The sequence below is a fragment of the Neoarius graeffei genome, chromosome 25, assembly GCF_027579695.1.
Source record: "Neoarius graeffei isolate fNeoGra1 chromosome 25, fNeoGra1.pri, whole genome shotgun sequence".
Classification (NCBI taxonomy): Eukaryota; Metazoa; Chordata; class Actinopteri; order Siluriformes; family Ariidae; genus Neoarius; species Neoarius graeffei.
The window spans coordinates 27,158,028-27,302,206 of record NC_083593.1 but is presented as its reverse complement, the minus strand read 5'-3'; the positions used below and the strand labels follow the sequence as shown (position 1 = coordinate 27,302,206).

At 43.0% G+C, this 144,179-nt stretch overlaps 3 protein-coding genes across 3 annotated transcripts in view; 1 reads left to right on the top strand and 2 right to left on the bottom strand.

Annotated features, from left to right (window-relative positions):
- Positions 1-31,662, top strand: part of ccdc83 (coiled-coil domain containing 83) — a 39,372-nt gene extending 7,710 nt beyond the window's left edge. The window contains exons 4-10 of the mRNA XM_060908483.1: positions 4,636-4,800; positions 4,950-5,041; positions 5,124-5,192; positions 5,343-5,464; positions 25,628-25,689; positions 29,768-29,898; positions 31,486-31,662. Of these exons, the coding sequence (XP_060764466.1) occupies positions 4,636-4,800; positions 4,950-5,041; positions 5,124-5,192; positions 5,343-5,464; positions 25,628-25,689; positions 29,768-29,898; positions 31,486-31,662 (818 nt within the window). The remainder of the gene's footprint in view (positions 1-4,635; positions 4,801-4,949; positions 5,042-5,123; positions 5,193-5,342; positions 5,465-25,627; positions 25,690-29,767; positions 29,899-31,485) is intronic.
- Positions 31,663-42,391: 10,729 nt separating this feature from the next.
- Positions 42,392-131,350, bottom strand: LOC132873506 (phosphatidylinositol-binding clathrin assembly protein-like). Its single transcript, XM_060909153.1, is given in 20 exon segments — positions 42,392-42,488; positions 44,594-44,698; positions 54,130-54,189; positions 57,436-57,535; positions 57,605-57,635; positions 59,799-59,924; positions 60,610-60,659; positions 60,661-60,715; positions 76,174-76,271; positions 77,043-77,179; positions 77,461-77,584; positions 78,838-78,923; positions 80,106-80,147; positions 80,885-80,991; positions 81,681-81,792; positions 81,891-81,984; positions 82,148-82,250; positions 83,079-83,154; positions 84,697-84,839; positions 131,292-131,350. Coding segments are annotated over 20 exon segments (1,749 nt in total). The 5' UTR covers positions 131,299-131,350; the 3' UTR covers positions 42,392-42,395.
- On the bottom strand, positions 128,545-131,321 carry LOC132873505 (uncharacterized). The gene is made up of 2 exons (XM_060909152.1): positions 130,731-131,321; positions 128,545-130,010 (listed from the first exon to the last, which is right to left on the bottom strand). The coding sequence occupies exons 1-2, from the start codon at positions 131,219-131,221 to the stop codon at positions 128,753-128,755; spliced, it is 1,749 nt and encodes a 582-aa protein (XP_060765135.1). The 5' UTR covers positions 131,222-131,321; the 3' UTR covers positions 128,545-128,752.
- Positions 131,351-144,179: the final 12,829 nt, after the last annotated feature.

Genomic DNA, 144,179 nt, shown 5'->3' with positions numbered 1-144,179 from the left:
GGCTAAAGTTTGTTAAATACCATCAAAATTGAACTGTAGAGAACTGGAGTAAGGTCATCTCTCCTGAGTCCAATTTTCAGCTCCCCCATCACCTGGTTGTCTAAGAGTTAGATGGAGACCTGGAGAGACCTTTATTTTTGAAGGACACATGAATGAAGCCATGTACAAGGTTATCCTGGAAAAAAACTTGCTTCCTTCTGCTCTGACAATGTTCCCCAACTCTGAGGATTGGGTTTTCCAGCAGGACAATGCTCCAAGCCAGGTCAATCAAGGTGTGGATGGAGGACCACAAGATCAAGACCCACTCATGGCCAGCCCAATCTCCAGACCTGAACGCCACCGAAAACCTCTGGAATGTGATCAAGAGGAAGATGGGCCTAGACCATCAAACAAAGCGGAGCTGATTGAATTTTTGCGTAAGGAGTGGGACAAAGTCACCCAAGAGCAACGTGAAAGACTGGTGGCGAGCATGCCAAAGACACATGAAAGTTGTGATCAAATGTCAGGGTTCTTCCACCAAATATTGATTTTTGAACTCGCCCTTAGTTCAAACATTAGTACTGTGTTTAAAATTGAATATGATCTTGATGCATTATTCAAGGTCTGAAAACACTTCATCCTTCTTATTTTGACCATGTTATCAGTAATTTATGTAATAAAAAAAAAAAAGTTCATGCTCCTCAAAACACATACCTATAAATGGTAAAACTAGAGAAACTGATAAATTTTGCAGTGGTTTCTTAATATTTCCCCCCCACAGGTAGCGCTCTCTCTGTGTGTAATTAAGATATAAATCTCTCACAAAAAACTTGTGCTCCTGAGTGTGTATAAATTTATGCACAAGTTAATAAGACTAACTAATGTAAACCTTGATTATTTGGCTTCAAATCACAATTTGCAATGACCGACATTGCAAATTGTGACATACTGAGTTTTATATATGAATGTGGTCAAAATTTTAAATAGCTTTGGTATAAAATGTCTGCTAATAGCTGCAGGAGCTCTATAGTTCCTGACCCCAGCATTTTTTGTTACAACCCCGATTCCAAAAAAGTTGGGACAAAGTACAAATTGTAAATAAAAACGGAATGCAATGATGTGGAAGTTTCAAAATTCCATATTTTATTCAGAATAGAACATAGATGACATATCAAATGTTTAAACTGAGAAAATGTATAATTTAAAGAGAAAAATTAGGTGATTTTAAATTTCATGACAACAACACATCTCAAAAAAGTTGGGACAAGGCCATGTTACCACTGTGAGACATCCCCTTTTCTCTTTACAACAGTCTGTAAATGTCTGGGGACTGAGGAGACAAGTTGCTCAAGTTTAGGGATAGGAATGTTAACCCATTCTTGTCTAATGTAGGATTCTAGTTGCTCAACTGTCTTAGGTCTTTTTTGTCGTATCTTCCGTTTTATTATGCACCAAATATTTTCTATGGGTGAAAGATCTGGACTGCAAGCTGGCCAGTTCAGTACCCGGACCCTTCTTCTACGCAGCCATGATGCTGTAATTGATGCAGTATGTGGTTTGGCATTGTCTTGTTGGAAAATGCAAGGTCTTCCCTGAAAGAGACGTCATCTGGATGGGAGCATATGTTGCTCTAGAACCTGGATATACCTTTCAGCATTGATGGTGTCTTTCCAGATGTGTAAGCTGCCCATGCCACACGCACTAATGCAACCCCATACCATCAGAGATGCAGGCTTCTGAACTGAGCGCTGATAACTTGGGTCGTCCTTCTCCTCTTTAGTCCGAATGACACGGCATCCCTGATTTCCATAATGAACTTCAAATTTTGATTCGTCTGACCACAGAACAGTTTTCCACTTTGCCACAGTCCATTTTAAATGAGCCTTGGGCCAGAGAAGACGTATGCACCAGGGATGAGAATTTTCTGCCGATCGGCGGATTTCTGACTTTTTCAGACCAAAATGATTGTTTTTGAGATTGATGTAAATCCGTTGAGAAATTTTCGGGGGGGGGGTGTATGGTTAACGATCTGTGGTGACTTTATAACGTCTTGATTCTTGGTGGCTCCGGGTTAACACACTAGTCTTTCGACATGTCGTAATTAACATTCACTTTTGCGACAATGTTCAACTTATTTGCGGTAGAATTTTCAGGAAATCCCATGCGCGTGCAGTGTATAAACACAAGTGTGCATGCTCTCCACGCATGGCTTGCAATCACCGTTCACCGACCGTACACACTGTTTGATGATACGCATTGGTAACATTGGAAAGACACATGTATTCAGGCGGGATATTTTAGCATATCGACAATGGCAAAAGCCCTAGATAAGAAAGAAGAGGATCGAGCGAGGGAGATTGATAAAGGTGCAGAAATAAAGAACTGTTTTCAATGGGCTTGGTTAGAAAGAACACTGAATGTCGATCACAACAAAGCTCAGTGATCACATACGGAAAATAGATGTCCCAGCAAGGACTACTGAACTTCACATATACACCAAAAAACACAAAGGTAGGTCAAAAATTTTTTTGCCTGTTCAATGATTCATTATATTTATAATGTATATCGCACGAATCAATGCCATTGTGTGTGTATATGTGTGTGTGTGTGCGTATGTGTGTCATATACAAGTGTGTATCTTTTATAAATGGGGTTAGCTTATCTAGTGTAGCATGTTGGGGAGAATCATAGCATCATATCTATATTTCTTGCATGATAAAATTTTAGGTATGATAGCATGTATAACTCTCCTACTTATTGCTCATTTCATGGGGGGGGGAGTTGCTGCCATTTGCCGTGGGGAGCGTCTGCCCAAATTTTTTAGGCCAAAATGAACTTATAGTTTTTGATTTTAAAAAAATTTCCAATATATAATGCCAATTGTACATGCATGTTCTTTAATTCAAAATCACCATCTTGATCTTCAAATTGACCATATGGTATACGTATTACATTACACAACATCCTGTCCAGATAAAACCTAGTTAGTACACATTTGAAAGGGAAGTGATAAGTGATGTTGAATGTTGCCTGCTTAATATGCAAGACCTCCTGCTACCATGATAACATCAGAAGAAAGCTTAAGAGAATTATATGATAGAACTTTTTTTCTGGTTTGCACTTCATTTTAAAGGATTAGAGTATTCAAAGACATGAATAGCAAAAATGCAGAAATATAATACTGTAGAGCTCATTTATATTAAAAGGTGCATTGATTTTTTGAAATCAAATGTGAGTTGATTAAAAACCAAGTCTCTTGTACCATATTAATCATTTTCACCTGGTAGTCCATCAAGAAGGGGAATGTATTTCCAAATAAATTGCAACTTTTTGCAAATAAAATTAATGCTTTTGGGGTTTAAAAAAAAAAAAAAAGGTAAAAATCATTAGCTCCCGCTCCCTGGGCCCCCACCGGCTTTTTTCAGACTTTTTTGATATTTTTCATTCTCATCCCTGGTCTGCACTTCTGAATCATGTTTAGATACGGCGGCTTCTTTGAACTATAGAGTTTTAGCTGGCAAAGGCGGATGGCACGATGAATTGTGTTCACAGATAATGTTCTCTGGAAATATTCCTGAGCCCATTTTGTGATTTCCAATACAGAAGCATGCCTGTATGTGATGCAATGCCATCTAACGGCCCGAAGATCACGGGCACCCAGTATGGTTTTCCGGCCTTGACCCTTACGCACAGAGATTCTTCCAGATTCTCTGAATCTTTTGATATTATGCACTGTAGATGATATGTTCAAACTCTTTGCAATTTTACACTGTTGAACTCCTTTCTGATATTGCTCCACTATTTGTCGGTGCAGAATTAGGGGGATTGGTGATCCTCTTCCCATCTTTACTTCTGACAGCCGCTGCCACTCCAAGATGCTCTTTTTATACCCAGTCATGTTAATGACCTATTGCCAATTGGCCTAATGAGTTGCAATTTGGGCGGCACGGTGGTGTAGTGGTTAGCGCTGTCGCCTCACAGCAAGAAGGTCCTGGGTTCGAGCCCCGGGGCCGGCAAGGGCCTTTCTGTGCGGAGTTTGCATGTTCTCCCCGTGTCTGCGTGGGTTTCCTCCGGGTGCTCCGGTTTCCCCCACAGTCCAAAGACATGCAGGTTAGGTTAACTGGTGACTCTAAATTGACCTTAGGTGTGAATGTGAGTGTGAATGGTTGTCTGTGTCAATGTGTCAGCCCTGTGATGACCTGGCGACTTGTCCAGGGTGTACCCCGCCTTTCGCCCATAGTCAGCTGGGATAGGCTCCAGCTTGCCTGCGACCCTGGAGAAGGATAAAGCGGCTAGAGATAATGAGATGAGATGAGATGAGTTGCAATTTGGTCCTCCAGCTGTTCCTTTTTTGTACCTTTAACTTTTCCAGCCTCTTATTGCCCCTGTCCCAACTTTGAGATGTGTTGCTGTCATGAAATTTCAAATGAGCCAATATTTGGCATGAAATTTCAAAATGTCTCACTTTCGACATTTGATATGTTGTCTGTGTTCTATTGTGAATACAATATCAGTTTTTGGGATTTGTAAATTATTGCATTCCGTTTTTATTTACAATTTGTACTTTGTCCCAACTTTTTTGAAATCGGGGTTGTATTTATTTTTTTTAAAGAATAGTTTATTCTGATTTGGGAATAAAAAGTATGTGTATGTAAGAGTTGCACAGGCAGCTGACGAGTGTACAGGCCCAGGTTGAGAAGTTGCAGGTGCAGCGGCAAGCTCAGCAGCTTTTTGAGAACATGGGGAGTGTTGATCAACAGCAGATCCAAAAACTACAGTCAGAACTCTATGCTGTACAGAAGAATGTACAGGCAATATCAGGTGAGCAAAATTTCATAGTTGTATTTTTTTTTTCTTGTAGGGTAGATAAAATCCTTCACAACCACTACACAGTCTGTGTATGTTGCGGTCTCTTGATTAAAAAAAAAAATCTAGTGTTACCTAGTTGAATAGAAATCTGTTTATCACAGAAAATATTGAGTGCTGTCTGAAAGAAACGATTTGTAAGATTGACAAGAAAACTTCACAGCTGGTGGAACGAGAGAAACAGCTTGCTGGAGAGGTATAAAAACACATGAACTAACTTCCTGCATATTCAGTTAGAGTGCATATCACTGACCCCCTGTACTTTTTTTTTTATAAAGAGAACATTAAAACAGGTTGACAAAAACACTTTTCAGAATATTGAAAAAAACGACTGGCTTAAGAAAGTGGTAAGACATTTATATGAATCACTTCAAAGGACTATGTATTGGTAGTACATGAATCATTTAATCCAAGTACACAATATAGGACAAACTTTCTAGTCATTTAAACTCCTTTTTTTTGTATAGGACATGTTTTAAAGCTCATGTGTGTTCCAGCTTGTTATCTATGATGATGAAGTCTCAGAACTGGATGTAGCTGTGAGGAACCTGGAGGAGGAGAACTTGGAGCACATGAAACAACTGTTTGAACATTGCCTCAGTGTAGTACAAATCTCAAGGTGCGGCTGACTTATGGTTGCCTAAGCCCTCTGAAATATTTTTAGGCTCGGGATGCATTTAATTGTGAAATAGGCTGACCCCCCTCAGCATATTTTTAGTAACATCATGCAAATATGTACATATTTTATATAAAAACATGCACGTATATGTATAGATTACACACGTACGTGCGTGCGTACACACGCATCTTCTCTGAGTCCACACACATGCGCCCGCACGCATTCACACACGTGCGCGCACACATTTTGACCATAGAGCTTTTTAGTTCTGAACCATCACTCAACAGAGCACATTAAAGCCTAGGTCACAACCAGCCGTACGTGCTCCTATGGCCGGTCTATGTGCAAGAAACGCAAAGAGGGCGCGCGTGTGACGTGCTGATTTTCGAGCCGTAGAGGTTCTTTGTCATGTCAAACAAACTCTACAGGCGCTTACATTTTTTTCAAGTTGCAAGACAAACTTACGGCCAACGTGCGTCTTTCTCCACGAACAAAAAAACCCGCAGCGATTTGGGAAACGCCAAAAATTGCACGGCCAAAAAAAAAAAAAAAACAAAAAACAAAAACGTACGTCCGGTTGTGACCTAGGCTTTAGCCTCACTCACAACCCGCCATACATGCTGCTACAGGCAGTCTACGGTTTAAAAAAAAAAAAAAAATTGGCAAAACCGTGCTTGAGACTTGCGTGTGCTCAGCGCCATTGAAGGTCGCAGACTGCCCGTAGACTCTTTTAGTCCTGCACATGCAAATTGTGTGTGTCTTGTGACAAATCAAGAACGCATACACTACGTATGGGACCTATATTCCTTTTGTATGCCTGAACCAAGTCAGCAGCGCCGCAAGTCGAGGCTTTTTGCGATGACAGTAAGACTCATGAGTGACACACGGTCATTTATGAGTGACGTGCCTCAGAAATACGACACAAGTATCCACACTTGCTGTTTGTGCAGCACGCAAAACAGAAGTACATCCCACTTTCTATTCCTGTGTATGGTGTGCACGCAGCGCACGCGACACGAGGAGCAAGACTCTGGGTATAGATATTGGGGGAGAAACCAAATCGTGTAGCATTGAAGAAAGGAAGACTACCACCTCATTTGCTGTTTTTGAGTACATGTTTAATTTACCATGCAAACGGCAAATAATCAAAACACGAGTATAAGGGAATAACACATTTTATTACACTAAAAAATCCCAATAAAATAGCCCAATGGTTTGAGCACTGAAACACACTGACTACGTTTACATGCACATCCAAATCGAGCTGCTGTCGGTAATCGAGCTGAAGGTCCCAGCAGGGTGCCAGAGAAATCCAATCGTACATGCACACAATGAAATCGGGCTATTGTGTGAGGTGCATTGTGCACCCGAGCCACAGGTGGCGCTACACGCCCCATCGTGTTGGTACACTTCCGGTTGTCGTCATGAAGAAGAGCTATTCAAGAGTGTAAACAAAGTTATCAGTTCCTGTTCTCCATTGTGCGTTTTTCTCCCGTCCATGAATTTTAATATATTCAACTCCTTAAGCTGAATGAGCATGAACTCTGTCTCCTCATTGCTCCAAAAGTGCACGTTTCTGCTTGCCTGTGGCAGTGGGGGCGTGGTCAAGCGCCGGTCCGTGACAGGAGGGTGGAGCCAGGGAAGGTGAGTGGCAGAATCACTACACCTGACGGTAATTAACCTGTGTTTGTGTGTCTTCCCAGTAACCGCGCCCTATTTAAGGAGGCAGAGGGAGAGCAGAGGGGAGAGCTCATCCCGGGACTAGAACACAGCGCGCGTGTGTTTCTCTCAAGAATAAAAGTAGGCTGTTAAACTGAAAAGTCTGACAATAAAAAGCCTATTAGTACCAGAAGCTTTGTCCTGCCGTCCTCTGTGCTCCACCCACACTTCAGAGAGCTCTACATCGCCATTTTCTCTTCTTTGTTTGTTCCTCCTGACCTCTTCTGCTGCTCGCTACTACTGTTGTCATGCCGACCGAGGCTGTTGTGTTTCCCGCTTGTGGTCTCGTCACTTCCGGAAGGGGCAGTAAGTAGCTCGACTACTAGCTCGATAGGGTATACATGCACTAAGTAGCTCGGCAGAAATCGCATAATCTAGGTCGTGTAGTTCGATTCCGAGAAATCAAGTTCGGTTCAATTTCAGCCGAAGTATACATGGCATTTTGAACTTCGATTTCAGTCGAGCAACGGCAGAAATTCGATTCTCTCTATGTGCATGTAAACGCACTGACTGACTCAGAGCTGCTGTCCTGCTCCTACTGAGTGGTGGGAGGGGGTGTCGGGATGTCCTTGTCCGCATCACTCAGTGCGTTTACATGCACATAGAGAGAATCGAATTTCTGCCGTTGCTCGACTGAAATCGAACTTCAAAATGCCATGTATACACCTTAATTCGGCTGAAATTGAACCGAACTTGATTTCTCGGAATTGAGCTACACAACCTAGATTATGCGATTTCTGCCGAGCTACTTACTGCATGTATACCCTATTGAACTACGTAGTCGAGCTACTTACTTCAGCACTGCCCCTTCCGGAAGTGACGAGTGACGAGACCACAAGGGAAACACAACAGCCTCGGTCGGCATGACAACGAATCATGACAACGGCATGAATCTTTTTTCTTTTTGTGGCATTGTTTGCACTGTTAAAATTTAGCTCACTTACTGTATCACCAAATACATCTGTACAGCTGTTGCATAGCTGTGAATTGTGTACATAAACAAGTCATTGTATTTGTGTGTGTGTGTATATATATATATATATATCTCCATCCCTCCTGTTTTCCTCATATTCTGTGTACACCCCGTGTCCTCCGGGTCAAAATGACCCGTCTTCAATAAACTCCTGATGTAAACTACATTAAGTGATTTTTATAAACTAAATCTTATTTTGCTTTATGAAACAACTTATCATTCACCACAAATTGTGTAAATACCTGAGTTTTCACTCTTCACTTGGCAGAAAGACTGCATTTATTCAAGACACCACTCATTGCTATGACACTGCCAATTACATTTTTGTTTTACTCTAGGTGGAAATTAATATTTGTGTAGCATTTCTCTAGCTTAGAAATAATAGAAATGTACAAAAAATCCTTTTGAATGCATTTTATTCACCCCAATGGGTCAGTTATTCATTTTATTTTATTTTATTTATTTTATGCTCGTGAAAGATCTGAGAAAAATTACCATACAACACAACTTAGTCAACTATTTAGCACATGTAGGGCAATATGCAAATGCATGGCTTTTGCAGATATATTTCTGACACCTGCAGCACACAGTATGTGTTTTACAGTCCTTCTCTGGAGGGCAGAACTGACATCTCTTCCTCTTATTTGCTCCAGCTGGGGCAGTGGCTGTGGTAGCTGGATCGTCAGGTGGATGAGGAAATCTGGAGGTTTGAATACCTTTCACAACTGCTGCGGAGGCGTCTGTACGGGGGACATGCTTCCTTCTTTCAATTAGTGGAGTTACAAGTGCCTTTCCTAACTGCTCCAGAAAGACCCTCCTCTTGTTCTGCTTATGAGGCATCCAGTTAGGGTTGATCTCTCTCCATATCACAAAGGCATTGTAGGAGGAAACATCAATGATGTTATGGAAAATGACCAGGGGCCAGCGGGCCGTCATCCTTCTGCAGCTGTATGTTCCAACCACCTTATCTAAGTTGTCCACACCTGCTTTGTTGCTGTTGTAGTCGAGGATAATGGCTGGCTTCCTGTCTGCACGGTCACTAATGGAAGCATCTCTGTGCAGTGTGCTCAGAAGTACGACATTCTTGTTTTTCTTTGGGAGGTAGGACACTAGAGTGGTGGTGGGTGTGAAGGCAAACTTTGATGAGAAGACCTCTCTCTCCTTTGATGCAAGCAGTGCAGGCGGGAGCTCAGGCTTATTCTTCCGAACTGTGCCAACCATGGTGATCTTCCGTTTCAGGAGCTGCTGTCCGAGTTCATAGGAGGTAAAGAAATTGTCACGTGACATTGTGACCCCTCAGTCCCTCTGTCATATCAAGGACAACTCGCATCCCCTGGTTCTTCTCTGGGCCTCCACTGGTCGGCTTCCCAGTGTAGACTTGCATCTTCCAAGCATAGCTCGATTTGGCATCACAAGCCACCCATAACTTGATCCCATATCTTGCTGGCTTGCTGGGCATATACTGCCGGAAGGGACAACGACCTTTCAACAAAACAGATTAGCATCAGTAATTAGTATCAGTGTCACAGAAAACAGTCATAGAAATCAATCGTGAAAATCACATTTTTTATTACAAATATGAAAGCAAATATGAAAGTTACCTCTGAATGGAACCAGTTGCTCATCCACTGTTACATCAGGCCCTGGGTTGTAGAGGTAGGGAAGCCGCTCCACCCACTTGTCCCAGACCTCTCTTATTGCAGCAAGTTTGTCAGCCACACGTCTTGCAGGTCTTGACTCACGGTTATCAAATCGTAGCATTCTTGAGTAGGTGTAGAAGAGCTTGAGTGGCATTGTGGCACGGAAAATTGGCCTTCCATTCTCTGCATCCCATAGACTTGCTGCAGCCTCACCGCGGGACCTGTATACTCCTGCTAAGATTAGCAGCCCTAAGTAGGCATGCAAGTCAGTCTCATCCATCCGTTTCCAGCTGTCTCCATATTTGCGAAAACCCTCCAGATTTGTCATCTCCAGGATAATTTTTTCAATTGCTGGTGTGATAAACAAGTGGAACGTTGAGACAAGGTCATGGGTATTTGAAACAGCATATCTTGTGGGTCCTGGGGTCATCCTTATGATATTTTGCCATCTGGGGCATACGCTGCCGAGGACCATGCTATATTGCTGTTTTTTGAAAGGAAAATCTCCCTTTCCGCTTCAGGGATGTCTTCTTCTTCTGAAGATGATTCATGATGCTCTGGGTTGTATTCCTCTCCATCTTCTTCTTCTGAGACATCTTCCACTTCCTCTTCTGAATCAGAAACTTGTTGGACATCTGAAAAAATTAGCTCGAGTGTCTGTTCAACATTATACCGTGCACTCATGGCTTCAGCAGAGAGAGTGTTTGGGGTAGTGTCATCTGAAGCACCTTTATAGCACAGGAGCAATATTGATACAATTGTATCAGATCACAGGCAGTGCAGTACACGGGAAAGTCAGCTTTAGAACATTCTCACATTTTGTGGGAACGTCCAAGCTTAGGGGGCATAGGTGGAATAGTTTATATATTTTTTGTAATTGCCCTCCTGTATGTGCTTGTTGTTATTTCTTTGATTTTATTTTTTGTCCTCATTTATCATTTACACTGCTTTTATATATGTGTCATATGGACTTCTGATGTCTGAAAGAAAGTTTATTATATTACTATTATAACTCTGTGAGTCTGATTCCAACTCAATTTGACTGTCGGGTCATTTTGACCCGAAGACCAAAGGTGTGACTTTTTTTGTACAGCTTACAGGGAAATATGAATAAAGGCAACAATTCAATTTTTCTAATGTTGGGGTCAAGCTAGGAGCACTCATGAAATTTCAAGTTTGAAAAAAAATGTTAAGGGGGTTTTTATTTTGTTTTTAACAAAGTTTGGGGTCATTTTGTGTGTTTATTAAGACATAAGTTAAATTGTAAGCAAAAAATGGACTTTAGAAAAATATTATTGTGCAAAATAAGTTGTCTTACAAAACAGTGGTCTGTGCCAGACAGTTTGTAGCCATACAGTCTGTTAGAGCAAGCCTAACAGCTTGAACACGGAACTGCCAGTGTTGCCAGATTGGGGGTTTTAAGTGCATTTTAGCGGATTTGAACATGTTTTGGGCTGGAATACGTCAGCAGTATCTGGCAACACTATAGCTCTTCTTCATGACGACAACCGGAAGTGTACCAACACGATGGGGCGTGTAGCGCCACGTGTGGCTCGGGTGCACAATGCACCTTGCACAATAGCCCGATTTCACTTGTGCATGTAGGATTGGATTTCTCTGGCACCCCTGCTGCGACCCTTTGCTCGATTACCGACAGCAGCTCGATTTGGACGTGCATGTAAACGTACTGACTGAGCATGGCACAATGGCCTGACCGCAATTATGGGATTGCAGTGTCCTCACTTCTGGCCGTCGTTAGCTGAAACGTACATGAAAATTAGCATACATAATTATACAAGTATATAGATACTTAAATGAATGTTTAGAAGCATTTATAAGAAAATACCTCTGGCGGGGTACTGTGCCTTCTGCCAGCTTGAAGGCAGAAGCTCCCTGTCCGTGCAGGGCTCGCCGGTGCTGCTACCATCATCAAATTCTTCCTCCTCCTCTGCTGTTTCAGGCTGGGTTACTTCACTTTTGCTCGCTTCTTCTGGGTCCCATTTTCTAAACTTTAAACCGAAAATGTTTAAATTTTTCCCCACAAAATACCCAGTGTTCAGCCAAAAGACAGATGCAAAATGCTGCAGACACGCTGGTTTTATACCCACTCCTGGCTTGCGACACATGCAAGTTATGAGTGATTGTCATATGCTAAGTCACATGCATCACACACGCTTCACCAGTGCGGCCCGAACTTGTAGCGCAGGAAACTGGTAAAATGCAAGTCTCACACACTCTACACTCCCTGATCACATGCGTCAGATATACGCTTTCCACAGGCTAACGGCGCAATTTTTCCCACGCCTCGAGGAAGTCAGGTGTGCAACCTGTACTTGATAAGTACTTTGCCCGTACTCCTCCCCCAAACTTTCCCCCGGGTTCACCGCGACCCTGCGGCACGGCTGCGAGCTACCAAACCCTGCGACCCGTGTGTGTCCAAAACACTTACGGCGGGTTGTGAGTGAGGCTTTAGGTCTAAACCAACTTGTTTTTAGTTACTGAAGTTTGGATAAAACCCAGTTGCCAGTCAAACAAGTTAATAACTAAGAATTCATTCACAAATCTAGTTACTTTGATACTGGTGGGTTGTGACTTACAGTGCTCAGCGTAAACAAGTACACCCCCTTTGAAAAGTAACATTTTAAACAATATCTCAATGAACACAATTTCCAAAATGTTGACAAGACAAAGTTTAATACAACATCTGTAACTTATAACGTGAAAATAAGGGTTAATAATGTAACAGATTACACATTTTTCAGTTTTACTTCAAATTAGGGTGGTGCAAAAATGAGTACACCCCACAACAAAAACTACATCTAGTACTTTGTATGGCCTCCATGATTTTTTTATGACAGCACCAAGTTTTCTAGGCATGGAATGAACAAGTTGGTGACGTTTTGCAACATCAATCTTTTTCCATTTTTCAACAACGACCTCTTTTAGTGACTGGATGGAGAGTGATGCTCAACTTGTCTCTTCAGAATTCCCCAAAGAAAAATCATTTCTTTACACCACAAAGGTGAAGGCTACAAGATCAGCAAAGCTTTACTTATCAGTCAGAATACTGTAGCAAAAGTGGTACAAAAATTTAAGATGGAACTGCAACCATCTCACAGAGACGTCCAGGTCGTCCACAGAAGTTAACACCGACAGGAGCGTCTTCTGATGAGAAGGGTTGAAGAAAATTGGCATGCAAGTTCACTGCAGTTATCTAAAGAAGTAGAAAGCCAAACCGGAGTGACTATTTCCTGTGACACAATATGGCATACACTGCAGAGGAATGGCATGCATGGATGCCGTCCATGAAAGAAGCCTCTCCTGAAGCCCAGGCACAAAAAAGCCTGCCTAGAGTTTGCCAGGGCCCATGCTGACGAAGATGAAGACTACTGGGACTCTATACTCTGGAGTGATGAGACCAAGATAAATGTTTTTGGAACTGATGGCTTTAAAAACAAACAAACAAACAAACAAAAAAAAACACACACAAAAAAAACAGTATGGCGTTGCAAAAGTGAAGAATACAAAGAAAAATGCATGGTGCCTACAGTAAAACATGGTGGTGGCAGTGTCCTTATGTGGGGCTGCATGAGTGCTGCTGGTGTCAGGGAGCTGCATTTCATTGATGGCATCATGAATTCACAGATGTATTGCTTTATTACTGAAAGATGCTACCATCACTCCGTGCCCTTGGTCGTCATGCACTTTTCTAACATGATCCTAAACACACATCTAAGGCCACTGTTGGATTTCTGAAGAACAGGGTGAAAGTGATTCAGTGGCCAAGTAAGTCTCCTGATCTGAACCCAATCAAACACCTATGGGGAATTCTGAAGAGACAAGTTGAGCATCACTCTCCATCCAGCATCCAGTCACTAAAAGAGGTCTTTTTTTTTTTAAAACAGTGTTTTTATTGTTTTTTTCCCCAGTTATAAAAAGATACAATTTGACATACATTTCAATACAATCCCACCCCACAAACAACCTGTAACAAGTGTTCTAGGTGGGTGGAGCACAGAAGCACGGCAGGCCAGTACTGAGTTCTCAATAACTCTGTCAGCTTTTCAGCTTCCATACGTTTACTTATACACACACACACACACACACACACACGTACGTTCTGGTCGGGAGAGAGCCCGCTCTGCTCTCACTCTCTTCCTTAAATAGGGCGCGGCTCCTGGGAAGACACACAAACAGGTTAATTCACATCAGGTGTAGTGATTCTGCCACTTACCTTCCCTGACTCCACCCTCCTGTCACAGACCGATGCTTGACCACGCCCCCACTGCCACATACCCCGACCACCCGACTCAGGCCGGGCAGCCGTCCGGCCCGCAGCCGACCCCCCCTTGACGGGAGAGGAAGTCTGCCACGACCATCTGCCCCCCCGACCTGTGGACCACCTTGAAGTTAAAGGGTTGGAGCGCCAGATACCAACGGGTGATCCGCGCATTGGCATCCTTCATGCGGTGGAGCTACTGGAGGGGCGCGTGGTCCGAACAGAGGGTGAAAGGGCGTCCCAGCAAGTAGTAACGGAGGGCGAGGACTGCCCACTTGATGGCCAGGCACTCCTTCTCTATGGTGCTGTAGCGCCCCTCACGCACCGACAGCTTCCGACTTATATACAGCACTGGGCGATCCTTTCCCTCCACCTCCTGGGACAAAACAGCCCCCAGCCCTCTGTCCGATGCGTCCGTCTGCAATATAAAAGGGAGAGAAAAGTCAGGGGAGTGTAACAGTGGCCCCCCACACAGTGCAGCCTTTACCTCAGAAAAAGCCCGCTGGCACTGCTCCATCCACTGGACCGGATCTGGTGCCCCCTTTTTAGTGAGATCAGTTAGTGGGCTGGTGACATCCGAATAATTAGGTATAAACCTACGATAATAGCCAGCCAGCCTCAGGAACTGTCTCACTACCTTTTTGGCCTTGGGCCTCGGGCAGGCCGCAATTGCCGCTGTCTTGTTAATTTGGGGACGCACCTGCCCGTTGCCCAATTGGAAGCCCAGATACTGTACTTCCACCCGCCCGATCGCACACTTCTTCAGGTTGGCTGTGAGGCCCACCCGCCTCAGCGACCTAAGGACAGCCCTCAGATGTTGGAGGTGCCTCGGCCAGTCATTACTATAGATAATTATATCGTTGAGATAGGCGGCCGCATAGGCAGCGTGGGAGCGAAGGACCCTATCCATCAGCCGCTGAAACGTAGCGGGCGCCCCAAACAGCCCAAAAGGAAGTGTGACAAACTGGTGTAAGCCGAACGGTGTGGAAAAGGCCATTTTTTCTCGGGATAATGGAGTCAAGGGGATCTGCCAATAACCCTTTGTTAAATCCAGTGTCTAGTAAAAGCGAGCCGTGCCTAGTCGATCGAGCAACTCATCAATACGAGGCATTGGGTACACGTCAAATTTAGACACCGCGTTGACCTTCCTATAGTCGACACAGAACCGGACCGACCCATCGGCCTTTGGAACCAAGACCACCGGGCTGCTCCAGTCATTGTGGGACTCCTCAACAATGCCCATTTCGAGCATGGTCTCGAGTTCTTCGTGAACCACCTTTTTTCTTGTGTTCTGGCAGTCTGTAAGGGCGGCTGTGCAGTACCACCCCCAGGGGCGTCTCAATGTGGTGTTCTATGAGGTGGGTGCGGCCGGGCAGGGGCGAGAACACGTCAGAAAATTCTGTTTGCAACCGGGCGACCTCCGCGAGCTGGGTTGGTGAGAGGTGGGCTCCACAGGGGACCGGAGCGGTGGGTGATGCCAATTTTCCCTTTTGAACCTCCGGCCCCAGCTCCGCCTTCTCAGGAACCACCGACACCAGCGCCACGGGAACCTCCTCGCTCCAACGTTTTAACAGATTGAGGTGGTATACCTGTAACCCCCCACCCGTCTGTTCGCCTCACCTCATAGTCGACATCCCCGACTCGCCGTGTGACCTCAAAGGGTCCTTGCCAATTTAGAGCTCGACGTGGGCAACAGTACAAGTACTTTATCTCCCAGTGCGAACTCCCTGAGGTGCGTACCCTTGTACAGGCGGGCTTGTCGTTCTTGGGCCTGCCGCAAATTCTCCTGGGTTAGGTGGGTGAGCGTGTGGAGTTTTGCACGCAGGTCAATAACGTATTGGATTTCATTTTTACTTTGTGAAGGTCCCTCCTCCCAATTTTCCCGCAGCACATCTAGAATGCCGCGCGGCTTACGCCCGTATAACAATTCAAACGGGGAGAACCCTGTGGAGGCTTGTGGGACCTCTCGCACTGAAAACAACAAGGGTTTGAGCCACTTATCCGTTATGTGCGTCCTCACTTATGAATTTTTTAATTATATTTTTGAGGGTGCGATTGAACCGTTCAACTAAACCGTCCGTTTGTGGGTGATACACGCTGGTGCGGATCGGCTTAATACCAAACAACTTATAAAGTTCCTTTAGTGTACGTGACAAACGCTGTGCCTTGGTCTGTCAGAATCTCTTTCGGGATTCCAACTCGGGAGATAACGCGGAACAGCGCCTCCGCAATACTGCGTGCTGAGATATTGCGAAGAGGCACTGCTTCCGGGTATCGCATTGCATAGTCCACCAGAACTAATATAAAGCGGTACCCTCGTGTTGACCGATCTAATGGCCCGACGAGATCCATCCCAATTCTTTCGAACGGGGTCTTGATTAATGGTAGAGGGCGCAAAGGCGCTTTTTTTTTTTTTTTTTAGATTTTTTTTGGGCTTTTTGCACCTTTATTGGACAGGACAGTGCAGAGACAGGAAATGAGCGGGAGAGAGAGACGGGAAGGGATCGGGAAATGACCTCGGGCCGGAATCGAACCCAGGTCGCCCGCATTCATGGCATGGCGCCTCAACCACCCGAGCCACGACGCCCCGCAAAGGCGCTTTTGGAACGGCCGCTGGATTTACTAACTGGCATTTGTGGCATGCCGTACACCACCTACGGACATCGCCGCGAATCCCCGGCCAATAGAATCGGGCCATTATTCGGGCTAGTGTCTTATCCTGCCCTAAATGTCCAGCCATGGGATTAAAGTGAGCCGCCTGGAATACCAATTCCCGGCGGCTCTTTGGAATCAAAAGCTGCGTGACTCGCTCTTTAGTCTGAGTGTCCTGCATCACTTGGTATAATCTATCCTTCATAATCGTGAAGTAAGGGAAGGACGGGGTGGTGTTCGGCGGGAGCGTTTGACCATCGATTACTCTCACTTGGTCAAACGCATGCCGCAGAGTCTTGTCTCGCAACTGCTCTAATGGAAAATCCGTGAGGGATTCCCCGAGAGAGAGAGGAGGAGCCGGTGGCTCCTCACTCTGACGCGGAGCTGACGTAGACGGCTCTGTGACAGCTGCTCCTGCCAACGCGACACCGGGACCTCCCTTTATTAAACAGGACCCACTCTTCACTAGATGACTCATTAAATCCCGAAATCCCGGCCAATCCGTCCCCAAAATTATAGAGTGGGTGAGGCGAGGATTAACCGTCGCCTTTACTATAAATTTCTCCCCTCGAAACAGAATGTGAACTGACACTAAAGGGTAGCTATGAACATCCCCGTGTGCACACAACACCTTCACCAATTGTGCTCCCCCCAATGCCTTGTCTTGCACCAGGCTTTGGTGGATTGAGGTCTGATTACAGCCGGAATCCACCAAAGCCTGATATGTATCCCCTTGGATACTCACCGGTATGTGATATGCTCCGGCCCGATCGAGGGCGGCTCCTGGCGTGTCAGGGATCTGAACCACCACACCCGCCTCCATTGCCGAGCACTGATGCTGGAGGTGCCCCGGCTCCCCGCAGCGCCAGGACACCGGCCCGGGCTCTCTCTCTGCACCGGTGTTCCGGATATCACTCACCTGAGGGGGGGAAGACACAGACGCGGAAGTAGAAGATAGGACACCGCGGGTGCGGGGAGCTGGCCGGGGTGGAGTCGGCCCCCGCCTCCACTTTGGGGGAATGGGGCGAGGGAGAGGAACAGAAGAGGGGGAGGGAGAGAGAGAGAGAGAGAGAGGGGAGGGGAGACACACTGTCCTGCGGTTGGAACGGCCGCCATATGGTCCTCCGCCAGCTCAATGGCCTGATCCAGCGATGCCGGGCGATGGCACTGGACCCACTCCGCGGTTCCCTCTGGGAGTTGAGCGACGAACTGCTCCAGTACCACCAGATCGATGATCTCCTCAGCGTTGCGGTTGTCGGCCCTCAGCCACTGGCGGCAGGCGTCCCGGAGTTGCTGGCCAAACACGAACGGCTGGCCAACCTCCTCCAGGCGCAGTGCGTGGAAGCGCTGCCGCTGCTGCTCCGGAGTGCGATCCACGCGCTGGAGGACGGCCCTGCAGAGGTCCGCGTAGACCAGTCGGCTGTCGGCGGGGAGCTGTAGCGCGGCCAGCTGCGCCTCGCCCGTGAGGAGGGGGAGGAGGCGCACCGCGCGCTGTTCCACCAGCCAACCCCACGCCTCTGCTGCCTGCTCAGAGAATGAGAAAGGCCTCGGGGTCATCGTGCAGGCCCATCTTCGTCAGGGTGAGGTAGGAAGGGCCTGCGGTGGTGGAGGTGGTGGACCCCGACGCGAGTAGGTGCCAGAACACCCGGCGATCTTCCTGCTGTGCCAGCACCAGGGCCTCGATCCTTTGCTCCTGTTCTTGACGGAGGGCGACCAGCGCCTGGTGCTGGCTCTGTTGGGCCGTGGCGAGGGCATGGACCAGGTCCTTGAAGGGGGAGGACTCCACGGGGCTGTTCTCTCCTGCGCTCGTCCCGGGTTTCGGCACCACTGTAACAAGTGTTCTAGGTGGGTGGAGCACAGAAGCACGGCAGGCCAGTACTGAGTTCTCAATAACTCTTTATTGTCAGCTTTTCAGCTTCCATACGTTTACTTATACATATACACACACACGCGTTCTGGTCGGGAGAGAGCCCGCTCTGCTCTCGCTCTCTTCCTTAAATAGGGCGTGGCTCCTGGGAAGAGACACAAACAGGTTAATTCACATCAGGTGTAGTGATTCTGCCACTTACCTTCCCTGACTCTGACCTCCGGTCACAGACCGACGCTTGACCACGCCCCCACTGCCACACAACCCCACTGCACCACCACGAATCCATGATACAGCACAGGTTCAGTAATAATTGTACATAATTTTAAAAAAGACAAACAAAATATAAAATAAAACAAAAATCTCTCTCACACACAAAAAGGAGGGGTTACATCTACACATTTAAGATGTCTGAGGCCATGGGCGCCGCCAGGGGGGTAAAGGTTAGAACAATTCTAGGGGCCCAGCACTGCCATGGGGCCCTTTAAGGGGCTGATAATATGCTTTTAATGATTTTAATAAGACTTTTGAAATAACAATGCAATATTCCATCTGGTAAAATGAGCTAATTGAACAAGGTTGTCTATTTCTTGAGTTCTTCAACATATTGTCATTTAACCCTCCCCCTTTTGCGAAATGGTACGGTCCAGTTCTGGTAGAAGCGCGATGCGTTAAATCTGTGTGCTGATCAGTGCAACGCTACTTGCTGCTGTGTCGTGGTGCAGCAGCCAGCCAGCCAGCAGTGGAGTGCGTACAGTCTATGATCACTAAATATGAAGAGTGGCTGTCAAAAACGTAAAGAAAGGCAGCTGAAAGCTGAGAGGGACCGGAGAGGCAGGCAACTGGTCACTCAGTTTTTCCCAAAGAAAGGTAGCTATCGCTCACATATGTGTTCAAAAATATTAGCGAATGGTAAATGAACAGTATGAACGTGGATGGATTAGCCTATCAAGAGAACACTTTTACAGTTTGTACAGTGACATTTTTTCCATTTTAATAACTGAACTGACTTGTGTGATAAACAAGATGAAATATTACGTTATGCTGGTGCTAATAACTAGTGCTAATAACCAGTTTCATAACTAATGGGGTGCCCTAAATATGCACAGATTCAGCCTCAGGGGGACCTCCGCCCTACCAAACCACTGAACCCCCCTTTGGAGAAGGAGGTAAGCAGCAATACAACCCATAAATGCTTTAGGATTGAGCGCCATATACAGTTTGCTAGATTAAAGTGTTGCTAATAACGGACACCAGTCAAGTGTTTGACATGGTTACGTGTGTGGAATGTTTACACGTTCTAAACCATTGGTTTCAAATTGAGGAGCTGGAGAAAACTTTTTCTATGATTTATTAGCAGTCACATCACACATTTCACTACCAATTGTCCTAGCACAAGAAGGCATGTGGCAAAATCTTGAATTTTCATTTGTGATTGTAAATGCACCAGAATTAGTCACTGACCAGTTTTCATCTAGTCCCTGGTAGGTTAATACATAAAATGTAATAACAAAGTCACAAACTCAAGGTCCATGGGCTATCAAAAGTCAAATAATGACAATAGTGCAATTGTGACGAGGGTGGGCAAAGTTGGGGGGCCCAAAATTCTAATCTTTCATGGGGCCCAAAATTTCTGGTGGCGCCCCTGTCTGAGGCATCTATCTTTTCAACATGATCTAAAACTGGTTGCCATATAGTATAGAAATTGAGGGCACAGCCTCTTGTGGCATAGCGGATTTTTTCTAAAGTCAGATGGTGCAGAAGGTCTCTGATCCACTGATTGAAGGTTGGAGGAGATTTATCTTTCCATTTAAGCAATAGGAGTCTTCTAGCCAGTAGCATAGCAAAGGCTATCATGTTTTTGCTATGTCGAGTGGGGCAGAAATCCTGCGGTACTACACCAAAAATTGCTGTTATGGCAAGAGGTTCCATGGGTATTCCTAGTAGGTCAGAAAAGAATTTGAATATAGATTGCCAGAACTCTGCTAATTTTGGGCAGATCCAGAACATGTGCGATAAAGTGGCTGTTGCTGCTCCACAGCGGTCACAGTTAGGGTCAATATTTGGTGTCAACTTTGCCAGTCTCGCTTTAGACCAGTGTAACCTATGTACAATCTTGAACTGTATTACTTTATGTCTTAAGCAAATTGAAGATCAATGTATCCCATCTAATGTGGAATCCCACATATCCTCAGTAATTTCTATGCCTAACTCTTCTTCCCATTGGTTTTTTAAACATGTCAAGGGTTCCAAGTCATAAGAAATGAGTGACGTGTAAATTTTTCCGATAAGCCCTTTACGGTTGGAGCTAAGCTCTAAAAGAGAGTCAAGGAGAGAGCCGGGCGGGATAGATGGAAATTGAGCCAATTCTGAGGAAACAAAGTTGCAGGTACTTGAAGTGTGTGTTGGGAATTTTATATTTTAATCTCAATTGCTCAAATGATGCAAAATTCTTATCAATATAGAAGTCTTTTAAAGTAGCTAATCCATTCCTGGTCCAGATATCAAAGGATCCATCTATGATGGAAGGTTTAAACATATTGTTTCTTGATATAGGGGCATTAATTAACAAGTTAAGTGAAAATGCTCGTCTGAACTGTGCTCATATCTTCAAGGAGTGCTTAACAACTGGATTTATAGAACATCTGGATATAGGTTCTGGTAGTGGGAGCTTAGAGCAAAGTAAAGCATGTAAAGAGGCAGGTTCACATGTCGACTTTTCCAGCCGCAACCACTTTGGGTTAAGCCAAATGTAGCATAGTGCGCATGTTAGCCGACCAGTAATAATATTGTAAGTTGGGTAAAGATAGTCCTCCATGTTCACGGTACCGCTGTAAAATGTTTTGTATTCGTGGAATTTTTTTTATTCCAGATGAATGAGGATAACAGTTTGTCAATAAGCAAAAAAAAAAAAAAAAAAAAAAAGGATTTTGTCAAGAAGATAGGAATACACTGGAACAGATACAAAAATCTAGGTAGCACAATCATTTTAGTGTTAATTCTGCCTCCTAATGAGAACAGCAATAGGTTCCAGCGATCAAGATCATTTTTCATAGATTCAACAAGTGGGGGGGCGGGGGGAAATTGGCTTTGTAGAGATGCTTAAAATGTGTAACCCAGATACCTGAATATTTAAATTTCTTTACTTATTTTAAAGGGCAGTGAATTAAGCACAGTCTGTTTGGCAGCAAGATTTATAGGCATAAGCTCACTTTTTTGTGTGTTTATTGTATAACCAGATATTTTCCCAAATGTATCCAATAGGGCAAGTGTTAATGGTAGGCTGCTTAGTGGTTCAGATAAGTACAAAAGCATATCGTCTGTGTAAAGGGATACCTTATGTTCGGTGTTATTCCTCTGTATGCCTTTAAGATATTGTCATGTAGGGCAATCGCTAGAGGTTCAATCGCCAGAGCGAATAGGAGTGGCGATACAGGGCAGCCTTGCCTGGTCCCACGGCGCAATGGGAAGGAGGATAAGTTATTGTTTGTGTGAATCGCTGCTAATGGAAGAGAGTAGAGAACATGAATTCAAGATACGAACTTTGCACTAAATCCCAAATTTTTTTTTTTTAGAGTGTAAAAGAGATAATCCCACTCCACCCGATCAAACGCTTTCTCAGCATCGAGTGATAAAAGCACCTCAGGAGTGTCTTGTGGAGTGGGATTATAAAGGATATTCATTAATCTGCGTATATTAAAAAATGACTGACGATTTTTAATAAAACCAGTCTGATCATCGGAAACCACAGAGGGTAGAACATTTTCTAAGCGGAGGGCTAACATTTTGGCTAATAATTTACTGTCAACGTTCAAGAAAGAGATTGGTCGAAAAGAGCTGCATTCTAGTTTGTTTTTACCTTTTTTATGGATTAATAACAGCTTGTCTCGTAGTTTCAGGTAGTGAGCCAGAGTCAAATGATTCTTCATAGACTAGAAGTAGGATTGGAGCAAGTTCATTGGCAAAATTTTTAAAGAATTCGCTCGGATATCCATCCGGTCCAGGGGATTTCCCATTTTGCATGGACCTGGTTGCAGTAATAAATTCTTCCTTGGAAAATGGACTCCAAGTTGGTGGCAATTTCTTCATCAATTTTGGGAATGTTAAGGTTGCTTAAAAAAAAAAAAAGGGTCAAACAGAGATTCATCATTACTAGATTCTGTGGTATAGAGCCTTGAATAATACCTATGGAAACATTGATTAATCTCTAATTTTAGCTCCCACCAAAAACAGGTCATTGTTGAAGAATGGAAAAAGATTGATGTTGCAAAACGTCACCAACTTGTTCATTCCATGCCTAGAAGACTTGGTGCTGTCATAAAGAAAATCATAGAGGCCATACAAAGTACTAGATGTAGTAGTTTTTGTTGTGGGGTGTACTCATTTTTGCACCACCCTAATTTGAGTAAAACTGAAAAATGTGTAATCTAAGGCCCTGTCCACACGGCAACGGATTCAGGTGAACCTGATAAAATTGTTTATCGTTTCGGCCTGGCGTCCACACGGCACCGGCGTTTTGGGTGCCCCAAAACGATATTTGAGAACGGGTTCCAGAGTGGAAAAATCTGGCAACGGCGCCGTTGTGAAGTCGTCTGGATGAGTAGAACGGATTTGTTTACGTTGACGTCACAACCACATGACTAGAACAAGCAGCACTCTCGCTGTTTTGTATGAACCACTGCATTGCATTCACTTTTGTATACAGCTTTTCTTTTAAATAAACAAGTAACTGAACCATTTCTTGAATTTCTTTTTATTGGATAAGACTGCTTTTCAAAACGTTCACACAATATAAAAAGTTATATAAATTATATAAAAATGCTTTTCAAAATGTTCACACACAAGAAAATTAAGTTATATAAAACTATGCACACTAATAAAACTAATTTGTACACACAAAAGGCACGATTTCCTCGCGTAGTCGCAGCCATCATCTTGTTGTTGTTGTGTGTTCCTGTGAGTGCTTCACGCCGGGTAGAGGAAGAGGTTTATGCGCATGCATCCTACTTCTTCTATTGTTCTGGTGTCTCCGATGGGACCGTCTTACAGCGCATGTAGAAGTGTGGCATGTGTATTGCATCGTTTTCAGCAAGCGTTGCGTTGCCATATGTACCTGATATTTTACTGATCCATTGCCCATGTGGACGTGATATTTTTTTAATAAAATCTCATTGCCGTTGTCAGGACAATGGCAACGAGATTTTATTTTAAAAAATATCGCATTTTATATAATTTATATAACTTTTTATATTGTGTGAACGTTTTGAAAAGCAGTCTTATCCAATAAAAAAAAGAAATTCAAGAAATGGTTCAGTTACTTGTTTATTTAAAAGAAAAGCTGTATACAAAAGTGAATGCAATGCAGTGGCTCATACAAAACAGCGAGAGTGCTGCTTGTTCTAGTCATGTGGTTGTGACGTCATCGTAAACAAATCCGTTCTACTCATCCAGATGACTTCGCAACGACGCCGTTGCCAGATTTTTCCACTCTGGAACCCGTTCTCGTTTTGGGGCACCCAAAACGCCGGTGCCGTGTGGACGCCTGGCCGAAACGATAAACAATTTTATCAGATTCACCTGAATCCGTTGCCGTGTGGACAGCCTCTAAGGCTACATCCACACGACAACGAGATTTAAAAAAAAAAAAAAAAAATCGTGTCCACATGGGCAACGGATCAGTAAAATATCAGGTACATATGGCAACGCAACGCTTGCTGAAAACGATGCAATACACATGCCACACCTCTAGGTGCGCTGTAAGACGGTCCCATCGGAGACACCAGAATAATAGAAGTAGTAAGGACGCATGCGCATAAACTATTATGCGCGAGTCTTCATATTAGCCACAGTCAGAAAAATCTGTTTGTAAAATTACGTTATAATGACCAAATACAATGAAAAGTATTTTTCCAGTCTCACCTGTGAAAGGTAATCCCATGTGATCTCGTTTGGATGGCAAACCTGTCGGTACAGTTAAACACAGCACATGAATGAGGCATCTTTATTCTCCGCTTTGCCCCATCCAATATGGCGTCGAGCATGATGTATGATTCTACGCGGAAGGCGGCGTCTTTAATGGTCCGGAATAAATTGAATGCTACACGTTGATGGATTAATTTGTTCTTCTACGCCCTTTTTGAGGAATGTATTGTAGGACTTAAACCAACATCTGAAGAGGTGAGATCGCTCCTTTTTTTTCCCTATTTTTGCTGGCGGGATTGACTCTGCCCTAAGGGCTATTCTCTCTCTCTCTCTCTCTCTCTCTCACTTTGCACCATTGCACAATAAATATTCACAGTGAAAATATTTTGTAAGCGCGTTTCATGAACCAAGTTATAGGATTTGTTGACAACTCGCATCGAGTTCGTTACACTTCTACCCGGCGTGAAGCACGTGGTTGTGACGTCATCGTAAACAAATCCGTTCTACTCATCCAGACGACTTCGCAATGGCGCCATTGCCAGATCTTTCCACTCTGGAACCCGTTCTCAAAAGATTTCGTTTTGGGGCACCCAAAATGCCAGTGCCGTGTGGACGCCAGGCCGAAATGATAAACAATTTTATCAGATTCACCTGAATCCGTTGCTGTGTGGACAGGGCCTAAGTTATATTATTAACCTTACAAGTTAAACAGATGTTATACTAAACTTTGTCTCGTCAACATTTTGGAAATTGTGTTCACTGAGATATTGTTTAAAATGTTACTTTTCAAAGGGGGTGTACTCATTTACACTGAGCACTGTACCACAGTAACAAAAATACCAACACCACCTGGGAATACCTGATCCACACTTTGGGAACCTCTGCTCTTGGCCACGGATATTCCCCTTAGTCCCCCTGCGACTCAGTGTATCAAAATCTTGGCATACCCCATACTAGTGACCCATTTCACAAAATGGTCTGTTCATAGATGAACAGAATCAGGTGTATTAAAGAGAATAAAATTGTGTATAGCTTCAGGTTCCGAGGATTGTGATTGGAAAATCACTACCTAAAGTAGACTGAATTCTAACCCCTCCTAATTTTGCGACAGCAATGTGTTCCTGACACAGGCTGAAGACTTGGAGCAGAAACTCCGCCTTCTTGGAAGACCAGGTGATCCTTCCATATAAACTCTCATTAAATTTTCCTAGTGTTAGGCCTACACTTTATAGACCACAAGAGGGTGCTCAGAGAATGGTAACTAAGCAAGGTCCAACACTTCAAGGTAAGAGTCTGCCTGATTTTAGTAGGGGAAAAAAAAACCTTGGTCGTCAAATTATTATTATTAATTCATCTGCCAAATCAAATCCATTAGTCTAAAAGTACACTAGATGTATGGCAGCCTGGAAAATACCTTTCACATCTTGACATTTGCAACTATGTATAGTTTTGAAAACCACAGGCTTCTCTGGACAGAAAGATGTCTTATCTGCATCTCAATCACAAATAAATTTTCAACATTAAGTATGGTTAATACCAAAAGTGAAAAAGGAGGAAGTTGTTGGGGGGGGATCAAAGTTTAGTTCTGATATTTTATATAAAAGGTGTATGTAAGAAGTTATAAGATTTTTCAAACCTTACTTAATTCATTTGGGCTACAAGTCATCACTACAGGTAGATAGCCAAAACAAGGTTAGAAATAAGCTAGACAAAACATTTCCATGTTAATTTGGTTAAATATACTCGTGCATCTCAAAATATTGGAATATCATGCAAGCTTTTTTTGTAATTTAAAAATAAACTTATCTTCAATTCATTACTTGTAAAGTGAAATATTTCAAAGCTGTGTTTTAGTTTTGATGATTATAAGCACATAATCAGAAATCCATTGTCCACTCTTTTATCAAGTCCACTGAGCAACAGTCCAGTTCTTTCTCTCCTTAGGCCAGGTAAGACACTTCTGAAGTCTCTGGTTCAGGAGTGGCTTTATATTAGAAATGAGACAGTTGTTAACCCTTTCCTGAAGACGTCAGTGTGTGCTGGCTCTTGATGCACCTGAGACAAGCCTCAGCCCAGTCTGTGAAACTCTACCAAGTTACTGAATTGACTTTTCTTGACAGTCCTCTCAAGGCTCTGGTCATCCCTGTTGCTTATGCACCTTTTCCAGCCAGCCTCCTCACCAATAACCTGTGGCTTACTCTACTTGTGGAGGGTGTCGCTGATTGTCCAGAAGGTTATGTCAAGTCAGCAGTCTTCCCCATGACTGTAGTTGTGTGTACTGAACTTGACTGAGATACACAGTATTTATACTGTTTTACTCAAACTCAAAACGAAACTCATTTTGAGATCCTGTATTTGTTTTTCATGAGCAATAAGCCATAATCAAAATAAGAGCCTTGAAATACTTTACATGTAATGAAAAGTTTAACTTTTTGAATTATGAAAAAATGAACTTTCATTATTCCAATATTTTGAGATGCACTAGTATATCAACCAGCACCTGCCTAACATTGTGTAGGTCCCCCTTATGCCAAAAAACAGCTCTAATCCATCCAGGCATACACTCCACATGACCTCTGAAGGTGGCACCAAGACTTTAGCAGCAGATCCAAGTCCTGCAAGTTGCGACGTGGGGCCTCCATGGATCTGACATTTTTTATCCAGCAAAAGAGTCACCATGAACTCATCTTCCTCAAACCATTCAACAATTTTTGCAGTGTGGCAGGGCACATTATCCTGTTGAAGGAGACCACTGCCATAAGTGAATAACGTTACCATGAAGGCATACCTGCCAACCTTGAAAAAAAAAAAATGAGTACAATTTTACAATTTCATGAGTGTACCCCCCCTCGCGTCAACCTCACCCCAACCCAGCGGGCATGCGTCCCCACAGACCACAACCAGCAGACCAAAAACACACTTTCAATCCAGTTTTATTGATTGACCTTGGGAACATAGTCCAGTTTTGTAAAACATCCCTATTGATAGACTTTGGGAAACTGTTATTGATGGCTCTTGGGAACTTCTGTTTTGAAAAGCACAACAAACATTAAATACATGTGCAAATGAAATGAAATTAAACCAGAGCCACTCTTTCAAAATAAATAACACATTAAACTAATACAGTATGTAAAAAAGGCACTTTCAACACAAAACATGGTATGCACAAATTTCCCATGCAATAGGTTTAGACTTTTGCATTTTTTAACATGTTGGAAGTATATTGCATTATACAGTAAAAATATTGCATTATACAGTACACTGCAGTATTTTGTAGTATGCCTTTTTCATGTGCAAACTATTGCATTTGCATTCGAAATATTGCATTTACTGCAGGAATACTGTATAAAAAAGCATTTGATACTGCAGTACCATGCAGGTTTTTTCATAAGAGGGATGACCAATTTTTGACTTCACATCATCTGCAAACATTCTAGGCTACCATTGACAGAAGTTACCGACTGCCCTTAAGATATACAAACACGCTACGTTTTGTTGAGCACATCAATAAAGTGGTACTTATCATAGTGATTCAATGAGAGCGCGAGAGGAATTGTAATCAGGTTTCGTTGGTTACCGCATCGAATATGCAACCTCGAGTGACGGCTTCGAAGTTAAATGAAGAACTAGCCTGTACTGTTGGTGTTGTAAATGCACAAAATAACGGCTAGGAAGCTCGAGTACACGTGAAACAACAGTTTCTGTTACAAATATAAAAACGACGTCTCTAACCGACGTTTCAATCCCCGACTCGCTCTAGTCACCTGGCTGCACCGCTGCACTCAAGTCAGAGATGCAAAGGAGGAAGGGGAGGGGCTGAAGAGGGCAGAGCCACACACTCTGGAAGAGGGGCGGGGGGATTGGGCAAAGCGTTCCATTCTGGCTTTGAGTTTTCTCACAGATCAGCAGTATCAACTTCAGCGAGAACTTGACTGAAATGAGAGTTCGGACGATATGCGTACTTTTTAATGTGAAAACGTACAGTCGTACAATGAGGTAAAAATTCGTAGCGGCTATGCAAGATGCGTACAGGTTGGCAGGTATGTGAAGGGATGTACTTGGTCTCCAACAATGTTTTGGTAGGTAGTACATGTGAAAGTAACACCCACAATGCCAGGACCCAAGGTTCCCCAGCAGAGCATTGCCCAGAGCATCACACCACATCCACCAGCTTTCTTTCTTCATATCCTGGTGCCATCTCTTCTCCAAGTAAGGTGACACATGCACTCAGCTGTTCACGTGATGTACAAGAAAACATAACTCATCAGACCAGGCCTACTTCTACTGCTCCATGATCCAGTTCCGATGCTCATGTACCCACTGTAGAGGATTTCGGCGGTGGACGGGTCAGCATGGGCAATTTGACTAGTCTGCAACCATGAAGCCCGATATGCAGTGTGTTCCGAGACCTTTCTTCATAGCATCAACATTCTCTACAATTTGTGCTACAGTAGTTCAGTGAGCCTTTGGACACCCATGACCCTGTCACCGGTTCAGTCACCTTTCCTTGAACCACATTTGGTAGGTGGTAACTATACAGCATGAACACCTCACAAGACCTGCTGTTTCAGACATAATCTGAGCCAGTCATGTAGCAATCACCATTTTAACCTTGTCAAAGTTGTTCAGATCCTTATACTTGCCCGTTTTTCCTGCTTCCAACACATCAACTTCAAGAACTGACCATCTTGGCAATGGCACCTGTGAAGAGGTATATTAGACAGCAAGAGAACAAAATGTTATTCACTTCACATGTCAGTAGTTTTAATGTTATGGCTGATCCACGTATACAAGTACAGTTTTTCAGAAATCACCTCATAACATCAGCCACAAATTTTATTTGAATGTTTTGCATGTTTAAGCAATTTCAATTACTCAACTTACCAGTTGAACAGATAAATATGCAATTACTGAAAGCTCGAAAGGAATTCCTGTGAAATAGAATCAAATTAAAACACTTGCACCAGAAATTGTTACCAGCAGCAGTTTAGTGGAACTGTATTCATTTACAAATTAAATGTACCATGAGTTAAACAACCCTCAAATCAGTTCTTCTGACAAGACCTGAGTGACATCCTCCAACTCCATTCTACATAAGATAAATGACTATCAGTGAAATGGAGTCAGTGACTGCCAACCTTATTAGGCACATCATCGCTGGATACTTCCTGTTGTGGACAAGCATCATTCTATCATCTGCTACCAACATCTCCAATCTGTGTTGATGCCCCCCCTTCTCTCTCAAACACAGCGGAAACTGGGAAGGAACAGCACCACCAGTCTGGGGAGCTGGAGGAAGATGAAACTGATCACAGCTGCAAGCCCTCCTCCCCTACTCACCATCTCCGCACACTGCTGGATGGCAACCAGAGCGACCTCAATGTGAGTTCTTTGCCTTTTTAAAACAAAAATATTTTGAAACCAGAATGTTTCTGCATAATAAAATGGGGTTTTTAACCTTCAATCTTTGTCAGGCAAAAATTTAAACCAAAATTAGAGGTTGCTGCAGTCTTGTTACTACTTTAATTAGTTCTCCATATTTAAAAAATAAATAGTGTGAACCCTTTAGAGAGTTTTCTATACTTCTGCATAAATGACCTAAAACAGATTTTCACACAAGTCCTAAAAGTAGATTAAGAGAACCCAGTTAAACAAGTGAAACAAAAATATACTTTGTCATTTATTTATTGAGGAATATGATCCAATATTACATATTGAAGTGGCAAAAAGTATGTAAACCTTTGCTTTCAGTATCTGGTGTGACCCCCTTGTGCAGCAATAACTGCAACTAAACATTTCTGGTAACTGTTGACCAGTCCTGCACACTGGATTGGAGGAATTTGAGCCCATTCCTCCATACAGAACAGCTTGGGATGTTGGTGGGTTTCCTCACATGAACTGCTCGCTTCAGGTCCTTCCACAACATTTCCATTGGATTAAGTTCAGGACTTTGACTTGGCCATTCCCAAACATTAACTTTATTCTTCTTTAACCATTCTTTGGTAAAACGACTTGTGTGCTTAGGAGTCGTTGTCTTGCTGCATGACCCACCTCCTCTTGAAATTCAGTTCATGGAAAGATGTCCTGACATTTTCCTTTAGAATTCGCTGGTATAATTCAGAATTCATTGCTCCATCAATGACGACAAGCCGTCCTGGCCCAGATACAGCAAAACGGGCCCAAACCAGGACACTACCACCACCATGTTTCACAGATGGGATAAGGTTCAATGCTGGAATGCAGTGTTTTCCTTTCTCCAAACACTTCATTTAAACAAAAAAAGTTCTATTTTGGTCTCATCCATCCACAAAACATGTTTCCAATAGCCTTCTGGCTTGTCCACATAATCTTGAGCAAACTGCAGATGAGCAGCAAATGTTCTTTTTGGAAAGCAGTGGCTTTCTCCTTGCAACCCTGCCTTGCACATCATTGTTGTTCAGTGTTCTGATGGTGGACTCATGAACATTAGCCAATGTGCGAGGCCTTCAGTTGCTTAGAAGTTACCCTGGGGTCCTTTGTGACCGCCAACTATGACATGCCTTGCTCTTGGAATGATCTTGGTTGGTCGACCACTCCACATACACATACACACACAATCTATTTTTTATATATTTTAGATATAGATATCAGATCTGATCAAAAGGTTCTCTTTGCCAAGGTTAGCCTTCATATTAACTAGTCAACATGATCTCCACAACTTAATGATCAACAGAATATCCTTCACCTTTAACAATTAAAGAATTAAAGAAATCAAGTTAAATTCTGACTTTTGTCAAACATATGCAAGCTCTTAAAGTACTAATACACTTCCTATCTTCATTATGGCTGAGAGTGTGATGTGTAGGTGAAGTGTGGAAACTTAATTTTCCCCATTGCCTGGCAGGAATATAGATGAGCCTGGCATTGCTCAGACACACTGACTAGCCTTGTTCCTATGACCAAAAAGTGAATGCTTGTCTGTGTGTGTAGGAACTGCTGCACCTGGGCCTTTTGGAGCAGAGGCTGATGAGTGTCGTTAGCCAGCCCATACCCCTTTGTCCTTTGCCATCTGATCCTGTGGATTTGGACACGTTAACACACCTGGGCCTGATCCAAACACAAAATGGGTCTGTCACAGCAAACATCATTCGCAAAAAGTTCCAGTAAACATACATTTATACTCTAAACTCTGCTTTTCATTTTTCTGAACCACTCTCCCTTTTGCATATACTGGCTGAGGTGTGATCTGACTCTTAGCAGAACTCATCAGGACGGAACCTGACCACTTACATCAACCATTCACCAAATCTTCAGAAAAGACAATGATTATTTTTTATATTTTGCCATATCATCCCCCCAGATAATAATAAGGACACCAGATTTGGTTTAAAATACTGTGGCCATCTTCAGCAATCATAAATAAATAAATGGGTGGGGTGCAGGCAAAGTGCAGACAGTGTGCCTGATGTCCAGAACCATTTCTATTGTGAATTATGCGATATTAGGAGAGGCTTATGGAGTGGGCAATGTCCAAGCATCAGAACATGCATGTGAATACCCAAAGACTGAGGGATAAATTTAAGGTTTTTGAGATATATATATATATATATATATATATATATATATATATATATATATATATAGAGTTAGGCTGGAACTTTCACTAAAACCTGTTTAAATGATTAGCTTGAACACATTTGAACAAAAATTATACCGCATGCTGCAGGACTCAAGTCTTAGCTTGACTACTCCAAGATTTACTAGACAGCAGCATACTTAAGGTTATAAAATATAGATATTTAGGCAGTACCTAAAAGCAGCACTTGCCATTTTTAGCTTAGGTCACTGAGTATCCAGGAAACCAAATCTTGGGTCTGAAGAGCACAGTAGAGCTCACTTATCTGGTGGAATAAATATGCTTATGATTTGTCCAACCCTAATCTGTAATAAACAATACCTGCATATAATAACTATGAATCTCAAATGAATAACATCCATATTCCTATGTAAGCCTGTTGTAAATAAAACCCATGGCTCTTGTGGAAGCTGCTCCTTTATTTTGAAAACAAAAAACAAAACCAAGTTCTGTTCATGTACATTGTATATACACAAAAATAGAATCTGCAAGGAAAAACGCAGCAAGTATGCTAAAATCAATGGAAATAAATCACTTCAATCTTGGGACCATCTTTCACACGCTCGCCTATTGGACAGGGTCTGAGTTTATTTACACAAAGCACTGATCAACAGTGCTTCTCTTTCCTGTGTTCTACTGCTAAATTTACAAAAGATACTAACAACCCCACCCTGATGGCAACCTGCAACATACACCCATTTCCCTGTGCTCCTACTTCAGTGAAAGCACCCCCTAGTGCCAGTAGAAGAAAGATGGCCCAAGCATAAAGGCTACTTTGCACATTCAAGTTGGAAAGGCAGCTATATAATGGTCAATGTAAAATAAGGACATGCCAAGCATAAAGCAAAAAACAGTTCCTCCCCTACACAATGCTGCAGAATCACAAAATGTGATACCAGTCTGATAAATGTTCCCTTGAAAACAAACAAAACTAGGCACAGCATTAATAAATTGTGTACTCTCCTCCCATTTCCTTTACAAAATACAAGGGAGGAATGAGGTTCAAAGAATACTTAGTGCTCTGTGATTCAGTTTACAGAGGGTTTGATTTCTTCCTCAGATTCTTTAATACACAATCTACATCTCCAATCATACACATGAAAGCATAATTCATATACACCTCCCATTAAGGAAGAGGTTGATACGGTCATTTTTCTGTCATGCCTTCAGTGGGTAAATCATAAATAAATACACAAGGAATGTCTATTGCAAATGTAATAACATGGAAAAAAAGAATAATAAACTGAAGTCACCATTTCTATAGGATGGTGGGTAAATTATGGAAATTGATAGCTGATCTGTGTGTGTGTGTTCAACTCCAGCCCCACCCTGGTCTCTTATTCAAGTTAAAAATGTGTAGTGTTCCCACAAAGTCTTTATATCCCTCTTCCCTAGCTTGAAATTACCCATGTGGTTTTACAGATGCTGATCAGTCAGGTCCAGGGGAAAAACACCTGCAGCTGGCTTACTGTTAGACAAATTACAAAAGACTTGCCATGCCTTGTGTCACTTATACACCACCCCTTTACCCCAAAACCCACACACCCACCCTGCTTCCTATCCGGGTCAGTACTGGGGCCACACCCTTTGTGCAGTGTCAAACAGTAAACAGATTAAAAGGTTTGAGACTGGAGACTGTGCGATTTGTCCTCAGGAACCAACACTTGCTGCGGCTTCACATGAACTGCATCTGGAACAGGACAAAACTACATTACTACAGTTTTAACTCACGGTTACCCAAAACTGAGTGGGGCACCCAAAAAAAAAAAAAAAGCAGTCAAATTTACAGCTCTTTGGGCACATTCACCCCCTTGAATTTTTACACATTTTGTGGTGTTACATCCTGGACATGAAAGACTTTACTTTGATTACAGTGGTGCTTGAAAGTTTGTGAACCTTTTAGAATTTTCTACATTTCTGCACAAATATGACCCAAACCATCAGATTTTCACAAAAGTCCTAAAAGTAAAGAGAACCCAGTTAACAAATGACACAAAAAATATACTTGGTCGTTTATTTATTGAGGAAAATTATCCAATATTACATATCTGAGTGGCAAAAGTATGTGAACCTCTAGGATTAGCAGTTAATTTGAAGGTGAAATTAGAGTCAGGTGTTTTCAATCAATGGGATGACAATCAGGTGTGAGTGGGCACCCTGTTTTATTTAAAGAACAGGGATCTATCAAAGTCTGATCTTCACAACATGTTTGTGGAAGTGTATCATGGCACAAACAAAGGAGATTTCTGAGGACCTCAGAAAAAAAAAAAAGTGTTGATGCTCATCAGGCTGAAAAAGGTTATAAAACCATCTCTAAAGAGTTTGGACTCCACCAATCCACAGTCAGACATTGTGTACTGTGGCAGCGAGGGCGTGGCCGAGCATCGGTCTGTGAATGGAGGGCAGAGTCAGGGAAAGTGAGTGGTCGTATCGCTACACCTGTTGTCAACGTGTGCGTGTCTCTTACAGTGACTGCGCCCTATAAATGGAGAGAGAGGAGGGGAGATTGGCGCCGAGAACTTGATAATAGTCTGTGTGTACGTGTATGAGCTGAAAAGCAGAAATTAAAAAAAAAAAAAAAAAAGGACTCCGAAGCAAACAACCACCCGCTATACTTCTGTGCTCCACCCACATCCAGAAGTTGTCTACAGTGGTGCCAAAATTGGGGAGTGCAGAAGGGAACAGCCCCATGGAGTCCTCGCTGTTCAAAGACCTTATCCATGCCCTCGCCATAGCACAGCAAAAAAAGCATCACGCGCTGATCGCCCTCTGAAAAGAGCCAGAATGGTTCAAAGCCTTGGTGCTGGCCCAACAAGAAGACCGCCAGGCATTCCGGCACCTGCTCGCGTCGGCGGGGTCCACACCTGCCACCAGAGCGGACCCTCCCCACCTCACCCTAACAAAGATGGGTCCGCACGATGATCCGGAAGCCTTCCTCACGCTCTTTGAGCAAGCAGCGGAGGCGTGGGGTTGGCCGGTCGAACAATGCGCAGCATGCCTTCTCCCCCTGCTGATGGGCGAAGCGCAGCTCGCCACGCTGCAGCTCCCCGCCGACAGCCGGCTCGTGTACGCAGACCTCCGAAGAGCCATCCTCCAGCGTGTCGGCTGCTCCCCAGAGCAACAGTGGCAGCACTTCTGCTCGCTGTGCTTGGAGGAGGTCGGCCGGCTGTTCGCATTTGGGCAAGAACTCCAGGACGCCTGCTGGCAGTGGCTGACAGCAGACGACTGCAATGCCAAGGGAGTTATCGACCTGGTGACACTAACAATTCATTGCGTGACTTCCAGAAGGACCGGCAGAGTGGGTCCAGTGTCATTGCCTGGCAGCGCTGGACCAAGCTATCGAGCTGGCAGAGGACCACATGGCGGCAGTTCCGACGGCAGGAAGACGTTTCCTCTTCTCTTTCCTCTCTCCCCCTCCTTGCCCTGTTCCCCCACTGCGGGGGCCGGCTCCCCTCAGCCAGCCCAGCGCACCCGTGGTGTCCTCCCATTTTCCCCTTCTTTGTCTGTGTCTTCTCCCCCCCAGGTGAGTGATGTCTGTAACACCGGTGCAGCGGGAGAGCCTGGGCCAGTGTGCTGGCGCTGCGGGGAGCCGGGACATCTCCAAAATCATTGCTCTGTGATGGAGGTGGGGGCGGTGGTCCGGGTCCCCGACGTGCCAGAAACCACTCTCGATCGGGCTGGAGCACATCGTATACCGGTAAGTGTCCAAGGGGATACGTACTAGGCTTTGGTGGATTCCGGCTGTAACCAGACCTCAATCCACCAAAGCCTGGCGCAAGGTGAGGCATTGGGGAGAGCACAAGTGGTGAAGGTGTGCGCGCACAGGGATGTTCACAACTACCCTCTAGTGTCTGTCCACATTCTATTTCGGGGTGAAAAGCATAGCGTAAAAGGCGGCAGTTAACCCTCGTCTCACCCACTATGATTTTAGGGACTGATTGGCTGGGTTTTAAGGAGTTAATGACACAGTGAGGAGTGGGTCCTGCAATAACCCGTCTGGGGAAGACCCCGGACTAGCATTGGTGGAAGAAGCCATCACAGAGCAGTCTACGTCAGCACCGCATCAGGAGCACCCCGCCCCTCCTCCCTCTCTTGGAGATTCCCTGTTAGAGCAGTCGTGAGATGGGGCTCTGTGGCATGCATTCGACCCAGTGAGTAATCGATGGTCAAATTCTCCAGCCAAATGCAACGCTGGCCTTCCCCTACTTTTCTATTATTAAGGATGGGTTATACAGAGTGACGCAGGACACTCAAACTGGCGAAAAGTTAACAGTTATTAATCCCAAACAGCCATCAGAAACTCATTCCGGGCGGCTCACTTTAATCCCATGGCTGGACACTTGGGGCAGGATAAAAGACTAGCCTGAATAATGGCCTGGTTCTATTGGCCAGGGATGCCTGTCTGTGGTGTGCGGCGTGCTGTGAATGCCTATTAGTAAATCCCACGGCCAGTCCTTTTAATCGAGACCCCTTTTGAAAGAATTGGGATGGATCTTGTCAGGCCACTAGATCAGTCAGCATGGGGATAATCGCTTTTAGTTCTGGTGGACTATGCAACACGATATCCAGAAGCAGTGCCTCTCCACAATATCTCAGCACGCAGCATTGCAGAAGCGCTCTTCTGCTTTATCTCCCGGGTCGGGATTCCGAAAGAAATCCTGACAGACCAAGGCACTACATTTGTCACGCACACTACATGAACTGTATGGGTTATTGGGGATTAAGCCTATCCACACCAGCATCTATCACCCACAAACTGATGGCTTAGTGGAACGTTTTAATCGAACTCTCAAAAACAATTTGGAAGTTCGTAAGCGAAGACGCATGTAATTGGGATAAGTGGCTTGAGCCCCTGTTATCTGCAGTACGAGAAGTCCCGCAACAGGGGTTTTTCTAGAAAAATTTAGTATGAGGGCACTCACCATGGCGGGGGGGATGGTGCCGGTAGTCCGTCCCCCCCTCCACCGTGCAAAGCCTTTGAAAAATTGAGGCTACAATGGGACATTCTGAGGCTCGCTGATGGAAATTGTAACAAATTGTCAACATTGAAAAAGAAAAGTAATAATCTTCTGCCCCGGACAATCTTTGGCTTTCTTCCATTTTGTGCCGCAGGATGACATCTTTAAATGCCCAAGTGTCAACAAAAACAACTCGCGAACTACTTGTCAAAAACTCCCGCGCCGGTGGGTGAAAGGTCACCCAGTCTCGAGAAATCTCGCTCTACAAATCAGCTGACCTTGCATGTAACCCATGTCAAATCTCGCGAGAGCAGCCGCGACAAGTAAACATGGCGCCTCAGTCTGGAAAACGCCAATTCAGATTGTTTTTGCACCATCTGGCGGTGTATCTACTATGATTGGAATATTTTTGGAGTAATTATAACGTATTTGATGATCAGACACTGTCACGTGGTGCTGCTGGGATGTTTTCACGGAGAAAAGATCGTTTTGAGAAAAGATTGCATGTTGTGCAGTAGCATATAAAGTGCATGGCCTAAGTGTGACCTGGGGTTCAATCAGCATTTCAGTAAGGGGGCACACTCCAAGTGTAAGAAGGCGCAGTGCCCCTGTTCCCGGTTTAGACGAAAGCCTGCTGCAAGCCTCCGCAGATTTTTCACCATTTGAATTATTATATGGGCACAAGCCGCGTGGCATTTTGGACGTGCTATGTGAAAATTGGGAGGAGGGACCTTAATATCGTAAGAACGAAATTCAATATGTTCTCAACCTGCATGCCAAATCTCTCTCTCTCTCTCACACACACACACACACCCACCCCAACCCAGGAGAACTTGCGGCAGGCGCAAGAACGTCAAATCCGACTGCACGCGCACACGCCTTAGAGAGTTCACACCGAGAGACAAAGTACTTGTCCGATTGCCCACGTCAAGCTCCAAATTGATCACCAAGGCGCAAGGGCCCTTCGAGGTCACACGGAGAGTCGGGGACATTAACTATGAGGCAAGGCGAACAGACAGGGGTGGAGCATTGCAAATTTACCACCTCAATCTATTAAAACATTGGAATGAGGTCCCTGTGGCGTTGGTAAAACCGGAGAAGGCGGAGCTAGGGCCGGAGGTTCAAAAAAGAAAAATTGACATCGCCCACTGCTCCGGTCCCTTGTGGAGACCACCTCTCCCCAGCCCAACTCAGGGAGGTAGCCCAGTTGCAGAAAGAATTTGACATGTTTTTGCCCCTGCCTGGCCACACCCACCTCATAGAACACCACACTGAGATGCCCCCAAGGGTGGTAGTGCGCAGCTGCCCTTACTGCTTGCCCGAACACACAAAGAAAAAAGGTGGTCCGGGATGAACTCAAGGCCATAATCAAGGAGTCCCACAGTGACTGGAGCAGCCCAGTGGTCCTGGTCCCCAAGACCGACGGGTCAGTCTGGTTCTGTGTGGACTAAAGAAGTCAACACAGTGTCTAAATTTGACATGTACCCAATGCTTCACATTGACGAGTTGCTCGATCGATTAGGCACTGCTCATTTTTATTCAACACTGGATTTAACAAAGTGATATTGGCAGATCCCCTTGACTCCTCTGTCCCAAGAGAAAACGGCCTTTTCCACACCGTTTGGGTTACACCAATTCATCACACTTCCTTTTGGGTTATTTGGGGCTCCCGCGACATTCCAGCAGCTCATGGACAGGGCTCTCCGGCCCCACACCACCTACGCAGCTGCGTATCTTGATGATATCTATAGCAATGACTGGCTGCAACACCTCGAACACCTTAGGGCTGTCCAAGTCGCTGAGGCGTGCGGGTCTCACAGATAACCCAAAGTGTGCAACTGGGTGGGTGGAAGTACAGTATCTGGGTTTCCACTTAGGCCATGGGCAGGTGCGTCCCCAAATTAATAAGACTGCAGCCTGCCCAAGACCAAAAAGGGGGGGGGTGAGACAGTTCCTGGGGCTGGCTGGCTACTATTGTAGGTTCATACCAAATTATTTGGACGTCACCAGCCCGCTGACTGATCTCACTAAAAAGGGAGCACCACATCTGGTCCAGTGGACGGAGCAATGCCAACAGGCTCTCTCTAGAGTAAAGGCTGCACTGTGTGTGGGGCCCACTGTTACACTCCCCTGACTTTTCTCTCTCCTTTATTTTACAGACAGACGTATCAGACAGAGGGCTGGGGGCTGTTCTGTCCCAGAAGGTGGAGGAGCATCCTGTGCTGTACATTAGCCGGAAGCTGTCAATGTAGGAAGGCAGGTACAGCATGATAGAGTGCCTACCCATCAAGTGGGTGGTCCTCACTCTCTGGTACTACCTACTGGGACGCCCTTTCACCCTCTGTTTGGACCACACGCCCCTCCAGTGGCTCCACCACATGAAGGATGCCAACGCGCGGATCACCCGTTGGTATTTTGCCCTCCAGCCATTCAAATTTGAGGTGGTCCACAGGCTGTGGGCACAGATGGTGGTGGCGGACTTCCTGTCCTGTCAGTGAGGCCGGATGGCTCCCCGGCCTGAGTCGGGCGGTGGGGGTATGTGGAAGCTGGGGCATGGCTGAGCAGCGGTCTGTGAATGGAGAGCGGAGTCAGGGAAGGTGAGTGGTCGTATCGCTACACCTGTTGTCAACATACGTGTGCGCGCGTGCGTTACAGTGACTGCACCTTATAAATGGAGAGAGAGGAAGGGAGATGGGCACTAAGAACTTGATAATAGCCTGTATATACAAGTGTGTTTGAGTGTTTGTGCTGAAAAGCAGAAATAAAAAAATATAACTCCAAAGCAAATAAAGATCACTCCAAGAGCAAGGCGTGTAGTCGGCGAGGTCACAAAGGACCCCAGGGTAACTTCTAAGCAACTGAAGGCCTCTCTCATGTTGGCTAATGTTCATGAGCCCACCAACAGGAGAACACTGAACAGCAATGGTGTGCATGGCAGGGTTGCAAGGAGAAAGCCACTGTTCTCCAAAAAGAACATTGCTGCTTATCTGCAGCTTGCTAGAGATCACATGGACAAGCCAGAAGGCTATTGTAAAAATGGTTTTGTGGACAGAGGAGACCAAAATAGAATTTTTTGGTTTAAATGAGAAGCGTTGTTTGGAGAAAGGAAAACACTGCATTCCAGCATAAGAACCTTATCCCATCTGTGAAACATGGTGGTGGTAGTATCCTAGTTTGGGCCAGTCTTGCTGCATCTGGGCCAGGATGGTCTGCAGTCATTGATGGAACAATGAGTTCTGAATTATACCAGTGAATTCTAAAGGAAAACGTCAGGACATCTGTCCATGAACTGAATCTCAAGAGAAGGTGGGTCATACAGCAAGACAACAACCCCAAGCACGCTAGTCGTTCTACCAAAGAATGGTTAAAGAAGAATAATGTTTTGGAATGGCCGAGTCAAAGTTCTGACCTTTAATCCAACTGAAATGTTGTGGAAGGACCTGAAGCGAGCAGTTCATGTGAGGAAACCCACCAACATTCCAGAGTTGAAGCTGTACTGTACGGAGGAATGGGCTAAAATTTCTCCAAGCCGGTATGCAGGACTGATCAACAGTTACCAGAAACGTTTAGTTGCAGTTATTGCTGCACAAGGGGGTCACACCAGATACTAAAAGCAAAAGTTCACATACTTTTGCCACATACAGATATAATATTGGATAATTTTCCTCAATAAGTGGCCAAGTATAATATTTTTGGCTCATCTGTTTCACTGGGTTCTCTATCTACTTTTAGGACTTGCATGAAAATCTGATGTTTTAGGTCATATTTATGCAGAAATAAAGAAAATTCTAAAGGGCTTGCAAACTTTCAAGCACCACTGTATGAGTCATCTAAAATGGCCATAATATTGGTGTGTGTGTGTGTGTGTGGGGGGGGGGGGGGGGGGGGGGGGATTTAGTTTGCAAAAATATTTGTAAATAAACAAAAGCAACCAAGAGGATAAAGCTAACTTGGACAGAACTGTAAAGATCCATAGCTCAAATGGAAGACACTGTTCATAGGACAACCACAGCCCAGACTAAAGTGGTAAGAAAAAGGCCCTATGAAATTTGGTGTTTGCCAAGAGGCATGAGACTACAACTGAATTTTTTGGCTTTGGCATACAGTACATTTTGCAAACCCCCCCCCCCAACATTGTTCATCAACCTGAGATCACCATCCCCACACTGAAGCCTGACTGTTGTAGTATGTTGTGGGGTCTGCTTTTCATCAGCAGGGACTAGGAAATATGTTAAAGTTGAGGGCAAGTTGGAGGTTTTCAAATATAGGGGGCAACTGTGGACTGGAACAGATTTTCACCTACAACATAATTGAGACTGGGGCAGAAGACCATGTGTATATACTGCCAAAGCTGCACTGAAGTGGTATAAAACCAAGAATCAGAATGTTAGAAATGACCCAGTCAAACCCCAGACCACAATCCAAGTCTGTGGCATGACTTGAAAAATGCTTTTCACCAAAGGTCTCCCCAACCAATCTAACAGAGCTTAAGTAATTGTCAAAAGTAGGCAAATATCAGGAGCCAGATGTGCAAAGCTGACAAATAATAGACTCCAGGGTCCCAGGTTCAAGCCTCATCTACGGTTATTACCTTGAGCTATCTGTAGCTGTCTTTACTGTCTGGTTTCCCAACCATCCCTCAAAAAGTGGACTGGCTAAGAAGTTTCCCCAAGGTGCAAGTGTGTGCAATGTACAATGTGACAATCCCAGCTAGGGTGTATTGAGGATTCCATGTGACCTTGACCAGGACAAAGTTGTTTGAGAGCAAGCGAGTTACAAAATAAGCATCTTCAAAAATGTTATACATACGGTGTAAACACAGTAAAAATGCAATCAAGTCCATTTCCAGTCCAGTTTGGAACACTAAAAACGTAGCAAAGTTCACTGGGGTGAAATTGTGAATAGTATACATTAGATTGGTCTGATTTGTCAATAGTTACAATAGTAGTGGAACCTAAATGGTAATATAAAAATGGTAATAAGATTGCCACATTTCATTTTATTGACCACCAAAATACCATAGTCATGAGGTGAACTGCAAAGTGTTTGCATCACGGTAGTCTATGACAAATGCAATGATTCACATGGGATGAAATTAAGCACAAGAATGAAATTGGCAGCAACAAAGGGATGAAAAAAGTCTGAGGTATTCAGAAATTGTTTTAAACTCAATGTCATTTCTATAAGTGAACTGTAAAGTAAACAAACAGGGTGTAGACATCAAGGTGGCTGTTAATAAAAGCAGACCCAGTGCTATTAATATGCAGTGCATGCACATGACCCAAACATGCTGTACCTAAGTATCCCTAAAGGAACTCCTTGAGAGAAAGCTGTGCAAAGGGGTCCTGTCCTGGAGGCTGGAGAGTACTCTGACTGGAAGGACTAGAGGCAGCTGAGGGCTAGTTCAGAGAGAATGAGAGGGTATGAAGGCCACACAGGTGAAAAACCACAGAGCCAGAGTGACAAGAAAATTAAGTCTTAAGATCAGAGAAAAGGGCTGCTTAAGTATGCACACTAGCATACTACAGAGATGAGGTGGTGTGATAGAAGCAGGACAAGCATTTTGTTTTTACAGATTGAAATGGAATGCATACAGTGTCCTGCAAAAAGTATTTATCCCCCTTGGTGTGTCCTGTTCTGTCACATTACAAGCTGGAATTAAAATGGATTTTTGGGGGGTTGGCACCATTTGATTTACACAACATGGCTAGCACTTTAAAGGTGCAAAATTGTGACACAAACAAGATTTAGTTAAAAAAAAAAAATCTGGAATGTATTCGCCCCCTTGTGTGAAACCCCTAAATAAGAGCTGGTCCAACCAATTAAATTCATAAGTCACATAATTAGTTGATTAAGATCCACCTGTGTATAAAGTGTCATGTCTGTATAACAACCTGTTCTGGAAGGACCCTGACTCTGCAACACTAAGCAAGCAACAAGAAAACCAAGGAGCACTCCAAACAGGTCGGAGACAAAGTTGTAGAGAAGTATAACCCGACCCTGATCTATTTAAAAAAAAGATTAAAAAAGTCCCAAACTTTAAATATCCCACAAAGCACCATTAAATAGCAAAATGGAATGAATATGGCACCACTACAATCCTGACATGAAGGCTGCCCACCAAAACTCAAACCAGGCAAGGGGGACATTAATCAGAGATGCAACAAAGACAACACTGAAGGAACTGCAAAGATCCACAGCAGAGATGGGATTGTCCGTCCATAGGACCACTAAGCTGTACACTCCAGAGTGGGGCTTTATGAAAGAGTGGCCAGATAAAAGCCATTGCTTAAAGGGGGGGGGGGGGGGGGGGCATGAACAGCATATGGCAAACTCCCCAAACACATGGAAGATTCTCTGGTCAGATGAGACTAAAATTGAACTTTTTGGCAATCATGGGAAACACCATGTGTAGCACAAACCCAACACTTCCCATCACCCTGAAAATACATTCCTACATTGAAGCATGGTGTGGGACATTTTTCATCTGCAGGGACAGGAAAGCTGGTCAGGATTGAAGGAAAGATGGATGGCACTAAATACAAGGTGATTCTGAAAGAAAACCTGAGTCAGTCAGAGGTTTGAGACTAGGACAAAAGGTTCATATTTCGGCAGGACAATGACCTGTAACATACTGCTAAAGCTACACTGGAGTGGTTTAAAAGGGAAAACATTCAAATGCCTTGGAATGGCCTCATCAAAGCCCAGACCTCAGTCCAATTGAGAATCTGTGGCATAACTTGAAGATTGCTGTACACCAACACAACCCATCTAACTTGGAGTTGGAGCAGTTTTGCCTTGAGAAATGGGCAAAAATCCCCAGTGGCTAGATGTGCTAAGCTAATAGGGACATACCTGAAGAGACTTAGAAGCTGTACTTGCAGCAAAAGGTGGCTCCACAAAGTATTGACTTCTTTTTTTGTGCGCGCACACGTGTGTGTGTGTGTGTGTGGGGGGGGGGATATGCACACTCCAGATGTGCTTCTCTCCATCTTACTGCTTGTCACAATAATAAAATTTGTTTTCCACCTTTATAGTGGTAGGCATGGTGTGTAAATCAAATTGTCCCAACCTCCCAAAAATCCATTTCAATTCCAGCTTGTAATGCAACAAAATAGGACAAACACCAAGGGGAATGCATACATTTGCAAGACACTATCTGTAGCATCTCAACGCATCCCATGCTAGCCTTGTTCAGAAGAGCCCTGTAAATGGTACATGGAGATGCATGAGATTCATGCAAGTGCTTTCTGAACAGAGCTTCAGAGTGTTCCAAGTTGCTTGGTAAAAAGTCCTAATAGAGTTCCATTAAAATCAGACAGTAGCAGCTCTTCAGGGAGATCTAGGAAAAGCATGTTTGCTCACATTTCCCAGACTAGACTGGAGAAATGCAGTGAATAATTTCTATTGTTGAAACCATATTGGGACTTTACCATTGCTTTTGTGGTATGAGGCAATGGTTAACAGCTTGGCAGCAAGTCCAAAAGAGATTATGCATTCCTACCTGTGCTCCTGAGATTGGGTCGAAAGGGTTCGCTGGCCTCATCACAGGTTGAGTATACATCATGGTAGGTTGTGTCATCATGGTCACTGAACCTATCTGTGCTGGCTAGACCATAAATAAGATAGCATACATTTCAAATCAGCTTAATAATAATAATAATAATAATAATAATAATAATAATAAATTTTATTTAAAGCGCCTTTCAGGGTACTCAAGGACACTTAACAATAAAAGTGTAAAAATAAAATCAAGCAATTATAAACAATTAGAAATAATGAAAAATAAGATGAATAAAACGAAGCAGGACAGGAATATATAACAAGTAAACTATCAATAAAAAAAACATAAAACAATAAAATAGCTGGACCATTCTGACACTAAAATAATAAAACCGATTAAAAAAAGTATCTATTAAAAGGGAAAAGCAAGAGTAAAAAGGTGGGTTTTTAATTGTGCCTTAAAAGAAGAGAGAGAGGTACACTGCCGCAATGAGAGGGGGAGAGAATTCCAGAGTTTAGGCCCAGCTACACTAAAAGCCCTGTCACCCATGGAATGAAGATGAGTAGAGGGGGTGACAAGGAGGTGTGTGTCAGTGGAGCGTAGGGTGCGTGTGGGCTGGTATGGGGAGAGGAGATGAGTGAGATAAGGGGGTGCTAGATTATGCTGTGCCTTAAAGACGAGTAGGAGGATTTTGAATTGAATGCGTGACTGAACAGGAAGCCAGTGGAGTTGGTGAAGGACAGGCGTGATGTGTTGCCATGGTCTGGTGTGGGTAAGAAGTCTTGCTGCAGAGTTCTGGATATGTTGTAATCTGTTTATTGATTTGGCTGGAAGACCAGTAAGGAGGGCATTGCAATAGTCCAGTCTTGAGGTTATGAAAGCATGGATGAGAGTTTCTGCAGTGGCAAGGGTGAGAGAAGATCGGAGTTTAGAGATGGTTTTCAGATGGAAAAATGCTGTTTTTGTGACCTGTTTTATGTGGGATTCAAAAAAAAAAAAGTGATGAGTCAATAATGACACCAAGATTCTTCACTTCAGATGAGGTGGTGGTAAAGTAGCCTGGGATGGAGAACTGAGAATGGTTTATCTTTTTAAGGAGGGTGGGAGTGGCAATAAGTATGGCTTCTGTCTTATCATGGTTGAGTTTAAGAAAGTTACAAGTCATCCAATTGCTGATATCATGAAGGCAGACAGCCAGGTCAGAAAATGGGAGTGGATGTGAGGGCTTGGTGTGGATGTAAATTTGTGTATCATCAGCATAACTGTGGAAATGAAGATTATGCTGGCGAAGGATATGGCCAAGGGGGAGAGTATAAGGCCCAATCCCAATTCTAATTTCTACCCCTCCCCCTTCCCCTTCGCCTCCCCCTTCCCCTTGAAACTGAGCTACAAGGGATAGGGCTTGAAATTCAACCCCTACGTATTGGGATAGCCCTTCAACGATCGCATACGTCATCGCGTACCTCCGTCAGCGTTTACGTTAGCAAAACGTGACCAAATGCGTCATTGGCTGCGACCAGCCACTACAGTCAGAGCCAGAGGCAGAACCAGAAATCTCTGCTGAAATGCCGTCTGCTGCTGTTGTGATCACTGTGTCCTGGGCTATAGGCCTCTTTTTACGGTTGTCTGCAGCTAAACGGAGAAATGCCAGTAGAGGTGTCAGAACACTCATGTAAACAATAAAAGCGAGAATAACAGAACAAAACGTACGCAGCAGCTTTGGATTTCAGAAATCGCTGCTCATTCTCAGCTCGAAAGCGAATCAAGCGGCGTGTTTCCTCTGGATTCCCTAGTTCAAGTACACAGGGATGGGAAGCTGGTTAACGTAACGACACAACAGAAAAGCATATCCTCTGTTGTTTGTAATTACTTGAGCTAACTGCTAAATAACTTTGTTCACAATTTTCATTGCATCAACCGATCACACAACGTTAATGTTATAGTACGTTAACGTTAATAGGCTAGTTAACACTATTGACGTAGTAATAGAACGGTTACGTAAATAATGGAGAAAACATTTATGACAATCTTTCGCCGCGGGAACCGCCATCTTTCAGAAATCCGCATGAAATCTCGCTGAAATCCACATGGCATTGTGGGAAATCACTCAAACCCCTTCGTTCGGAGTCAGCTCCAGGAAAATCTCCGTTTGGAGGGGTACAGAAGCCCTACCCCTTCCCCTACCCCTCCGCGTTAACTGGGATTGGGATACCCCTACCCCTTCACGTGAACGCGCAAAATGGAGGGGAAGGGCCAAGGGGTACGTCCAAGGGGTGAAATGGGATTCGGCCTAAATAGTGAAGAGCAGGGGGCCTAGGACAGAACCTTGTGGTACACCATGAGCAAGGGGCAAGCTATGGGACCGGAAATCACCGATAGTAACAAACTGTTCCCTACCCGTGAGATATGACCTAAACCAAGAAAGTGCAGTGCCCGTAATACCCAAAAGTGTCTCCAATCGAGTGAGCAGTGTATTATGACAAACCGTGTCAAACGCAGCTGTCAGGTCCAGTAATAAAAGAATGCTAAAATGGCCAGAGTCTGCAGCAATAAGTAGGTCATTAACCACTTTGACCAAGGCTGTTTCAGTACTATGCTTCACTCTAAAACCAGACTGAAACTCTTCCCACAAGCCACATGATGTAAGGTGGTCTTGGAGCTGCAGGGCCACTATACGCTCAAGAATCTTAGAAATAAAAGGCAAGTTAGAGATGGGCCGGTAGTTTTTAAAATCATCAAAAGCATCTCCTGGTTTCTTAAGGACTGGTGTGATGGCAGCAGTTTTCAAGGAGCAAGGGACGATGCCAGAGACAAGAGATGAGTTTATGATCTTGACAAGGAGAGGGCAAAGAGCAGGCAAACAGGCCTTCACAAGAGGGGTGGGCATGGGATCCAGGAGACAGGTGGTGGGCCTAGCCTTGGTGACTAGGTCGTGAATTGTAGTGTCATCAACAGGGGAGAAAGATGAGAGTGACATGGCAGGTGTGGTCAGAGATGGAATGTCACACTGGGTAGTTGGTAATGACTGGAGTTTCTTGTAGATGGTGCAAATTTTGCTGTCAAAAAAGTCCAGAAACTCACAGCAAAGATCAGTTGTGGGGGTAAGCGGGAAGGGTTTGGATGGCTGGACAAGTTTGTTAATTATTGAAAATAGAGCTCTGGGGTTATTGTGACCACTGGTGATGACTGAGGAATAGTACAATGATTTAGCATCGTTTAATGACTGTTTGTAGGATAAAATGTGCTCTTTATAAGCCTGTGCATGCACAGTCAGTCCAGTCCTCTTGCTAAGCCGCTCAAGCTGTCTACCGGCTGCTTTCATCTTTCTTAGCTCAGGTGTGTACCAGGGAGCAGATCGTGTGAAGGAGACAGTGCGGGTTTTTAAGGGAGCAAGTTGATGCAGTGCTTCAGAGAGATGGAAGTTGTAAATCAGCAATGGGTCATCCAAGTGGGAGCTATAAGACTCTGACATAAGCCGTGTTTGTAATAAACTAGTGAGCTCAGCAGTGTTTATGTGTTTTATGTTTCTGTATGTAATGGAGCGCTTTGAGCGCATACGAGACTGAGGCTCAGGGATAGCAAAACCAAAAAGAACAGCTGTGTGGTCAGAGATGGCAAGGTCTTTAGATGACATATCAGATGGGGCTTTTCCACTAGTGCATACAAGATCCAGTGTGTGACCTTTCACATGTGTGGGAAAATTTACATGCTGATCCAAGTCAAAACAATTTAAAACATTCAAGAACTGGCTTGAGAAATTACAGTGGTTAGAATCAACTTGTATATTAAAATCCCCTAAAACTAGGATAGATGAGTACTTAGGGCAGACAGAGGAAAGAAGATCAGAAAATTCAGAAATAAAAACAGTTGACACTTTCGGGGGCCTATATACAAGTAAAATAAGTAGTGGTTGGCTACCATTAAAACTAAGAGCAAGACTTTCAAAAGATGTAAAATCCTTTAAAGTCACATATACAGGCTTAAAGCAAGAACGATAAAGCACAGCCAATCCACCCCCACGATCTGATAGCCGGGGCTTGTCAATAAATGTATAACCAGCAGGCACAGCTTCATTTAGTGCTATAAAGTCATTAGGAGCTTGCCACGTTTCCGTTAGACACAAAAAGTCCAAGTTCAAATCTATGATAACATCATTAATAAAAGGTCCTTTGTTGTTTAACGATCTCACATTTAAAAGAGCAAAAGATGAAAAAGTTTGGTTGCAATTTTGAGAAGGCAAGGTGTACTTCACAGTGCGCAAATTGTTCACGTCAGCTGGTCGGTCTGCAGTAGGCCTACGAGCAGGCGAGTATTTGCGGCGCAAACTCCAGAGGGAGTCGATGTCATTGGGGTGGCTACAGCAGGCAAAGTTCCTCCTAGAGCCTCTGTGGGTGTATTTTGGACAACGAATAATACCAAGGTGTTGGTGCATTTTGAGGTCGTCAGGAAATCTATAAGTGTTCTTTCGCAAGCTGTGTAAGAACCCCACCGAGTATTTTAGGGCCATGACCATTGGCGAGGAACCCCACTTTACGCACAGATGTAGAGAGGGCTGAGATGGCAACAGCCAGTGGACAAGCCAGAGCAAAATGACAGCCAGTCGCATGAAGACCCAAGAGAGGGCTCGCACAGCCAGTTTGGTGCGTTAGCCAACAGGAGAAGCCACTGTCATGCACAAGCAAGAGACTCACCCACTAAGCAGTAAGCAAGTAACTTACCAAGCAGGCCCAGTAGAATACCCCAGAGAGGGCTCGCACCGACACGGCGCAGGCAGGCATTATACCAGCAGACCAACCCTCGGTGGCAGCCAGGGCAGAGGCTGCTAACAGAAAGTCCATAAAGCGATTCAGGCCAACCCTGACCCAAGGCAGATAATCCAGGGCAGGGGCAGATGTCAGGTATGCACAGCGTTGCAGTCCACCAGCATATCAGGTACACTCCGTATTTTTTGCAGGACAGTTTTCCAATAGTCAGCTAAAATATCCAGAGGTAGCAGAGGGATAGTTCCACGACAGTTCACTCAAAATAAACACCAAGCGTTTACTCCGGTACACCCCAGGTGATACACTCAAGTTGCGGTAACCAGCGGCAGGAAGCTAGGTCAGGTGGAAAGTTTTAGGTCCAATGTAATACGTTAACGCAAAAAGTAAATCCGAGATGTAAAATAAATAAATAATCTAACTAGTAGGCCTACAGACGACTAGACTAAGCTGACAATAAATCTATAGGCAATAGCGAACATAAACGCAATTTCACACAATTCCAGGGAGCAGCGGCAGCCAAGCGCGCCAGCGTTCACTCACAACCAGAAGTACTAAGACTCCACTATCACTTAAACCAAAGTCCTGCTAACTGTTCCCAAAACACTTCACTAGTTTGATTGAAAGTTATATTCATGTGGTTGCCACAACCCCTAGACACAGTGCATATAAAGATGAATCATCATTCTAAAGCGTGGGTGCTTGCATTCTGGTATCGGTCCTATTTGTTGAATTAAACGTGAAAGGTGCAATAAATAAAAACTTAAGACACACCTGGCTCAAACCACATACCTTGGGTCATGTAAATGTCTTATTTCTATTGCTTTAACCATAATTTAACCCCCCCAATATCGGTTATACTCCTACACCACCATTTTCTTCATATGCACTAAAATAAACAGATGTTTCATGGAGTTGTAGCAAAGTTGAATGCCTTCATCTGCCTCCAGTTACTAGTTTAAGTGCGGCTCAAACAGCTTACACAAGCGCAGGAAGTAAAATGGCATCATGGACCTCGGCACATACAGTCTTACGATCAATTTGAATAGATTCCTATCTACTGAATGAAAATTATATTTTGCCCTGTACTTCCACTCACTGCCCATGTTACCAGGTACACAGTCAGCACAATAATCGACACCCTTGGTAAAGATGTGGGGCAAAGGTTTATGAAAACTAATTAACTAGTTTAATCCAACACTGGAAAATGGACATCTAACCTTTAATTGAACAAAACCTTTAGGCCAAAATATATATATGGCCCTCCATGTAGTGCCTTTGTGTAGCCCCCATTTACCAATGTAACTGCAATATCCTATAATCCATTAATGGTTAATAAGAATGGAAAGTATAGAGCAAAATCATGCAAGAGCACTCAATCTTTCCAGATCCTCTATTGCCTCAAATCCTTTTGTGGACTCCCCCCTTTTGCTTGCATCTTCAATGTGATTGAAGGCATTGGACAGGGATGGCCATGTCAAAAGCTTGTTTGAGGTCACTGAATCATTGTGCACGCACAACTGAAAACATTTTGCATCATGTTCTGCTGGAAAAGCCAACCATAGTCCAGTTATAGCTTTTTGGCAGAAGCAGCCAGGCATTCCAAAAACATGCAGGTTAGGTTAACATGAGACAGCCTTGGGCTGAAGTGCCCAAGAGTGGCGGCGCGCACATACGCACACAGCGGCTTTGCTCTCCTGTGACGAACTAAATTTCATTGTACATTTGTGCAGTGACAAAGGCATTCTATTCTATTCAATTTAAAAACATTCAGCACTTCATGCAGTCTGATAAGGTTCTCATGGCATTTGGTAGAGCAGCAACTCTACAGCAATCACAGACACCACCTTACTTTGCAGTCAGAATTATTATTATTTTTTTTGGGGGGGGATAGGATGACTCCTAAAGGTTATGGTAGCACCCTTAAACAGAGGGTTTCCCTTTTAGAAAGGAAAGTAGAACTCCTCTCATACCCATCTACATCAACAGGGCCCAGGTAGAGAGAGAGAGAGAGAGAGAGAGAGAGAGAGAGAGAGAGAGAACAATTTCAAATACCTGGGTGTCCACATCTCAAGACCTCTCTTGGTCCTGTCATACCAACAGTCTGGTTAAGAAAAGCTGCCAGCGCCTCCACTTCTTAAGGAGACTGAAGGACTTCAAACTCCCACTCAAGGTACTAAGGAACTTTTACTCCTGCACTACTGAGAGTGTCCTGAGTGGGAGCATCACTAACTGGATGGGAAGCACCACCAGGAGAGATCAGCTGGCTCTCAGGAGGGTGGTTCACTCCGCTGAGAGAATCATCAGGACCATCCTCCCTAACCTACAAGACATTTATTCCAACTGCTGCAGGGACAGAGCCAGGAAGATCACCAGCGACCCCAGCCACCCAAATACTGCTACTGCCTTCAGGGAGACGCTACCGACAGCTGAAGGCCAACACAGAGAATGAGCTTCTTCCCTCAGACCATCAGACTGTTGAACTGTTCACAATGATAAGAAGGTACACTACTATGCATTACTGCACTTTAAGGACTCATAACCGCACAATCACCACATCTCTGCCATGCTTCTTCCCCCCCCTTTATTTCTATAGTTTTTATTTCTATAGTTTTTAATTTATCTATATACTTTTACACTCGCAACAACCTAAGGTACATAAGAATTTCACTGTAATTACTTGTAATTATATGTGACCAATAAAACTTGAACTCTCATTTTCATCCGCTTATCTGGGGCCAGGTCGCAGAGGCAGCAGTCTGAGCATGGAAGCCCAAACTTCCCTCTCCCCAGACACCTCGGCCAGCAACTCGGGAAGAACACAGAGACGTTCCCAGGCCAACCGAGAGACATAGTCCCTCCAGCGTGTTCTGGGTCTTCCCTGGGGCCTCCTCCCGGGGGGACAAGCCTGGAACACCTCCCTAGGGAGGCGTCCAGGAGGCATCTGAAAGAGATGCCCGAGCCACCTTAGCTGATTCCTCTCGATGTGGAGGAACAACGGCTCTACTCCGAGCTCCTCCTGAGTGACTGTGCTTCTCACCCTCTAAGGGAGTGCCCAGCCACCCTGCGAAAAACTCATTTCGGCTGCTTGTATCTGTGATCTTGTTCTTTCGGTCATTACCTATGGTCATGAGCTTTGGGTAAAGTAGAACCATTTAACAAAACTAAGGATCCTTACCCATCCCTAGAGCCCCTGAAACCCTATAATGTACAAAAAGGTTCCAATAAGAACAAGAACCCTGAATTGTCCTGCCACAAATAGAAGACACTAGAAACACAACCAGCTCTTAAAACAGTGTGTGTGCACAAGTGTGAGAAATGGAAAAATAGGGGGGGGGGGGGGGGGGGGGGGGCAGCACTGAGGTTACCGGTACATGAGTGAAGCAGAGCCACAACTCAGCATGTTGCCAATGTTACTCTTAAACATTAGCTTTAACATGCAGCTCGTGCTGGAAAACTCATAACTTAATCAAATCTTTGAGTGAGAAACACTGTACAATTACACAAGAAAGAGCATCACAGCACCTTGCGCAAAAAAAAAAAGCTCTTGATTTCAGATTGGACTCCCACAAACACCTACACACTTCTATTCAATTCATTCTAGCTAACAAGTGCAGCAAACACTGCAAACAAGTGAGACTGCAAGGGGGGGAAATGAGCCTTTTATTGTTTAATGAATCTAAGGACAAAAGCTGAAATGAACAAACAGTAGATGGAATGTCACGATGAAGAGGTGCTTTAGTTTCTGAGCATGTCAGAACATGCATGTCAGAACACCTTTCATGCCTCTGCACTGCCATAGCTGGGACTGAGGGCAGAACAGTGGCTAATCAATATGCAGGCAGAAGAGCAATGCAATTATCCAGCCATGCTTTTAATTAACCATTCATGTTTAGCTAGTTATTTCACATTGTTGTAGATTGCTTCCCTACTGTGCAATACCAGCAATCATTAGAGGAGATTGAACAATGCAATTTGCAGTCACTAGGACTTTTTTTTTGCATGCAAGAATTCTTAAGGGATCCTTTTGCTAAAACCACCATCACATTAGGCAGCAGCATGACCAGTTGCTCTCAAGGTTAAAACATCATTCTAAAGGAACATAAAACTGCACTTGCAGAACTTTCGGTTTTGTACCCAATACACTATCCTATGTTGTCACATACAGGCACTTTTTCATAATTCTTTGAATGGCTGGAGGAAGTTCCTCCTTTTTGTGTCTCTGCACTGTTGGAACAGAGAATGATTATAGAACACTGTTTTGAGGAACTTTTTTTTTTTTAAATAACTCTTCCATCATGGTACGTATTCTCCTAGCACAAGAGGAGCCATGAGTGACAGTGTACAACAATTGGCCATACACATGAGCCTGGTCTCAATCATTCTACTTTGCAGCAGAATGATCCGTTTCTATAGATATGCATAACCAAAAGGACACATGAACAAGTTTGCTGTAATTTAAAAAAAACAAAAAAACAAACAAAAAAAAACACGCATATGAAGCCAACAAACCAGTGAAGTCACTATAGCAACCATCAGCTAGCTTACATCACTTCAGCGTTCCTACTGGCAGTGTGAATGCAAACACAAAAAGAGCACTTGAAGGTATGTACTGGAGTTTTTGGGGTAGCACACCAGTGTTTAGTTCCTCTCAATGATATCTAGAACTGTTTGGTCCAAAAGTGCCTTATGTGCAGACAAGGACAGCAGTATTAGAAATTAAATGATCAAAATCATGCAATTCTGTTCATGTCAGAGATCCCTGATGCTACTCACCACTGTGTATCTCACCATGCCTGTGGGTGTTGTGGCAGGGAAAGCCATGATGGATGGTGCCTGGGAAGGACACAAGAGTTAGAATTGCTGGCAGTACAGAATGCACTACTCAGTAAGCTGACAGAGTGCCATTCATCTCAACACCTCCAGCATCAGAAATTCCACTCAAAGGAGCACGCCAAGACCACAAGTCTTTCAGCTCCCACCTTTACATACACATGCAGGTACACGCACACTTCAGTTCATAATAAACTTTGTGCAGATGGACTGACTGCAGATCTGGTAGACATTTAACATCTCAATCAAAAATAGTAACAAAATGTTATCCATAGGTGCTAAAGAAGGCAACTGGACTTGCTTGAAATTATTGATGTTTCACCTCTCATCCAAAAGGCTTCTTCAGTTCTGTCTGACTAGTGGGGAGTTCCAGGTATTTATCCTCTAGTGGATCAAAAGTAACCCAAGAGAGAGTTGTTGAATCATTCTGTAGGTCACCAGGGGCTGGGTGTGAACTAGCCTGGCTAACGCGACTTCAAAGCTCTCCGAGCATTTGGTCTGGCCAAGCTATTAAGCCAAACCGTTTCCCAGAGCCCGTGGTTGACCCGCCTCCCTGAAATGCCTCAGTTTGCTACTGGTCGAAGCCAGAAAAGGCTGTGACGAAGCTTAAACCAATCACATCACTCTTTCCTCTGACGTATGCGACGCGACGGGGCTAACTGGTAGATTAAACTCTTACCGAAGCCGGTCGGGAGCAAGGCGAAAACGTCCTTCCTTTCAACAAATACCTCCAGGGCTGCTTTTTGCTCCGTTTTCAATGAGAACTTCCCATTGAATGCTTTCAATACAGCATCTATGCGTAATAGATGCGGAAGCGTGAATGAAGCGCTTCCGGCATAGATTCTGTAAACAATCTATGGCTTCCGGTCGCAGTTCTACTACGTCAGTGCCTTGAACACGCCTCTACCCAGGGCCGTTGGAGATGCTCAAAGTTGATTGGTTCCCGATTTTTCGGGAGCTTGGAAATGCTGAAGATAGCCTGCCTGGCCAGACTAAGCTCGGAACAGGCCCTCGTGTTGCGTCACGCTTAGGATGGGCGGGCCCAGACTAGGTGTGAACAGTGTTGGCAGCCTAGAGAGTTGTTAGGGTGATCTGTGGGTTAGTATGACCATGTTCTTGTGTTCGTTGCGGTTTTCTTCCCGTCAGTCATGTTTCTTTTTCTGGTCTTGACAAAAGCCCAGATGGGATACCCACACTTCTGAAGTGCTTCCTTGATGCATTTTTGCTCCTTCTCTGCAACAGCACACACAAGAACAGTCATTCCCTACATTTCTGGACTACCTGAAAAACTTCGGAGGATCCTTCTACAAACAGAACATTCCTGTACATTGCAGACCAGTAACTCTCAGAGGCAGAAATTGGTCCACCCTAAGGACAGAATACCCAGACACAAGCAGGACAATGTAGTGTATACAATTCAATGCAGTGAATACACAGACCTGTACACTGGGGAAACAAAACCACCGCTTCATAGGTGCATGGCTCAACACAGGAGAGCCAGGACTCTTCAGTCCATCTTCAACTCAAGAACAAAAGGACCCTCGTTTCAGGACTGCAATGTACGCATTTTAGCCAGAGAAGACCAGCTGTTTGTAAGAGTAAAAGAAGCCATCTTCATCAACCTGGAATGACCATCACTGAATAGAGGTGGTCTGAGACACACCACTCAGCCACCTACAATGCAGTCCTCAGCATACTTCCCAGAAAACTGAACAAACATCCGCATCAAAACTCTGCTGACTTCAATGACTCGCATGATGGCAGAGTGAGTCAGTGACCCACAGATCACCCTAACGACACTCTCGACTGCCAACACTGTTCACACCCAGCCCCCAGTGACCTACACCTACAGAATGACTCAACGACCCAGGTGACCTCAATGACTCTCCTTAGGGTTGCTTTTGGTCCACTAGAGGATAAATACCTGGAACTCCCCACTAGTCAGACAGAACTGAAGAAGCCTTTCGGATGAGGAGTGAAACGTCTTCAAGAATTTCAAGCAAGTCCAGTTGCCTATGGTTTACTATGACCTGGGTGACCAAGAACCTTCACAGACAAATGTTGTCCATCTGAATGATGTGTGGAATGACCATCTCCACAGAGACAAATAGAAAAGGCGCGTGTGTGTGGTGTGTGTGTGTCTGTGTGAGTGAGTGAGAGAGAGCATGTGTGTGAGTGAGACGCGCGTGCGCACACCTCAATGGTAGTGTGGCTAGTCGCAGGTGCAGAGCTCGAGTCAAAGAGGAGTTCTGTGAGAGGCATGAGATTCTCAAAAAGCCTGAGCTCATGACAAACACTTTTTACTTACAGATCACTCAAATGTGTGAAAGGGCCTTCTCAGCTAAATCAGGTTATTCATTTTACCGAGAGGATGGGGATCAAATGGAAAATGTATAGAAAAAGAATACATTACAAATGGCTGCATATTCCCATCTAGGATTTAACAGTTGAACACTAATATACAGTAAATAAATACCAATAACTAAAAATGCAGTGTTGTGCATCACAATATTTTGCTCCAGTGAAGATCTCCCCACCCAAAAAAATAAATAAATAAATAAAATAAACCCATCCACAGTCTTCTGTACTTAAGGATTTTTTTTTGCTAGTTGCTAATGCTCACTCCTAAATAAGCCTAAAGCATGTTATATTTGAGAAGAATTTTTCACTCAACAGCCCCATTTCACATTGACCAAATATTTCAATGGAGGAGAGAAAAACAAAAAAAGCAGAAAACCCCCCACACCTTACGGCATTAAAGTGACCAAGTCATATGATCACAGCAAACTAAAGAACGCAGGGAAATCGTAGAAGAGAATACAGGTGACAGTCATGCTGTAAAACTCTTGGTTAGTTCAGCTGGTCAAAATGAGTACAAATTAGTACAGAGGCTCTAGTGTGACTCTGGTCACTGTGTGCATTGGTATGCAGACACCCACTCTTCAAGTACACTCGGACATGCGCGTGCGCACACAACTGACCACAGTAGAAGTTGTGAGGTTAATATACTCATGCGTCTCAAAACAGTTCAATCATTGCACTTGCGTATTGTGGGAAATGCATGCCATTCTGTTTATTCCCCCAGGTGAAAATTTCACAACGCAACAGTTAGAGGACAAAGATACAAATAAGACTCACTCAAACAGAAAATAATTTAAATGCACAGAACAGCATTGTTTATTAAGGGTATCCGTTTCACAGAGATGAGCCTTAGTGTTTTATTGTATAGAAGACTGAAAAACTTCTCACCATGCTGGCAGGGTTCCACGTCGTGGTCGGCGCGGTCTTTGGTTGCCAGTTGGTTCCACCAGTTAGCTTCTTCTCACCAGGCTGACTCCAGTGAAGGTCACTTCACACAAACAAAGATGTTAGCATAGATGTCAAAGCTACTTTGCGTATGCACTGTGTCTGGACTTACTTTTTTGCTGTGCCATTTCCAATACCCAGATCTGCAAAGAACAGAATATGCAAACTGAATTTAAAATGCTTTAGATCCAAATCACAATATCCAATGTAATTGCTAGTTGCATGGTCAAAAGTATATGGACAACTGACCATATCTACAACCCTGATTCCAAAAAAGTTGGGACAAAGTACAAATTGTAAATAAAAACGGAATGCAACAATTTACAAATCTCAAAAACTGATATTGTATTCACAATAGAACATAGACCATATCAAATGTCGAAAGTGAGACATTTTGAAATTTCATGCCAAATATTGGCTCATTTGAAATTTCATGACAGCAACACATCTCAAAAAAGTTGGGACAGGGGCAATAAGAGACTGGAAAAGTTAAAAAAGGTACAAAAAAGGAAGAGCTGGAGGACCAAATTGCAACTCATTAGGTCAATTGGCAATAAGTCATTAACATGACTGGGTATAAAAAGAGCATCTTGGAGTGGCAGTGGCTCTCAGAAGTAAAGATGGGAAGAGGATCACCAATCCCCCTAATTCTGCACCGACAAATAGTGCAGCAATATCAGAAAGGAGTTTGACAGTGTAAAATTGCAGAGAGTTTGAACACATCATCTACAGTGCACATCATCATCAAAAGATTCAGAGAATCTGGAAGAATCTCTGTGTGCAAGGGTGAAGGCCGGAAAACCATACTGGGTGCCCGTGATCTTCGGGCCCTTAGATGGCACTGCATCACATACAGGCATGCTTCTGTATTGGAAATCACAAAACGGGCTCAGGAATATTTCCAGAGAACATTATCTGTGAACACAATTCACCGTGCCATCCGCCGTTGCCAGCTAAAACTCTATAGTTCAAAGAAGAAGCCGTATCTAAACATGATCCAGAAGCGCAGACGTCTTCTCTGGGCCAAGGCTCATTTAAAATGGACTGTGGCAAAGTGGAAAACTGTTCTGTGGTCAGACGAATCAAAATTTGAAGTTCTTTATGGAAATCAGGGACGCCATGTCATTCGGACTAAAGAGGAGAAGGACGACCCAAGTTGTTATCAGCGCTCAGTTCAGAAGCCTGCATCTCTGATGGTATGGGGTTGCATGTGGCATGGGCAGTTTACACATCTGGAAAGACACCATCAGTGCTGAAAGGCATATCCAGGTTCTAGAGCAACATACTGTATGCTCCCATCCAGATGACATCTCTTTCAGGGAAGACCTTGCATTTTCCAACATGACAAGGCCAAACCACATACTGCATCAATTACAGCACCATGGCTGCGTAGAAGGGTCTGGGTACTGAACTGGCCAGCCTGCAGTCCAGATCTTTCACCCGTTTTATTTGGCGCATCATAAAACAGAAGATACGACAAAAAAAAGACCCAAGACAGTTGAGCAACTAGAATCCTACATTAGACAAGAATGGGTTAACATTCTATCCCTAAACTTGAGCAACTTGTCTCCCCAGTCCCCAGATGTTTACAGACTGTTGTAAAGAGAAAAAGGGATCTCACAGTGGTAAACATGGCCTTGTCCCAACTTTGAGATGTGTTGTCATGAAATTAAAAAAAAAAAAAAATCACCTAATTTTTCCTCTTTAAATGATAATTTATCAGTTTAAACATTTGATACATCATCCATGTTCTATTCTGAATAAAATATGGAATTTTGAAACTTCCACATCATTGCATTCCGTTTTTATTTACAATTTGTACTTTGTCCCAACTTTTTTGGAATCGGGGTTGTATTTGCTCATTCCAAAACTATGGGATTGGTTTCCCCTTTGCTGTTATAATAACCTGACCGCTTCTGGGAAGGCTTTCCACTAGATTTTGGAAACATGACTTTTGTATTGCACTCATTAGCCATTTGAGCATTACTGAGGTAGGTGCAAAGTGAGAAGGCTTAGTGCACAGTGAACAATCCAGTACAGACCACTTGAGTTCTTCCACACCTGCCTTAGCAAAGCATGTCTTCATGGATCTCACTTCGTGCACAGGAGTATTGTCATGAAACAGGTTTGTGCCCATTAGTTCCAGTGAAGAGAAATCTTGCTACAGTGTACAAAGACAACCGTGCATTTGTCCAACTTTAGGAAAAGCCCACTTATGGGTGTGATTTTCAGGTGGCCAAATACTTTGGGCCCTCTAGTGTACTATGCAGAATGTGTGATTTGTTTATCTTAAAAGTGACACGTACTGCCCACAAGGTTGGCCAGAGAGGAGTCCAGGTCAGCAGACACCAGTTTGCCAGGCTGTTGGACACTGGGTGGCATGCCCTGGCTTACAGAAGTTACTGAGGGTTTCAGGATACCACCTAAAACATCTTTGCAAGAATGCAAGGATAAAAGGGGGGGGGGGGGGGGAAGAGAGAGAGAGAGAATGAATGATGGCAAAAAGAGAAGACAGTAAAGAGCAGAAGATAAGCCATATTTATTGTAGAGTGAAACCTTATTAAAATGTAAAATTGGGAAAGTGTAATTTCTCCCTCCTTAAACAGTCAGCATCAACTCACCAAAGTCATGCATGTCATGCAAAGACAAGGCCCAGAGGTTATCCACAGCATGGGAACAGACAGAAAAAGGGGGTTACTATGAGTATATTATTTCACTACACTGGACACTTGAAATTAGCACAGATGGATTATACCACAAGTTATATTTTAAAATAACTCCTCAGATGTACCAAGAGTGGAGATATTTTGTCTAGAAATATAGTGTGGGGTCTATGCCCTGTGTGCACACAGAAATGAGCTGAGAAACGTTAAGAGCTGTACTTTATTGCCATACAGGACTGGATGCGAAAAAGCACACAGTTCCTCAGTTATTCATGCTTTGTCTAGGAAGGCAGCACTCAAATCAAATGCAAAAAAGTACATGCTGAATATCCCCATTTCACACTTATTCAAAAAACATGTATGGGACATAACGGTCCTCATTTTTCAGCTGCGAGTGGGGGAGCAAGAGAGACTTGCTCTCCAAGCAAGGGAGGAGAGAGACAAACATTCTTACCAGCAGCATCTGTGCTGTTAGCAGTGGATTTATTGCCAAACACAGTCTCAGTCAACGTTAACGCCAGAAGAGCTGGCTGGCTGAGGGATGGGAGATGCTGAAAACCCTGAAGAGCACAAATGAGAAGGTGACCTTGTTAGATGTTAAAGCCAGGGGACAAATCTGCCATCAAATCACGATCCACCATTGTGTACAGTACATGTTAATATGAATGGACCAGTTCATTTCCATTCCTCTCACTTCCTGTGAAACAGGTGTTAAAGCCAGTGGGACTGGGGGCATTTTAAATGGCACTTCATTCTAGGAACTCCTAGAACTTTGACCACACCCTTCCTCTACTTAGTATGCACAAAAGGTCACCATTTCACTGTAAATCGGTGAGAATTCATTTGGCCCTGCCACTTATACCTCACCTAGACTTATGGCCAGTGAACTCCATTTAATCTCTAACTGTTGTTAAAAAGAGGACAGAGGGTTTAAAAAACAAAACAAAACCCACACACATCTGAAAAGAGGAAAACATTAAAAGACAAGGGAAACAACAAACAAGTTCTTGTTAACTTCTAAGTTAACAGAAGATATTTGAGGAAAGGGAGGCAGGAATCACCACCTACCTCCAAATAGTCCAACATCAGAAGGCTCAGAATGGAAGAGTGGGGTGTTCAAGTAGGAAGCTGGAGAACAGAATGAGTCTCCCATAGCAAGGCAAGTGCAGAGAAGAAAAGCCGGAGTGAAATATTAAAGTAACAGACAAAAAGCAGGGAGGGGAACCGCAGATCTCGTTTTAGATCATTTTCACTGATTGAAAACACCACTGACTGACTCAATATCTGTATCCAGAAAACCAACTTGTAATGAAGAAAGAATTGAAAGTCAGTTATTAATTTAAGCAACAAAAACAATGGCACGGTTCCGCCATCCCAACATTTTAGCTGTATTCAGCAGGTGGCGCTGTGATCAGTCCTCCACTTCCGGGTCGTTCCCAGCCAAAACAATACTCACAGACATTGGTTTGTATAATGTTTCGCTGAAATAAGATAGAAGTAATACATTTTATTGATGTTTAACTGGAATAGATACTTAATGTCAAACATACAAATACGCGAATTATCACCCATGCCACATCCATTATTGTGCTTAAGTTAGGGCTTGTGGTCTGGGTAACTGCGTCTACTTCATGCGGCCTGTAAGATATATTTGTGCTCATCATGCTTATTGATGGGCCAGTTATTGTGAAATCATAATGTTTGATTTTTTTATATTAAATCACATACTTGAATAATCAAACAAATATTTCCTCAAAAGAATGCATACATTTAAATTTTGATGAGTGCTGATTCTATATTGGTGTATAGTTCATATATTTGGGGATAAGAATTCTGGTAACAGAAATTAACACATGGCTCCCTCAAGATTACCTGCGGTTATGGAGAATGTGGGGAGAATGCGGAGAGAATGCATGGACATGCAAGTTCAATTAGTTGAAACAATCACAGCATTCGGTAATGCACGAGTCCTCGTGAGTTTTCAAACATTTCAAATTGTCAATCCCAAATATTTGAGAAGTTGATGTCTAAATACCAGCATAACGTCCTAACTCTGGTTCATATCCCAATTCCAAAAACCTACCCAATAATAATATCCCTCATATTCCTTGAAAACTTTCAATGTTTTGAGGATGTTTTGAGTTGGGAATGTAAATTCTGAGCCTCTTCAGTAAGTATGTTAAAACACCAAACACCAATGCGAACAGAAATGAAATTGGACGTGTCCATTTCCTGCAAATATCACTCTAATCAACTAATGTCGAGGAGTCCAGGGGTTACACTCACAGTGACAAGAATGATCAAAAATTGACAAATTTACGATTTAACAGACTATTTTCATCACGAAAAACATTTACTTGATGGCTCCGTATCTTTAAAATTTACAAGATGTTATTAAACTTAAAACAAACCACAATAAACCCTGAATAAACACTTTACTTTTGTTGGTTTGGGCTGTGTGGCGTCCACTGTTGTTGACATTGTTGAATGACCCAGTGACACGCACGCCACTTGTTGACTACTCCGCACATATAGCAGAACTGTGCCATTGAGTAATTTTACAAGAAACAGCAAGCCAAGGAACCAAATTTATCCAAGAGGAAGGAGGGCTGCTACAGAAAGCTCAAAGCCTGAGAAATAAATAAATAAAAAGCAAAAGAGGGTCCTGTGGTGCATCTGTACCTGAGAATAAGCCTTCTGTCTGAGCACAGGGCTTAAAGTACATATCACGGGTAAATTCAGGAGCAAGATCAAAGTAATTCTATTTTATATTAAACTTGTTAAATATCCGTCACATTTTGCGCAATTTTTTTTTTACCTTGTGCAATACCAGAAAAATTCAGTTGAAATCAATCCATTTGAGGTGAATTGGGCCGCCTCTGAAAAAACTTGCCATTTGGATTTCCCGGGAAACATTGATTTTCGCGACGTCACATGCGGGACGCCTTCCTCTGAATCCTACGTCAGCGTTTGTTTGAGAAAACGACCTGGTGGTTATCTGCAAATTTCTTCAACGTTATCAAGTAATTATTAAAATGGTTAACAGGAGGGTGTAGCAACATTACATTCTTCATCCAAAGGTGAAGCAACATTGCGCTCAGGTGACAATTCCATATTTCAGTGCAAAATCACTAGTTGCTCAACTTTGTCTACACAGGCTGTGCACTGAAACCGTGCATGCTCTCACAGCCTGCTGGCACTTCTGCAGGTGACGTCATGAATCTGGCTCCAAACTCCCTTGGGATTTTTCCAGACACGTTTATTTTTTTCTGCTGTAGACAGATGACCTTGTGCAAAATTACGGTACCCTTCTGGATGAGTGTGTAAAGGGACATTCATTCATTATATTTTTATAAACCACACCAATTTAGTCCAGGATATGCACTTTAAGTGTGCAGACAATAGACAAGCTTGAATCAAGAAAAGGTTTGTAATGATCTGGAGAGCCAAAACCCTGCAGATTTACATTTTGTGAAACTTGGAGACTTGAAATAAATGGTCTCTAAGAGCCTCAGCAAAATGGGAGCAGATGACTTCAGCATGTACTATTAGTATTCTAGCTTGTACTCTAATATTACAGTTCACACTTAAATATTTGTCAGTGTAAACTGCCTATATACTAGATACGGTGAAAAATATGCTAGAATCTTCTTTTCAGTATTATCTAAACAAGCCAATTAATAAATGTTGAAGCAACCTGTATTGGATATGGACAGCATGATGTGTATAAAATCATGTGCTTCAAATAAACATGGCTACAAAGAGGTTAAGGGAAAAAAAAAAAGTTTCTGGCTTTTAATTGGCCAGGTCCTCCATGAAAATCACTGCATTTGTTTCATACATCGCCAAATTGTTGAACATTGCCTGGGGGGTGGAAGGGTGGTTTTTTTTGGAGCCAATATTGAAACGAGTATCATGTCAAATTCCCATGTCGGGGATTGCTGGAACATTTCTGCTATTAGACACCATTGTAAGTGCACCATGAATGTCCTATTCTAAACACATCACAAATGTGTCAAAATTAACTGCGTTAATATACACACTACCTGGCCAAAAAACCCCACCCCAAGTCACCATTTGGATATAAATAAGCAAATACTTAAGAGCCTTTTGGCCCTTTTCCACTACCCTTTTTCAGCTCACTTCAGCCCGCTTCAGCCCGACACGGCTCGCGTTTCGACTACCTCAGAGCGGCGCGACTCAGCTCGCTTCAGCCCTGCTCAGCACCCAAAACTCGCACGGTTTTGGAGTGGGGCTGAAGCGAGCCAAACCGAGCCGAGTGAGGCTAGGGGCGTGAGGAGACACTCCCCTGTGCACTGATTGGTGAGGAGGAGTGTCCTCACACGCCCCGCGAGCGCGCTGGGATCTGTAAACACCGTAAACCCGGAAGAAGAATTACGAGAATTTCTGAAGCCTTATGCGCCTTGCCTCATCTATACGCTCTTGCCAGTATCTGTTGGCGTTGTCGGTGACAACAAGCCACAGCACCAAGACCAGCAACACTAACGACTCCATGTTTATTGTTTACTATCCGGGTCGTGAGACTACCGCTTAAAAGGTCACTGACGTCACTGTTTGCGCCGCCTAACGACATCACGTGACGTCCACCCACTTTCGCTAACTCCACCCAACGTGTCCACCCACTTCCAGCCAGCACGGTTCAGCGCGGTTGTAGTCGAAATGCAACTCCAACAGCCCCACTCAGCTCGACTCAGCACGGCATGGCTCAGCCCAACTCAGCCGCGTTGGTAGTGGAAAAGCGGCATTTGACTGGATAATTACTGCAGTGATTGTTTCAGCTGGCAACAATTCTTTTAACCCTAACTGATACCGCGAGTAGCGTCTCATTTGTTTAATCACCATGTTGGGAGACACATCCTGTGGTTGTGGAAAAGTCACATTTCAGAAGGGTTAAATTATTGGCTTGCATCAAGCAAACAACCAATATTGCTGAAATCACTGGAATTGGCTTAGGCACTGTCCAATGCATTATTAAAACCTGGAAGGACAGTGGTAAAACTCAACTTCATGGAAGAAATGTGGTTTAAAAATAAATAAATTAATTTAAAAAAAAAAAATCTTGACCGAGAATGGTCAGAGATCATGAAGTTGAATTGCTTATTTAAAACAAACAAACCCTGAAAGAACTCACCATGTTTAATAATGAAAGAGCGCACGCACACACACTGGCCATTAGAAAACTACTTGTTAGTAGTGAGGCTAACTGGAAAAGGCTTCCATTTGGTAGGGACTGTAAAAATTTGAGGGAGGGAAGGAACATGTGGTCTGAGGAGTCCAGATTTACCTTCCCTAGCTCATGAAACAATGCACCCATCTTGCCTAGTGGCTACTATGCCTCTAAAAATGCAATGTGATGATCTGAGATTGCTTCAATTGGTCAAGCCTATTGAAAAAGTCTTTGAGATAGACTTTGACAACATTTATTCAGTATGCAACAAGTGTACACAGAATGAAATTTCATTGCAATCTAGCTCAGCATAGAATTAAATTGAAAAGTGTATATTTTTGCTGCTGCATAATTTAAAAAGTGCAATAGTATAAAATGGACCTGTGGAATTAGGAATTGTTCAAGTATAAATAGGAAAGTTTAGAGCTTGGATTTGGAGTTCAGGAGTCTAGTGACCGGAGGGAAAATGCTGTTACAGAACCTGGTGGTCCTGCACTGAATGCTGCAGAACCTCCCTCCTGGCCTCTGGAAAGAGACAGTCCATAGTGAGGGGTCACGGATGTTTCTGGCTCTGGACATGCAGCACCTTGGTGCGATGTCCTGAATGGAGGGAAAAGTCATCCCAATGATTTTCTCTGTTGTCCTCACCACTCTCCTCACATTCTTCCAGTCAGAGGCACTGCAGCCTCCACACCACACAGAGATGCAGCTGGTTAGAATGCTCTCTATTGTGCTTCTACAGAATGTAGTGAGGATGGGTGGGGCAGGTGGGCTCTCCTCATCCTACGCAGGAAGTGCAGACGCTGCTGTGCCTTTACCAGTGACGTGGTGTTCACAGACCAGGTGAAGTTGTCGGTGATGTGGACCCCCAGGAACTTGGTGCTACTGACCACCTCCACAGCCATGTTGATGAGAGGATATATTCAAGATTTTACGGAGTGGCTCGACTCTCCCATTGTCAAGACAGGAGCTCGGTGAAAAATTAACGCAACTTTGGATGGACATGTGAGGTTGCATAAGGCTGTCGAAACAATGCCACAGCAAATGCACACCATAATCAAAGCTCATCATCATCATATCTTGTTACAATAGTGCTTTATCCAGGAGATGGTGGTGTTGGTGACTTCTCTTAGGTCTACATCAGAGCAGTGAGGACCTAGTGGACAGTCCCATAAGATGTGGTCCATCGTCTGTTCTTCGCCGCAGGGACATCTTGCATCTGTCGCAATACCCCAACATGCCAAGTTCTTCTTCGTTTTACCCACTTTACTCCTTGCCCGGTTCAATGTCACCCAGTCCTTGCGACTGAGAGAGCTTCCTGTTGGCAACTGCTCTTGATGTTTAGGAAGCGCTGCGTTGAGATCGGCATCGTCTAGGTCTTTCCATCTTTCAAGACGGAAATTTGATGTCTGAGCAGGGTCGAGAGGTTCAACGGTGACGAAGCTCTTGCGCGAGGCAAGACGGCGAGGTACTTCCTGGTGCTGGTGAAGTGGATGGCGCTCATCGTTGGCCTGCTTGAACCGCTCTGCACGAGACAGAGCTTCTCGTCGTACGTTGGGCAGTGCAATGCCCGACAGCCTATACAAGCTTGGCAGTGGGGTCGCACGCATGGTTCCTGTTATAGTGTGGCATGCACTATTCAGTGAGGGGTCTACTTTGTTGGCGTGTGCAGACCTAGCCCAAACAGGAGCGCAGTATTCAGCAACTGAATAGAACAGTGCTAAAGCTGTTGTTCAGATGGTGTTGGCGTCAGCTCCCCAGTTAGAGTTTCCCAGTTTGGCCAAGTTGTTTCTGCTGGAGATCTTCTTTAACTTAAGGATGTGTTCCTTGAACAACAGTGTCCTGTCCAAGGTCACTTAAGTACGAAGAATAATCAAAGCTAAAGGCAGACCAACAAATATTAGAGCACGTGAGTTTTTGGCCAGGCAGTGTATTAATACATCATTTAATTTGTCTCAGTATGGAAATTTCCTTTAAGATTAGGCTTGGAGTGTTCACTAATACTTGATTTTTCCGTTTAAATATACAGCTTAACCTAAGCCGGATGAAAAGCTGTTCAGAACACCAACAGTAGTGGAATGTTAAACTGTAGCCCATTCCAGCCCCAGTCCTTTTTTTTTTTTTTGGGGGGGGGGGGGGGGGGGGGGCACATATGCCTATCGAATTTGTTCTGGACAGTGAATGGCTGAGGATGATGGGTAAATGGACCATGCATTAAGTAGACAATTGGGGAGGAGGGAAGCAGACAAAATGCAAATGCTGAGAAGGGAAAAAGAAAATCAGTTTACCACTAAAACATATGACTGGGAGTCCTAGAAGGAAAACTAACAGCATCTGAAGACAGAGAAGGTGGAGGAACAGCATCAACAGGTTTGGAAAGGAAAGGATTTAAGTTTGGAACGGAGTCGCACTCTGAAGTGAAAGGATCACACAGCCACCAAAAAAAAAAAAAAAGTTAGACAAAACCATGAGAAAACAGCATCCAGATTCAGGTGCAAAGAAATGAGAAAACCTCAATCCACATAAGCTGGTTGGTCTGAAAATGATCTAGTGACTCCAATCAAAATGAACAAGACTGAAATTTAGAAGTGGGTTGCAATGAGCATGAACCATGGCAGAGATTGAATACGTCACATACCGTATCTTATACTAAACCCCTGAAGCAATGAGACTCTGACCTTACGTTCACACCGAAGGTGGCAAGAGCATAAAAATTCACTCTTGCCACCCTGCCGACAACACGAGCAAGTTCGTGATGTAGATGAAATGGGCAGCTACAAGGTCATTTAGAACATTTCGTCTTGCAGACTTTATTTAAAAGAGCCACAAAGCAAACACATCAACCAGTAGGTTATACCTTAATAAAAATAAAATAGTTTAAATAATTAATTTAAAAAAATAGTTAATAGCATTAACTATTAAAAAGACGTGGTCTTTTTTGTGGGCCTGGTTGCAAAAAGTAAATAAAATTCAGCAAAAAGTGACCAACATATCCAACATGCATCTCTCGTTTCAGAATACCTCCCATTCAACAGCATCATTCAAGTCACAGAAGGCCCTGGTCATGCAACAACTCGTGATAGGTTTGAGAATACTTGGCAATGAAAAATTGGTAGCATTGCCACCAATCGCACTGAAATTTGGTGGCCATGTTTTCATCAGCAAACCAAGTGGTTAATACTTTCAGATGGGTCTGGGAACACTTCCTGATGCTCAGGGAACCTTTGCCAAGCCTCAAGATGTATTGGTCTTGAATCCATATCCCCAATGGTTGCAAGTTCCTTGGGGACACAGCAGTGAAATATAGCCTAACCTTCACAGAGACTTGAAAAGTGCATTTGCAGTCACCAATCCTTCGTCAAGGTTCATAATTGATTGGGTGAAGGGTTCATGAATATTGGGCAAATGTTTGGTGGTGGTTAGACAACGCATTTGTGATCATTGCTGTCATGCATTGTTGAAGTCTATTGAGCAAGGTAATCATTCTCCTGCCAGACACAGATGCATATAAAATCCTCAAAACATGCCTCCTCGGAAAAATGCCAGGTCTCCTCAAAAGAAAACAGCCAAGGATTCACCTGCTGCATGATCACAACTTTAAGCTCACCTGTATGAAGCACACTCCACCACCAAAACGTCTCATTTTCATCAATAACCCATCGCAGAGTATTGCAAGCTATAGTGTGACCACAGCCCAAGTACATAGCAAACATACTTTTGCATGCTGTAGCACTAGGTAGCATGAAATTCCCTCTTTTCACAAAATATGCACTTCACAAATTCACTTGAAACACCTCCAGTTTCCAACACCTTAATCCATTTTTTTTGTGTCCCCATATGCAAACAGGGACATGACCTATAAATACAGGGCTAAAAATTAACTTTAGTGCTTGGTCGCCACTCAGGCCACCAATACATAAAACCCTCAAACATTTCTGAACTGAGTGGCCCAGGCCAAAATGAAGAACTACTTTATTCATCATACATACACCTGTGAAACTCCTTCATTTAACCCATCTGAAGCAGTGAAAACAGACATGCATGAGCATTCCCCCCCAGTGGGTAGCCATGTTAACAGCACCTGGGGAGCAGGTGCCTCACTCAAGGGCACCTTAACCTAAGGCTGCCCCATGTTAACCTAACGGCATGTCTTTGAACTGCAGGGGAAACTGGAGCACCCAGAGGAAACCCATGCAGACACAGGGGGAAAATGCAAACTCGACACAAACGCCCCCATTGGCCACTGGACTTGAACCCAGAACCTTCTTGCTGTGAGGTGACCGTGCTAACCACTACACCACCATGCTACCCAAAGTGGCTCTTAAAATTTCCTCTGGTCAAACAAAAAAATTTTAAATCATTTTTACTTGAAACCCCCCCATGGTGTGTTACGTATGCCCCCAGAAACGGATTAATGAACAACCTGTATAACTCATTTAGATACTGTACCTTAATCAAACATTACAGTCATTTAGCTGACATTTTTATTCAAAGTGACTAACAGTAAGCGCATGTAACCTAGGTAACCAAGAGAATCCAAGAGCAACCACTGGTGAAGTACTAGTGTAAACAAATAGCCTACAAATACTATCAAATATCTGGAATGATCAGGGTAGTTAAGAAGTTGAAGCTTGGACAAATACATAGACAAGGAATTATTTAAATATGGTATGTTTCCAAAGTTTGACAGCATCTGCATTAAAATGGTTAGCCTATGCTTCTTGAACCTAGCTTTCGCTTCTTGAGCCTATCCAAGAGACATCACGGTACAGTAGGCTAGGAGAGTTCTATTAGACTAGATCTAGATGTTTATGGTTAATATGGGTTATATAGTTATGGTATTTGGCAGATGCTTCTGTCCAAAGCGATTTACAATATACATTATTAGTAAACCAATACAAAATCGCTCTCCGACATAGCTGCTACATGACTTTCCCTTTTTGCTCTGGCTAGGCTCAACCTCAGCTTTTAAGCAAACAAACTCGCCCTCTCTTTTACACATAATTTTGCCAATTTTATTACTGTGTAGATAATTGTATGCCTCCGTGCTTTTGTAGTTCCTTAGCTCCTTGCCATCAACGCCCTCACTCAGAATAAAATAATTGACAATGTCAACGTAGCTGACCTCAGGCCACAACTTCATGTCATCTATCTGTTCCATGAGGGTAAACAGATGGGGCACTTTGATCATATTAACGTCAACATGCTGGAGCAGAAGAAAAGATCCCAGCTTGTGCTATATGGATCACGGGAAAAGTCAGAGTTCGGGAAAGTTGTGTGCTGTGTCCGAAATCACTCTCATTCACTATTCCCTACTCACTATCTAGGGAATTCTATATAGAGGATTATGTAGTGAGCCAATTGGTAAAATGAAAAAAAAAAGCACTTTCAAACATTCGCCGCGCTGTTATTTACGCCATTACTGTTGCACAATTAAACCGTGACAGATCAGTCAGCTGGTGGGTTTTCAAAATAATTAAATACATGCATTTTTGTGATACATTATACCGAGTACATTTCCCACAAATAAATAGAAAGTACTTTGCTGTATCTTTCAATTCTTTTAAATCAAGGCTGAATACTTTTTGCCACTGTCTTATTAAATCAAATGTGAGGCTTTTGATTAATTCCCCACTCTGCACTGTTTTATTCTTGTATGTCTTATTCTATTTTAGCTCATTCTGTTCTCTTACCATTTTAATTGTACTTAAATGTCCGTTTAAAGTGTTCCTTCCTCTGTCCATTCACCCCACAACATTGCCATTTTTGCACCATAACTTAAGTTTGTCTCATGCCTGTTGTCATGAGGTAAAACAAACTACTGCTATACTCAATCTAAAATACTTAACAGTCCTAACAAAACAGATTTTCTTTCAGTGCAACCACAATACATGATGGTACATATTGCTTGGTTAGGGGCACTACTTTTCACGATGCATTGCAGGACAGTAGGAGTCCACTATATAGGGTGTAAATTCTCATGACACATTCAGCCAGCACTACAAAATGGCAAACTCGCTATATAGTCCACTATCTAGTGAGTAGTGAGTGATTTGACACAGCATTGATATCATGGAGCGATCTGAAAACTCATGAACAGCTTTGAATTTTGCACTTTAGAATTAAACTTTTACAATAATTCACAAACTTGGAGTTGCAGAAAGGTACTCCAAGGAAGGAACATTTTAAATTTTGATTGCAATTTTAATTTTTTTTTTCTTGCTTCTCAAAATCATAGATGCCCTTTGGCAGCGCTCGAAACTAACGGTGTCCCGATGTCCCGGGGACCATAAAAAATGTCATCGGGACACAAAATTATCATATCTGGGACAATCCTGGGACAATGGAAAAAAACAAATCTAGAAAAAAAGTTCTACATTAATATTATTTACAAAGCCGTAACACATACGTAGACATTCACCTAATTTGTCAATTTTAATTTTAAAACGTTAACAGCGAAAAATACATAGTAGCTACACTTTCGATGCACCTGCATCCGTAGGCTACAGAGCAGCGCATTCTGTTCTAGAATCTTCAGCCGGAGTCCGCATTATATGGACTTGGAATGGAATTGCTACCGCACACGCTGCGCCGACTCTTGCCAGAACAAAAACGCTTAAGTGGTTGAAGCGGACCGACCGTGGGGAAGAAACTGAAAGCCCAGACATAACGTCTCCGGGACCTTCAGGATCCAAAGTGTCCTCGCCTGGTCTGCAGGCAACGCTAGTAACTGAATGAACTTAATGAACAATGTTAGACACGTTATAAAATACAACAAGAATGATGTGGATGATATTGACGGAAGATACCGTTCAACAGAATAAGTGAGTTTTCTTGGTGTCTTTCTAGTTCAGAAAGTTTAGTCAGTCAGCAGCACAACTAGGCTAGGACCTGGCACTATGTTGATGTTGCTAACATTTGCACCCGGCAGCGAAAGTTCATAAAACGGATAACGGAAAGTTCATAAAAATGGATAACGGTAATGGTGAAAATTATAAGTTGGCCTTATAAGTGCCAACAGATATTCAAGGTATAAGTAGATGAAATGAACATGAAAGGGGTCTTATTTTCAACTAAAGTATACTGCAGATGTAGGGAGTTGAAACATTTTCTGAATGAGCTAGTTGGCCCCTTTAAATAAACAGGTATCTATTCATACAGTGAGATCGCCAAAGTTTAATAAACTGAAAATGCAATAACTGTAATTTTGAAGTAGATGATGTATAGGACATGTGTCGCTTGTGTCTTGTGACTTATTGTAAAAATGATATAAAAGGGTTCAAAATTGCATAGTTACAAATATAATAGTAACTTCATATGATGGGCGGCACGGTGGTGTAGTGGTTAGCGCTGTCGCCTCACAGCAAGAAGGTCCTGGGTTCGAGCCCCGGGGCCGGCGAGGGCCTTTCTGTGTGGAGTTTGCATGTTCTCCCCGTGTCCGCGTGGGTTTCCTCCGGGTGCTCCGGTTTCCCCCACAGTCCAAAGACATGCAGGTTAGGTTAACTGGTGACTCTAAATTGACCGTAGGTGTGAGTGTGAATGGTTGTCTGTGTCTATGTGTCAGCCCTGTGATGACCTGGCGACTTGTCCAGGGTGTACCCCGCCTTTCGCCCGTGGTCAGCTGGGATGGGCTCCGGCTTGCCTGCGACCCTGTAGGGCAGGATAAAGCGGCTAGAGATAATGAGATGAGATGAGACTTCATATGATAATATTAACCACTGGTTATTTCAGAGAGGAAAAAAATGGGGACACTATTGCTTCCATTCGGGACAATACAACACAGAATTCGGGACCACTGGGGGACACAAAGAAAAAAAGTTAATTTCGAGCCCTGCCCTTTGGGCGACCAAACCTCAACTTTTAGTGGCCCTGGTCAGTTTTTAGCAGTCACTGGTGACCGTGCGACCAAGTTTCAGCTCTGTAAATAATGGGGAAACCCACCACTGCAATCAATTTCTCCTCTGTGGTAGGCTTCTTGAGAATGGGTTGAATGCAGTCATGGTAACTTGGGCTCCATTCTTTAAGTATTCTTTTAGAGTGGAGTGCTTCTAAATTTCGACTGGTCACAGAACTGTGTTCTAGATCATTACCATAAAGTTGCCTGGACTTCAACTTTATTCTGACAACCCCCACCACCACCGATCTCAGCACCAAGAGACGCTAGCTTAAAGAAAAATAACTCCGGGTCGTTTTGACACACTCACTGCAATTGGTGTGAACATGGGGTTAAAATCATCTGTAGTATTTCTACAGGATTTTGATAAAAGCTTACCTGAACAATTTAATTTAAAAACAAATATATTTTTCAAGTAGATTTGGGCCATCATACCATCTAATAACCATTTTTACATGGCTGATGGCCAGCGCACCACCTCTTGCTTGTCAAATATTACGTCTAATCCAACATTATCCCTGAAATTAATTTCAGCAATGTTTGCATATTACAACCCCGATTCCAAAAAAGTTGGGACAAAGTACAAATTGTAAATAAAAATGGAATGCAATAATTTACAAATCTCAAAAACTGATATTGTATTCACAATAGAACATATGCCGCTTTCCCACTACCAACGCGGCTGAGTTGGGCTGAGCCGTGCCGTGCTGAGTTGGGCTGAGTCGAGCTGAGTGGGGCTGTTGGAGTTGCATTTCGACTACAACCGCGCTGAACCGTGCTGGCTGGAAGTGGGTGGACACATTGGGTGGAGTTAGCGAAAGTGGGTGGACGTCACGTGATGTTAGGCGACGCAAACAGTGACATCGGTGATCTTTTAAGCGGTAGTCTCACGACCCGGATAGTAAACAATAAACATGGAGGACATGGAGTCGTTAGTGTTGCTGGTCTTGGTGCTGTGGCTTGTTGTCACCGACAACGCCAACAGATACTGGCAAGAGCGTATAGATGAGGCGAGGCGCATAAGGCTTCAGAAATTCTCGTAATTCTTCTTCCGGGTTTACGGTGTTTACAGATCCCAGCGTGCTCGCGGGGCGTGTGTGGGCGTGTGAGGACACTCCTCCTCACCAATCAGTGCACAGGGGAGTGTCTCCTCATGCCCCTAGCCTCACTCAGCTCGGTTTGGCTCGCTTCAGCCCCACTCCAAAACCGTGTGAGTTTTGGGTGCTCAGTAGGGCTGAAGCGAGCCGAGTCGTGCTGCTCTAAGGTAGTCGAAACGCGAGCCATGTCGGGCTGAAATGAGCTGAAAAAGGGTAGTGGAAAAGGGCCAATAGACAACATATCAAATGTCGAAAGTGAGACATTTTGAAATTTCATGACAGCAACACATCTCAAAGTTGGGACAGGGGCAATAAGAGGCCGGAAAAGTTAAAGGTACAAAAAAGGAACAGCTGGAGGACCAAATTGCAACTCATTAGGTCAATTGGCAATAGGTCATTAACATGACTGGATATCAAAAGAGCATCTTGGCATGGCAACGGCTCTCAGAAGTAAAGACGGGAAAAGGATCACCAATCCCCGTAATTCTGCACCGACAAATAGTGGAGCAATATCAGAAAGGAGTTCGACAGTGTAAAATTACAGAGAGTTTGAACATATCATCTACAGTGCATAATATCAAAAGATTCAGAGAATCTGGAAGAATCTGTATGTAAGGGTCAAGGCCAGAAAACCATACTGGGTGCCCAGGATCTTCAGGCCCTTAGATGGCACTGCATCACATACAGGCATGCTTCTGTATTGGAAAGTCACAAAATGGGCTCAGGAATATTTCCAGAAAACATTATCTGTGAACACAATTCACCGTACCATCCACCATTGCCAGCCAAAACTCTATAGTTCAAAGAAGCCATATCTAAACATGATCCAGAATCACAGACGTCTTCTCTGGGCCAAGGCTCATTTAAAATGGACTGTGGCAAAGTGGAAAACTATTCTGTGGTCAGACGAATCAAATTTTGAAGTTCTTTATGGAAATCATGGACGCTTGTGTCATTCGGACTAAAGAGGAGAAGGACAACCCAAGTTGTCATCAGTGCTCAGTTCAGAAGCCTGCATCTCTGATGGTATGGGGTTGCATTACTGTGTATGGCATGGGCAGCTTACACATCTGGAAAGACACCATCAATGCTGAAAGGTATATCCAGGTTCTAGAGCAACACATGTTCCCATCCAGACTATGTCTCTTTCAGGGAAGACCTTGCATTTTCCAACATGACAATGCCAAACCACATACTGCATCAATTACAGCATCATGGCTGCGTAGAAGGGTCCGGGTACTGAACTGGCCAGCCTGCAGTCCAGATCTTTCACCCATAGAAAACATTTGGCGCATCATAAAACGGAAGATACGACAAAAAAAAGACCTAAAACAGTTGAGCAACTAGAATCCTACATTAGACAAGAACGGGTTAACGTTCCTATCCCTAAACTTGAGCAACTTGTCTCCCCAGTCCCCAGACGTTTACAGACTGTTGTAAAGAGAAAAGGGGATATGTCTCAGTGGTAAACATGGCCTTGTCCCAACTTTGAGATTTGTCGTCATGAAATTTAAAAATCACCTAATTTTTCTCTTTAAATGATACATTTTCTCAGTTTAAACATTTGATATGCCATGCATGTTCTATTCTGAATAAAATATGGACTTTTGAAACTTCCACATCATTGCATTCCGTTTTTATTTACAATTTGTATTTTGTCCCAACTTTTTTGGACTCGGGGTTGTATACAACTGCACTATATACACATACAGTTACAAAAATATGAGCATGTTTTTGTATGCAAGAATGTTTGTAACCATTTGTCTGCTTGGATATGACTAATCCTTGTGCAGGTGATAATGAAATGTATTTGGTGATGCTCATATGGGCAGCACTCACCTCCCCATGTGTTCGCTACAGGAAGAGCAGTATGGAGAGATAGAGATGGCTGGAATGCTGGCTGGAGATCCAGCAGATCATTTGGCACCTTTGAAGCACTAAACAAAAAAACATTAACAGGTCAAGTATCTAACACGCATGCAAATCCAAACATTGCAGGTTGATTCAACATACTTAGGTTTCAGACCAATGCAGCACAGTCAAATGCACAATTCCTTACTGCTGAAAGAACGCAGGGAGAGTGTCCACTTTTAAGAGGGTAGTCATGCAACAATACCACAGCCAGAATGGCTTTCCAAGTTAAAAGGGTGCAAGTGAGTGATCTTTTGCTCTACTGTTCTCTGTAGTTTAATTTAGCCTCTCCACACAACCATCGTAATAGTATACTGCCTAAATGCCTTCATGATCATGTGCAGTGAATGTTTAATGAGCTGTGGGCAGAAGTAAGTGGAAGTGAAAACAATGGAAGTTCAGATGGTAGGATACTACATACAGGTCAAGCTTGGGTGGATTTGGTGAATGTCATTTTACACAAAGCCACCATCCCTATAGTTAAGTCAAAAGACAGATTTTGTGCACACAGCTGAAAATAAGGCCCTCTGCCAAATGGCTTACCACAGTCATGATGAACAGCACTTGGTTTCCCATTTATAGCATTGTATGTGTATCAGATCATCTCTAGCATTCATATTTTACTGAACTAGCCATCTAATTTTCAAAAATAAAGGAATAAATAAGCTAAAATCTTCACATATGAAAGAAGCTTCATGTTTGCATGCTTTTTAAAAAAATAACTCCATTTTAGGTGGAAGAACATGTCAAGTTCCTGAGCAAAGTTGTGGAGAAATGGAGCAATTATTTCCCCTCACCTGTTAGTGGAGCTGGGTGTGGAGAACAGGTCAATTGCTGGAGCAGTGCTGATGCTGCCAGAGGCTGTGGATACTGGAGAGGCAGCTGTGGTTGAGGATGTGGAAGGCTTTTTGGAGAGTTCTTTCAGGCGCTGCTCCTGCAGGGAGAATAAAGTTGATTTCACATGGCAATTTTGGTACCCGCCCAAAAAACCCCATCCACAATATACCAAAGGCTAATGTGTTTTATAATGCCAAAAATATTGTTAACTTCCAAATAAAATTAGTTCCACTCTGTGTACACAATTCTGGGCCTAAATAAACCAAAAAGGGGTATACTTCAACAGTATCTCTAGGTGCATGAGTGCACTTGTGTTATTTCTTTGACAGTACAACAGTTTTGTGATCTTGAACAGCCATCAGAAGTGATGCAACGCACCTTAAGTGTTTTTAAACGAGCTTGTTCCTCCTCTAGGGCTGCCTGCTTTTCCCTCTCATCCACTTTGGTGAAAGATATGCCCGTGTTTGCCAGAGAGGACACAGCGTTGGACAGTGTGCTGGCCCTTTTAAAAAAAAAAAAAAAAAAAGTGGGGTGGGGGCACATGCCAGTATAAGATGCTATATTAAAGGAACAGTCCACCGTACTTCCATAATGAAATATGTTCTTCTCTGAATTGAGACGAGCTGATCCGTACCTCTCCGAGCTTTGTGCGACCTCCCAGTCAGTCAGTCAGACGCGCTGTTACCCCTGTTAGCAATGTAGCTAGGCTCAGCATGGCCAATGGTATTTTTTGGGGCTGTAGTTAGATGCGACCAAACTCTTCCACGTTTTTCCTGTTTACATAGGTTTATATGACCAGTGACATGAAACAAAGTTCAGTTACACAAATTGAAACGTGACGATTTTCTATGCTATGGAAAGTCCGCACTATAATGACAGGCGTACTAACACCTTCTGCGTGCTTCGACAGCGCATTGATACCTTCACACAAAGGTATCAATGCGCTGTCGAAGCGCGCAGAAGGTGTTAGTACGCCTGTCATTATAGTGCGGACTTTCCATAGCACAGAAAATCGCCACGTTTCAATTTGTGTAACTGAACTTTGTTTCATGTCACTGGTCATATAAACCTATGTAAACAGGAAAAACGTGGAAGAGTTTGGTCGCATCTAACTACAGCCCCAAAAAATACCACTGGCCATGCTGAGCCTAGCTACATTACTAACAGGAGTAACAGCGCGTCTGACTGACTGACTGGGAGGTCGCACAAAGCTCGGAGAGGTACGGATCAGCTCGTCTCAATTCAGAGAAGAACATATTTCATTATGGAAGTACGGTGGACTGTTCCTTTAATGGAAATTGTCTTCCTTTGGCCCATAGCACACAAGGTTTTTAATACCCCCAACTCTCAATGAACTTTGACCCAAGTTTTCTTCCAAAATGTCAGAGCCAGCAAACCTAGACATTATTCTGTTGCACAAAATGCAACTCAGATTCCACATTTGAGGAAGTCATTTACAGAGGAAAACGTTAAATTATCCATTTTTGCAGTGACCTGGTTCAGTACAGTACAAACTGCTGTGTGAGCATGCAAAACCACAGAGTTGCCCAAAAACACACCAGACACATCTACTTTCTACATCTGAACTCATTCAACAGCTCAATAAACTTGGCTCTGTGCCAGGCTCAAAGCTATCAAAGCCACCCTGTCTCCACACATACCAATCCAGAAAATCTCTCACACTAAATTTGGGACCTGAGCACAACAGCCTGGCAGGGAACTGATAAGCAAAGTTACTCATGTAGGTCACTGTACCTGCTTGCTGCTGTCGAGTCCTTCACCTTTTTTCCCTCTAGTGATGCCAAGTGCTGCTCCAATGCATCCAGGAGACTACTGGGGGCCTGGAAAAAGGAAGATTAATTATTTTAGTGATGCTCTCGTTCAAACATGCATACTGTCACTCTCCCTCTCTCACACACCTCGGTGAGCATGCATAATACTTCATCACCACAAAAGGAACAAAATAGCAGTCAATCACAGAGGAAAAAAAAATAGAGAGGTACAGATACTTACGCAGACTGTAAACTGAAAATGGAAAGATACAGAATATAAAGGTGGCAGTTTGACATTTCAGTGCATTTCAGAAAATAAGACTGAGGATGCAGACATTAAATATTTAAACCAACCAATAAACTTAACCATATAAGCTTAACTGCCTGTGTATGGCTATTGAGAGAACCTTGTCACCCAAAGCAAAACGTAAAACATGGTCTACTCACGTTTACTAGGCTTATTACCTCCGCCAAGGAGGTTATGTTTTCAGTAGCGTTGGCTTGTTTGTTTGTTAGTTTGTCTGTTAGCAACATTACGGAAAAAGTTATGAACGGATTGCTCTGAAATTTTTTCCAGAGGTGTGACTGGGCACAAGTAACAATCCATTACATTTTGGCGGTGATCCGGATCACTGTCTGGATCCCGGAATTTTTTAAAGGATTCTTGGCGGAGGTCTGCGCTCTCCGAGTGCTTTTCTAGTTCATTTCTCTGTTTGTGTAGAGACACCAGGACAGGAAGCTACTTTGGAGTTTTAACCATGCAAATTTCATATTTTCAAAATCAAAAAAGGTTTTAGGGGAAACAAATGTGGAAAATATACCCTGCTTTTACAACTAAACATCTTTACAGTTGCATGCATTTGTTGCTTGAAAAAGGAGACCGAGCAAACAGCATTTTGCCATCAGCAACATACAGAAGGCACTGCATGCACCAGGCTGAAGCTGGGCCATGCTGAAACAAGGGAGTGTGCACCTTTAAGGTTGTGCCTCATAACCATACAGCAATTCTGGCACTTTTAAAATCTTTGCATTTTGAATTTGTTGAATCTGAAGACTATGAATAGAATAATACTGTGGATGACTATGAATGATTTAGCTGTGCAAAGACAAATATTGGCTAACAGACATGAACACAGAGAGCAGGGTTGTGTTTTTGGTTTAGATGGGTTGGGGAGATTAGAGCACTCATACTGCAATCAAGACCAAACAGCATCACTCAGTTTAGAGCTGATAAAGAATTCACAATCTTACCTGAGACAAGTCCGGTATATCACCTCGGTCAATGCCCACTTGCTGTGTGTTGAGATCACACAGAGAGAGAGAGAGAAAAAACACACACACGTCATGGTAAGCAATCAGCACCGTACAACCAAACTCAAGTGCTCTGAATTTCTCTATGTACAGTACCAGAGGTGGAACAAGTGTAAAAGCTCCCTGTAGCAAGACTAAAGGCCTCTGCATGCTCGTGCGACAAGGCTTTCGCAGATAGCTTTTCGCAGACAGTTGTAATTTATTGTTGAGCGGGGATAATAGGCGTGCGCGATGTTATTCACCGGCACAACGCAAGGGGGCGTGAAGTCGCTAGGAGTAGTTGGTGGGTGTGGTTAGTGGAGTGTTTATCCTCCAGTTACTTATAATGACTAGAACTGGAGTCGTATAGATGTACGTACTTCCTCAATCAACCGCTCTTCATGCTGCTCCATCTTCGGTCGTGAAAACAAACCAAACCGGGAAAGTAGGGAAGCGGAAGTGCGTGTACAGCGGATGTAGAGTGGACCAATCAGAGCCCTCTTGTCTGCGAGGCTTCTGTGGTGGTCACAATTTTTGGGAGGTGCGCGCAGAGCGTCTGCGAAGGTGGGGGGGCTACGCAGACACTGTCTGCGAGGACTGGGTTGTCAGCATAAATTGGCCTTAACAGCAGTGCCACACATTTTAGTGGTTTTAACCACCCCACAAAACCCAATTGTGAATAATCACCTATGTGTCATGATCAGTGTAAAAAGCTCTAAATATAGACGCTATACACCTACCTCAGCAACTTTGAGGAACTCTGAGATCCTCGTCATACGGGTGAGGAATTTCTTATAGATGTCAAGTCCTTCTTTACACTGGGCTTTCTTCATATCAAAGTACTTCTCTGTGTAATTTAGAAAAAGGAGTGTGGATTTTTTTTTGTTTGAAAACTACACAGCTGCAATGCACACTACTAAGAAATAACCTCTACTTCAGAGGTTCACACAACCCAGGCATTTTGTGACCCCCATCATTGGGCCATGATCCAAAGCACGTCTCACCTGCCAATCATTCTCCACAAACTACCAATTTATTCACGTTTGATTATGTGAAACATTCTTCAATCCTTTGCGACCGCTTACCCAGCCAACATAAAACATGCCCTTACATCTCCAAAAGTGACAAAAGCTGCTGACATCACCAAATTCTCAAGATTCTTAAAGTATTTTCCTAATGCATCAAAACTGTGTACATGTTTCACACAAATTTAATACCTAACCCAAAATTCCATAAAGTAATGCAATTGCAGATTATTCAGATAACTCAGGTTTACAACTGCTATTATGTAAATGACTATCAAGAGAGGTATAATTATGGGTGGTTGCTATAAAGTGGAGACTCTCATGCCTTTGCCTCAGGCTCCAAAGTAGTATGATGACTCAAACTACACTGCTCAACTGAACTAGCTGCAGCACAGCAGGTCAACACAGGGCTCAAAGGTTTCTTTACCAGGAAACAGAGCAGGCAAACTCAACATGAAGCAGAGGCCAGCACAATACATGCAAGTTCTTTTACAGCAGAGAAACATCTCACCAAGCAGGCTGATGATCCCTTCATTATAGGCAGCGAATAGCCGGATGGCATCTTTAAACAAGAGCATGAAGGCAGCATTAATGACTCCATTTGTGAGTTCGTTTGCATTTACCTGTTGATGGACATACAATTTGGATTGAACTTTATTAAACCCAATCCTGATGGTTCAATTTTTAAATAAATAAATAAAAAATAAAGGGCCCCCCTCACATTGAAGTCAAGAAGCGAGCCCATCTGATTCTGGATGATGGGGAGGGTCTTCAGCAGCTTCTCTGTGTTCATGGTTCTCATAACGCCATCTGCCCTAAGAGTCAACAACACACAATATACCAGACCACACCAGGAGCATCCACAGATGACCTGAATTATATGAAGGGTTACTGACTATTATGGTAGCATTTTAAGGTAGTTACCGCAACCCAGAATTTTATTGCTTAGATGTAGATGTAATGAGAAAATGCACTTACCCCCGCTTCACTTTAGTGAAGTCAAAAGCAACCTGTCTGTAAGACACAGCCTTTTCGTTAAGATAACGGCTATACCGCCGGATGAAAGTGGACATATCATAGCCTGAAAAGAGGTATGAAACTAACAGCCTTGCTTAAGGGTGAGCCCTCTGAACCCAAGAGTTACAACCCTTATTACAAACATGGGCAAAAAAGGCACAAGATACTCAAATTGAGGGTTTTAGTCAATTACTAGAACTAATTTTGATGGTACAGCTGGCATTTTAAATGACTCAAAGGATTTATGCAAGACATTTATACAAGGTAGAGCCAGAACTGCTTGAGTGTTAACCCTGAGTGCTGACTACCAGTCATCCCGCTAACATGGGAAAAGCCTTGCGTAAATAAATAAAAGCTCCCATGGATTTAAGCTCAAATTCAGCCATGCTACTCAACATGTCACATATGGGAGCGAGAAAAAGTGCACATGCAAGAGCAAGTGACCATGAGAACAGCAACAAGCTACCACATGCAGTCATGTCTTAGCTTTCCTTCACTACACTGGAGTCTTTGCATTACTGATTGCATTAGTGCGCATATTTGCATCCATTTTTTGCGCACAAACTTTTTACAGCACGAAAAGAACTTGATGCATCAAGTCACTATGCATTTCCAATTAACACAGTTCTCAAAAGGGAGCAGCAGCAGGACAACCAAAATATTACCAGGAAAAGGGGGGGGGGGGTGCATTTTGGTCTCTGGAACACACCTCACTACATAAGGAAAATCAGGTTGCATTTGTTCATTAACCTCAATCAACCTTTACTTTGTCTTTTTTTTCTGAATTTCTGGTGTTTAGACTGCGGTCATCATATGTAGAAACATTTAAAAAAAAAAAAAGGGCAATGTAAACTTGACTACTGAGCCAAATACTGACCTTGGAAGCACCTACCTTGTAAGCCACTTTTGTCCAAAAAATTACTGAGGTTGAATAATGTGTTCCTGGAAGCCAAGTACTGAATAAATCTCTGTGTAAAGTGAAATAAATTAGTTATTTGTTCTTTTTAAAAAGGTCATACATTGTAAAAACAGCAACTGTGTTCCAAATGAAGTATGAGAAGACCTGAACTACAGCCCATCATTTTACTTAAAAGGGCAAAAACGCAGTACATTATGGAATAAGCCAACATGGAAAGAAATCACTTTTACTGTAATAGTGTAATTTCATCCTAGAGAGACTTCCTTCAATGTCCAAATAGTAAATTCATACCAGCATACACTTGAAGAAGACCAAATAAAGCTCCAAACATCCATTTTAAATACTGCAGATGCTAAAACTTCCCTATTGATCATATCCTGGAGCATTAAACTTCCCTATTGATCATATCCTGGAGTTTTTTCCTCCGTGCTCTCACGGAAGGCGGTCGCACCTCTGCTCTCCTTTTTTTTTTTCCTGCTTGTGCTCTTTGTTAGTCTCGTCTGCCTATACTTTTTTTTTTGAGAGACTCTCTCCGCATTGAATTTCTAAACTTAAAAAAAAAAAAAGCAACAAGCAGCATGGATTTGATAAACTGGTCTCCTAACGAAATTGACACAGTTTCTGGGTTCAGGGGAACCCACCTGTCCTGCCGGAACGTCTGTGGAGGACATTGAAGATATCTACCTATTCGGAACCATGATTACAGGACTTTTGCTGATTGGATTAGGCATTGCCCTGGTATATCGAGGAAATCAGACAGTGACAGCTGTTCAAAGCCCCACAAAGCTGCCCGATATGATTGGAGTGGTAGGCAAAGCTGTTGGCACTTGGACTGTGGACATTCAGAACTTTAACCACAAAATGGTTGTTATCGCGGAGCAGCTTTCAGCTTTGCAAGGAATACGCATTTCGGAGACCAAATGGAATTGAACAGAATGGACGAAATGGACAGATATGGACGAGTGGTGTGGACGTGTAAAGACTGCGTCTGTTCAAAAGACTAAACAATCCATCTTATCGACATTCGGCTCTCTGAACAGCACTGGCCTTGATCAAGGCCGTTGCTGGGATAACATTTCCCCCAGAAGGTCACTGCTGGGAGACACTCTTGCATTTTTCGCATTCCTTCCCCAATTTTCCGCGGTCGCCGTTTTTCACCCCCAGTGTGACAAGCGGGTGAGTGACCAGCACCATTTGCATGGCTGCAGGAGCGGACGGCTGCTTGCTTGCACTGGGTTACCTCTACCTCCTCCTCTTCCCCCCCACCCCCGATTGCCCCTCCTTCCCCCCTTTCCCCCCTCAAATCCCATGTTTTAAAGTGTACTTGTGTTATTGTGTGCTTTTGCGGAGGTTTTTAAATGCTCCCACACTGTACTCCTGATAGGAGCATAGTGGGGGGGGGGGGGGGGGGGGGGGGGTCTTTTTTCCTCATGTTACTACTGTGTTTCTTTTTCTTTTATCCCCGTCTTCCTGTCCTGTTCCCCCTCTAAGGACAGGTTGATTGTCAATTTCACTGGTAACAGTGACAATAAAGGGTTCATTCATTCATTCATTCATTCATTCATTAAGGGTGTGCATGTATATAACTGACCTCATTGCCATAGACCATGAGGTGGTGTGTGGTGGTGAGGGATTTGAACACGACCACCCAACTGGTGTTGGTGGTGCGTTCAAACAGCATGTCCGCCAGGTGAGGGATGTTCACGTTCATCTCATTTGTGCACTGAATCAGATCTGAAGAGACACAGATACAGACGTGTTGCCAAGTAAAAATGCGGATGCACTTAGGTACAGGTATAATTATGTCCACAGTAATAACTGAAAGTTCAAGGCAATGTTTTTCTTTCATATAAAAAGGGTGCCCAAGGATACTGATGAGCACCAATACATTTTATTCTACAAAAACCTGATTAATATATTAAATTACACTTGCAAACAGACAGAGGAGATAATGAGGAAGAGAGGAATGGAGAGACTCCTGCAACCAACATGTTTGTGGATCAGAAATGTGTTGAGAATGTGAAAAAGTAGGAAGCAATTTGAGGCAGGAAGGCCTGAGAGGCTATAGACATTTGAATGTGCTGTTCTTGAAAGAAGAAATGTCAAAGTCTAAAACGGCACACCCCCATCCCACCGCACACCTGTCCCTTTTAAACAGATGTCAATTCCACCTCCATTATAATCCTTCTGGCTCGGAGGCAGAAAGACACAGACGCCCCGTTCTGCATTCTGAAGTTTCATACAGAACCCGAGGCAGAACAAAGGCGCAAGAATTCTGCCTTCAGCATGCTGTGTGAAAGGAGTCAGAAAGGGAGGAAGGAAATGGCAGAGCAGTACTAACCAAGAGAAGGAACAAGCAGAGCTGGACTGTTGGATGCCAATTACCCTGTGACTGGCAGCTTATAACTTGACAGTTTCAAGAATCTCATCAACTGTGTCAAATTTGATCATGCCCATTCACAGTGCAGCTCCAGTCATGTTCGGATCTCATTCTATACAGTGTGCGACTACAGCACATGACCATTACGGTACACTCTGCTGTAAGACAGTAATATTGCTTTAAATAAATATGGACTTGTCTACTGAATTGATGTGAGAAAACAGTTGCTGACTCTTTAGCCTCACTACATCACATCTGATAATATACAATGCATCCTGCTCTCCATTCAGCCACTCAATCATTTTTAAAATAGTCATGCAGCTTATTTTCAAGCTGGAAAAACGTAACCAATAGATATTTGATAATCTCATTCAAATAAGTTAATTTGTCAGTAGTGATGTAGGGCAAAACTGAATGCTCTTCAGACTGTGTTTAAGCCTGCTGAAAGAGAAGAGCAGGGAGGATTGGGAATCTAGCGACAGTAGTTGGTTTACACCAGATACAAAGACCTGTAGCGTCCTAACAACCATTGCAAAGACACGGACAAAAAGCCCAGAAACTCCTATTTACCAAGGCAAAAACGATGCAGGATTTCTCATGTCCTGATCCCTAGATCTTTAATCCAGCCACATATAAAAAAGTTGTACTCCTCCATACTCTCCCAGGTTTCCATCTGTGTGTCCATGTAGAACAATGTCTGCAGCACCAGGTAGTTTGAGACATCAGGGAACTCAATGAATGGATAATTTTCCAACTCAATGAATAACTTTAGACATAAGTTGATCAGCAGAGCTGGTGGGGTCATGCATGTATAGATACAAATCATTACAAATACAAAAGACTAAAAATATACACAAACTTTTGGAAAAAAAACCCCTTAAAATCTGTTAATTACCTTCACATCAAGTTAATAGTATGTATAACTAAATACAAAGACAATAGTTATGGTTACAATATGATCAAATTTTGTTTTACTAATGTCAAATTTAGGTGGTAAATTTCTTTCATCAGAAAAAATTGTTAGCATGTAAGGCTCTATCCCACTGAGTGGTTTCTATAGCCACTTCTTTTGCGTGTACTTCTTGGTTTTAATAACCTGCTTGTTTGCTGTACACAAACATGGCAATAACTTCCTGTGTTAATCAGACTCTACTTTTGGATCATTAATCCCTTTTGACAGAATTCCCTGCATGCATGGTTTGGCTTCTGGCACATCCATACAGTTTTAAATACAATACCTACAATCTAAAAATGTGTTATTACATTTATTTAAATTCCCATCTGTAACAGGGAGTGATGTTGCATCCCATTAATACACTTAAAAATTAGATTAAATTCTAATAGAATAGATGAGCCAAAATAATTGAGGATCTTTAATGGGTCCCGACTCTTTACAAGTATGAATAGGTGTGCCTTAAAGCAAAAAATGTTGGGAACCTCTTCTCTACAGGGCCCAGATCTTGGTGGATGGAGGGACAGCGTGAACAGCGCCCACAATTTGCAGAGGCTGCACAGGAAGCTGATGTAGAGGAGGAGGACAGGTTGTTTAGTTTCCTCCTAAATGCAATGGCAAACTGAATGATAAGACAGTACTACAGTACAGACTCCCATTTTATAATGCGTTTAGTTTTATAATTCATTTTTGCAATATTGCTAGGTCATAAGCAAAAAGCGCGTTGTCCCCTAAACTCCATACAAGATGCATTATGTACTCATACCATACGCAAGTCTTACATGTACAATATTGATATACGTTTCATGTTTTCAGGACTTGTCTTGTTCTTCTGTTGCAGAGATAAATGTTTAAATAAAAATAAATAAATTAAAAACACACACACACACACACACACACACACACACACACACACACACACACAAAACAACTCAATTATAACCCTAAAAAAAACAAAACAAACAAAAAAACAACAACAAAAAAAACAGTATTGCCTTGAACCGTGTACTTAAACTTGCTGAAATAACGCAAAATTTTAGGGCAAAAGGAAATTCGGGGGGGGGGAAATTGAGGCCATAAAAGGAGTCAAAAGTTATCACTGAGGCCTGATATCTGCCAATTTGGACTGTTTGCACTTCATTATAAAAGATTTGCACTTGCATCCATCTCCAACCATCCCTGACCGAATACTTCACCCCACTGACACTAGTACAACATGCACTTACACACCTCCACTGTACTTGTGGAAAATGACATCACGCACAATGGCGTTATGGCAGCCTCCTGGACACACACACAAAAAAAAGGCCCCATCCATTTTCATCACTTTAGTGGTTATATTATTAAATTCAACATGCAGCTTTTTATTTTATTATAAAAAGAGACAAAGGCTGACTTTTAGCTCAAAATATTTTGCAAATAAATTAAGAGCCATTTGACCTTCCTCCACAGTTAAGTACAACAGGGATGTGATTGGCCGAGGACAAAAAAGCAGGAAAATATATAGACCCATAATTCGACACGGCAGCAGTGTGGTGTGGTATGGCGCGGCAACGACGCGGTGCGGCAACAGTGCAGCCACTACACACAGTAACCTTATTTTGACACTTTTAATGAAAAGTGCAATACGCAAACATTTAGTGCCAATTTTCATCATTGGAAAACAATTATTTTGAGGGCAAACAACCTCAAACATCAAACAATAGGTGCAGATATTAGAACAGGTGATGAGCACACAGTGTCATCATTTTTTTCAAAATATGCACAATAACAATGTCAGTAAGTGTAGTATAAAGTCAGGAAGTGTAACATGGACATACAAGTGAAAAAACACTAAACAATATAATAACAGTGTAAAGCTCAGTTTAATTACCACTAAACATTTTACTTAAAGTTAAACATCATACACGTTAAAATGACATGGTTCTGAATGCAGCACACAACTGGAACATTCAATTGGTTTATTTTTCATCATTTCTGCACTATATTGTTTCAGCGTCTCTTGGTATTAACCGTGTGTCAATGATCGGTTCCGTGATATATCGCGATATTCAACACGATATTTCCATTAATATTTGCACAATCTGTTTTTATTCCTTTTGATTTAAAAATCCACACATTCACAAAAGGTATAGATAATTTTATTTAGTTCATATGTTTTAATGTCTTTTTCTGTAAAACTGCTTTGTGAATGTCTGTTGTTAAAGCGCTATACAATAAATTGACTTGACAATCAAATAAATTTATTAATACCAGTGTATTGTTGTAGATACACATACAACCTCATAGATACATTAAATGCAAGCTTGTGTGTAAAAGTGTCGCATAACTTAGGATCAAAGCAGATTATTTTTGGGAGAGGAAACAGACACATGCAATCAAACTCCAGGTATTGCTCTATAATAGCCACTAGTTAGCATCAAATGCAGGCACTGTGACCTGGTAAAGTGTGATTTCATGTCATTAACCATGTATAGTGATGTTACAAAGAAAAATAAAACTTGGAAGGAAGGATCAAAGATGGTTGCTGTGTCTAGTGAGTGTGTATATATAGAGAATGATGTGGTACAAAGCCTATGATGTAAATGAATTGCTTAACAGATTAGTTTGTGTTTAACTCAAGCAGCAGCTACAATTATCGACACTTTAATGATCTTTTGGCCATTGCAAAAGTAGAAAAGACTTTCAATATGTAAATTGTGCATGAATAGTGACTCGAACTTACAGTGGGGGGGAGAAAAAAAAATTGATTCCCAATTACTTAGCGTATCAGATCACGTGACACCATTCCACAAGTATTTGACACCTTTGTCCACAGTTATCAACACCATTCCACAATTATTGACATCCAGACAGGGCTTGACATTAACTTTTAAACCCACTTGCCTTGCCCTTTTTTAAAAAAAAAAACCTAGAGGTGGATGATATAACAGAAAAAACAAACAAAAAATGATATATAAATATTTTGCACAGGACTGTGTTCCTCTGATAACAGAAACAAAGCTCCAGCTCTCTCTGCTCTTAATCTGTTCTGTTCTTTCAGGATATATTGCGCATGTCGCTCTTTTGTTGATTTTTTTTTTTTAAAATGCCCGAGTTGTTTGAAACCAATCTGGGTTTTCTGTGTCGAAAAAGGAAGCTGCTTCACCTGTAAGAAAAATCAAGCACTTTCATGAAGGCGCTAACTCGAATATGAGCAGAAAAAAAATAATAAAACGAGATTCTTAAGCAAACTCTTTCATACTCACTTCCGACTTTGTTTTTGTAAAATACATTTTAAATCCAATTGTAAATTTCTCTGAAGTTTTCAGGCTTAGCTCCTCTCGTTGTCTTCTTTAACCACTAATTTCCTCATTGTTCTTGAAGCATTTGCTTCTGTTTGTTAACATTTTTCTTGACAGCGGGGTTTAGATTAAGCCTTGCTTGCATGAAAGATGGTGTCCGTCTATAACCCCAGCTGTAATTATCACATGATGCATGTCGTCATGCACAGGGGTCTATAAATAGTATGCGTACCATACAACAACAGCGGGGGTATATAAAATAACTTGCAAAGCAGTAAATGAAACTGAGACTAAGAAAACAGCCAAGACATAAATGGCGGATACGTAGTGAGGGACGCTTTTAGAAGAAGAAGAAATCTTTGTCACATGCACACTTCAAGCACAGTGAAATTCATCCTATGCATTTAACCCAGGCCTACCTGAATCATCCAAATGTCAATCCTATTGACAACTGAAGACATCGAAGACACTGGTATGCTACGTCACACACGAGAGTAGGGTGACAGCTGCATCCATTCCAACAACAAACTGACTACTAACGCGCGTGTCTTACATTACTTGACTCGGGTCACATAAAGGTTACTCTCGAGTTATGCATAATGGGCTTTTTAGTGATGCAGTGCTTGTGATGCAGTGCTTGCAAAGCACAGCATCACTATTGTTCTTCTGCGTGTTTCTTCTTAAACTTATTCATCTTCCGTACAAATTTCGATTTCGAATAACTCAATAACCGTACGTCGCACACAGACAAGCAATATATCAAAACGTGCGGCTCGATCGGACTCGCTATGCTATTACTTTGTTCGTTATTCTATGATTTTTTCGCGACACAGTCGCGAACAAATCGTCCAAAATTTCCCATTCATTTCTATGGAATTAATTCAAACATCCGCTGCTCTGGCATGCTTTCACCTAGAGACATGATTCAAACTTTAAAACGTAGAGAAACTTCTCTGTGGATCTGTCATTCAACTTTTTTGCTAGGTTCTATACTTTTGGATCAGTCCCAGCTCAAACACCATGTGGGTTTCTGGAGAAAATCAGGCTTTATAATGGGTGTCTATTGCGTTACACACCAGTGGAGCTCAGGAATTTAGAGTGCAGGCAACCTGAAAAAAAAAAAAGCTCAAACTTTCTCATTTAAACTGTGATTTCAGCCACATTTCTCACTCTACACACAATTTTCTCAATAGTAGTAGCCACACTTGTTGGAAAACAGCACTTTTTCAAACCTCCGCTGCTCTGGCATGCTTTCACCTAGAGACATGATTCAAACTTTAAAACGTAGAGAAACTTCTCCTGTGTGGATCTGCCATTCAACTTTTCTGCTAGGCTGTATACTTTTGGATCAGTCCCAGCTCAAACACCATGTGGGTACCTGGAGAAAATCAGGCTTTATAATGGGTGTCTATTGCGTTACACACCAGTGGAGCTTGTTAAGTTAGAGTGTAGAGAGCTTGAAAAAATAGCTCAAACTTTCTCATTTAAACTGTGTTTTCAGCCACAATTTTCACTCTACACACAATTTTCTCAAAAGTAGTAGCCACACTTGTCCTGATTCACACGATGTGTCTACCTGAACGATAGGATTTACAGTTTTTGAATTTGAAGCCTGAAAGTAAGGAGAGGACAGGCGCGCTTCCCCATAGAATCCCATTATAAACATAGCAGCGCTTGTACTGCAAAATCAGAAAAGTCACTCGTTTTTAACTCGCTCTAGCATCCTCATTTTTTACACTACAGACAAAAACATTACATCAATGTGTTCAGGAGAGCCTTGTGGCACTCAATGTGAAAGAATTCTGTGAATATCTCCTTCCGTTTTTGTGTAAATCCCCGTTGTTTGGAGGGTGCACTCTGAACAAATACTGCCCTTTCTGTGTGCCTTTCTGTCTCTAAGCGGCGCTTATATTACTGAGTAAGCGCAGCGTGCGGGTGGAGGAGGGGCTGCTCGCTATGGATAATGTGGTCCTACCCCCCCCCCCCCCCCCCCAAAAAAAAAAATGAATTTGCATGATTCATGAGGGTCGCATTTTTATGCCTGAAAATCCGGAATTCCGGAAAAACCCGGAAGAATCACATCCTCGGTACAAGTAAGGAAGGGTGTGGACAAGTGTAAGAATTAGTGTTGCACCAATACCATTTTTTTGGCCCCGATACCGATACCTGGCTGTGCAGTACCGGCCGATACCGATACCACTCCGTTTGAAAAATTATATATATATATATACACACACACACACATACATACACACACTGTATATATAATTGTGTAGTAAGCAGCAGCCTGACAAAGCCATGATAGCAATGATTTTACATCCAAGTATGCAGCTCTTCATATATATATATATATATATATATATATATATATATATATATATGAAGAGCTGCATACTTGGATGTAAAATCATTGCTATCATGGCTTTGTCAGGCTGCTGCTTACCTTTGTGAAACAGGAAAAAGACTAATACAAAGTGAATCCAGTAGAAACTCTGTGTTCGTTCACATGTTTCGTCTTCAAATGTTTTATCAGGTTCGAGGTATTGAAACTGGCCGATTTAACTCCACCTCTCGAAACTTTCAGGCCGCAAATCTTGCATGTAGCCATTGTACTCGCCGGAGTTTCTATGCTGAAATATATCCAGACCGCCGACATTTTCTTCTCGTGGTTTGTTTTTCCTCCGCATGAAAAAGCTGCCCCTGTATTGGTTAAGAGCGGCTATTGGCCCGCTCTCATTGGTCTGGAGCAGGTCAATAGCAATAGCTGCTTGGCGTGCTTGGCAGGCATGCACAGTGGTCACGTGTGATCACACAACACAGAGTGTAGTGAGTGTCGGGAGAGAGAAGGCTGCGTTCAAGTGTCATACTAGCATCGGTAAATGGTATCGGCGCCCTATTTCTTGCTACTCGCCAATACCGATACCACCATTTTAGTGCCAGATCGGGGCCCCGCCCGATACTGGTATCGGTGTTGGTGCAACACTAGCAAGAATGAGCAATCCCTTAAGGCAGGGGTCACCAAACTTTCTCTGGGGACCACATTGTCGTTCCTGACTGTGATGGGGGGCCAGGGTCGGGTCAGCTATATAACAGAATTGTATGACCCAGACAAATATGACCATCAGCAGGCCTCATTGTGTAGTAGAGATTACTAGCCTGGCACAGCCATCCCCACTACTATATCCCCACTTGATTCCTGGCACATAATTGTTTATCTTTACTAGTGGTTTGCAAAAGTAGTAATCGAATCTTCACACCCTGTTTTAATTTGAAATACCACAGATATTCCATTTATTTTCTAATAAAAATAACATCAAAGCTGTCAAAGTAAGAAACATCTGCCTGGTTGAGGTGATTGACACTGGCGAAAGTGAGTGGAAAATTATAAATTGTAGGTAGGCCTGTTAATATTTATAATTGTGTGCAGCACTTAATAAAGGTCAAATAAATAGGCCTATAAAATAAATACATAAAAAAAGTGAAATAATATGAGCAATAGATCAATAGATCACAGCAGTTGTGCTGTGTCCTGCACGTCATTGCTCTCATCCATGGCCAAAGCAAAAAACTCAAATTCTGATGCTCTCTCATTCAGCTGGTCATACACGCTGTCCCCCAAATCTTTGGTTCGCCTGGTCATAGTAGGTGCGGAGAGACTCACCGCGTTGAGCGCATCCTTGTCGGGACACACCTCCTCGGCCACAGCAAGCATGCATACTTTAACAAAGTCCCGTTTACTGATGGGCTTTCCATGGGTAGCTAGTAGGTGAGCTACCTTATAGCTAGCTCTGACAGCAGCCTGGTTGATCTGGGTTTGGCGAAGGAATACATTCTGTTGTGCAGCCAGTCCGCATTTCATCCTCCGAATTCTGTCTTCTCTTGCTTGCCCTCACAAACTAGCATACTCTTTGTGGCGAGTTTCATAGTGACGACACAGATTATATTCTTTGAAAACCAACACACTTTCTTTACATACAAGACAAACGGCACGGTCCTTACACTGAGCGAAAAAATAAATCGGTGGTCTACTGTTCTTTAAAAACTGCACACTGTCAGCTTTTCGCTGACCGCTAGCCATTTTGCTGTCCTGAACACTGACAGTTCTCTGCACGTGCGCTGCCTGTCACTGCTTGATCGTGAGCATATGACAAAAATTCTGAAAATATGAATAGTTCATTTTATAACTAAATATCAATTTTAATTGATTAAATCAACAAAATACAAGATGCAGACATGTTATTTGCCAAAAAGCAATTAAAAAAAATAGGCCATGACCACTTTTGGGGATTGCCTCATGGGGCCGGTTCAAGTGGTGGGGGGCAGAGGGGCTGGGGGGCCAGTCAAAGAGGGGGTGGCAGGCCGGAGTCGGCCCGCGGGCTGTAGTTTGATTACCTCTGCCTTAAGGCATAGCCCAAAATGCATCATGGGAGCTTATTAGTATGCTGTCGCCAAAATCTTAAAATAAGAAGACTAAACTAGGAACAGCCAATTCTGCTCTATTCATTAGTTCATTAAAGACAAGTTCGTACAAGGTGTAAGAAATAGACCTTAAAACAGCATGCCTTTAGTCATAACTAAAGATTTTTTCCCCCCAGACTTCATTATATGAGAATTTACAGACCTTTTCAGTGCATGTGATTTGGCACCTGGCATTTTCCACAACTACTTTTGTTTATTTAAAAAAAAAAAAAAAACCCACAAAAAAAACCACAAAAAAACCCACAACTTCCAAATGCCTTCTGTGATGGATGAACAGACTGATGTGTGCTGGGTTGGACTCTGCATCACTGTATCATGACTAAAGTGAAAGTTAGACATGGAGCAGCACATTCCCAGAAAATCTCATCCTTTTCAGCTCAGTACTCTGCTCACATGCTCGGTTGACATCCACAGTTCCTTCATTCACTTGTAATATATGCAACATGCTTTCCCACAATGCAGCATCCATTTTGGGGATGTTTTTACAAACCGTTAGAAAACAAAAGCATCTGAAAGAATAATTACAGTCGCGCTATGATGACCGAGTGATAATGGTTTGCTCGGTTTCTTTTCAAGTGACTGAACAGTATGCATATTTATTTGGTATACGAGGATCAGGGTTGATCATAGAGCACTTTTTCCTTCATAAGACACTGTCACTATTTAAAGCGACACAAAGCAGCAACTATATGAAAACAAAAGGCCTTTGAGAGCCAACCAAACCCTCCTGCACCATACGCACACATCCACAAACTTCTAAAGATCACAGGAAGCTAGAAACAATTTTAAAAAAAAAAGCCGCTCACACACACACACACACACACACACACACACAAGTGCTGTCAATCAATAAATAAACTGAAGACACTCAGATTGGGTCCATTTCTCCAAAAAGGCACCAAGTGCAAACTACTAACTACTGAATAAGGAATAGAAATGACGAACTGGTGTAGTGCGTGCTCCAGTTTGCTGATAAAACTTGCAAGAAATGCTAGCACACATCTGACATGCACAGATTATGCTTGACCACAATGTAAAACTATAAAGGTCACTGAAATCTAGTGGCCACACAGTCTGTGCTAGTCAATGGGCTAGACCAAGCCTGCTTCTGAGTCAGGTGACCAAACTCCCTACTTCACAGAGCAGACATTATTTCATTGATCGACTTATCAGCCCCAGTGAGTCAGAATTTTCTATTAGTGCAACAGACAAACAGTATACCATTTCAGTCAGCCAGTCTTTTAGCCTTTCCTTTCCATTACCCAAAAAAAACCCCCCACACTAGGCTACATTTTAAAAGATTATAGTGTCTACACAAAGCGCACATGCAATATGATAAATCTCATCAAAATCTATAACTAAATTTCAGATCGATGCAGAGCTGGTCTATAATCTACCATCTAAAACCAGGCTGGAGTAGTGGGCAATATGGTATAGCTTAACTCTTTGGGGTTGAAAGCTTTGCCAACAAAGCTCAACAGATTTAGAAGGAGTAGGTTAGTAGGACCTGTCTTTGGTCTCAAAACACTCAATTCTTCATGGTGTGGATTCCACAAGATGTTGGAAACAGTCCTTTAACATTCTGATCCAAGTAGACACGATTGCATCATAATTCCTGAAAAATCTGCAGGTGAACTTTCATGCTGCAAGTCTCATGTTCCACAACATTCCCAAAGGGATCAATAAAGTTTTATCTAATCTAACATCGCAAAGGTGCTCTATTGGATTCAGGTCCAGTGACTGGGAAAGACACTAAAGAACATTCAACTCCTTCTCATTGTTCAAGAAACCATTAATATTAAATAAATAAAATACCCCACCCCAACCAGACATGGTGCATTATCATGCTCAAAGTAGCCATTAGAAGACCGGTCAATTGTGGTCATGAAATGATGCACAGCAACAATACTCAGACAGGCTGTGGCATTCAAGCAAAAGATGGATTCATATTAAACAATAAGCCTAAAATGTACCAAGAAAACATTCCTTACACCACCAGCCTGGACTGTTGACAACACAGGTTGGGTCCATGGATTCATGCTGCTGGCACAAAATTATAACTCACCTGAGCAGAAACAGATTCATCAGACCAGGCTAAAGTTTTCCAGTCTTCAACTAGCCAGTTTCAGTGAACCCATGTCCACTGCAGCCTCAGCTTTCTGTGCTTGGTTGAAAGAAGTGAAACCTGACAGTAATCTGCCTGGTGTGGTGTAATTATCTCTGCATGAACCAAACAATGGCACAGTCTAGGCTGCAGACAGTTTCTGGGTGGGCTTCAAGCACAGAAAATGATTTAAGGTCTGAAACAGCCACAGGGGAGGCACACTCGGAGCCCCTGTGGGCCAAAGGGATGCCCAAGTGAAAGTGCTGTCAGCTGGCAAGTGACTGAAGGGAGCTACGTTTCAAGGGTGTGGCGTGCCGAGGTCCCATGGTGAATGCATGATGAAAGACACAGCGTCTTTGTGTTTGGTCTGTAAATCGACAGGAAAAATCAAATTTCTTCACTGTTGGTCAGTCCTAGACTGTTCAAGTCAAATTGGTGTGTTGAAGTAAAAGGTAAGGGGAGTCCTAATACCGCTTGAATAATTCCATTCTAAAATAAATCATGAAGTAAGCTCAAACTAAAGAGGATTATTTTAGCTTGATGGTGCACAAGGTGCCCAAAATCAACTCTTATTAGAGGCTGGGGTGGAGCCCAAAATTTATAAGTAATGGAGAGGCCTGTACCGTATCTGCACAAAAATATTTAAGTTGTGCCAGTTTGGTTGGCATAAACCTGTATCAAGTCCACTTTATGTCTGTAACTTGGGGGGAGAAGACCTCAAGAAAACTGAGTCATCTATATCCACCACCCTATATACACCAACTTTCAAATTGTCACATTTTTCAAGTTCTGCTGCAGGAAACCAACCCTACCTCTTTATACCAACCTCAGCAGCCCATAACACAAGCCCACCAAACCTTTGGTCCAGGTGAGCTAAAAATTTAAATTTCTCACATTTCTTAGTATCAAAAAGGCACATACATTACTTAAATCAACATGTACCAACTTTCAAGACTATACTGCCCAGTCCTGCTCCAGAAACAAAACCTACCCCCAAGACTAACCTGAGAGACCAAGTCTGAAATTGTTTCCATGGAAACATGAATTAAAATCTCAAATCTCTGTATGAAAAGGCACATCTACATCACCTTGTTAACATGTACACCAAGTTTCAAATCCATATCATGAATGGTTTTGGAGATATGCTCCAGAAACAAACATTGCTCTTAGAAACTAAGGTCAAAATCTATTTAGGTAAAAATCTGAAAAATACTTATGAAAAATCCAAAAAAGCACTAGTTCACATGTTGCTTGATATGTATACAAAGTTTCATGAAGATATATAAAAATAAAAAACTACTATATAAAACACGCACACGCATGCATGTGTATATATTTATTTAAAAAAAAAAAAGGGTGTTTTTCAGGCAAGTATGTTTTGGGTGCTGCTTGCCCATTGGGCAAGTAAGGCTGGGAGATTTTTTTTTTTTCGAGGACTGCATTAAAGTATTCACAGGCAGCAAATACACACTGCTTGAATAAGCAGCTTATATCCCAGACTTTCCCTTAACTTTACTTTTTTTGGGGTGGGGGTTCTGGATGAGGATGGTCACCAGCAGGACCCCTCCCTGTGGCTCCTCTTACAGAGCATTTGGACCTGAACAAACCGTTAGAGTCCTATGCAAGTCTTCACATTTATTTTAGAACAATAAAATATGTAGAACCTTCAAGTGTGTGTCCATCCGTAATACAATGGTAGGGGAAACACTGCATCCCCTCCATCCAACACACCTCATCACCACTTCCCCCAGGAAAATATGAACACAAATCGATGCATTTGGCATTAGTCAGTCAACCTGATGTCTATGAACTAAGGAGACTTTCTGGCAGTTTTGTTTTCTTCTATATCTGAACATTTATCTCCCATACCGTGATGCAATTCCAGAATGCAGAGACTCAGATTGTTGGCGCGCCCATGTCTAAGACACACTATTTCGAATAATGAACGCATTGTCGAGAGGGGCAGGGGCCAATATGGACGCGAGCATTTTATACCCTATTTGGAACGTTTCGTGGCGTATTACAGACCCTCCAGGATTTTGTGATGTTGCGATTTGCAACTTCAACGCAAATTCAACCAATCCCTGCGAATTCAAGGCGGTGTTGCAATTATATCCAATCACCGCAACTTTCCCGCAAATTTGACCAATCGTTGGCGTCGTCTTGAGGTGACATCGACAAACTACCTTCCGCCTTACTTCCGTGTTTCCGTTCAAGAGAAGCAGCATGTGCGCAGTGTTGCCAGATTGGGCGGTTTCCCGCCCATTTGGGCGGTTTTAAGTGGATTTTGGCAGGTTTTGAACATATTTTGGGCTGGAAAACATCAGCAATATCTGGCAACATTGCATGATGTGCGAGTCAGTGTTTATGTAGGCTTATATTCTGTTACTGAAAGTGTGTTATGTTTACAGTGAAGGACTGTGCACTTAACATTTTTTTTTACTTAATACAAATTAATGGATGCCAATATTTTTACCAAAATGATATTTTATTTTCCATTGTTTAGGCAGCTTCAGCATCATACTGTGAGATTCTGTTCAAATTGTCTTTTCTTCTATGAAGCCTGAGCCATTTATTAGTTTATAATTGTTTAATTTAGTCTTCAGGAGAGACTGCCTGCACAGTACTAGTATTAGTTTTTTTTTTCTTACATGAAAGCTGAGGCATTTATATTATATTTTAAGGTAACTTCATGTTGTGCTGTGAGGTTCTATGCACTTTAACTTTTGAACCAACAGGTGCATTTGGATAAGTAAAGCCTATTTTTCTGCATTTTTGTAGCCCTGGTAATCTTTTATATTGGTAAAGTTGTTTATAGGACCATTTCTCAGTGTCTGTTTTTTTAATCAATAGTTTTTCAGTAATAACTTAATATTTAACATATCACTCAATTTTAAATCACAAAGAGAAAATCGCAACAATCACAAAAAAGGCCTGCGGAATCCTGGGGGGGGACTGGTATTACTTGACTTCATGGTCTCAATATCGAAAATCTTGCACAAATATGCAACTTCCAACATAATTATTTGGATATTCAACAGATTTCAGCATCGGATGAATTTGTTTTGACCGTCGCCATATTGAATATACGTCGGACCCGTTCGTGTATTTACGCCGCCCCGTTTGTCGCGTCCCAAGCGAGTAAAACCTGATCCAAGTCTTTCGCTAGGTGGCGTCTTACGGTCTATGTACGAATATTCGAAAGAGACAAGAAAACATGGATAAAAAATAGAAAAATACATCTATTTTGTCATTCTTTAGCAGAGAGTACATTCACCTGAAAAAACTGATACCCCTGATACCCAAGGTAATTAGTCATACTAGATTTACAACAACAACAACTACTGCAACATCAACTACTGCAACAGCAACCACTACTACTACCACCGGTGACTACTACTACTACTATAGACTAGGGGTGTGCAAAAATATCGATACGGCGATATATCGCGATATTTTGTCTTCCGATTCAATATCGATACTCAAAATTTGAATATCGATATTTTTTCAAATAATAAATCATGTTTCAGACGGGTTGTAAATCCAGTACGACTTCCGCACCTCCGCTCCGCGAGGTGTCGCTGTGCCGCTCCCTCACTGCAAGGCACTCTTCATCTTCTCTTTTTTTCCCCGGCGGTTGCAGTGAGGAAAAAAAACAAGCAAGCATGGCTGTTAACGTAAACCTAGAGACACCGCCGAACTTTAAGGCAGATGTTTGGAGGCACTTTGGATTCCAAAGGAAAGGAGAAAAAAAACAGTGAGCCGGACAAAGAGTACGCACTCTGCAAAACCTGTTTCGCTCCAATTAGATATTCAGGTAACACAACAAACTTGCGAACTTACTTAGCACTACACCACCCCGACATATTAGCTCAGCCGGAGCCGCTGAAACCCGACCCGAAGCAAACTACACTGGACAGCGCCAAAGTCCTCCCGTCTACTTCAGTGATGTGTGACTTACTGTAACTGTGAACTTAATTTTGTCATTTAAGGCCAAAGGCAAGAAGCTGCACTTTATCTTGCATTTTCAATTTTAGTGTGTGAGAGACACTGCATTTTATTTTGAGTATTTACTCAAAGTTCAGAAGAAACATGATTTCACTGAGGTTTCAGTTCAGTTTCAGTGTGTGGACACTGACCCACACTGCACTTTGTTTCATAATCGTGCTCAGGGAGACTAAGATGCCCACTGCACTTTTCAATGCGTTTCAGACAGTGTGTTGTTCCTGCAAAATAAGCACAAGTTAAATGTCCTCAGGTATATGTTCTCAAGTTTACAAAGAACAAATTGATATTAGTGTTAGCACTGAAATGTATGTGCAGTCTGCAGTGCAAGTTTTAAGTTTTCATAAAACAATTTGATTCTGCTTGTTAAGCAGCACTGATGTGTCCATGCTTACAGAACAGTTGATAATACTAGCACAGAAATGGGAATTTTCTGTATGTTGTAGTGAAGCAACTCTTGGTTTTGCCAGCAGTGGAATAGAGACAAATATATGTCTGGCAAGAGTGTGTAGTTATGTATGTGAAATGTAATTTTACAGTGGTCAATAAGTTCTGATTTTCTTCAGTGACACAGATATCGTGATGTGGTTGAAATTTCTTGCAATATATCGATTATCGCAGAATCGCTGTACCGTGATATTATCGTTATCGTGGGCAAAATATCGCCATAGTATCGTATCGTGAGGTATCTGATGATACCCAGCCCTACTATAGACCTACACCAAACTGAAAACAAGTTAATAAAATTAATTATAATTTACAAGGAGATAATATAGATGTGATATATAGTGGCCTGTGATTGAATTCCAAAATATTGCCACTGATTAAACAATCTCTCAATATTTGGTTGAAGCATTGATGTCATCTACATTGCTTCATATGGCTTCTAATACAAAAAAAAAAAAAAAACCCAGCCCCTGGGCTGCCCCAGCTGTTCATTGGGCTCACTTCAACTGAAGGATAATCACTGGGCCCCCCATTGTAGAAATGGGCCCCTGTTTTTTCCCCAGGAGGGGCCCTGTGGGCCCCTTGACCTGCAAAACAATCCAAGTCTCTGAGAATGTACTCAACTGTACAAAATACTTACATGGCTCATTTAACTACAGACTCATTTGGTTGGCATATTTCCCCCGTCTACTAGACACTATGGAGACAGTGACGTGAGACTAAAGCATTCATCCATGATTTTCCACATATGACCAAGTATAATGTGTAGCAGTACCCTACCCAAGAGGCAACATCTGCTTGTAAATTCACAGAAGCCCTTGCAGATGTGTGATAATTGTCAGACCACCCTTGAGTAAGTCATTCCCCCCCAATCCTCAGTGACGGAAAACTGTGATTGGTGATCTTGTACAGAACGACATAATAGTAGCAGCTGTAAATGGCAATGATTATAGCTCTTATTTCAGCATGTAATTAAGAAATCCCAGTTATAAACATCCACATCAATGACACCACAATACAAGACCTAGCCATCTGGATATTTCCTTAAGGCTTTTCTTTGCCATTTCCTCTTTCCTGCAAAAACAACGTACATTACATGACACGGCTGACACTTTAAAGGCAGACTTTTCCTGCTTTAGACTGATCTTAATGGCACTGCATCTTATTATCACTCATGTTTCATCATGTCCTGGCATTTTTTCCTGATTTAAGTAATAACTTCCTTTTGGGTGTTTACATTTAGAATAGGTGACGACATAATGCAGGAAGCACTTTTTTGGGGTCAGGCTCACTGGCATCATCACAGACTCCCATTTTCTATGTTTTACTTCATAGCAGAAGCACTACAAGTGCTAATCTAGGAATGAGCATGCTTTAGGGATAGAGTAAATAGGAGGGAAATGATCAGTAATTGTCAGTGACCGGTTTATTTAAAAAAAAAACAAAAAAAAACAAACATTACCTTAAAGGGTTGATGACACGAACATGACTCTATGCAATTTCTTAAATAAACTATACAACATGGCAAACATGTTAGATTTCTGTTATAATTACGTGAAAAGAAGCTGTTGTTATGCGAATATCCAACTTTTAATTGCACAGCGCAAGAAAACTGGGTCCGTGGCTCGTGGCCATGTTGTGACGTCAGCGGAAGAACACGCTGCGGTTCACTGGCTGTCTACTCAATGGAAATGGCGCATGAAAACGCCGGTGAACTCTCTAGCTCTTCCTCTTCTGGGAGTCTAGAATTGTGTTGTGAGTGGGATAGATAGGAAGAATCAAGTGATGACGAACACGGGTGCATCCAACCGTACAGGTTTGAACCTGTTACTGTGCAATCTGAGAGCGACTCCGACTCCGAGATGGACAGCGGACAGGCAGACAGCCCAGCATTGAACACCACAAGGTTGGATAACAAGGATTGGTAGGTCAACCCGTATTTGTTCAAAAATGTTACGGAATCAATATTTTAATATTGTGTATTGTTGTCTTGCATGTGTAAACACTGCTTATATCATGTAAGCCGTATGCTACACTGAATACATAGTTCCTAATGGAGCATGCAAACAGTTAACATAATAAGCTTACGACTATGCCTGATCCGTGATACATTTAGGATAATATTGGCAGGCACGTCTTCTAGTTTATGGATTCTTAGTTTTATCCTTGAATGAAGCAAAATATTTGATAACCTACATCAGCGTAAGCAAATGACAATCTGTAGCCTACTTGTCTGGCTAAGTTAGCTTTCCCTCGGTGTTTGCTTTGAGAAACAAGCTTTCACAAGCAAATACATGACTGATATCATGCCGACTTTATGATTACGTTTATGATTATCATGAATGTGTACTCTATGATGTGTACTCTATGATGTGTACTCTATGAGCGCTCTGGAGCGAGTCACTTCCAAGATGGCCGCGCAGACCGCATGGTTACTATTTTTAGCATCATTTCGGAGCCAGCGCTCGAAACTAACGGTGTCCCGACATCCCGGGGACCATAAAAAATGTCATCGGGACACAAAATTATCATATCTGGGACAATCCCGGGACAATGGGAAAAAAACAGATCTAGAAAAAAAGTTCTACATTAAAAGGTGCAGTACGAGATTTTGGAATAACGGTTCCCGCAAGCCATATTTTGAAAAGAAACACTCCCACCCCCCGCATCTCCACCCCTCCTCCCCCTCATAAAGCCTGAGAAATTCCGGCTTTATAATGGGTGTCTATTGCGTTACACACCAGTGGAGCTCGTTAAGTTAGAGTGTAGAGAGCTTGGAAAAATAGCTCAAACTTTCTCATTTAAACTGTTTTCAGCCCCAATTTTCACTCCACACACAATTTTCTCAAAAGTAGTAGCCACACTTGTCCTGATTCACACAATGTGTCTACCTGAGCGATAGGATTTACAGTTTTTGAATGAGAAGCCTGAAAGTAATGAGAGCACAGCCACGCAGCCTCATAGACTCCCATTATAAACGTGGCAGAAAAGTCACTCGTTTTTAACTCGCTCTAGTGACCTAATTTTTTACACTACAGACAAAAAAAATTACATCAATGTGTTCAGGAGAGCCTTGTGGCGCTCACTGTGAAAGAATTTTGTGTATATCTCCTTCCGTTTTCGTGTAAATCCCCGTTGTTTGGAAGGAGCGCACTGAGAGAATCCTGCGCTCTGTGTGACACTCTCACACACACACACACACACACACACACACACACACACACACACACACACACACAGACGGGCTGGTCGCGGGCTTCAGTCTGATTGACGTTTCAGTATCCAATCATTTTGAGGTGGTACCTCGATATGATTGGATGGCGTTTTTCCTTTATTTTACACTGTAGACTGGATTAAAATATTTCGTTTTTTGGGTCAAACCTTCTATTGTACTGCTTGCAACATGGGTGTGCATTTCATCCATTGATGGTATGGCTGATGGCTTTCAAAACATCTCTGAATGGGGCAACAGGTATATTACATAAAAATGGATAACGGTAATGGTGAAAATGATAAGTTGGCCTTATATATGCCAACAGATATTCAAGGTATAAGTAGATGAAACGAACATAAAAGGGGTCTTATTTTCAGCTAAAGTGTACTGCAGATGTAGTGAGTTGAAACATTTTCTGAATGAGCTAGTTGGCCCCTTTTAAATAAACAGGTATCTATTCATACAGTGAGATCGCCAAAGTTTAATAAACTGAAAATGCAATAACTGTAATTTTGAAGTAGATGATGTATTGGACATGTGTCACTTGTGTTTTGTGACTTATTGTAAAAATGATATAAAGGGTTCAAAATCGTATAGTTACAAATATAATAGTAACTTCATATGATAATATTAACCACTGGTTATTTCAGAGAGGAAAAAAATGGGGACACTATTGCTTCCATTCGGGACAATACAACACAGAATTCGGGACCACTGGGGGACACAAAGAAAAAAAGTTAATTTCGAGCCCTGGTCGGAGCACTCTATAGCTCTATGTACCTTTATCTTATGTCGTTTCTCAACACATGTTCTGACAGTTGGACTGTCTTTGGAGGAGTCGCCTTGTCCCAGGCAACTGCTGGATCCAGCATAGCTACTAGTAGACCCCCTCTGGAATACTGTAGGCACTGCTGATGGTAGCAGCACACGTTTGTGCTGAACTGAACACCCAAGAGATTCCTTTAAGCTGGGAAGGGTGTCAAAACAATCCAAATCAAAGTGTTCAGAGCACAGGACGGATGTTGGTGAGGGCTCCCACTTGTCACGAGTGCGCCTGACTTGCTTCACCCACTTCGCATGCAGCTCGGGATCTCTGGGAAACTTGAATAAACTTACCCCATCCTTATGGGTTTTGGAGCAAAAGCCGGCAACACAATGCAAAGGCATAATATCTATCTATCTATCTATCTATCTATCTATCTATCTATCTATCTATCTATCTATAAAATAATAATGTATAATAATGTCTAATAAAAATAATAATGATAAACTGAACACCTGTCGCATCAACAACAAACTGGTAAGTTAGGAGGAAGGTTCTTTCGCTGACATCATATAGCTCCTCCTCCTCCTTCGTCTCCTGGGTGCTGCAGCCCCGTCAAATTTGCCCAAATAGCCGCGTTTATCATAACTTGTAAAATAGGCGCCTTCGTGAATTAATATATGGATCATCGGGAATTACTTTTTATGTTATAAAACATCGCCAAAGATGTCAAAAACGTGTCATCAGCACTTTAAACCCATTCATCACCACAAGTCAGTTTCAGCTAGATGATCAAACTCAGATTTCCCACCCCACATAACGAGTGCCATGTGCTCAAGGTCTCCGCTTTCTTCCTCTCTCTGCCTGCCTTAGGCTACATCCACATGACAACGGCAACAAGATTTTATTTAAAAAATAATGCATATATATCGCGTCCACATGGGCAACGGATCAGTAAAATATCAGGTACATATGGCAACGCAACGCTTGCTGAAAACGATGCAATACACATGCCACACCTCTAGGGGCGCTGTAAGACGGTCCCATCGGAGACACCAGAACATTAGAAATAGACGCAAGCGCATAAACCCCTTCTTCTACCCGGTGTGAAGCACTGTCAGGAACAAACACACAACAAGAAGATGGCTGCGACTACGCGAGGAAATCGTGCCTTGTGTGTACAAATTAGTTTTATTAGTATGCATAGTTTTATATAACTTAATTTTCTTATTGTGTGTGAACATTTTGAAAAGCAGTCTTATCCAATAAAAAAAAGAAATTCAAGAAATGGCTCAGTTACTTGTTAATTTAAAAGAAAAGCTGTATGCAAAAGTGAATGCAATGCAGTGGTTCATACAAAACAGCAAGAGTGCTGCTTGTTCTAGTCATGTGGTTGTGACGTCATCATAAACAAATCCATTCTACTCATCCAGACGACTTCACTACGGCGCCGTTGCCAGATTTTTCCACTCTGGAACCCGTTCTCAAAAAATATCGTTGTGGGGCACCCAAAACGCCGGTGCCGTGTGGACGCCAGGCCGAAACGATAAACAATTTTATCAGATTCACCTGAATCCGTTGCGGTGTGGACAGGGCCTTGGTTGTATGGAACAACTCCTGAGTTGATCGCTTCAGATTTATGGCCCATTTCTCAGCGTGATCACTGAGCAGAGGCAGCCAAGTAGGACAGCATAACCTACAAAGAGAAGGTTTTCAAGCCTGTGTGATCACCACAACTGTCGAAGGAATCACTGTCTAGAAGGCAAGACAAATCCCATGAACAGCTGTGCGACACCACCATTGGGAGCACAAACCCACTGAGAACCACAATACACTGATTATGAGATGAAGTGCAGGCAACAGAGCACAGAGAAGAACTACTGCTCTACAGGTGGCCAAATCTACCACCAGTATGTATTTGCAGAGTTAAACAACCGCTTTTCAGACAACCCTGTGTGATTGATATAGTAATGGAGACCGAGCAAAGCTGGCTGGCGGGCGGCTGGACGAACAAAATCGATACACCTGCACATGCAATGATCAGTGCAATAGATAAAATCATGCAGGTCCAGGGCAAGAGCATCAGTTAAATTTCATATCAAACTTCAGAAATTTGGGGGGGGGGGGGGGGGGGGGGGTGTGTGTGCACGATTTTGGCGACTTTGCCTGTGGTATGGTTGTTGGTACCAAACATGCTTGTTTATTTCAGAAACCTCTGATCTCTGGATTCACAGTTTACACAGATTTGTGTGAATATAAATTGAATGTGTATGTATGAATATATACTGTGAGCCTTCGAGATATAAAACTTATCAACCCATCTCAGAAATGTCTTGTTGGATATCGAGATGAAAAATGGACAACAGCAAATGCTGGAAATGTTCAGCTGTATTTCAGCTGACCAAAGTTAGACAATTTTTCCTCTTGTATATTAAAATTTATTTTTTAAATATTAAACAAAGTGTACTTCTGTCTACTAATCAAGTTCTTTATACCAGCATAAGTATAACCATGTAAAATATTAGAAACCTACAGCTGTGCCTGAAGACTTCCTCTCCCCAGTTTGAATTATTCAAATTCGTGGTTCAGAAAAGCTGCCACTCACTGCACTACACAAATGAGCAAAAGCTTAAAACATCAGCATTCCTGTGTATATCACGAACATATGGGTGAATGATAATTGTAACATGCAGAATGACCCAATATGAGGCATGAGTTGACAAAAATTAAAATGTGATTTTTTTTTTAAAAGACCAAAGCAGCGAAGATTAACATAAGCAGCCTTTTAAATGGAAAAAAAAAAAAAAACAGGTTTGAGTGTCTAGGTGAACGCAATGGAATTGAGGAGCAATGGCTACAACTGAAAACGAGGGTTATGTATATAACCGCGGTTCTATGAGTTTCGGATGACCGCCAGAGGCGGTGCTTTCAGCACATGGATATCCATCACACGAACGTGCAGGTCGAGTAATAGTAACAACAAAGTCACGTGTGACCTGGGTGATGTCACCCCGTGACCCCGGCACAAAAGACCGGTGAACCCAGGAAGTGACCTCTTGGCAAATCTTCTCGTGTACACTCCGAGTGACTGCCAAGCTCTGGGGGTCATCCAAAACTCATAGAACCGCGGTTATATACATAACCCTCATTCTATTTCGTTTCTCCTGACTGCCAGAGGTGGTGCTTTCAGCACATGGATGACTAATACCAACCAGGTCATGAGGAGTGCCTACCCGTACTCAGTGCTGCTGCGACGGGCCTGGAATGACGGCCGTCGCCACAGGATTATGTGGGACGACATTAAGACGGTAAAACCTGGTGAAGGTGCAGCTGGACGCCCAGGAGGCTGCGCTGCATAAGTCTGAAAGGGGTACGCCCTTCAGTGATGCCCATGAGGCCGCCACGCCCCGTGCAGAGTGCGCCCTGACAGCCGGAGGAATCGGGGAGCCACTGTGCCTGTAGGCATGTAATATGGCCTCGACTATCCACTTGGATAGCCTATGTTTAGAGAGCGCCAGACCCCTCCTCGGCCCTGTGTGGCACAGAAACAGGGCGTCACTCCTACGGAAGCCCTCCGTACGGGACACGTACACCCTGAGGGCGCGAACTGGGCACAAAAGTTCCGACCTCTCACCATGGCCCGCCTCGAACGCCACAAGGCTAAGGGGCTGGTTGACGAAGGTAGCAGAGAGGGTCTTCAGGAGGAAAGAGGGGTTAGGCCACAGAGTGACCCCACTGTCGCCGGAGTGCCACTGCAGGCACTCCCCACTGACTGACAGCGCGTGTAATTCCCCGACGCGCCTCGTCGATGTAATGGCCAGAAGAAAAGCAGTCTTCAGGGAGAGCCATGAAATGTCTGCTGTGAGCAGGGGCTCAAATGGTGCGTCGCAGAGAGCCTGCAGCACCAAGTGAAGATCCCATGTGGGTACCCGGCTCCGTCGGGGGGGTCTCAACCGGAGAGCACCCTTCAAGAAACGTGCCACCAAGGGGTGGGACCCCACGGTCCTTCCCCCAACTCTGGCATGCTGAGCAGAGATGGCAGCTGCATAGACCTTGATGGTGGAAGGAGTAAGACCCTTGTCAAACAGAGACTGGAGGAACAGTAGAATGGTCGGCAGGGGGCAGCATGTAGGCTCCTCCCCCCAAGTCAAGCACCAGTTGGAGAAAAGCCTCCATCTGTTGGCGTAGAGGGCATTGGTGGAGGGTGCCCGAGAGCTTGCAATGGTGTTGACCACTGCCGGCTCACAAAGACCTAGCAGGGGGTCCGGCCCTTCAGCGGCCACACCCAGAGCTGCAGACGGGCTGGATCCGGGTGCCAGATCTGCCCTCCCAGCTGTGATAGCAGGTCCGTCCTCACTGGCAGGCACCAGGGGTCGCCATTCAGAAGTTGCAGCAACTTTGGAAACCACACTCGGCCCGGCCACCGAGGGGCGACAAGCAGCAGCCCGTGGTGGTCCATCGCAACCCTGTGTAGGGTTGGCACGATCAGCGGCAGAGGGGGGGAAGGCATACAGCAGTTGCCTCGGCCAAGCATGCACCAGCGCGTCCTGGCCCAGGGAGCTGGGGCCGTGGAGGCTGAACCACAGAGGGCAGTGTGTCGACTCCTGGCAGGCAAAGATGTCCACCTCTGCCCTGCCAAAACGCTCCCAGATGGCGAGAACCACCGCTGGGTTGAGTCTCCATTCCCCGGGATTGGGGTCCTGGCGGGACAGCAGATCCGCTGCCCTGTTGGCAGTGCCTGGCAAGTACATGGCACGCAGGCTCAAGAGATGTCGATGGGCCCACCGCAGTAGTTGGCTGGCCACTTCCAAGCACTGGAGGGACTTGGTGCCTCCCTGGTAGTTGATGTAGTACACTACCGTAGCGTTGTCCGTCCACACCAGAACGTGTCTGCCGGCCAGGTCTGGGAGGAAGTGCTGTAGGCCGAGGAACACAGCCCGTAGCTCCAGCACATTGATGTGCTGCTGTCGCTGCCCTGGACTCCAGCAGCCTCTGATGGTCTGGCATTGCCAGACTGCACCCCAACCTCCCAGGGAAGCATCCGTGGTGATGACCTCCCTCCGGGAGGGGATAGCCGCCAGCGGAACACCCTGCAGAAGGTAAGCCCTCCTCCTCCATGGACGGAGGAGCCTGCAAAAAGTATCCGTCACCTTCACAAGCCTGTGCCCGTGCAGCGCCGGGTGGAGGTGGAGACCGTTGAGCCACCTCTGAAGCGGACGCAAGTCCAGGAGCCCCAGCGGGACCAGAGAGGAGGCTGCCGTAAGCATGCCCAGCAGGCGCTGAAAGGTCTTCAGGGCGAGTGACCTGCCCCGTCCGAAGCGGCCAAGCAGCAGGCGGATGTTGTGGATCCTGGTCTGGGAGGGGGTTGCCATCAACGACCTCGAATCCAGGTGCATGCCCAAGAAAATCGTCTCCTGGCTGGGCACCAGCGAGCTCTTCTTATAATTCACCCTGAGCCCCAGCTCTGCGACATGAGAGAGCACAGTCGCAATGTCGGTGTGGGCCTGAGCTGCTGACCCTGAACAGACGAGCCAGTCGTCCAGGTAAGGCAGGACACGCAAACCCCGTGCCTGAAGTGGTGCCAATGCCGCTGCCACACACCTGGTGAACACACGGGGTGCCAGCGATATCCCAAAGGGCAGAACATTGAACTCGAAAGCCTGGCCCTCGAAGGCAAACCGCAGGAACTGCCTGTGGTGTGGCGCAATGGGAACATGGAAGTAGGCGTCTTTCAGGTCGACGGTGGCAAACCAGTCACCCACCTGGATGTGGTGTAAGACATCCACTGTACGCAGCATGCGGAATCTCATGGTCTTCAAGTGGGAGTTGAGGGACCTCAGGTCGAGGATCAGACAGATACCGCCGTCCTTCTTCGGAACCAGAAAATACCTGGAGTAGAACCCACCTTGCTGTCTCTGCCTGTCGACGGGAGAGATTGCTCCTTTCTCCAGGAGGGTGGCGATTTCCTGCCGGAGGACGAGGGACTTCCCTGGATGGCTCACGGTGGTGTGTTTGACCCCATGAAAACGCGGCGGTCGGCAGCAGAACTGGATGCTGTAACCCTCGGTGAGGGTCACCAGCACCCAGGGGTCTGGGGTCAACGCTCTCCAGCGTTGGAGCTGTTCGCTGGAAAAGTGGCCGACCGCCGGCGCGCTGAGGTCAGCGCCGCCCAGACCGCCCCCGTCGGTCACCAGGGGGGCGACGAGGAGCGGACTGGGTGTAGGGGGTGGCGCTGCGGGTCCGGGAGGTGGTGGGGCAACGAAAGTCATCAACCCGTCTGGTCTCCTGGCGGGTGCGTGGCCGAGACGGAGTCGGTGTGGGCCCCCTGAAGGACTGGGCAGCGTTGCCGTGGTGGTAGACCTGGCGGAGGCCAGCGAACTGCTGTCGCGCCTGGACGACCTGGGCACTCCGGTCCAGGGCTTGTTGAGCGGCCTCGCCAAACAGCTCCCCGGGGACAACAGGGAGAGAGCGCAGCACACGCCAGTCGGGCTCAGCCAGAGGGGACTGTGCCAGCCATATCTGCCGGCGGGCGAGGGTGAGATACGACATCAGCCGGCCCAGTTCCCGTGACGAGTAGGCAAAGGCCTGGAGAGCCGCGTCGCACAGCTCCCGTGATGCTGCGCTCGTCCTCTCCAGCGTCTGGGCGAGGGCCAGCAGCAGGTGGGACATGGAATTGTTGATACGACCCATTCGTGCCGCCGTGTCATATCCCCGCACGGCATTGAGTGCGGGGGCATCGGGCGTCAGGCCGCAGAGCCTCGTTGGGTGAAAGGACGAGGGCAGCCACGGAGGGCTCAATGTTGGGCATCTGCTGGAGGCCGTAGGTGGGGGCGTCCTGCATTGCTGCCAGGGCCCTGCAGTCACTAGGGAGGTGGGAAAGGCGTCTGGGGTCCGCCCAACACCTCTGTAACTCCTCGATGTATGGGGCTGAGGGCGGAACAGACAACGAGGAAGGCTGTGTGGAGCCTCTGAAAAAAAACGCTCTGATGCTGGGCCACCGGGGGCGTGTCCAAACCCAGACGGGCCAATGCAGCCCTCAGCGTTGGCTGGATGGATGAGCGTCCGCCTTCCGACGCTGCCACGGTGCCATGGCTGGTGGCCTGGGAACCGGCCGGAGAGGTAGAGTCGTGACCGTCAGACCCACCGCAGTCAAAGCTCTCTGACGCCTGGATCGACAGCTCATCCAGGCCGCGTGCATCAACGGCTGGTGACAGAAGCGGTGGTGATGGCGAACGGTCGGGCTGCCAGGCAGATGGGGTGGCTGCGGGAACACTGCTGCCCTGTGGCGGAGGCTGGAGATTCGCCAGCAGGGCCTTCATCTCCTCCAGCTCGGCGGACATCACCTCCACCTTCCGAGCCAAATCGCCCGAGCGCTTCTTTTTCGCCTTGGAAGCGGAGACGCATAGGAGAGCCCCACGGCGCTTGCTGGGCCCCGCTGCTGCAGCCGGCACCATGTCCTGTCCCCCCGAGGCCCGGGGGATGTCAGACGGAGAATCCATCGGCTGGCAGAAGGGAACTTAAAAAATAGGGTGAGAACACCCCAATAATTAGTAAGTAACACAAAAACAATCAGGCGGCAACGAAAAACGACCGGGCGAACACACCCGTAGTCGGAAAAAAATGGTGCGAGGGCCTAAGCGGGAGCACCCGGACCACGCGAACCACGAGCCTACTGCCGCGGGTTTAAAAGACAGCCGCAACTAAACAGTCACTCACTAGCGTGAGAAGAGATCATACACCGCTAAAACACACAAGACAGCCAGCCCGTGAACAGGCCGGAGGCAAGGCTACACAAAACAAGGCGGTCGATAATACTAACAAAAATAGGCACCGTGCGCCACAGAACTGATGATAAAACAGCGGCGAGAAACACTGCTTTAATTCAAATAAGATGAAAACCACTTACCTGAACGAAAACAAGCCGGCCTCCAGCGGCGAGGACACCGCCTCGGAGGGCTAGTCAGCTAACTCCACCGAGCGAGAGCACTCAGCTAACGGAGTAACAAAACAATACGAATACAACGACAAGAGAAAAATGAATTGATGGACTTAACGCAGTTTCTTGGAGGATACGTAAGCACAGCCCCAACCCCACGGGTAACGAAACTAACACGGTGCTTTGTCCAAAATCCAAATTCCAATCCAACTCGCAACCTGCAAAACGCGAGAAGATGCAAGAGGTCACTTCCTGGGTTCACCGGTCTTTTGTGCCGGGGTCACGGGGTGACGTCACCCAGGTCACACGTGACTTTGCTGTTACTATTACTCGACCTGCACGTTCGTGTGATGGATATCCATGTGCTGAAAAATAGGCCTCTGGCGGTCAGGAGAAACGAAATAGAGCTAACATGCTAGAGGTAGCCAATGAAGTTGTCAGTAACGAGAAACAAGTGAGACAGAGTGGATTACTGTTGAAAATGAAATTAATAGATGAAAAACGGAAAGCTAGGAAGGAAAATCCAGAAAAATACAAAATTAAAGAATGAAGTTCAAAGAATAAGAAAGGAAAAACATTGACACAATGTGTGAGGAACTTGAGAAAGCAAAAAGTGGTAATACCAGGAAAATGTTCCAAAAATGTTAAGCGATTGACAAAGAAACTTTCACCAAGATTCAATGTGATAAGAAGCAAAGATGGCATGATTCTTACAAATCCTGAAGATATTGCAAATAGATGGAAAGAATACTGTGAAGACCTTTATAAAAAGAAAGAAAATCAACCAAACAATACTAGCCAAGGAACATGAACTACCACCATTAAAAAGTGAAGTTGCTAGAGCTACATCTCGATTGACTAGTAGAAAGGCACCAGGATCAGACAAAAGTGCCAGATTTATTTCAAAAACGAGGCGAACCTGTGCTTAACAAGATGCATAGACTGAGATCAATATGGGAGACTGGTAAATGGCCAGAAGAACGGACTGAAACATGTGACTATTCCAAAAAATAAAAATAAAAAAAAGATCTTGCTGAATGCACAAACTATTGTCCTATAGCTTTAGTTTCACATGCCAGTAAAATTATATTGAAGATAATGTTTGATCACATCCAGGCAAAGACAAACAGAACTTGCACAGGAACAAGCTGGTTTTAGGCCAGGAAGAGGAACGAGAGACCAAATAAATCTAAATCTCATTATGAATAAGGCAAGAGAGTTCAAGCAACCATTGTACTTGTGCTTTGTAGATTTTCTAAAAGCGTTTGATTCTATGCATCATGACAAACTTTGGTTTACCATGCTAAATATGGGGAACTCAGCACAATTAGTTCAGCTACTTTCAAATTTATACAAGAATCAGAGGGCAAGGGTATGAGTAGTAGGGACAGTATTGAAATGGTTTTGAATACTTAACAGGAGTGAGGCAAGGATGTGTGCTTTTGCCATACCTGTTCAACATAGTGGCAGAAATGGTAATGAGGGATGCGTTAGATGGATTTGAAGGTGGATTCCAAAGATACGCAGATATCGTATTAATAGCATCATCAGAAAAAGAACAAGAATTGTTGGACAGATTAATGCAGGAAAGGAGTATGGTTTACAAATTAATACCAGCAAAACCAAGGTGATCAGACTTAATGCATACATGTCAACCTTTGGTCAATCAAACCTGTATAACCAACCTCCAAAATCCGTATTTCCCTTATAAAATCCGTATAAGATGCAAATTAAAATAATTTACCTAAAATTTGAATGATAATTAACAATGATATATCCCAGTTACTTTTTATTCAATAACAATAAACCTTCAGAATGAATACAAAGCTCCAATGTTTGACAAAAACACTGTTATCAGCATAGTTGCGAAGGAAATACTTCGTTGTTTGGAGACAGGTTTCACTGAGCGGCTATTATGCACGAGACTTCATATTAGCCACAAAGTCAAGAAAATCTGTTCGTAAAATTACATTATAATGACCAAATACAATGAAAAGTATTTTTCCAGTCTCACCTGTGAAACCATGTGATCTCGTTTGGACAGTAAACCTGTTGGTACAGTTAAACGCAGCACATGAATGAGGCATCTTTATTCTCGGCTACTGTCTAGACGCTATACCAGAGACGGTTGAAGAATCTCCACTTTGCCACATCCAATATGGCGGCAAGGATGACGTATGATTCTACGCAGAAGGCGGCGTCTATGTTTATATGTCTATGACTTCACGGTTGGCGGGATTCTCGCAATGCGGTGTGCGCATGATCAAAAGTGGAACGAAGTCTCGCTACCACAAGATAACGCGCAATTTCATAAGACTCTTTACTGGCTGTCTGTGGTGTACAGTACGTTTGTAAATGTTATGCGCTCTTATCATCATGGGAATTGATTATAGCTCTAAAATATTGAAGTTTTTTTTTTAAAGAATCCATATAACTTTATTTATACGCCCGTATACTACGTTTATTGAATCAAATCTGTATAAAATACAGACATTCCGTATAGGTTGACATGTATGTTAATGGTAAAAATATTGATGTGGTAAATGAGGGATCAAAATTGGAACAGGTGTCTGAATTTGCATACCTTGACTTCAGAATTAAAGAAGATGGAGACTGTTACAAAGTAATGGCGCATTTGGGACTTGGAGCAGCAGTAACGTCAAAGTTAAATACTATAAGGAAGAGAGAGATTAGCATAGCAACAAAATACAGATTGGTAAAGGCACTTGTCTGGCTGGTGGCAACATACGGTTGTAAAGCTTGGTTAATCAGGAAGAATGAAAAGAGAATTGATGCATTTGAAATGAGGTGCCTGAGAAGAATACTATGGACAGCAAAGAAAACAAACGAAAATGTTTTACAAGAGGCTAAAGTCGATTGTCAACTGCTGGGAATGGTTAAAAGAAGGAAACCAAGTTACTACAATCATGTCTCGAGACAGTCATTAGAGAAGGACATTCTATTCGGCCTTCTAAATGGAAGAAAAAGAGGAAGACCAAGAAGATGGATGGATGACATGTGGACAGCGCTGTCGGCGCCAGATGCATATAGAGTGACACACAAAAAAAAAAAAACAGTTTGGAAGCAAATTGCAGACACTGCAGCCCACTGTCAGAATGATTATTGTGGTCACAAGTTTACATACAGTGACATGTCACAGCAATATTTGGGCTTTTGGTGATTTCTTTGAACTGTTCTTTTTCTGTGGCAGAAATTGTACAGCATACAGCTTTAATTTAAAAAAAACAAAAACAAAACCTAACTAGAATTTGGCGCACAAGTTAATTTTCTTTGGGTTTTCTGAAAACACTGGGTCAAAATTATACATGGTCAAAAATTTACATATGCTCACTTGGATTATTAATTCAGGTGCTGAAACTTCCAAAATGTTTAAATCTTGCCAAGGCCTCTTAACTTCCTGTTAATGATCATGATCGACTATAGCTGGTAGCTTCTCTGTGCTTTCATGAAAAGGGTTTGTTTACAGCACTCATTGGATTGACCACCACACAGTAAAATGGGAAAGTCCAAGGAGCTCATTGCAGATCTGTGAAAGAGGATCGGAGATGTACACAACTTCCACATGTCTCTTGGAACCATTTCTAAACAACTGCAAATTCCAAGATCAGTTCAAACAACTGTATCCAAGTCATTGTGAGGTGTCGTCACTTTGCTTCAAGAAAACCCAAATGGTCACCCTCAGCTAAAGGAAAATTTGTTAGGATGGTCAGGAACAACATGGGAACCACCATGGCAGAGCCCTGCCATGAACACCAGGCTTTAACTTTTAAACCCACTTCTGGGTCAAACTTGTGTTGCCAGTTTCCCAAACAAGACACAGCAACAAGTTCTGGCACTATGACCAATGTGAAAGATAAAAATATCCCAGCATTACATGTGATCTGTGATCACGATTTTAGCAGCTTGTGCAGAACATCAGGGAGAGCTCTGATGTATCATTTTTAAGGCCAAGAAAGATACCAGGGTTCTAGCTGGTGCTCGTACATGCATGCATACATACCGGGTACAAGTATAAAATTTTCAAAAACCTGAAAAGTCTGACAAAGTCAGACATGCATGGTGCAGCCATGTGGGGGTGGGGTGGTGTGGGGGTGTTACAAAGGGGGGTGAGCCCCCCCCTTAGGGCTCAAAAAAAAATTTAAATTACAAGTTAAAATGGTTGTCTCATGCAATCTCATGCAAACATTTATAATATTAATAGTTATATGATTTGCATATTCACATCAAATGTTTAATACATTTCATCAATTCATCTGAAATATTTCAAGTACAAGGCTTGATATTTCAAAACATCTAGCAACTACTAATTTAAATGTTGAAACAACCATTTTTAATATGCTTTTGCTGTGATACCTTTTTTACAATATATACACAGCTTGAGTTAAAATAAGAGGCCACATGTCTTGATGTCCTCAAAAACTCCTGGATTTTAGCAAACAAGATTCAGCTTTTTCCATATACAAAAATATCCATTTTATAATCCATTACTGACTACAAATGAGTTTTTCAACCGAACAACCACATTAGAAAAGCTGATTAAAAAAAGCTAACAAACCTATTTCAAGACCTACCTTATTTTTATTTAATAACAAAGGTGATCAAATGTTTTTTTTTTTTTTTTAAATGTTTATAAAAGCAACCAGAGGCAAAGCATGTGGATCTGTCGCAAGGCAGGGAAGCGAAATAAGGCTTATTATAAAAGCTGAAGTTTCATTAGATGGCAGTTAACAGTGAGCCAATCAAAAGCACCGTTCTAACTTGCACCAAAAGAAACGGCGACTCATGGGAATAGCTGTGTTGATTTGGTCGAACAACATGCTACGTGCGTGAAACATATCACGCACGTATAATACCGTGAAACAACGGGCTAGTCAGGACCGCTCATCGGTGAGCGGCGTATAAATTGAATGAGGTTTGCAGTGAAGACGAGATGAAAAGATTTGTCTCATGCAGAGACTGTACCGTGGTAATCTGGTAATACACAGAGTGAGACAGTGAGAGGGCCACCCCTATACCCCCCAAAAAAAATCTCAATGGATTTACATGATTTAGAAAAATGACTTTCAAAACCGAAAAAACCAGAGCTTCCGGCATGTGCCGACCACAACTGCATATACACTATTTTTAGACATAATAATTATTTACAATATTTTATATTACATTAAAAAAAAACCCCACACAACAGCCATGACTGCCCAAAATCAATACTTCCCAACATCAATACTTCCCATCAGTCTCAACTAGGCATGTCCCAGTAGTACAGTTTTACAACAATCAACACAATATTCTTCACATTTGGCTCAAAATACCAGATGGCTAACAAAAGTGGAATGATTAAACACGAGCTCATGTAATGCAACCTGTCAGCCAATATAAAAATATTGTAAAATGAATGTGTTAAAATAATTGCACACTTCACAATATTAGCACAAGCAAATGCTTAGCAGTGTCCATCATGATTCAGAACTGAGCAATATGATAAAGACTTCAATTAGACACGGAAATCCAATAGACTCTGCTTATGTCAGGACTGTACTACATAAATTCAGCCCAATTTTGACAGTCTTCTCATGGCCGACAAATTTCCATCACCGAGTCTGAACATGAACATCAGGAATGATGTTGTGACATCATTGGCCTTGTGACAGCAATGGAACACTCCAACAAAAGGTCTAGCATGTCAGAATTTGTGTTTTTCACCTAGTTTGAGGACGTGTTCCTTGATGTTCCTTCTATAACCATGGTTGACAATTTTTTTGACCCTCCTCCCCGACGACATGCAAGGACACAATTATTCTGGGTCAAACCTGTGTTGCCAGTTTCCCCAAACAAGACACCGCAACAAGTTCTGACACTATGACCAACGTGAAAGATAAAAATATCCCAGCATTACATGTGATCACCACTTTAACAGCTTGTGCAGAACATCAGTGAGAGCTCTGATGTAGCATTTTTAAGGCCAAGAAAGATACCAGGGTTCCAGCTGGTGCTCATCACTGATGAACATAATCCATCACTGATGAAGAGAAAATTGCTAGCAGTCATCACAGTAAGGAACATATTCGGCATTTTTATCATTAGTCACCTTTGAAAGAAGTCCCTCCATTTGCTGAAATCCAACCCCAGTGAAGAAACAGCAGGAAGCCAGAGTGTAAACAATGAGCATGTGCTTGTGACCAATAAAAATCAACTACACAATGACCAACTGGGCACCAAGCTTTTGACAGAGCTCGATACATCTTAATTGGCCTGGTGTGGCGATTCAATCTCTGCATGAACCAAACGGTGCAATCTAAGGCCCCGTTTACACGAGGACACTGTCGGGTAAAAACGACTAAATATTTTATCGGAAGTGCCTTTCGTCTACACAGGGACGGTGTTTCCGAGGCTGAAAAACGGAAAAAATTGAAAACGCCTTCCAGAGTGGATAAGTTAAAAACAGCCCCCGTTGCATATCCGTCTAAACTACCCAATACGCGAAACTCTGCTCGGATCTGCTCACGTCGGGTACGCGTTTACGTCATACATATGTCATATACTGTACATGCCAGCCCGGGAAGTAAGAAAGTAAGTAAAAAAGTAAGAGCATGTCTGATTACATCGATCCAACGGACCTTCAAGCTGCTCTGGCAGCTTTAATAAACGTCCAGGAGTCCTTTGAACATCTATACCGAATCTGTACATATACCGTTAATGAACAGAGGCGGGTATAGTATGCCCTTACTTTTTTACTTACTTTCTTACTTACCATAGCCAGAGTAGTCAAAGTTTTCGTAGTGCAGATGTGCAGATCAGACAAGACGGAAGACGTTGCGCATGCGTGCAGACATAGCGGAGGTCTTTCACAGCACCACCTAGCCGCCTGGCATGCACATCCAATTGAATTCCACACATTTATGCGTCACTGTATAGACGCAGATTTCCTCCTTGAAAATGGTCGTGTAGACGCGGAAAAAAGTGAGAACCAAAACGGACTTTTGCGTTTTTGTTTCAGACAGTCCCCGTGTAAAGTGGGCCTCAGCTGACGAAGTTTTTTGGGCAGGCTTCAAGCACTGAAGATGATTTAAGGGCTGAAACAGCCATGTGGGAGGCACACTCAGAGCCCCTACCATCCCTGAGCACATTGGACAGTGTCCATATGACAGGGGTCGGTTTATTAAAAAAAAAAAAAATTATTTTATATATATATATATATATATATATATATATATATATATATATATTTTTTTTTTTAAGGCGCGGGGGGGCTTGTCAGCCAGCAAGCGACTAAAGGGAGCCCCGTTTCAGGGGGTGTGGCATGTTGAGTCCCTGTGGTGAATGCATGATGAAAAACATGGTGTCATTGTGTTCAGTTTATTATGTCAGGAAATTCAGATTCCTTCACTGTTGGTTGTTAGTCCAAGACTCTTCTTGACAGTTCAATTGTAAATCAAGTTTCATGTTGAAGTAAAAGGGGAGTCCTAATACCTCTTGAATAATTCCATGCCAAAATAACCTGAAGCAAGCTCAAACTAGAGGTTTATTTTAGGCCCAAAATCAAGCCTCTTATTAGAGGCTGGAGTGGAGTCCAAATTTTATATGTAATGGAGAGGCCTGTATCTATACAAATATTTGAATTGTGCCAGTTTGGTTGGAATAAACCTGTATTAAGTCCACTTTTACTATGTCGGTAACTAAGAAATAAATACAGACCAAGTGAAGAAAAAAAAGTGAATACTTCTTTGACTTGATTTTTCAAGGAAAAAAAAAGTGGAGAATATTTTTCAGAACTCAGGGGAACAGAGATACAATAATGACTGAGCAACTTTCAAGATGACTGTTTCCCAAAATAGGGCTGGGATGAGGTCACAAATACTATATACTAAACTTTCTGGTCACAAATTTACTTTACAGTGCATTAAAAAAAAAAAAAGGTGGCATAAAAGCAGCACATTTTCACCATTAGGACTAGGGCTGTGCGATATGGGAAAAAATGAATATCCCGATACATTTTCTCCATTTCATGATATGCGATATATATCTCGATATATTTAAATCTCTAAAAGGACCCCATGAAATCTAACTTTTACTCTTTACTGTTTTCACTACAATCCCTGCAGATTAAATAACATTCTTGGTTAAAGTGCTGATGACACGTTTTTGACATCTTTGGCGATGTTTTATAACATAAAAAGTAATTCCCGATGATCCATATATTAATTCACGAAGGCGCCTATTTTACAAGTTATGATAAAAAACGCGGCTATTTGGGCAAATTTGACAGGGCTGCAGCACCCAGGAGACGAAAGAGGAGGAGGAGCTATATGACATCAGCGAATGAACCTTCCTCCTAACTTGTTGTTGATGCGACAGGTGTTCAGTTTGTTATTATACATTATAATATATATATATATATATATATATTAGTTATTATGCCTTCGCGTTGTGTTGCTGGCTTTTGCTCCAAAACCCACAAGGATGGGGTAAGTTTATTCAAGTTTCCCAGAGATCCCGAGCTGCATGCGAAGTGGGTGAAGCAAGTCAGGCGCACTTGTGACAAGTGGGAGCCCTCACCAACATCCGTCCTGTGCTCTGAACACTTCGATTTGGATTGTTTTGACACCCTTCCCAGCTTAAAAGAATCTCTTGGGTGTTCAGTTCAGCACAAACGTGTGTTACTACCATCAGCAGTGCCTACACAGTGTTGCCAGATAGGGAGGTTTCCCGCCCAGTTGGGCGGTTTCAAGTGCATTTTGGTGGGTTTTGAACATATTTTGGGCTGGAAAACATCAGCAGTATCTGGCAACAGATACTGCTGAAGTTTTCCAGCCCAAAATATGTTCAAAACCCACCAAAATGCACTTGAAACTGCTCAACTGGGCGGAAACCTCCCAATCTGGCAACACTGCCAGTATTCCGGAGGGGGTCTACTAGTAGCTATGCCGGATCCAAAGACAGTCCTCCTGTCAGAACATGTGTTGTGAAACGACATAAGATAAAGGTACGTAGAGCTATAGATTCTACATGATAATCATAAATGTAATCATAAAGTCGGCATGATGTCATGTATTTGCTTGTGAAAGCTTGCGGCTTTCATGTAACTGCCGCCTAGCAATGAGAGGCAAAGGGTAAAGAGGGTAGGCTATCATAGATTCTATTTGGAAGAGATCAACACAATTCTAGACTCCCAGAAGAGGAAGAGCTAGCACTAGAGAGTTCACCGGCGTTTTCATGCGCCATTTCCATTGAGTAGAACCAGAGTAGAACAGCCAGTGAACCGCAGCGTGTTCTTCCGCTGACGTCACAACATGGCCGCGAGCCACGGACCCAGTTTTCTTGCGCTGTGCAATTAAAAGTTGGATATTTGCGTAACAACAGCTTCTTTTCACGTAATTATAACAGAAATCTAACATGTTTGCCATGTTGTATAGTTTATTTAAGAAATTGCAGAGTCATGTTCGTGTCATCAGCCCTTTAACTTTTACAGGTGGTTTTCGACAAATTTTAAATTTTCATGTTAGTGATTAATCACAATTGAATTGAAATAAGACTATTTTTATTCAACAAAGATGTGGCACAAACTGCAAAAACAATCTTGAAAATTGCAACAAAGAGGCAATACAATACAGAGCTGCTCAGAGATCAAATCAATAAAGTGCAAGCTCAACACTGAGAAAGACATTTAGCCTAAATAAGAAAAGTGCTCATTCATTAAATTATTTTAAAAAATAGATCTCCAAGCTATTAACCTGACTACTGAGAATCACTGGAACATTCACAATAGATAGAGAGAGAGAGAGAGAGAGAGAGAGAGAGAGAGAGAGATCTGCAAAACAATTTTTCTCTTTGGCCATTATTAAAAAATGTTCTGTTTCCGGTCCACCGGCCGGGTGAGTGCCGTTTGTGCGGGTGAAATTTTTTTTTAACGCCGGTTTTTCGACATTTTTTTCGGGTTCGTAAATCTAAAATCGAACTTGACATTTCCGCATTCCCAGGGCTTTCCACTGAGGCTCATACTAGCCAGCCATGACAAATAAGTAGCCAGCTGGGAGGGTAAACACAAAAACTCCTGTGCACGCAGTTCCCAGGGTTAAATGTATTTTCCACAGACCATTTATTTATTCACTTTACTCAAATACAAAGTAAAATGGCAGTAAATCATCTTTCTTTTCTTGCGTATTGCATCATGAGGCGTTCCTGGCTTGTAAATCTCTTATTTTCGGTGCATGACACATTCACGCAGCTGAGTGCGTGCGCACACCGCATGTCGGGGCGCAGATGAATTACTCTCCCTTGATCAACGGTTCAGTTTGACATTATTGTCAGTCCGTTAGATAAACATTTAATTTTATTAAAATCGAAAATTAATATTTAGAGCCTGTGGGCTACAAAAATAGTCATTAAAGTAGCCGGCTAGACTTAATTGTGTGGCTGGCAGCCGGCGCTTGTGGAAAGCACTGTCAAATCAGCTCTGCGCATGCGCCGTGCGGCACAAAAAAATAGCAGCCACCATGAAGGAAGGAGATCTGGAGTTTTCAAACATTTGCTTAAGTGTGAAATCGCAAAATGGTATTTTAGTGAACAACAAAATAGTAAAGATTCAGAAAAACAAATCATTCAGTAATCATTTTAATAGTGTAATTTCATCCGAACTAGGCCTAACGCTCGATTTAGAACTATAAAAAGTCCGTGTGTCGGACATTTTAAGTACCTTTGTAAAAGTTTTGCAAATGTTGCAGTCAGCATTTAAAATGCTAACTTAAAGTTTTTGTACAAGTTTCAGTTGATTTAACTGTCATTTTATTAAATGTGTCTGCTTTTGTAATAAAAAAAAGTACTGAAAGAAAAAGCAAACACAGCATTGCGATTTCTTATCCATCCATATATAATAAAAAATAAATAAATAAATAAATCCCTCCCTCCCGACTGAAATTTTTTTTGCCCACCCGGTGGACAGGAAATGGATTTTTTTTTTTTTAAGGATGGCCTTTGCACACTTTTGAACTGAATGTTTTCTGGCTCTGCCTCTCGGATGTGTATAATTCCGGTACTGCCTTCTCTGTAAAATGTCTGTGACCAGGCAACTCATATTTGGGATCGAGTGTGTTTAGTAATTTTTGGAAGCCTGGTTTTTCCACTATACTAATTGGGATCATGTCTTCGGCAATGAAGTTAGTGACTGCATTCGTTATAGCTCTCCATCTCTGACTCGTTTTCTCATATGGGGTGGCTTTGGAGAACAAGGCCGCTATGGTCATTTGTTCAGCTCGTGGGGGTGTTTAGCTCGTGGGCAAGTAGTTCAGAGTTTAAGAGACTCTGCATACTGTACTGGGTGAGTTTTCAGGTGATGGAATATATTTGTAGTGCTGCTGCCTTTCGTGATGACAGGTTTTTTTGCACACTTTACAAACTGCCATTTGCTGTTCCACGTCCTCCTCGCGATATCCAAAAAAAAAAAAAAAAATGCCGGATGACTGACCCCTTACTAGTTCTTTTAGGAACCAATTCGTCCGCTTCCATTTTTAATGTGTCACTGAAATTGACAGAGCTTACATGGTAGCCTATGCAGCACCAGCAATTGCACGAACTGAGTCAGCGCTGTTAACCGAAACTAGAAAATCTTCCCGCTGGCAGTGTTGCCAGATACTGCTGACGTTTTCCAGCCCAAAATATGCTCAAAACCCGCCAAAACGCACCTGAAACCACCCAATCTGGCAACACAACTGAAACTAGAAAATCTTCCCGGGAGTTCCTTTCAGCACCGAGATGTCGCCCGGGATTGGTTGGTGAGTGCGTGACGTTATTGCTTTTTTTACCCTTAGGCAGCCTCTCACGTTACTGCCTGAGGGACAGGGAGAAAAACACCGGAAAAGGTTTTAAACAAACACAAGTCGGAAGATGACCATAAAATACTCGATAGTTACGATATAATAATTTTATGTATCGCACACAATTTTCGGCGATATATCAAATGTATTCGATATATCGCACAGCCCTAATTAGGACAAATCAAATCTTATGAATTAATTGACTTTTGTATTCTACTTGGATTCCTAACAAAAACTTGACTTTGCTTTATAGTTTATTTAAGATTCTGGGACTAAAACTCTGCTGCAAGCTACTTATGGAAGAAACTTTTTCTAAAGTGGTTTAGGCTGCATCCTTCCACCACAGAATGAGACAACTGCAAAAATTACCTCCAAAATCATCATAGCCTTTGAGTATTTACAGCTCTAAATATACAATCTATAATATAGAAGTCAGTGATGGCTGGTAGGGATATTAAATGGGAAGGCTAAAATCTAACATCTTCATAAACTATTAGGGTTGAGCAATGCATTACATCATGAGGCATCACTGATGGTTATAATATTGGGGCATAGAATCACACCCACACCCAAACAGGGAGCTCCAGCAGTCCTTTTCTCAGGTCTGTATTGCCTGACTGGATTCATGTCATTTCCTCACAATAACAGACAGTAAACTGAAAAAGTTGTAGCCCTTTCATTCAAAACAAAAAGACACATCTTGACTGGCAGTGTTTGTAGTCTCATCTTATTATCCCATCCAAATTTATTTTAGGGGACAAAAGGATAACTGTTGACACTCCACCTCACTGGTGTTCATTACACCCCCAACTGATCAAGTATTACAGCTGCATCTTGGAAGCAGGCTGAGGGAGGGAAAAAAAAACTAGGCACATCAGTGTCTTTACCTTACGTGAAGGTCACTGATGGGCTGTAAATCTCCTGCAGTGGACATGGAAGATTTATCCCTCAGTGCCTTTTACACTGTATCTATGGTATGGTTGCTGGTGGTTCCACAGAAGTCCAACATAATCCACTTTACAAACATTTGTTCAACAAAGATCCAAACTTTCTGATCTTACACTCACCTAAAAATTTTAAGTCTGGGAAACATACCAAGCTGCCCATTAGGACCTAATCAGCCTAGGATAGGTAGCTAAAATCGATCAGCGTATAGACAGGCAGATAGGTCAAATTTACACACTTCAAAATTGTGTTGCCAAATTTTTAAATGTAACTCTCACACACCCTGTTAGGCCTTAGGTAGGCATCATGAATTCTTCAGCCAACAACTGGGTAACAATGCAAATTCCATACTGAAGAAAAAATGGGCTGAATATAATAAACCAGCATCTGGTGCGGGGTGACCCACACCCAAATTCTCTTTTTTTTTTAGTACAACAGCATTCACTCAAGTCTTCATTTACACTCACTCTTCCTCCTCCTCTTCTCTGATTGGACACTTACACTCTTCCACTCCCCTGATTGGCTGCTGGCACCTGTCCATAACCATGCAGCAGAACTTCTTTAGTGCCTGAAGTTGGGAGTTTGGTAATGTCTGAGCTGAACCATGATGCATGTCTACAAAATACTGCCAGTTCCAACCCGACAGATTTACAGTACAAGTGTATACTTACGATCAGGCCACATTTTTATTTAGACCTTTTATTTGTACTGTAATAGTTTTCACTGACGTCACGGCATTCCGGGGAACGCCCTCCAGCCGCCATCTTGTGGGGCAAACAAAACGGACCATCGCCATTACCGGCTACGTTATCTCGGACAAATTTATGAAGTTATATAGTCAGTTTTCTAAAATAAAGATCAATGTCGGCAAAATCAAGCAAACAGAAGTATATAGATACATTAGACGACATCTCACGACAACGGTATGCAGCCAAACTGGCCTTGATTGGGGGAATTGACCCCTATGAAGTGGACAAAGATGCATTTTCAAGTGACTATGCAGGGCTGCCAAAGCCTGAAACTGCCAAAGCCTGCTCCAAAGCCTGAAACTGACTTCATCAAACTTTAAAGGCTGTCTGATATATACAACTTTATATATTTCACAGCGCGCCTTTTGTCAGATGCTGCCTTTTTCACGGCTGAATCGCGCAGATCTGATTTTTTTTTTTTTTTAGGGGGGGCGTTGGAGTGTCTGATTATAATTTCAAAGTAAATTCTGTATTAAAATTACTAAATAAGCAAATCCGTTACAGTCCATGAAACAGGAAGTACAAGGATGAGGAAAAAAAAAACAGTTTAAATCGCAAAGCTGCGCACATTTGCGCAGTCCTGCACATTGCTCGGGCTGCGCAAATGTGCGCAGCTTTCTGATTTAAACTGCTTTTTTTCTCATCCTTATACTTCCTGTTTCATGGACTGTAACAGATTTGCTTATTTAGTAATTTTAATACAGAATTTACTTTGAAATTATAATCAGACAGGGCGGCACGGTGGTGTAGTGGTTAGCGCTGTCGCCTCACAGCAAGAAGGTCCGGGTTCGAGCCCCGTGGCCGGCGAGGGCCTTTCTGTGCGGAGTTTGCATGTTCTCCCCGTGTCCGCGTGGGTTTCCTCCGGGTGCTCCGGTTTCCCCCACAGTCCAAAGACATGCAGTTTAGGTTAACTGGTGACTCTAAATTGACCGTAGGTGTGAATGTGAGTGTGAATGGTTGTCTGTGTCTATGTGTCAGCCCTGTGATGACCTGGCGACTTGTCCAGGGTGTACCCCGCCTTTCGCCCGTAGTCAGCTGGGATAGGCTCCAGCTTGCCTGCGACCCTGTAGAAGGATAAAGCGGCTAGAGATAATGAGATGAGATGAGATTATAATCAGACACTCCAACGCCCCCCCCCCAAAAAAAAAAAATCGGATCTGCGCGATTCAGGCGGCATCCACCAAAAGGCGCTGTTTGCATCCCAAACACAAATCAAATCATACAGAATAGACCTAAAATGTTTTTCAAAAATGACCCTTGCATGAGTGAAGTGACAAGTTTCAAATAGAAACGTGACAAACGAGCAATATTAAGTGTACATTACAATATAAACGTACACTCAGCGGTTCCAGTTAGGCATTCTCCATAGATTGTTCACATGATGTTTTGGTTTCCAAAAACAAACTTAAACAATTGATTGTTTATTTAAACAACTTACCACTTATAAAATGATTGGAGCAGACTTTGCTGTGTTTGGAAGGCTGATAATCCTTGCGGTTGATTCTCGCAAGCCATAGATTTCTCCTTTGTATGCTGAGTTTCTTTGTTTGCTCGCCTTTGAGCTCCCGTACAGTGGGAATTCCATAAAAGCTCCGCTTGACTTCATCATTTGACCTATTACGACAGCCGTGAATACAACAGGTGTGCACCATTGCTAGCTTTAAATAGCCTGCTTGGGTTCTTTTGAAGACTTTGTACTCGCGCGTTACAATGTGTGCTCAGTCACCCGTACAGTAAGCTTGACCCGCAAGATGGCCGCCACTAGGGAATCCCCGACTCTGTGACGTCATGTGAAAACTATCTATAGGATTCTCTTTTGCCGCGATTATGAAAGCAATGTTTGTCAAGTCAATATTAAACTATCTAAAGCTTATTCAGTGTGATAAGATGCATAGTCTATTCAGTTTTTGTTTAAAATGGGCAAATGTTTGCAAAATGTAAGTCACAAGCAAGCAGTAAACCATTATGCACGTTTCTATATCTTGTCATCATGACAAGTTGCGCTTACAAATGGAACCAAATCAAGTCTTCCTTGATACAAATAGCAGGGACACTCAGATTTAATAATAATAATAATAATAATAATAATAAATTTTATCATCATCATCATCATCATCTACAACAACCAAGAAACAAATTCGCTATAAAAGATATCCCCAGGTAATATTCATGGAACGTATGAAGGCATATTTACATTCACATTGTTCAGGTGAGGCCCCTCTCAAAATTCCTAATGTCACTGAAAACAGATGCCACTTGCCTGGCGAGAGGACAGAAGGGACAAAGAATTGCCGGGGGGGGGGGGGGGGGGGGGGGGGGGGGGGGATGTAGGTGTTGCTGCAAACTGGGATAAAGTCAGACACAATGTCTGGTGTTTCGGCCTACTCTGATGCTCATGTGGACTGTAATCCCTACTGAAATGTCAGTGTCCACAAACTCCCCAGACACATCTGAGCTCAGAGTGTCACCGGATGTTATTGGTGATGCATCTTTTATCAGCTGATGTTTCCGAAGGCGTGGCCTTCCTGTCTGGATTGACAGGTCGGTCACGCCTTCTACTGTCAGTTCGTCCCCTGCAAGATGGCACTCCAGGTATGGGAGAGCATGTATGCTCCCTTATCTCGGTTGATGGTCCTCGGGCTTCGCTTACGGATCTCTATGGCCTCCCTGATCCAGCGCTGATGTTTATTATCTTCTGTGCGGATGACTCTGGCATTCCCCCAGTCCATAACATGATTTTCCCTTTTACAATGATCTGTTATGGCTGACTTATAATTTTCCTGTTGTGCCTTTTCTTTTATTGTTCGGGTTTGTCTTGTAGCTGTCTCCTTTTCGCACTCTTTATGTTCATTTTTTCTTGTGTTGAAACTCCTTCCTGTCTCCCCGATGTAAGTTTTATTGCATAATTGGCATGGAATCTCATATATGGTGTTGCATCTGTTGTCCGGATGTATTCTGTCTTTGGGATGAACCAGGATCTGACGGAGAGTTGTGTGTGGTTTGACAGGTGTGTTAATGTTGTATTTCCTCATTGCTCTTTGAATGCGTTCCGTTATTCCTCTGATGTATGGTAATGTCACTACTCCCCTGTGTTCTTGTTTGTTGGTTTGTTTTTTCTCTTTCTTCTGTGTTTTATTGTTTTTGACCTGTTCCTCCCCTTTGGATATTGCCCATTGTGGATATTGACATGCCTTCAGTGCGTGTTGTATATGTTGTTCTTCCTGTTCTTTGTCCTGTGCATCTGTAATTATTGCTGCGCGTTCATGCAATGTTCTAACTACTGATATTTTGTGCATTATGGGATGTTCAGAAGTCCAGTTTAAATATTGGTCGGTGTGTGTGGGTTTCCTGTGTACTTTTATTTTGATATCCCCCTCTTCTGTGTGATGTATTTTTAAGTCCAAAAATGCTATTGACTGCTCCGTTTCCTCTTCATGTGTAAATTTTATATTGCCGGTATTGTCTATAGTATTGAGATGGTCGATGAGTTGTTGAGTGTGTCCCCTCTTTACTTTTTCCAATATGTCGTCCACATACCGTTTCCAGAGTGTTGGCCTGTATTCCACTGGTATTGTAGTGAGTGCTTTCTGCTCCAGGTCTTCCATGAAAAAGCCGCACATGATGGCTGATAGTGGGTCTCCCATGGCAAACCCTTCCTTTTGTCTGTAAATTGTGTTCCTGAACTGAAAGTATGTGGATGTGGCAATGAATTGAAGGAGCTGAGTGATGTCTTGTACGGTGAGGTTTGTGCGTTTCTTGAGCGTCCTATCTGTTTTTAATTTGTCTTGTACTATCTGTATGGTGGCTCCCGTGGGTGTTCTGGTGAAAAGAGATATGACATCATGTGAAATGAAAACTTCGTCTTGTTGCATTTTTATGTTTTTTAGTTCTTCTGCCAGTTGTTTTGAGTTTTTGCAGTGTTGGTCTGTGAGTCCTAGTAATGGTTTAATTATTTCGGTGAGTGCTTTTGATAAGTTGTATGTAACTGAACCAATGCTATCTACTATGGGGCGTAATGGTGTTCCTGGTTTGTGTATTTTTGGTGTGCCGTAAATCCTGGGGATGACATTGGCTGTGGGTACTAAATGATTATATGCCTGTTTATCTATTTTATTTTCATCGAGTAGTGGTTTGAGTAATGCTTTTAGTTTCTTTTTCTTGTCTTCTGTTGGGTCTTTTCTTAATATCTCGAAGGCATTGTCACTGAGTAATTCCCTCATTTTGTATTCATATTCTTCGGTGTCCATGATAACTACTGTTCTGCCTTTATCTGCTGGGAGGATTGTGATGTCTTTATTTTTTGCTAACGTTTTCATGGCTTTGGCTTCCTGTTTGGTGATGTTACTGGGTGGTGGTTTGGCCGTTTTCAATATACCAGCTATTGCGTTTCTTAGTGCTGCTTTTTGTCCCTGATCCTGTATTTTCTCACATGCTAATTCAGTTGCCAGAATGAATTCGTCGTGTGGTATGTTGTTCGGTGTGACAGCGTAGTTGAGTCCTTTTGCTAATATACTGCGTTCTGCTTGTGAGAGTTTGTACCTTGATATGTTGTGAATCCATTTTTCGTTGATGTGTGCGTGCTCCGGTTCTGCCTTCTTTTTCTGTGCAATGAGTCTGTCCAGTTTTCGGATTTGTCGGGTTTTTGTCTCTGTGAATTCCTGCTCGTGTATGTCTACCAAATGTCTGTGTATTGCTATTTCCATTTCCTTGTTTTGGGGAAACCGGCGTTTGAAAGTTTCCGTCTCCCTATGTAGTTCTCTATTGATATTCTTGAGTTTGTCAGTTGTGCACCGTATCCGTTCTTTTACCAGAGTCATCCGCACTTTCCTGATCACCTTTTCCGCGTTTCTGGTTGGAATCGGGTTCTTGATGTTCAGGCTGGCCGGTACGACTTCCTCATCCCGGCAGCGCAGATTGAACCTCAGGTGATTCCTGTAGTGTGCCCGTTTCCGTGTCAAACTTTCAAGGCGGCGAAACTCCTTGATGCTTTCATCTCCATAACTTATTCTTAATCTTTCGATTATGTTCATTATGTCTTATATTGAATATTGTTAGTTTTTTTCTTTTTTATCAGACATCTAATTTTTTAGGTTTCTTTACCTGACATGTTTCGACGTACGACTGTCGTCTTCCTCAGTGTGTCACCGGATGTTATTGGTGACGCATCTTTTATCAGCTGATGTTTCCGAAGGCGTGGCCTTCCTGTCTGGATTGACAGGTCGGTCACGCCTTCTACTGTCAGTTCGGAAACATCAGCTGATAAAAGATGCGTCATCAATAACATCCGGTGACACTCTGAGGAAGACGACAGTCGTACGTCGAAACATGTCAGGTAAACAAACCTAAAAAATTAGATGTCTGATAAAAAAGAAAAACAACTAACAATATTCAATATAAGACATAATGAACGTAATCGAAACATCTGAGCTATTGGCCTAAAGGAAGGATTTGCAGGTACACTGCAAATGAGGACAACCACCATCAGGATTCTAAAACTAAAACAGCAGGTACATGATTTACTTGCACCAGAAATTAAACAAAAAGTTTAATTCTTGTGAGGACAGTATTACAAGGAAATTTAGCAACACAATGCATCATGCACCTTGGACTACGTTCAGGTGACATCTTTGGGAGACAAATCAGCTAGCTGATCAGGTCCAAAGTCTCAGTTGGTTCAGCTGACTCACTTAGCCCATTAACTAAACATCGAAAGAAAGCCAGTGACTGTAGTAGGCCATTATGTAAAATGATTAACAAGCGTAACAAAAGTGCTGCTCATGTTAAAGGTTTACGGTGCAACAGTGTGGTGATGGCAGAGACGATAACATGAACGGCAGTGTTTCAGTACAAAACCATTGTTGGGCATTTTTGTACAGTCATTTAGGGAATAAGGGCAAGTTGAAAGGAATGCTCTCTACCCCGGAAACCCAACCCAAATCAAAAGGGCCAGGGGTGGCGACAGAACCATATCTAACAATCAACCAGGGAAGGGGCGAGACATTCCTATTTCTGTCCCAAAGGAAACTCCAGCATAGAACAAGCCGCTTGAAATACCTATGCACCTCGTCACCTTCCCGCAACACCGCCAGTCACTCACAGGAATGCATGGCTGTTCAGAACCTGGCATCATGACCAGGACTCTGACTCTTCAGACAGAGCAGCAAATCTGATTTATTTCTTAAGTTTGATTTTTAGACCAAGTATCAGCATTGCAAATTACAAGTAACCAAATCCAACTGGTCTATCTGGACCGTAATCACATTTGCTTGCATATCCACCCTGATTGTCACTGGCATGCCTGTCCAAGTAATGTGGTTCAGGCACTGTTTAGAAAGTTTGGTGATTAAAGAATACAGGATTCAAGTACACTGGATTTGTTCAAGCAGCACAAATCTGATTCAGCACATCCTTTAAGTAGGAAGGACTTTCTGCAGTCAAAACAAAAACCAAACAGAAAACCTCAGATTCAAATCACTTCTGTTTGTGTTCCAAAATCTGTTGTGTATGGGTAGTATCTCACTGGGCTGCAACAGCTTGCAACAAATCGCAAACATCATTCGCAAGCGTTTCAAAAGTGTCTGGAAACATTCACGGGCTTCTCAATTTCCTTGTGTGAGTCGCAAAGTGTTGCTCCTTCGTCGCTGAAATTTTGAACATGTTTAAAAAATGTGTGAGACAAAATTTCTCTCAAAATAGCCACAAATGCGTCACTGGTGTCGCAAAGCCATCACAAACCCTTCTCAAGTCAGTTTCCGTGAGACAGGAAGTGCGAGCCAGTATCGCACTGGGCTGCGACAGCCTGCAACTAGTTGGAGACAACAATTGCAGTAAAATATGCAAATATCAATTCGGTGTGATTCCAAGAGAAAATTGTTGCCAATTCCAGTGTTTCCCACAGACCAGGTAGCAATTTGTGGTGCTCCACTGTGCCGATGAGGGAATCGTGCGCGGTGGTGTCGTGGCAGTCGGTGGAGTCGGTCATTGGGGTGTATGCAAAGTGTTTACAGCGGGCGGGGTTCAAACACAGTATTTTTCTTCAGAGTCACCTGCTGGGACTATTTTAAAGCTACAAGAAGCATTTGAGATTATTCAGTTCAATCTAAATTCTTTTAAGTTCTTTAAGAGAAGACCGCTAAAACAATTTTTCCCAGAACCCTGCCTGGTTTCTTTCCTCGACCCAACTTTACATTACAGGGCAGGCCATTAGTTTGCTGGGCTTGATGTTGGTGGAAAACCTGTCTTAAATTTATGAAAATTACTCACCAAAATTGAAGTTAAAGTTTAGTTTTTACTAGAGATGCACCGATTGCAATTTTTTGGGCCGATTCCGATTTCCCATGGAGTGTGACCTGCCGATACCGATTTTGGCTGATTCCGATTTCATTTTTTCAAACCACTTCACAGCACACACAGACTATTTTCTTTTTATCTTTTCTTTAATAGAACATTCTGCCAGATTTTCAGTAATAAATTTTCAACACCTCAAAGGTTGAAAAACAAAAAGACATTGTTCTTTGTAAAATCTTTCTTCATGTTTGGTATTAACATTAATTCCTGAAATAGGAAATTCACACAAACATTTTTTCTTTTCCCATCCAATATCTGGCACAAAAACAACTTCCCCCTCATATATTATTTGCCAACTGCTATGGAACACACTTTCATAAGCCTATTTAGATCTGAAAACTTATGCTTATAGAACAACCCATTTATTCATTCAGTATCAAAATACAAAATTTCCAGTCATACTTGTACTATAGCCATTCTATCATCTTTGTCAAATGTGTATTTGTAGAGTAATTTCCAATGGAATCAAGTGCAACCAAGGTTGTAAAACAAACAAAAAGACTTTTTTTCCTCTCTCTCTTTGTACAAATCTCACTAGATGTTTGGTAATAGGCTAACGTATTAATTCCTGTAATGGGAAATTCACACAACCACAAACATTTTCTTCTTTTCACATCCAATATCTGGCACAAAAAAAAAAAATCACTATATTTGAATATCCAAATGGTGAATTTTTTTTTTGTTAACAGCGCGTGCACCGGAGCTTGTTAGGCGCGTAGGACTGACACTGTTCTGTGCAAGCGCAACACAATCGCACTAGAAAGCATGTTCAAGCTGCCAGTATAGCTGCAGTCTTTTTAGTTGCGAATTACGAGTATTTCCACTTTCATCTCTATGTGATACACAAGTTTTGATTGGCAGAAAATCGGCATATTTTAATTTTGACCGGCCGGTCGCCGGTCATGGCCGATCACGTGAAAATCGGCTGATTCCGATCGGCAGCCGGTCAATCGGTGCATCTCTGGTTTTTACCTTAGTTTTTTGCCTTTTTGGTGGCAATCTTTCAATCAATCATTCTTTAGTTGACATTCAAGGAATAAATTGCAAAAAACAAGCTGGAGGTTTATTTTAAAATATTGAACTTACCTCAACCAATACTAAAGTTAAATAAATAGTATAGTGTAACAACAAAATAAAAAAATATTGTAATTAGATGTAAGAAACCACTTAAGGTAACACCAAGACAACTAACAGTAATGAAAAAGCATTACCCTAAATTGGTACAAAGCCTGCATGTCCTATCAGAACATTTAATTCTGCGTGGCTTCCTGAAAAAAAACTCCAGTGCCCTATTGTAAAGGAAGTCATTGCTGAAGCGGGATAAACAGGATAATGCAATAAGGCCGGTTCCTTGCGTCAAGCTGCTACTGTATGCATCAAAATTGGTTTATAGCCTGACTCAGGGATGTCCGTTTCCTGTAAGCCAAGAAGGCTATGATAAAGCTCATCACGAGCACGACGTAGGCTACCTTTTAAAATAAGGGGTCGGAAGGCAAATCGGGAAGGCTGCGTTATTTTTAATTAGCCTAACGGGCCTACTTGCAGTCCGGGTATACAGTATGCTCACCAGCAGGCCTGTGTACATGCCTCTCCATCTCTGTGTGTGGGTGTGTGCATGCGTGAACGAGAAGAAAGAGCACTATGAATGAATGGAACGATACACAACGGATTTTTTTTTTCAAAATCGTGAGTCTGTGTGGCGATAGGAATCCATTGTGTGGCGCTGCGCCACACAATGGTCTATGTATGGAAAACCCTGCAATTCACATATTTTATCGCAGTTGTGTCTCCAACTAGTTGCAGGCTGTCGCAGCCCAGCGAGATACTGGCTTAACAAGAAAAACTTTTGCTCATTACTTGTAATTTACAACATGGGCAATTCGTCTAAACTTGTATCAAGAGGTCATAGAGTTCATGCTGGAACCAGAACTTTAACAAAAGATAGTAAAGGCTTGTTCAGTCATACAGGAGCATTTGGTATGCAGTCTACTTTCAGCTAAAGAAGCAAATACTCCGATGACGCAAGTCAATCAGCATACATGGAATATCTTTCTATGGGGTAAAGGCTAAAAATAATCTCTGCCCAGCAATTTAACATCATATCCAGGCATTTCAATTACATAATTTGGGCTACACCCTGTATTTCTGAATTTGGGCTTTTCTGCACACGCAAAGTGCTGTTTTCCCAGTGCTCTGTGTTTAAACCTGCTGCTGCTTTTTTAGCTACCAAGTTAATAAATAAAAGTCTATGAATGTTACTTTTAACCTTTATTGCAAAATATCTACAGCATTAATCCCTCTTGATGTACATGACAAAAATACAGTTAGTATTTAAAAGATGTTGGGGCCTGAGGAGAGCCTGTGAATGAAAAAACAAGTTATGCACTGTTGCCATCAAAAAGACAAACCTGTAACAGACCTGTGACACAAAAAGTTTTTCAGTCATCACAAGAATTGGCAGTGCAATTCACAGTATGTAGTCAGGTAAGAGAGCCTAGTTTAAATGAAAGGTCAGTGTCTAAGACAATCAACAAGAGGACCAAGTTCCAAGTCAGTCACTACGTTTACATGCACATAGAGAGAATCGAATTTCTGCCGTTGCTCAACTGAAATCAAAGTTCAAAATGCTATGTATACACCTTAATTCGGCTGAAATTGAACCGAACTTGATTTCTCGGAATCGAGTTACACGACCTAGTTTATGCGATTTCTGCCGAGCTACTTTGTGCATGTATACCCTATCGAGCTAGTTGTCGAGCTACTTCTGGAAGTGACGAGTGACGAGACCACAAGCGGGAAACACAACAGCCTCGGTCGGCATGACAACAGTAGTAGCGAGCAGCAGAAGAGGTCAGGAGGAACAAACGAAGAAGAGAAAATGGCGATGTAGAGCTCTCTGAAGTGTGGGTGGAGCACAGAGGACGGCAGGACAAAGCTTCTGGTACTAATAGGCTTTTTATTGTCAGACTTTTCAGTTTAACAGCCTACTTTTATTCTTGAGAGAAACACACACGCGTGCGCGCGCGCGCGCGCTGTGTTCTAGTTCCGGGATGAGCTGTCCCCTCTGCTCTCCCTCTGCCTCCTTAAATAGGGCGCGGTTACTGGGAAGACACACAAACACAGGTTAATTACCGTCAGGTGAAGTGATTCTGCCACTCACCTTCCCTGGCTCCGCCCTCCTGTCACAGACCGGCACTTGACCACGCCCCCACTGCCACAGGCAAGCAGAAACATGCACTTCTGGAGCAATGAGGAGACAGACTTCATGCTCATTCAGCTTAAGGAGTTGAATATATTAAAATTCATGGACGGGAGAAAAACGCGCAATGGAGAACACAGAACTGATAACTTTGTTTACACTCTTGAATAGCTCTTCTTAATGACGACAACCGGAAGTGTACCAACAGGATGGGGCGTGTTGCGCCACCTGTGGCTCGGGTGCACAATGCACCTCACACAATAGCCCGATTTCATTGTGTGCATGTACGATTGGATTTCTCTGGCACCCTGCTGGGACCTTCAGCTCGATTACTGACAGCAGCTCGATTTGGATGTGCATGTAAACGTAGTGAGTGATTCCACCCACACTTACACAACTATGTATTTAAGATGCAAACTGTATCTTAAAGCATATACACAGAGCCATGGCCTCACTTTCGTTTATAAATGCCTTGAAACTTCAAGAACGGCACAGGAATCGTTTTAAGCACCAACAATAAATCTAATATAGCAATTTTTATGATTAAAAGTGATTCATATAGGTAGCGGTCTGAGTGAATGACCCTGATGTCCGTAATGTCACAACAGGAAGTCTATCGGTCTCACCATTTCCGCTATACTAAAACAGAGCTGACTGCAACTCCGATCCTCCATTTTGAGCCAATTTATCGCCATGCCACGTAGGTGTATTTTTGGCCAGTGCAGCAACACAACAGAAGGTGGATTTATGTTGCATTCATGGTCCAAGAATGTTCAAACTGCAAAGATTTGGTTGCGTTTTGCGAGAAATTCACGGACACATTGGGCAGCTATGAAGTGGTCCCTCCTCTGCTCTGCACAGTTTACTGAAGACTCGTACGAGACCTCTGATCTGTTGAGGCGCATTGGCTATAAGCCTGTATTGAAAGAGGGTGCAGTAACAAAGAAAAATAAAACAAGGAAAGTATTTATTTTCTTTTTTTAAAAAGTGAGTTCAGTTGCACCAGTCCTCCTGGAGTGTGAGCTGAGGGTTGTTGCTAAAACCTGGGAAGGAACAGGACAGATCACTCAAGCAGTGACCTCCCCACAGTTGTTGCTAAAACCGGTGACATCCTGTCCCATCCCGGGTTTTAGTAATTGCCTGAGCCGAGCAGTAATGACGGAATACACAGTATGGAGAGAATGAGTGGACCAGCTGTCTTATTTCTAAACTGGATATTGCTGCCATCTCGCCCTTACGTGGAAGAAGCAAATGAACAGAGAACCGAACGAACAACTGTGTCAGATTGTTTCAAAACAAATCGGCCACAAGATTGGCCTTCAAGAAGCAAGAACACAGATGGGTAAGCGCCGACTCTCATTTGGATATTAAAAATAAAAAAAAAATTTAAAAAAACCCACCCTTGTTTACCTGCATTTAGATTAATACATATAACTTGTATTGTGTGTAAGTTACTGGTATAAGATTATTTAATTTGCTTCAGAAAGTGTCTCAGTTCATCTGATTATTTAATTAGCCTCTTACGTTTCATCGGTGAAAATGCATGCATGTACGTTGCATAAGTTATAACATCTATCCTGTTTTAACGAGTGTCAACCCACGATCAATGAAGTCAAATCAGTCTTAGTTGAGCAAGTCGGTAACAGCATTTCTTACCTTCACCATAAATTTATATGACTTCGGTCTATAGCTGTAAACGGCCTCGGCCTTAAAATCGGTTACTGCTGTGACGTCACGCACTCAGGCATGGCTAGCTCAGCGGGGCAGCTCAAATGCCAACTTTGCAGTTGATTTTAACTCTCAAATATTTTTTTTATTCCCATTTATGCAGCATATAAGAGTCAAGGGTGGAGATACTATCCACTCAGAAATTTAAAAATAAAGGTTCTCCATATCTGCTTTAAATACACACAGTTGTGTCCTGAATAGCTCTCATCTGATTTAAAATCATATGAAACTAGGTATCAGAGCAATATTGCAGTTGAAGTCAGATAATGTGGGATATAGGGCTATTTTTAGGTTTTCAAATGATACAGGAATTATTAGGAGAATTTAGTACAACAAGGCAGTAAACATTCTGGTTTACATTCCAGTCCAGAAGGTGGCAGGAATGCACCTAAAAGCTGTTTGCCAACTGCCATAAAAGAGGAGAACATTTACCTAATGTGGAACATAGATTTACATAGAAGACTAGATTCCTCACCGCGTATTCCAGAACATCCGCACAGGGTGGCCATCTTACCACAGACAAGGGGTATGAAGACTTACGCAAGCACAGCACTCACATTATGATTTACAGGAAATCAAAGTACTGACTTTGATGACAAGATGATGCGTGTGTCTGTGTGTTTTAATTGTAGATGTTTGTATCAGTATGTTTAGTTTTATTTTAACTGCACATTGGAGCCTAGTCAAATGAAATTTCAATCTTCTGTGCTAACATGTATTGACTTTGACATGATAATCAGCTTTGAATGTTCTTTTTGTAAATGTAAAGATATTTTTATCCTTGGAAGTATAACCACACGTGATTAATTAAATGCTTTTTTTTGTCACAAACTACCGTGAGTCGCTGTCACTATTTTATACTATTACTTACTCGGGCAGTGCATTTGTTATTATGCTATGATGCGAGTTTACATTTGTTGTTATGCTGTGATGTGAGTGCATTAGGTTTTTGAGGTGGATGAAGTATTTCTGAAGTTTCACAAGTGAGTAAGCTGTTTATTTAACTTTAGCTTCCCCTACGGCCCTATCACATGTAAAAATATTTTCACTAAAAATTGGAAATAAATTGTATGGTTATTTGTCCTAAGGCCACAGTTATCCATAAGTATGCAGTGTTAGGCTTCTCACAGCATAGGAATTTCAGCATGCATCCTGTCTTACAGTCTGTAGTATACGGAAATATTTTCGCCAAGCTATGTGTAATTTTTTAAAACATAAAATGATTATTCATCATTAATATCAAATACATACTTCCATTTGTTTTTTTATATAACAAACCAAACCATTTGAATATCGATTGAAATTTGAGGAAGTTATGGTCATCTGAAAAGTACATATCGCTACCAACACAATGTAATGGGTAAGCAAGTCTGAGGTAAGATGGCCGCCATGTGCGGACGTTCGACTTTGTTGACGGGCAACGGGGACGAGGCATCTAGTTTTCTATGTAAATCTATGATGTGGAAAGCCCACTCTGGTCATTGGTACATGAGTCTCGCTCCTCCATGAAATCATGGGATGCCGATTGCTGTTGGAGAATTCGTGCTCTGCGCGAGGCTTGCAGCTAGTTCAACAAACTTAGAACATGGGAATGGTGTGGATTTTGTGTCAATTACAAGAAATGCATGCTAATTCTCGCTAATTTGTGTTTTTAAAGAAGAAAGTCAAGGCATTGGGTTTTATGCAACCAAGTTTATTTAAATCAACATTTCAGGGTTTTTTTGTTTTTAAACTTTTGGTAGCATATTTTGGGCACTTGACCTTAATTTGGGCGCCTACAACGTTAACTGATCAGATAATTGGCAGGTTTAATAGAGAGGGGAAAAAAAAGTCACTAAACTGTGCTCCACAACTAACTATGATCGGGCCCTAGATTTATCAATTATTTGAAAGTGCCGTGTTCTAAATGACCTCACTGAAGATTACCATGGGGAGAAGGAAAAACACTGCTGCAGGCTGGTAACAAATGACCCATGGTCATGCACTGATCTCAGGCACAATTGTTGGAAACCTCTGCTCTAGGATACTGAACCCAAAGTGGCAAGAGAAACAGTGAGAAATCCTACATAGTTAAATGAAAAACACCATGCAGCAGACTGTGTGGTTATACAAAAATAAGCCACATCAGTGTGTTGTGATGCAGTGTAATGCAAAGTGACCACCCTGAAGTGGGTTATTTTCATATTACCACATGGTCTTGAGTATGTTATTCTGCTTGCAATTTGGCAATGATTACAATGTTAAATTTATTAATAAACAGGCATTTTAATAGATTATAGTTAGATATAATGCTGTGGAACATTCATGAAACTAAATTGGTTCCCATCATTTGTTACAGCAATGATTAACAGTCTTTTCCTCATCAGCTTGTCATTTTACTGAGAAACCAGAAGTGCAAACTTCTGTCCTGAAGACTTTCCAGTGCTGGGAAACTGTGCTTTGTAAGAGGGGGAGTGATTTGCAAAGACCCAAAAGTCATTCCTTGAACATTTATCTCATGTCTCCATCTCAGTACTCGGGGGGGGGTCACCATATCAACAGTGAAACTTATTTTTCCACATGCATACAATTTGCTTAGATTATGTGAAGTGTCCATGATACAAGTCCCTGTGAATGAGCGATTACTACAGAAACAAATATAGCTGCAAGCAGCAATGCGGGGCCAAGCAGTGTGACCCAGCCTAAGTTGCCAAGGCAACAGAAAGAACTGACCAGGCAGACGGACAGAGGCACGCACAGCAAGTGTTTACAAGCAGAAATGTACCTCCAACAAGATGGGTAGAGGCATGCACGACTTCACCGTCAAAATCGATTGACTGTGATGGCTGAAATTACTTCAATTGTACTAGGTGTGTGTGTGTGCTAAAAGACTGCTGAGATATGAGCTCAATGATATATGAGCCAAAATACATTTTGGAAAGTTATAGTGCCCCCTAATGGCCAATTTGCACCAAATGTGGTATGGGACCTTTTGGAGGGGTGGGGCATAATCCCACCAAGTTTGGTTAAGAGAGGTCAAAGGGCTGCCGAGATATGAGCACACTTCCTGTTTCACATCTGCACGGCCAAATTTGATTGGCCGCCACGGCCAAACGCTTATGAAATTCGAAAAACCGGGTAAGTTTCTTGTGCAGGTTCGTCCAAAGTTGCCATGTACCAAGTTTGGGAGAAATTGCTCAAAAATTGAGGGAGGAGAAGCATTTTAATTGATTTTCAAAAAATTCAAAATGGCGGAAAACCTACCAGGTGGAATATGACGCCATAGGGTGCGTTGGATTCGTTTATACCGAAGGATTCCAGCGATACTAAGATTTTGACGATCAGACATACGGTTCAAAAGTAACAAGCAGAAATGTACCTGCAAATTTGACCTGTTGTTGGCGCTAGAGAGTTTGAGGTGGTGAGTTGAAATTTGGTGACAAGAACCTTGAGGCAGCCTAGAATCAGTGTGCCCAATTTGAAAACCTCTAGTCAGATGGTTCTATGGGTTGCCATAGAATTTCATTGATTTTAACAAAATTCAAAATGGCGGAAAATCCTCAAGGCAGAATATGACGTCATAGGGTGCGATGGATTCGTCTTGACCCAAGGATTCCAGAGGCAGTGGAATTTTGTTTCTAGCCCAAACGCATCACGAGATATGAGCCAAAAGTCATTTTTCCTAGTTATAGCGCCCCCAGCAGCCAATTTGTTCCAAATTTTTTGTGGGCCATTTTGGAGGGGAGGGGCATAAAGTCACCAAGTTTCGTTAAGATACGCCAAAGGGCGGCAGAGATATGAGCACACTTCCTGTTTGACATCTGCGCCGCCAATTTTGATTGGCTGCCACGGCCAAACGCTTATGAAATTCTAAAAACCGGGTAAGTTTGTTATGCAGCTTAGTCCAAAGTTGCCATGTACCAAGCTTGGGAGAAATTGGTCCAAAATTGAGGGAGGAGAAGCATTTTAATTGATTTTCACAAAATTCAAAATGGCGGGAAAACTATATGGGCGGAAAATGACTTCATGGGGTGCTTTGGATTCGTCTTGACCCAAGGATTCCAGGGATACCAAGTTTTTGAAAATCGGCCCAGTGGTTCAAAAGTTACAAGCAGAAATGTACCTCCAACTTTGACCTGTCTTGACCTGAATTGTCTATAATAATAATAATAAATATAGCTGCAAGCAGCAATGCGGGGCCAAGCAATGTGACCCAGCCTAAGTTGCCATGGCAACAGAAAGAACTGACCAGGCAGACGGTTAGTCTAAAGTTACTATGTACCAAGTTTGGGAGAAATTGGTCAAAAATTGAGGGAGGAGAAGGATTTTAATAGATTTTCACAAATTTCAAAATGGTGGAAAATATATCTGGTGGAATATGACGCCATAGGGGGTGTTGGATTCGTTTTGACGGACGGATTCCAGAGATAGTGGAATTTTGTTTCTACCCAAAACGCATCATGAGATATGAGCCCAAAATCATTTTTCCTAGTTATAGCGCCCCCTAGCGGCCTATTTGGTCCAAATGTTTTGTGCTCCTTTGGGGTGGCGTGAGGCATAAAGCCACCAAGTTTCGTTCAGATAGGCCAAAGGACGGCCGAGATATGAGCACACTTCCTGTTTGGCGTCTGCCCAGCCAAATTTGATTGGCTGCCACGGCCAAACACTTATGAAATTCTAAAAACCGGGTAAGTTTCTTGTGCAACGTAGTCCACAGTTGCGATTTACCAAGTTTGGGAGAAATTGGTCTAAAATTGAGGGAGGAGAAGCATTTTAATTGATTTTCACAAAATTCAAAATGGCGGAAAATCTACCAGGTGGAATATGACGAGACAGGGAGCATTGGATTCGGTCTGAAGGAAGGATTCCAGCGATACTAAGCTTTTGACGATCAGACCTATGGTTCAAAAGTAACAAGCAGAAATGTACCTGCGACTTTGACCCGTTGGTGGCGCTAGAGAGTTTGATGTGATGAGTTGAAATTTGGTGACAAGAACCTTGAGACAGCCTAGAATCAGTGTGCCAAATTTGAATACCTCTCGTCTGACGGTTCAATGGGTTGCCATAGAATTTCATTGATTTTAACAAAATTCAAAATGGCGGAAAATCATCAAGGCAGAATATGACGACATAGGTGCCAATGGATTCGTCTTGACCCAAGGATTGCAGAGATAGTGGAATTTTGTTTCTAGCCCAAACGCATCATGAGATATGAGCCAAAAGACAATTTTCCTAGTTATAGCGCCCCCTAGCAGCCAATTTGTTCCAAATTTTTTGTGGTCCTTCATGGAGGGGTGGGGCATAATCCCACCAAGTTTAGTTAAGATAAGCCAAAGGGCGGCCAAAATATGAGCACACTTTCTGTTTGGCGTCTGCACCGCCAATTTTGATTGGCTGCCACGGCCAAACGCTAATGAAATTCTAAAAACCGGGTAAGTTTCTTGTGCAGCTTAGTCCAACGTTGCCATTTACCAAGTTTCGGAGAAATTGGTCCAAAATTGAGGGAGGAGAAGCATTTTAATTGATTTTCACAAAATTCAAAATGGCGGGAAAACTATATGGGCGGAAAATGACGTCATGGGGTGCTTTGGATTCGTCTTGACCCAAGGATTCCAGGGATACCAAGATTTTGAAAATCGGACGTACGGTTCAAAAGTTACAAGCAGAAATGTACCTGCAACTTTGACCTGCTGGTGGCGCTAGAGGGTTGGGGGTGGGGAGCTAAAAATTGTTGT

Bases quoted from the DNA above. Each gene is read 5' to 3' on its own strand.
- LOC132873505 (XM_060909152.1), bottom strand. From the start codon at position 131,221: ATGAACATAATCGAAAGATTAAGAATAAGTTATGGAGATGAAAGCATC. The intron at 130,011-130,730 runs GTACAAACTCTC...TCTTTTCACCAG, and splicing joins TGGATTCACAACATATCAAG to AACACCCACGGGAGCCACCA.